The sequence below is a fragment of the Dipodomys merriami genome, unplaced genomic scaffold, assembly GCF_024711535.1.
Source record: "Dipodomys merriami isolate MVZ:Mamm:240054 unplaced genomic scaffold, mDipMer1.0.p SCAF_57, whole genome shotgun sequence".
Taxonomy (NCBI): Eukaryota; Metazoa; Chordata; class Mammalia; order Rodentia; family Heteromyidae; genus Dipodomys; species Dipodomys merriami.
The window spans coordinates 4,091,494-4,218,657 of record NW_027206146.1 but is presented as its reverse complement, the minus strand read 5'-3'; the positions used below and the strand labels follow the sequence as shown (position 1 = coordinate 4,218,657).

Here is a 127,164-nt window from a genome sequence, read left to right as displayed (position 1 = left end):
TAGTACCAAGCACACGCAGTCTAGGGCCAAATGCCGGGTAGTCGCAGGATTTGCAAATGAGCCCCCACCCCCCCCTACCCCTCCTGTTCTCCTCCCTGGCCTCATCCAGCACAGGGATCATTTGAGATGCAAAGCAGCCAGGAGAAGGCTCATCTTTTACCTTTGTGGTCAGAGTTTGTTTCCTCCCAGCCCCCACCCTGAGTCCTGACCAGCATCCACCAGACAGAGCCACAGCCCCCTCTTCGCACCTCCCCTTGTTGGGATGCAACCCCAGCCTCAGGCTCAGCTGGCAGGTTGCATGTCCCTGGGCCCCAGAGACCCCTGTCCTGCTGCCACCAGGTCAAGAAGTCAGGACAGGCAAGGCCTGGAGAAAGTGGCCATACGAGTCTCCAGTGCCCTACAAACACTGGGGTGAGCAGAGGGTTCTGTCCCCTGATGTGCAGTCCCCTTCAGAGAAGGGGCCAGTGGCCTCCCAGGCTGTGCTGGGCCTTGGTTCATCCTCCCAGCACCTGGGAGGTCTTTGCCAGACCTTGGGATCCAGGACCATGGTACCCCCTGCCCAGGTGTCCACCTGGGTCTGTGGACCTTCATGGCTCTGGTTCAGTTGTATCAATGGAAATGGGCAGTGAGCAGTCTTGTGTCTAACAGTGTGTGCACATGTTTGCACGTGTGTGTGTGTGTGTGTGTGTGTGTGTGTGTATTGATGAGATTAACTCTTCAATATAGCTAGAGCCGGGTGCCAGTGGCTCATGCCTCTAATCCTAGCTACTCAGGAGGCTGAGATCTGAGGATCATGGTTCAAAGCCAGCCTAGCCAGAAAAGTCTCTGAGGATCTTATCTCCAATGAACCACCAGAAAACTGGTAGTGGTGCTGTGGCTCAAGTGGTAGAGTGTTCTGCTTGAGCAGAGGAACTGAGGGACAGCACCCAGGCCCAGAGTTAAAAAAAAAATGCACACACACACATATGTGTATATATAAAACCTACCTATATATACATATATATGTATACATTATATGTACTATATATATATATATATATATATGGCTAGGTTATTCCTTCTTTATATTGTGTGGAATCTATCATGTATTTCTTGGGGGCAAAATATTTGTGGTTGGTTCTGTTTTGTTTCACTTTTGGCAATTCGTTTGGCCCTGGCTCAATAGATCACAAGCACTGAATGACACCTTTGACCTTGGACAGGCTCGGTGCAAATTTGCAATCCCTGGATCGTTTTCAATGTACATCTGTATCTTTTTTATATTGGAAATCAATTCATGTAACACTAATTCATCACTAACTACTTTAACCTATACAGTGATTTGGTTTTTCCTGTATTTGTAATGGTGTGCAACCATCACCACGATGAAATCCAGACCAAGGCCACCTCCCAAACCCACCCCCTGTCCTGATGCTGCCACAGATGCCCTGTTCCCCAACTGAGTCACGGAGACTCTGCTTCCCTCATGTTTTCCTTTCTTCTCTGTGGGTTTGCCCATTCAGTACTTGGCACCCACATGGAACCCTACTGAATGTGGCTTTTTTGTTGTTGTTGTTGGTTATGGGGCTTGAACTCTGGGCCTGGACGCTGTCCCTCAGTTCTTCAGCTCAAGGGGAGCACTCTACCAGTTGAACCATAGCACCACTTCTGGTTTTCTGAGTGGTTTTATTGGAGATTAGAGTCTCACGGGCTTTCCTGCCTGGGTTGGCTTTGAACCACCATCCTCAGATCTCAATCTCCTGAGTAGCTAGGATTATACTCACACCTGGCAAGAATGTGGCTTTTTTTTTTCAAATTCTTTATTGTGATTAAGTGATTACATAATTTCCCAAATTTCACAGTATTGTGCAATAGTGATGCTTAGTTAAAGTCACAAACACATTCTAGCTTTCATGGGGCAAATTGTCTATCGTGGTCTATAGCATTTATGTGTTCTATGAGCTTGGCCATACAGTTATTGCTTCTACATCGGGTGATATGTAAATTTCTTTTGTTTTGCATAGCATCAGCTGTTCCTTCTTTCCCACTTGTTCCCTCCCTCCCATTACTGCCATTGAGTTGCTTAGTTCATTTTGATCAATGTCCAGTACAGCTGATGGATCCCGCTGTTGTATGTTTTTCCCTGATTCCCTCTAGTTCTGTGTCTTCCTCCTGGTTTCTCTCTGGTGTGCACAAATATAGCATAAATGTGATTAGCAGTATGGGGTTATTTGGTAGTGATTTGACCAGATGAGTGGAAGTCCTTTGTTTCTTAAGCCTTGTTACTTTTGTTGTATCACCTTAGGTTTTGGATTTAACATCCACTTATCAGGGAGGCTACGTGCCATTTGTCTCTTTGCCCTTGGCTTACCTTGCTCAACATGATTTCTTCTAGCTCCATCCATTTCCCTGCAAATGCCATTATTGTGTCCTTTCTAATGGCTGCATAATATACCATTGTGTATAGATACCACAATTTTTGGATCCATTTATCAGTGGTGGGCATCTGGGTTGTTTCCATATCCTGGTTATTGTGAACAGTGCTGCAATAAACATGGAGGTGCATATGTCCTTGTATATTGGTTCCTGTTGTTCAGGGTAGATGCCTAAAGTGGTATGACTGGGTCATAAAGGAGGTCAATATTTAGCTTTCTGAAGACCCTCCAGATTACTTTCCAAAGTAGTTATATAAGTGTACATTCCCACCAACAGTGTAATAGGATTCTTCTTTCTCCACATCCCCTCCAGCATTTGTCATTGGCTGACTTGAGGATGTGGGCCATTCTCACTGGGGTAAGGTGGTATCTCAGGGTTGTCTTTATTTGCATTTCCTTCACAACCAGGGATGGTGAAAATTTCCTCATGTGTTTCTTTGCCATTTTTATCTCTTCTTCTGAGGAGTCTCTCTTTAGTTCCTTGCCTATTTAGTAATTGGTTTGTTAGGTTTGGGAGGGATTAGTTTCTTGAGTTCCCTGTATATACAGGATGTTAACCCCTTGTCTGATATATTGCTGGTAAGTATTTTTTCCCAGTTAGTTGGTTGTCTTTCTAGCTTCATTGCTATGACTTTAGCTGTGCAGAAACTTTTTATTTTAAGGTAGTCCCATTTGTCGAATCTCTCCCATTTGTTGTGACCCTGGGACTCTGTTAAGGAAGTTCCTGCCTGTGCCAATAAGTTCAAGTGTCTCTCCTAGTCTGTCTTGCAGTAGTTTCAGAGATTCAGGTTTGATGTTAAGGTCTTTAATCCATTTTGAGTTGATGTTGGTGCATGGTGATAGGCTGAGGTCCACTTTTACTTTTCTGTATGTGGCCTCCCAGTTTTCTCAGCACCAGTAGTTGAAAAGGCTATTTCTTCCACTGTATGTCTTTGGCTTCTTTGTCAAATATCAGCTGACTGTAGGAGTGTGGTTTTATTTCTGGATCTTTATTCTATTCCATTGGTCTTTGGGTCTGTTTTTGTGCCAGTACCATGCTGTCTTTGTTATTATGGCTCCATAGTAGAGTTTGAAGTCCATCATTGAGATCCCTCCCATGTTGTCTTTTTTGCCTAGAATTGTTTTGGCTATTCTAGGTCTTTTGTAGTTCCATATGAATTTTTGACTGTTTTCTGTATCTCAGAAATGTATGTCATTGGGATTTTAATAGGAATTGCATTGAATTTGCATATTAATTTTGGCAGTATTGCCATTTTCATTATATTGTCTCCCTATCCAAGAGCATGGAAGGTCTTTCCATTTCCTTGTATCTTTTGTAATTTCTTTCTGTAAGTTTTTATAGTTTTCATTAAATAGTTCTTTTACATCTTTGGTTAGGTTAATTCCTAAATATTTTATTTGCGGGGCGGGGGGGGGGGGGTATTGTAAATGTGGTTGCTTCCTTTATTTCCCTCTCTGCTTGTACATTGTCAGCATACAGGAAGGCGACTTATTTTGTGAGTTGATTTTGTACCCTGCTACTTTGCCAAAGTGATTTATAATTTCTTTTTTAAAATTTTTTAATTTTCATTTTTCAGGTAAGGGGTAGGTTTATTCAGTAGACCTGCTGGGACCAGGCAAGTTTGGCACTCCACATGGCTGGGAAAAGTCTGGGAAAGAGCTGGGAAAGAGAGCTGGGAAAGAGCTGGAAAAGAGATCTGGGAAAGAGAGAGAACTGGGAAAAAGTGAAGAGAGAGCTGGGAAAAAGAGAAGGAAAGAGCTGAGAAAGAGCTGAGAAAAGAGCTAGAAAAGAGCTAGAAAAAAAAGCAGAGAGAGGGCATCTGGGCCTGGGCTAGGCCTTATCTAGGGTATGGGTGGAGAAAGGTGTGGCCACATCAAATTCAAATGTGACCTTAGTGGATGCAGATGTGACCTCTTCCAGGTGTTCCAGGTGCCTAGGTAATGCAGGTAGTAGGTGGAGACTTTGCTGTGAGGAGGGTGGAGTCTGCTAGCCATCCAGGAGTGGACCTTACATTCCAGCGTTTTAATAATCATGAAATAGGGCGTGGATTCTCTCTGGCTACTTCCTGCCTACAAGGGGAGTCCACAATAGGTGTAAATGGCTGGAATTTGGCACAGATATGCCCAGTATTTTAGAACCATGTAGTCACTAGAATACACAACATAAAAAAAAGGCAAAACTCAAAACCTAAAATTTTGACAACAATGTTTAGACATCTTTGCTAACAAAGCACATCACATGGTTGGGCCTCAGTTACCAGGGCCTGTGAAAAGAGCAACTTGTTAGCAAGGCACCTTAGAATAGCTGGATGGAGTAGTAAACTTGGTGGAAGGTTAAGGGCCCGGTAGGGCCAAAACCTTAACCCACCATGTGGCCAAGATGGCAAATTCAAGATGGCGGATTTCTGAAAAAATGCAAAGAAAACCTGAACAAATAGATCAAGCCTACATTGGCTAGCCTTTGAGAGGGAACCTAGAGGGGGGTCACTGGGACCCAGCCTGTGTCACACTCTTCAGGGCACAAGCCAAAATGTAGAAAAGAGAAAGGGAGAGATAGGGAAAGTTGGACATGACTGGCAGAGAGAGAGCAAAGAGAACCTCAAAGTAAACAGACTTCTGGCCATTTATCATTGCAGTTGCAAAAACTGTCTACATCTGAGAATGGCATAAAAATTAGGTGCTCTGGCTTTCCAGGGAGTGCAGGAGGCATTTAAAGGGGTTTCACAGCTCAGGGGTGATTTATAGAACCCCATTAAGTGAGTAGGAGAGTCAGTCCGGTGAGTGAAGGAGAGCTGACCAGGCAGAAGCAGCATCCCAACTTCCCCCAGAGCCCTCTAGAGAGAAATGGTCAAGCCCCCAAAGCCAATCGTCCTCAGCTTCAGAGGTGACGGGCCTTTCAGCTAAAGGCCTTAGGAATCCTCTGGCGTGGTGCCACATCTGGACAGATACTAAGCAACAGAGAGCCGTAGAGAGTAGTTTCACTCACCAGAGTAGAGAAGTGGTGTGGACGTAGATGTGAAAGCCAGCGATGGTATCGATGCTCTGTGTCTACAGCAGACAGATGAGTTCGCAAAAGGCCGTCAGAACTGTGGGTATTCCTCAGAGCAAAAAGGGAAAAACAAACAGAAAAAGAAAAAAGAGGAAAAAACCAGAGGGGAATCCCAGTTATCCTGACTTTAAGCCCTTTATCCGAGTCACGGCACCATTTATGTTAGGTTTTTAAAAAGAGAGGTTGCTGAGTTAAGAACTGCATCACCCACGCTATTCAGGTAAGGGGTAGGTTTATTCAGTAGACCTGCTGGGACCAGGTTGGCACTTCATGTGGCTGGGAAAGGCCTGGGAAAGAGCTGGGAAAGAGAGCTGAGAAAGACTGCTGGGAAAGAGCTGGGAAAGAGAGCTGGGAAAGAGAGAGCTGGGAAAAAGAGAAGGAAAGAGCTGAGAAAAGAGCTAGAAAAGATCTAGAAAAAAGAGCAGAGAGACTGTGATTTATAGTTTCTAAGATTTTGGGGATGGAGTTTTTGGCATCGTGACCGTATAGTATCATGTCGTCTGCAAAAAGGCATCGCTTAACTTCTTCTTTCCCTATGCAAATCTCTTTAATGTCTTTTTCTTGCCTTATTGCCCTGGCTAAGGGTTCCAGGACTATATTGAAGAGGAGTGGAGACGGTGAGCATCCTTGCCTAGTTCCAGATTTTAGGAGAATTGCTTGTAGTTTTTCCCCATTAAGTATAATATTGGCTATTGCTCTGTCATATATGGCTTTTATTGTTTTAAGAAATGTTCCTTCTATTCTATTTTCTCCAGAGCTTTTAACATGAATGAATGTTGTATCTTATCAAAAGCCTTTTCTGCAGCAGTGGAGATAATCATGTGGTTCGTGATCTTGGATCTGTTGATGTGTTGGATTACATTTATTGATTTATGTATGTTCAACCATGCCTGCTTCTCTGGGATGAAGCCTCCCTGGTCATAGTGTATGATTTTTTTAATGTGTTTCTGGATTCTGTTAGCTAGAATTTTGTTAAGGATCTTTGCATCTGTGTTCATCAAGGAGATTGGTCTGTAGTTCTCTTTTTATGTTGGATCTTTGCCTGGTTTGGGGATGAGTGTGATATTGTCATCGTAGAATGAGTTTGGGATAGCTCCCTCCTTTTCTGCTTCTCTGAAGAGCTTGAGGAGTATGGGTATTAGTTCTTCTTTAAAGGTCTTATAGAATTCCATTGTGAATCCAACTGGTCCTTGGCTTTTTTCTTGTTGGAAATCTTGTGATTGCTTCCTGTATATCGTTGTAAGATATTGGGTTATTTCATTGATTTACTTCTTCTTTGTACAGTTTGGGCAACTTGTATATCTCTAAAAGTGCATCCATTTCTGCTAGGTTTTCTTTCTTTAGAGAGTATAACTTTTGAAAATAGTTCTTTATAATTGTTTGCATATCTGAGGTATTTGTTGTGATTTTGCCTATGGCATCCCTGATCTTGTTAATTTGGGCTTCCTCTCTTCTTTTCTTACCTTGCCAAAGGTCTATCAATTTTATTTATTTTTTCAAACAACCAGCTTTTTGTTTTATTAATTTTGTTTATAATTTTCCTATTCTCTATCTCATTAATTTTTGCTCTTAATTTGATTATCTGGCTCTATCTAGAAACTTCAGTTTCCATTTTTTCATGTTTCATGCAACATGAGATTATTTACTTGGTCTGTCTCTATTTTCTTGATGTGGAAACTGAGGGTGATGAATTTGCCCCTCGGGACTGCTTTTGTTGTGTCCCACAAGTTTCTTTGCGATGTGTCTTTATTTTCATTGAATTGTAGGAACTTTTAAATTTCTTCTCTAATTTCTTCTGTTACCCAGGTGTTGCTTGGAAGAGTGCTGTTCAATTTCCATGTATTTGAGTGATTTCTGCAGTATGCTTTGTTAATCAGAACTAGTTTGATTTCACCGTGGTCAGATAGGATAGAGGGAATTATGTCAGTCCCCTTGAATTTTCTTAAGTTCCTTTCATGAACTATGATATGATATTTTGGAGAAAGTTCCATGAGCTGCTGAGAAGAACATGTACTGTTGTTGTAGGGTGAAATACTCGATAGATGTCAGTTAGTTCTGCTTGAAGTATGGCCTCACTTAATTTGGTAGCTTCTTTGCCAATCCTCTGGCTGGTAGACCTGTCCTTTGGTGAGAGTGGGGTATTAAGGTCTCCTAGTATTATCATATTTTGATGTATTTTATTTTCTAAGTTTGATTCCAGGGCGTGAAGTTCCCTATTTCTTCCCCCCTCTGCTGAGGCATATGCTCAGCTTCTGACTTCAATTGGGAGGAGTTGGTTATGTTGCTCAGGCACCTGATCCCCAGGTCTGGTCCTGGCTCCTGCTCCTTGGCCTGGGGCACAATGGTTGGACCTGTCCTGCTGTGTATCCCACTTGGGTTATGCAGCCTGTAGTACACAGTTCAAATTTCTTCCACTGTTGGTTTCTGTGACCCATGGGCACTGTTCCTGGCTTGGGTGTTTAAGCTCCCTTCCAGGGGTGCTCTTGTTCTAGCCTTGCTGGCTGGTTGTGTCCAAAGTCTGGTGGAGCTCTTGAATAGTTCCCAGTTTTAGTTGGTCCTGTAGTCCAGGTGTAGGGGTCTGGGTCAGGATCTAGGGGTTCCCACCAGTTCTGGTCTCCCTTGATGGATACACTGTCCCCTGAGAGGTACTCACCTTGGAGCTAGTTGTTGTTTCTGTGAGATGTAGGTCACTCTTTGCCACTGCAATCAGAGTTCAGTTGAGATGCTTGTGGGTTGGGCTGGGCAGTGGTGGCTCTGTGTGTTTCTCCTCTGTCTCTGCCACTGTTGATGCTGTTCGGGTCAGCGCTGTGGGAAGGGCCACTCCTCAGGCATGGGCTGCACACTGGCCTCCAGCCCAGGGGTGTCAGAGGGGTCTGAGTGCAGGTTCTGGGCACTGGTGTTGTCTCTGTTTGTGCTCTCCAAGTCACCACCAGTAGCTTGCTGGTCTTATGCTCTGGCGTTCTGTGAGCGACACAAGTCAAGAATGTGGCTTTTTAAGGTGTTGCTTTCAGGATTTGCCAGTGTTCCACTCCATTTGGAAGATGTAGTAAGATCCCATTGGGTGGACAGCCCATATTTTAATTGGGTTATTGAGACTCTGTGTCAGGAACTATAAGCGTCCTTCATAAAAGCCATTTGGCAGATGCATCACATCAGAGAGTTGTATCTGCCCAAGTGAGGGCAGGTGTAAGGTGTAAAACATGATGTTATCCCACACCAGGGATGAAGAAGTTTCAGGAACTTTCCTGCCCCAGTTAGCTTTGAACCACCATCCTCAGATCTCAACCTCTTGGGTAGCTAGGATTACAGGCCACCAGCATCTGGCTCTTTTCTTTCCCTCTCCCAATCCTACCTCCATCCTGCCCTTGGTGTCTTCCACTGTCACAGACCTTCATCCATGCCTCCCTCCTCCACCCCACCCCTCGCCCACACTGGCTTCTGCTTCCAAACCCAGCCAGCACCTGCCACCACCACAGCTGAACCACCTGATGTTCTTATGTGGACAGAGATGGGATAAGTGCCATGTTGTACACAGGAAGCCTCTTGTAGCCTCTGCCTGCAGGACTTTCCTCCCAGAGCCTCCTACTCTGCCCCCCCACCTGTCTTCATCCTGCCCACCTCCAGGCCAGGCCTGCACCCTACTGGGGACATGTGTGAGCCTGCTCCTTGGGCAGCTCTCAACGGTCACCTGATTTAAGGCCAGCATCATGGACCATGGATATGAGTCACAGCACCACAGCCACAACAGTGATCATCCCTCAAACACCTACAAGAGCCTGGAGCACAGAAGACATTCAACATTGAGGAATGCAAAACTCAACCAAAACTGCAGTACTGCAGGCCATTTGGTTGGACAGTTGTCATGGAACAAAAAACAACTAATAAGTGTTTGCATGGCTATCCAGGCACTGGACCCTGCTCCCTTCATGTAAAACAGTCCAACCCTGTGGAAGTCCCTTCCTGTTTTCTCAAAAAGAGGCAGTTAGCTGGAGGCCCGGTTGCTCACTCCTGTAATTCCAGGTAATCAGGAGGCTGAGATCTGAGGACCATGGTTTGAAGCCAGCCTGGGCAGGAAAGCCCATGAGGCTCTTCTCTCCAATTAACCACCAAAATTTGGATGCAGAGCTGTGGTTCAAGTAGTAGAGCTACAACCTTGAGAGGGAAAAGCTCAGAGACAGCACCTAGATCTTGTCTTCAAGCCCCAGGGCCAGCACAAACACACAGAAAGGATATCTGCATGAACACAAAGGGAGTCAGACTCTTTCCACATAACTTACACAAAGATGAATAAACGAATGTTTGTTGCATGACTTACCGGCACAAGGGGAGATGTATGAGAATCATGAACCCTCAAGCTAGGATGGCCCCCTACCATACCCCCACCCCCACCCCATGACACATACAAGTGCAATCTGAGGCATGGACGTAACATTGCCAGCAGTTACCTACAGAGCCTCCTCCCTAATCTGCAGGGTCAGGGAGGACCCCACATTCCACCCAGCAATCTCCCTTTACATGGGGCCAAGCCTATAGCAGAAACCTGAGCTCCAAGCGCCCCCTGGTGTTCACATGGCTGAAGCAGCCAGCCATCCCCTGCAGTGGCATTCGGCCAATGGGTGATTTCATGCTCCACACACCCTCCATCCAGGGGGCAGACTGGCTTTGAACTTGTGACTCTGCTGTCTGGGTTCTCATGACTGATACCTGACACAAACTCTGTGTAACTCGTTGCTGTGGTTTATTGTTTAGGGAATAATGACAAGGACAGAAAAAGAATCTGTATACGCTGTGTAACATACTCAATTTGTGTGTGGGTGTGTGGGTCCCAGGGCCTTTCCCAGCATGCGGTAAGTTCCTGCCAGTTCTGAGACTTTTCATTAATCAAAGCAGCTGGGCTTGCGGGGTCTGCCTCTGGGTTTCCCGGGAGGTGGGATGCCCAGTACTAACAGTCCTTCCAGAAATGGTCAGGAGAGACAGAGACTTGGGTGGAGCCTTCATTCCAGTCTCTGCACACCCTGCTTGTTGTGCTCATGATCTCTCTAAGCCATCTGTGTGGGCGGTGGAGCAGTGAATGGTACTATGATACCATGGCCTGCCCAAAGAGGAAGGAGCAATGAGGACGAAGATGGGAAACATCTGGGGAACTAAGGCTTATGGGGGCAGGAATATGGGGAGAATGTAAAGACAGGGCCAGAGAAAGGCCTAGGGTTGTTGATTTACAGGAGAACAAAATAATAATAAAAGAGCTGGGCACCTGTGGCTCACACCTTCTAATCCCAACTATCTGGCAGCTGAGATCTGAGGATTGCAGTTCAAAGCCAGCCCTGGCAGGAAAGTTCATAAGATGCTAATCTCCAATTAGCCAGAAGCAGGACTGTGGTTCAAGTGGAGGAACATCAGCTTTCCATGGAAAAGCTTAACCGTGGTGTCCAGGCCCTGAGTCCAAACTGTAGGAGGAGCACAAAATGAAGAAGAATAAAACAGAAGAGGAAGAAGAAGAAGAAGGAGAAGAAGCAGGAAAAGGAGAAGAAAAGAAAAAAGAGGAAGATCTGTCAAGTTTGAATTTTAATAACAAAAAAAAACTTTTCTCAGCCTAAGTTCTCCAATCAATGTTGGAGGGTTTTTTGCTTTTTTGTTTTATTTTGTTTTGCCAGTCCTGGGGTTTGAACTCAGGGCCTGGACACTGTTCCTGAGCTTCTTTTGCTTAAGGTAGAACTCTACCACTTGAGCCACAGTGCCACTCCTTGCTTTTTCAGTGTTTGTGGTGCTGAGGAATTGAACTCAGGGCTTCATGCATGCTAGGTAAGCATTCTGCCACTGAGCCACCTAACCAGCCCTTCCTGTTCCAGTTTTACTTATACCAAGAAAAAATAAGAAGATTGAGCAGTTTTTTAAGTCTGAAAGTCCATTTAAGCACACACAAAGAGGAGTTCCCTCTGCACCCCAGAGTCCCCTGCCCAGGGCCCAGGGGAGAACCCCTTCCTTCCCCCTGCCCCAGCCAGGCCCCAAAGCTAGACACAGGCCTGGTGCCTCCCCTCCTTGCCCTGGAGGAGTCTGGAGAGGCCCAGATCCCCACATTCAAAGGCCCAGCAGACACCCCAGCCCGCAGGAGGTGGGCCCCTGGGCGAGGCCCCTGCCAGCCTTGGCCTCCCTAGCAGCAGTGTGCGTCATGTGTGTCGCCACAACTCAGCCTCCTGCACTTCCCTCCTGTCCCTGCTCTTGTTGCCTCAGAGCAGCTAAGGATGCAGCGTCTGAACACACAGCTGTGCCTCTCCTTGCTGCTGCTAACCTTGGGCTGTATGTGGCCAAGAGCTGTGGGAAGCTGGGCTGGAACAGGGCTGGGATGCAGACTGAGCCTATCTATCTCCCTGCAGGGTCCAAGATTCAGGACCAGGGCTACAAGGTGCAGATGCAGAGCCGGGTGAAGGTGCAGGAAGGGCTGAGTGTCCTTGTGCCCTGCTCCTTCTCCTACCCCAGCCAGGACGCAGGTCCAGATTCCTCCCCAGCTCATGGCTACTGGTTCACAGAAGGAACCAACACAGACACTGGGGAATCCGTGGCTTCCACCAACCCAGCTCGACCCACGCAAGCCTGGACTCAGGGTCGATTCCAGCTGCTGGGCCACCCCCACAGGAATAACTGCACCCTGTTCATCAGAGATGCCTGGAAAGAGGACGAAAGAACTTACTTCTTCCGGGTAGAGAAGGGAGAGAAGCTGAAATATAATTTCAAGGTGGACATGTTCCGGCTGGAGGTGACAGGTGGGATGTGTGGGGCCTGGACTCCCAGGCTGGGGATGGAGGCAGGGTCTCCCGACCATGGCCTGATCATGAGCATCTGGTCTCTTTCTCTTCCCCAGTCTGAACTCAGCCGCACATCTTCATTCCCGAGACCCTGGAGCCTGGGCGGGCAGTGACCATCATCTGCATGGTTCCCTGTGTCTCTCAGCAATGTGTGGCCCCTTCCATCTCCTGGTCTGGGCCTGCCCTCTCCACCACTGAGAGCAGACCCCAGACCTCCTTCCTGTCAGCAATCAGCCTCACACCACGCCCGAGGGACCACGGCACCCAGCTCACCTGCCGAGCGACCTTCACACCTGGCAACACTGTGGAGAACACTGTCCAGCTGAGTGTGGCCTGTGAGTCCCAGCTTTAGTTCTGGCCAGATGAAGTGTCCTGTTGTAAGTGTGAAGAAGTATATCTGGGTGTCCCAGGAAAGGCAGGAACCACAAGGTCCTGAGAGAAGGGGGCACTGGTTGATAGTCAGCATATCCTTCCTGAAGAGAGCCCACTTCTTTCTTGCAGGCGTCCCCAGAGACCTGGTGATCACCATTTTCTGTGACAATGCCCAAGGTGCGAGGTCTAGAGGCAGGGCTGGCCTGGCCGTGGAGAAGTGGAAAGCCCAGGGTAGGTGGAGGGGACCAACTCCTTCTACAGCCCTCACTCTCTGTCTCTCTTTTGGGGTCTGTGGGTATATCTCTTCCTCTCGCTCACTGCCTAACTCTGTTACTCTCGGTGCATCTGTCTGTGTGTGTCTCTCTCTGCTGTCTCTGTCTCTGTCTCACGCTCTCTTGTCTCTCCCTAGTGTCCCAAGGAAACTCGACCTGCATGGACGTCCGCAAAGGCCAGTTTCTACAGCTGCTCTGCACTGCAGCTGGCCGGCCTCCCCCCACGCTGACCTGGGTCCTGGGGAACCGAGTCCTCTTGAGGTCAAATGCCACGCACCCTGGAAACCTGGGGCTAGTCCTTCCCGGGGTGAAGGTCAGGGATGCGGGGCGCTACACCTGCCATGCGGAGAACAGACTAGGCTCCCAGCACCGTGCCCTGAACCTCTCTGTTCAGTGTGAGTGGACCCAAAGTGGGCAGGGGAGGGGAAGGGAAGGGAAGAAGAGGGGAGAAGCCAGGGCAGGGCCCCACAGCTTCCAGGGCCCAGCAAGCCCAGGGCCTCGGTTTGTGTTTGAGGGGCAGGCAGAGGGAGCCCTGGCCATTGTGTCTCCATTGCAGACCCTCCAGAGGTGCTGACAGTGACCGCTTCTCAAGGAAACAGTACAGGTAACAGGGGACACAGGAAGCCGGGCTTCCCCCATGAGTCCTTTATTGGTGGGGATGGCACCCCATATTTCTCTCTCTCCCTCCCCTAGAGCTGGAAATACACAGGAACGGCTCGTCCCTCCATGTCCTGCAGGGACAAAGCCTGCGGCTGGTCTGTGTCACCCACAGCCACCCAGCAGCCACGCTGAGCTGGGCCCAGGGTTCAAAGACGCTGAGCCCCCCCTTGCTTGCAGAGGCTGGGGTCCTGGAGCTGCCCGTGGTCGAGGCAGAACATGAAGGAGAATTCACCTGCCGGGCACAGAACCCACTGGGTGCCCTGCACATCTCCCTGAGCCTCTCTGTGCACTGTGAGTGGAGGACAGTGCTGTCTGCTGCCCTCTGGAGGGAACAGTTGGCAGAGTCCCTGGTCAGCAGAGTCCCTGGTGTGTGGCAGACTGGGGAGGAAGAACAGGGGAGTAATGGAAGGCCTGGATCAGAATGAGGCTCAGACACAGTGGAGGGATGGCAGCCCCATGCCTGCCGGATAACCTGACCTGGCTCTCCCACACAGATGAAGGCTCCATCTCTGCAGCATTCTCCAAGGGGGCGGGCCTGGGCATCGGTGCCACAACTCTCCTTTTTCTCTTCCTCATCGCGCTCATGTGAGTTGGGGGAGGTCAAGGAGGCAGAGGTCAGGAGTCATGGGGTCAGGAGCCTGGGAAGGGGAAAGGGCATCAGTGCTTCCAGAATGGGTTTATTCCCACAGTGTGAAGAGGCTGAGGAAATCACAGCCTCATACAGAGACATGCAGAACCCAGGTCTCCCCGCACAGCACCGTCCTTGATAACAGCATCGTCAACCCTAAGGCCCGGACCCCGGTGAGTGTGCGGCCCACCAGGCTGCTGATTCACTCTGGAGTCTAAATCAAGCCCCATGTTCTACTTTGTCTGGCAGAGGGTTTTGCTATGTCATCTAGGATGGCTTCAAACTCGCTATCCTCCTACCCCTCAGTCTTCTGAATGCAGGGATTATAACTGTGTGCCTCTCTGCTCCAGTCATCTTTAGAAACTTTGTGTGGGGTGTCCCTGACTCCCAAGGGACTAGTGGCATGCTTCCAGAGCGTGTGCCTCTTGATTCCAGGAGGCTGTAGTGACTGCTTGGGTTTTCTTCCGTTCTCCGTTATAGGCTGTAGGGAAGGAAGCTGGAAGTGGGGAGACAAGAAACAGGGTGTGCTGCTCTCTGCCCACCATCAAAATCATAAAACCAAGCTAGGCACAGTGGCTCACGTCTGTCATCCTGGCTCCTTGGCAGGCTAAGATTGAGAGAATGATGGTTCAAGGCTTGCCTGAGCATAAAGACCAGAGTTTGCTGGAACAGCAATGAAAGCAAAAGGGGCTGGGGTTGAGGCCAACCTGGTAGAGCTCCTGCCTAGGAAATGAAAGGCCCATAGTGGCCATGCCCACCCTAAGCCACGCCCACCCTGGCCAGCTCTGTTGGCCACAAACCCAGTTCCCCTGTACCCTTGGTTCCTTGGGGGTGGGGATGGAAAGCAGACTGAGTGAGGGACTGGGTTTTTCTCCCAGCTGTGGCCTCAGTGCCTAAGTTGTACCAGGCACCTGCTCAATGCCCAACTCTGGTAGGTGAATGACTGAATGACTGAATGAATGAAGGGAGGTTATTGTTTCCTTGGATGCAGAATCTGAAGGCCAAGCCAAGCAGCCCTCCCAGGACCGCTTCTCCAGGCGCTGGTACCTCAGAACCAAGGAAGAATGAGAAGGCCGCCCTCAGCTGCCCCGAGCCCACATCACCCACACAAGGACCAGACCTGGAGAACTGCCCGGAAGAACTCCATTATGCTGCTCTCAACTTCTCCCGGCCTCTGGAGACCCCAAAGCCCAGAGACCCTGAGGAGAATTACGCAGAAATCCATTTCCACAGAGGGTCCCCTAGGCTGTAGATCTGGACCTCAGCAAGGGAGCCAGAAGGAGGTAATAAAGAGGCTCAGAACACCCACTGCAAAGTCTCTTTAGTAACATTTACAAATCCTTTACGATGAGCCAGGCGCCTGTGGCTCATGCTTGTAATCCTAGCTACTCAGGAGGCTGAGATTGGAGGATCAGGGTTCCAAGCCAACCTGGGCAGGAAAGCTCCGGAGACTCTATGTCCCTTTAAATACCAAAGGCTGGAAGTAGATCTGTGGCTCAAGTGGTAGAGCACCAGCCTTGAGCAAAAGGGAGAGTGTCAGGCTCTGGATTCAAATCCCAGTACAGGCACACACTCAAAAATTCACACACACACACACACACACACACACACACACACACACACACACACACACACACACACAGAGATAGAAATGAATTAGCTGCAGACTACAGTTGGCCACCAGAATCCTGTATACATAGGAAAACAGAATTACAAGCCAGGTACCAGTGGCTCACTCTTGTAATCCTAGCTACTCAGGAGGCTAAGATCTGAGCACTGCCGGTCAAAGCCAGCCAGGGCAGGAAAGTTCATTAGAATCTAATGTTCAATTAGCTGGAATTGGGGCTGGGGGTCAATCCTCAGATTTTAATGAATAAGCATCAAGGCTGGTGTCAAAACTGTAGGACCAGAGCAAAATACAGAAGAATAAGCTGGCACCTGTGGCTCACACCTCTCATCCTACCTACTCAGGACACTGAGATCTGAGGATCCCTGTTCAAAGCCATCCCAGGCAGGAAAGACATTTATCTCCAATTAACCAACAGAAAAACAGAGGTGGAGCTGTGGCTTAGTGGTAGAGCACTCACATCGAGCTGAAGACCTTAGGAACAGCATCCAGGCCCAGAGTTCAATTGACACAAGTGACAAAATACAAGAAGAAGAAAAATGAAAGAGGAGGAGAAATTGTAAGAAAAGAAGCAGGAGGAGGAAGAGGAAGGGGAAGAAGAAAAGAAAAAAGAAGAAAATATCAGGGACTGGGAAGGTGGCTCAGTGGTAGAGCGCTTGCCTTGCATGGCTGAGGCCCTGGGTTCAATTCCCCAGCACCACATAAGCAAAAAGAAAAAAAGCCAGAATTGGCGCTGTGGCTCAAGTGGTAGAGCACTAGCCTTGAGCTGAAGAGCTGAGGGACAGAGCCCAGGCCCAGAGATCATGCTCTCCCTACCTGGCCACCCCCCAAAAAAAGAAAAAAAGAAGATATCTAGTTAAGGTTGAATATTAGAAAAAATTTCTCAGTATAATTTCTCCAATATTAGAGCTATTCTTATTGTTTTTTGTTTGTTTGACAGCTAACTCTCTAGTACTTGAGCCACAGCACCAAGTCTGGCTTTTGTTTTGCTTATGTGGTGTTGAGGAGTTGAACCCAGAGCTTCATGCATGCAAGGCAGGAACACTACCATTGAGCCACCTTCCCAGCCCTGGTGCTATTCGTATACTAAGAAAAAAACAGAAAGATTCCTCATATACATGTACTCTACAAGTCCATTTAAGCACCTCCACCCCTTACCACCAGGAATTGATCCCTCTCCACCTAAGGGCCCCACCAAGAAAGCCCCCGACATTGACTTTAATTTCTGCTTCCTTAGTGACCCAGAGCCCAGGGGAGAGCCCTTCCTCTCCTCTCCCAAGCCAACCAGGCCCCAAAGCGAGACACAGTCCTGTCACCATCCCTCCTTGCCCCAGAGTTGTCTGTGGAGGCCCAGCTCCCCACATTCAAAGGCCCAGCAGATGCCCCAGCCCCAGGAGATGGGCTCCTGGGAGATGCCCTTGCAGCCTTCACCTCCCCAACAGCAGTGTGCATCACCCATGTGACCCTACAGAGAGAGATGTGGGGCGCCATGCAAGTCTCCAGTGCCCTACAAACACTGGGGTGAGCAGAGGGTTCTGTCCCCAGGTGTGCAGTCCCCTTCAGAGAAGGGGCCAGTGGCCTCCCAGGCTGTGCTGGGCCTTGGCTCATCCTCCCAGCACCTGGGAAGTCACAGCCAGACCTTGGGCTCCAGGACCATGGTACCCCCTGCCCAGGTGTCCACCTGGGTCTGTGGATGTCCCTGGCCAATGGACCTTCTTGATTCTGGTTCCACTGTATCAATGGAAGTGGGCAGTGAGCAGTTTTGTGTCTAACTGTGTGTGTGTGTGTGTGTGCACACATGTGTATGTGTGTGCACACATGTGTGTGTGTGTGTGTATTGATTAGATTAACTCTTTAATATAGCTAGAGCCTGGCTCCAGTGGCTCATGCCTCTAATCCTAGCTACTCAGGAGGCTGAGATCTGAGGATTGTGGTTCGAAGCCAGCTTGGCCAGAAAAGTCTCTAAGGATCTTATCTCCAATGAACCACCAGAAAACTGGAAGTGGTGCTGTGGCTCAAATGGTAGAGTGTTCTGCTTGAGCTGAGGAACTGAGGGACAGCACCCAGGCCCAGAGTTCAATATATGTGTGTGTGTGTGTGTGTGTGTGTGTGTGTGTGTGTGTGTGTGTGTGTGTGTGTGTGTGTGTGTGTGTGTGTGTGTACACACAGATCTATCATGTGCTTCTTGGGGGCAAAATATTTGTGGTTGGTTCTGTTTTGTTTCACTTTTGGCAATACGTTTGGCCCTGGCTCAACAGATCACAAGCACTGAATGACACCTTTGACCTTGGACAGTCTCGGGGCAAATTTGCAATCCCTGGGTCGTTTTCAATGTACATCTGTATCTTTTTCATATTGGAAATCAATTCATGTAACATTAATTCATCACTAACTACTTTAACATATACAGTGATTTGGTTGTTCCTACATTTGCCATGGTGTCCAACCATCACCTCGATGAAATCTAGACCAAGGCCACCTCCCAAACCCAACCCCTGCCCTGATGCTGCCACAGATGCCCTGTCCCCCAAGTCAGTCACGGAGACTCTGCTCCCCTCATGTTTTCCTTTTTTCTCTGTGGATTTGCCTATTCGGTACTTGCCACCCACAAGGAACACTCCAGAATGTGTTTTTTGTTGTTGTTGTTGTTGGTTGTGGGGCTTTAACTCTGGGCCTGGGCCCTGTCCCTCAGCTCTTCAGCTCAAGGGGAGCACTCTACCACTTGAACCATAGCACCACTACTGGGTTTTTGAGTGGTTCTATTGGAGATTAGAGTCTCACGGGCTTTCCTGCCTGGGTTGGCTTTGAGCCATGATCCTCAGATCTCATTCTCCTGAGTATCTAGGATTATACTGGCACCTGGCAAGAATGTGGCTTTTTTTTCAAATTCTTTATTGTGATTAAGTGATTACATAATTTCCCAAATTACACATTATTGTGGGATAAGTGATGCTTAGTTAAAATCACAAACACATTCTAACTTTCATGGGGTAAATTGTCTATCATGGTCTATAACATTTATGAGCTCTATGAGCTTTGCAATAGAGTTATTTCTTCCATATCGGGTGATATGTGAATTTCTTTTGTTTTGCATAGCATCAGCTGTTCCTTCTTTCCCACTTGTTCCCTCCCTCCCATCACTGCCATTGAGTTGCTTAGTTCATTTTGATCCATGTCCAGTGCAGCTGATGGGTCCCGCTGTTGTATGATTTTCCCTGATTCCCTCTAGTTCTGTGTCCTACTCCTGGTTTCCCTCTGGTGTGCACAAATATAGTATATATGTGATCAGCAGCATGGGGTAATTTGGTAGTGATTTGCCCAGATGAGTGGAAGTCCTTTGTTTCTTAAGCCTTGTTACTTTTGTTGTATCACCTTAGGTTTTGGATTTAACATCCACTTATCAGGGAGGCTACACGCCATTTGTCTCTTTGCTCTTGGCCTACCTTGCTCAACATGATTTTTTTCTAGCTCCATCCATTTCCCTGCACATGCCATTATTTTGTCCTTTCTAATGGCTGCATAATATACCATTGTGTATAGATACCACAATTTTTGGATCCATTCATCTGTGGTGGGGCATCTGGGTTGTTTCCATATCCTGGCTAGTATAAACAGTACTGCAATAAACATGGGAACCCATGTGCCATTGTTCTGGATAGATGCCTAGAAGTGGTATGACTGGGTCATAAGGGAGGTCAATATTTAGCTTTCTGAGGACCCTCCAGATTGCTTTCCAAAGTGGTTGTATAAGTGTACATTCCCACCAACAGTGTAATAGGATTCTTCTTTCTCCACATCCCCTCCAGCATTTGTCGTTGGCTGACTTGAGGATGTGGGCCATTCTCACTGGGGTAAGGTGGTATCTCAGGGTTGTCTTTATTTGCATTTCCTTCACAACCAGGGATGGTGAACATTTCCTCATGTGTTTCTTTGCTATTTTTATCTCTTCTTCTGAGGAGTCTCTCTTTAGTTCCTTGCCCATATAGTAATTGGTTTGTTAGGTTTGGGAGGGATTAGTTTCTTGAGTTCCCTGTATATACTGGATATTAACCCCTTGTCTGATATATTGCTGGTAAATATTTTTTCCCAATTAGTTGGTTGTCTTTCTAGCTTGGTTGCTATGACTTAGCTGTGCAGAAACTTTTTATTTTGAGGTAGTCCCATTTGTCGAGTCTCTCCCATTTGTTGTGACCCTGCGACTCTCTGTTCAGGAAGTTCCTGCCTGTGCCAATAAGTTCAAGTGTCTCTCATAGTCTGTCTTGAAGTAGTTTCAGAGATTCAGATTTGATGTTAAGGTCTTTAATCCATTTTGAGTTGATGTTGGTGCATGGTGATAGGCTGGGATCTACTTTTAGTTTTCTGTATGTGGCCTCCCAGTTTTCTTAGCACCAGTAGTTGAAAAGGCTGTGTTTCTTCCATTGTATGTCTTTGGCTTCCTTGTCAAATATCAGCTGACTGTAGGAGTGTGGTTTTATTTCTGGATGTTTATTCTACTCCATTGGTCTTTGGGTCTGTTTTTGTGCCAGTACCATGCTGTCTTTGTTATTATGGCTCCATAGTAGAGTTTGAAGTCCATCATTGAGATCCCTCCCATGTTGTCTTTTTTGCCTAGAATTGTTTTGGCTATTCTAGGTCTTTTATAGTTCCATATGAATTTTTGGACTGTTTTCTGTATTTCAGAATTGTATGTCATTGGGATTTTAATAGGAATTGCATTGAATTTGCATATTAATTTTGGCAGTATTGCCATTTTCACTATATTGTCTCCCTATCCAAGAGCATGAAAGTGCTTTCCATTTCCTCGTATCTCTTGTAATTTCTTTCTGTAAGTTTTTATAGTTTTAATTAAATAGTTCTTTTACATCTTTGGTTAGGTTAATTCCTAAATATTTTATTTGGGGGGGGGGGTATTGTAAATGTGGTTGCTTCCTTTATTTCCCTCTCTGCTTTTACATTGTCAGTGTATATGAAGGCGACTGATTTTTGTGAGTTGATTTGTACCCTGCAACTTTGCTGAAGTGATTTATAATTTCTTTATTTTATTTTATTTTTCAGGAAAGGGGTAGGTTTATTCAGTAGACCTTCTGGGACCAGGCAAGGTTGGCCCTCCACGTGGCTGGGAAAGGCCTGGGAAAGAGCTGGGAAAGAGAGCTGAGAAAGAGAGCTGGGAAAGAGCTGGAGAAGAGAGCTGGGAAAGAGAGAGAGCTGGAAAAAGAGAAGAGAGAGCTGGGAAAAAGAGAAGGAAAGAGCTGAGAAAAGAGCTAGAAAAGAGCTAGGGAAAAAAAAGCAGAGAAAGAGCGTCTGGGCCAGGGATAGGTCTCCTAGTATTATCGTATTTTGATCTATTTTATTCTGTAAGTTTGAGAGTATTTGCTTAACATATTTGGGTGCTCCAATGTTTGGGGAATATACATTGATGAGGGTAATATCCTCCTCTTGGGTTGTTCCCTGTATTAATATGTAGTATTTTTTCTTGTCTTTTTGTATTGATTTTAATGAAAATTTAATTTTGTCAGATATCAGGATAGCTACTCCTGCTTTCTTACTGGGGGCATTTGATTGGTAGATTGGTTCCAAACCTTCACTCTGAGTTTGTTTGTATGTTTGCCTGAGAGGTGGGTCTCCTGAAAGCAACAGATGAATGGGTCCTGTTTTCTGATCCAATCTGCAGTTCTTTTTCTTTTGATTGATGAAATAAGTCCGTTAATATTTAAGATTATTATAGAGAGATGCATTGTGGTCCCTGTCATTTCCTGTTTTCCTAAGTTTTTCTTCTTTCCTTGCCTCCTGTGCTTATTAAGTTAGACTTGTATTAATATCTGTCTGGCGCGCGTCCCAATTCCTGGTTGCTTTCTTCAGATTGTGTTCTCCTTCTTAGTATTCTTTGTAATGCTGGCATATTGTTTATGAATTCATTTAGTTTTTCTTTACTATTAAAAATTTTCATTTTGAAATCAAATGTGAATGCTAGCTTTGCTAGGTATATCAATGTCGGCTGGCAGTTATTGGTTCTCAGGGCTTGGATGGTACTTCCCCAGCCCTTTCTCGCATCAGTGTCTGTGTGGAAAGATCTGCAGTGATTCTAATTTTTTTCCCATTGTAGTATAGCTCCTTCATTTTTGTAGCATGCAAGATTGCTTCCTTATTTTTCAGATCTATCATTTTTACTATAATATATCTAGAAGTGTTTCTCCTGGGATCCTGCTTCTGTTATGTAGATAAAATGTTCATTTTTTTTAAGATGGGGGAAATTTTCATTGATAATCTTGTTGAATAGGTGTTGCATTCCCTTGCTTTGATATTCCTCACTTTGACCACTCCGATTATATGAAGGTTGAATATCTTGGCACTATCTTGCTTGCTCTTGGATTTCCCTTTGGCATAATTTAAGTGAATTTTCTATATCTGTGAATTTTTGGTCCAGTTGGTGTATTCTGTCTTCTGTATCTGACACTCTAAATTCCGTTTCATTCACTCTGTTCACTATGGCTTCCATTGTGTTTTGCATGGAGGAAATGGACTCATTTATGGATTTGATGTTGGTTCTCAAAGTGCAAATCTCATCTCTTAGTGAGGTGTGTGCTGCCTCTATTTTGTATTAATCTCACCACTTAGTGAGGTGTGTACTGCCTCTATTTTTGCATGCACCTCTTGTTTGAGAAACTGCATGTCTTTCGATAGTTCGTCTGTGTGTTCTTTAAATTTCTGGTCTATTTCTCACTTTAATTCTTGAGTCATTGCCTCCAGCATCTCTTGGATGTAGCTTTTGTCTTTCATTCCAGCTTTGTTCCCATTGGGACTCTCCCTTGGATGGCTACTGGCTTTTGGGGGAAGCTTGCTATTCTGGGTGTTGATAAACCTTGTAATTTTTCTCTGTGATTTTCACCTGGGGATTCAGAGATTATTGGAGACTAATTTGAAATTTTGATTTGGTCAATAGGTGTCTGTTTTTGGTTGGTTGCTGTTTCTGGGTTGGCGGAGAGAGTCTGTCCCTGGTCTTGGTTCTGTTGGGGGCCAACCTCCAGCTGCTGGTCTGAGCCCACGTAGGGCTCTCAGCTCTTTGCTGTAGATCACTGGCAGTTCCCGCCTTTAGAAGGACTGGGTGGCCTAGAGTGCTCCTGTTTATTCCTATAGGTGCTCTTGGCAAGATTAGGTGTGCTAGATGTATGCTTCCAGTTGTTAGAGTCTGCTATGGGCTCCTGATGTTTGGTTTTTGTTTTTGTTTTCTTTCATTTTGTTTTTGTTTTTGTTTTTTGTGTTTTTTTTTCTGTTTTTGTTTGTTTTTTGTTTTGGGCCAGTTGTGGGGTCTGAATTCTGGGCCTGGACGCTGTCCCTCAGCTCTTCAGCTCAAGGTTGGCACCCTACCATTTGAGCCACAGTACCACTTCTGGCCCTTTCTGCTATGTGGTGCTCAGAATCAGATCCAGGGCCGCATGCACACAGGGCAAGCACTCTACTGCTGAGCCACCTTACCAGCCTGAGCTCCTGACTATTATCAGGTGGTGGTGTCCCGTGTCGTCTAATTCCTGGCCTGGGATATATGTGTCAGGTTCTGGTGGGGTTTGGGATTCTGGTTCTCTTGCCTTGGACACGCAGGTCTTTTGCTGTCATGGGCGTGATTCCAGGGGGTGAAGTTCCCTATTTCTTCCCCACCTCTGCTGAGTTATATACTCAGCTTCTGACTTCAATTGGGAGGAGTTGGTTGTGTTGCTCAGGCACCTGATCCCCAGGTCTGGTCCTGGCTCCTGTTCCCTGGCCTGGGGCACACCGGTTGGACCTGTGCTGCTGTGTATCCCACTTGCGTTATGCAGCCTGTAGTACACAGTTCAAGTTTCTTCCACTTTTGGATGCTGTGACCCATGGGCACTGTTCCTGGCTTGGGTGTTTAAGCTCCCTTCCAGGGGAGCTTGTTCTAGTCTTGCTGGCTGGTTGTGCTCCAAAGTCTGGTGGAGCAGTTCCCAGTTTTAGTTGGTCCTATAGTCCAGGTGTAGGAGTCTGGGTCAGAATCTAGGGGTTCCCACCAGCTCTGGTCTCCCTTGAAGGATATACTGTCCCCCTGAGGGGTACTCACCCTGGAGCTAGTTGTTGTTTCTATGAGATGTACGTTACTGGTTGCCGCTGCAATCAGAGTTCAGTTAAGATGCTTGTGGGTTGGGCTGGGCAGTGGTGGGTCTGCCTGTTTCTCCTCTGTCTCTGCCTCTGTTCATGCTGTTCAGGTTGGCACTGTGGGAAGGGCCGGTCCTCGGGCGTGGGCTGCACACCGGCCTCAGGTCGAGGGGTGGCAGAGGGGTCTCCGTGCAGGTTCTGTGCACTGGGGTTTGTCTCTTTTTGTGCTCTCCGGATCACCACCAGTAGCTTGCAGGTCTTCTGCTCTGGCGTTCTGTGGGCGACACGTGTCGCGAATGTGGCTTTTTAAGCTGTTGCTTTCAGGATTTGCCAGTGTTCCATTCCATTTTGAAGATGTAGTAAGATCCTATTGGGTGGACGGCCCACATTTTAATTGGGTTATTGGGACTCTGTGTCAGGAACTATAAGCGTCCTTCGTATAAGTCGTGTAGCAGATGCATCACATCAGAGAGTTGTATCTGCCCAAGTGAGGGCAGGTGTAAGGTGTAAGACATGATGCTATCCCACACCAGGGATGACGAAGTTTCAGGAACTTTCCTGCCCCAGGAAGCTTTGAACCATGATCCTCAGATCTCAGCCTCTTGGGTAGCTAGGTTTACAAGCCACCAGCATCTGGCCCTTTTCTTTCCCTCTCCCAATCCTACCTTCATCCTGCCCTTGGTGTCTTCCCTTGTCACAGACCTTTGTCCATGCCTCCCTCCTCCACCCCGCCCTCTCGCCCACACTGGCTTCTGCTTCCAAACCCAGCCAGCACCTGCCACCACCACAGCTGAACCACCTGATGTTCTTATGTGGACAGAGAAGGGATGAGTGCCACGTTGTACACAGGAAGCCTCTTGTGGCCTCTGCCTGCAGGACTTTCCTCCCAGAGCCTCCTTCCTCTACCCAACCACCTGTCCTCATCCTGCCCACCCCCAGGCCCAGCCTGCACCCTGCTGGGGGCGTGTGTGAGCCTGATCCCCAGGTGGCTCTCAATGGTCACCCGATTAAAGGCCAGCGTCATGGACCATGGATATGGGTCACAGCACCACAGCCACATCAGTGATCACCCCTCAAATACCCATAAGAGCCTGGAGCACAGAATACTTTCAATGTTGAGGAAATGCAAAACTCAACCAAAACTGCAGTATTGCAGGCCACTTGGTTGGACAGTTGTCATGGAACAAAAAACAACTAATAAGTGTTTGCATGGCTATCCAGGCACTGGACCCTGCTCCCTTCATGTAAAACAGTCCAACCCTGTGGAAGTCCCTTCCTGTTTCCTCCAAAAGAGGTAGTTAGCTGGGAGCTCGGTGGCTCACTCCTATAATTCCAACTACTCAGGAGGCTGAGATCTGAGGACCATAGTTTGAAGCCAGCCTGGGCAGGAAAGTCCATGAGGCTCTTCTCTCCAATTAACCACCAAAATTTGGATGCAGAGCTGTGGTTCAAGTAGTAGAACTACAACCTTGAGAATAAAAACTCAGGGACAGCGTCTAGATCCTGAGTTCAAGCCCCAGGGCCAGTACAAATATACAGAAAGGGTATCTTCATGAACACAAAAGGAGTCAGACTCTTTCCACATAACTTACACAAAGATGAATAAACGAATGTTTATTGCATGACTTACTGGCACAAAGGGAGATATATGAGAATCGTGAACCCTCAAACTGAGATGGCACCCTAGGACACCCCCACCTCCACCTCATGACACATACAAGTGCAATCTGAGGCATGGTTTGACATTGCCAGCAGTTACCTACAGAGCCTTCTGCCCAAGCTGCAGGGTCAGGGAGGACCCCACATTCCACCCAGCAAGCTCCCCTTTTGCATGGGGGGGGGGGGCAAGCCTATAGCAGAAACCTGAGCTCCAAGCGCCCCCTGGTGTTCACATGGCTGAAGCAGCCAGCCATCCCCTGAAGTGGGGTTTGGCCAATGGTGGAATTCAAGTTATAACCCACACCCTGCATCCAGGGGGCAGACTGGCTTTGAACTTGTGACTCTGCTGTCTGAGTTCTCATGACTGATACCTGACACAAACTCTATGTAACTCATGGCTGTGGTTTATTGTTTAGGGAATAATGACAAGGACAGAAAAAAGTATCTGTATATGCTCTGTAACATACTCAATTCATGTGTGGGTGTGCAAGTCCCAGGGCCTTTTCCAGCATGCAATGAATTCCTGCCAGTTCTGGGACTCTTCATTAATCAAAGCAGCTGGCCTTGCGGGGTCTGCCTCTGGGTTTCCTGGGAGGTGGGGTGCCCAGGACTAACAGTCTTTCCAGAAAGGGTCAGGAGAGACAGGGACTGGGGTGGAGCCTTCATTCCAGCCTCTGCACACCCTGCCCGTTGTCCTCATGATCCTCTCTAAGCCATCAGTGTGGGTGGCGGGGCAGTGAATGGTACTATGATTCCACGGCCTGCCCAAAGTGGAAGGACCAAAGAGGACAAAGATGGGAAATGTCTGGAGAACTAAGGGTCAGGGGCTTATGGGGGTGGGAATAGGGAGAGAGTGTAAAGACAGGTCCAGAGACAGGCCTAGGGTTGTTGATTTACAGGAGAACAAAATAATAATAAAAGAGCTGGGCACCTGTGGCTCATACCTTCTAATCGCAACTATCTGGAGGCTGATATCTGAGGATTGATGTTTAAAGCCAGCCCTGGCAGGAAAGTTCATAAGATGCTAATCTCCAAATAGCCAGAAGGAGGGCTGTGGATCAAGTGGAGGAACATCAGCTTTCCATGGAAAAGCTTAAGGATGGTGTCTAGGCCCTGAGTCCAAACTGTAGGAAGAGGACAAAATGAAGAAGAATAAAAAAGAAGAGGAAGAAGAAGAAGAAGGAGAAGAAGATGCAGGAAAAGGAGGAAGAAAAGAAAAAAGCAGAAGATATGTCTAGTTAAGTTTCAATTGTAGATAACAAAAAAAAAAAAAAAAACTTTTCTCAGCCTAAGTTCTCCAATCAATATTGCAGGGTTTTTTGTTTTTTTGTTTTGTTTTGTTTTTGCCAGTCCTGGGGTTTGAACTCAGGGCCTGGACATTGTCCCTGAGCTTCTTTTGCTTAAGGCTAGAACTCTACCACTTGAGACACAGTGCCACTCCTGGCTTTTTCAGTATTTGTGGTGCTGAGGAATCAAACTCAGGGCTTCATTAATGCTAGGCAAGCACTCTACCACTGAGCGACCTTCCTAGCCCTTCCTGTTGCAGTTATTCTTATACCAAGAAAAAATAGAAAGAGGGCTGGGAAGGTGGCTCAGTGGTAGAGCGCTTGCCTTGCATGCCTGAGGCCCTTGGTTCAATTCCCCAGCACCACATAAGTAAAAAGAAAAAAACTGGAAGTGGTGCTGTGGCTTAAGTGGTAGAACACTAGCCTTGAGCTGAAGAGCTGAGGAACAGCGCCCAGACCCAGATTTCAGGCCCCACAACTGGACCCCCCACCTCCAAAAAATAGAAAGATTGAGCAGTTTTTTAGGTCTGAAAGTCCATTTAAGCACACACACAGAGGAGTTCCCTCTGCACCATAGAGTCCCCTGCCCAGGGCCCAGGGGAGAAACCCTTCCTACCCCCAGCCCCATTCAGGCCCCAAAGCTGGACACAGGCCTGGCGCCTCCCCTCCTTGCCCCAGAGGAGTCTGCGGAGGCCCAGCTCCCCACATACAAAAGTCCAGTAGACACCCCAGCCCCCAGGAGATGTGCCCCTGGGCGAGGCCCCTGCCAGCCTTGGCCTCCCTAGCAGCAGTGTGCGTCACGAGTGTCACCACAACTCAGCCTCCTGCACTTCCCTCCTGTCCCTGCTCTTGTTGCCTCAGAGCAGCTCAGGATGCAGCGTCTGAACACACAGCTGTGCCTCTCCTTGCTGCTGCTGTCCTTGGGCGGTATGTGGCCAAGAGCCGTGGGCAGCTGGGCTGGAACAGGGCTGGGATGTGTACTGAGCCCATCTATCTCTTGCAGGGTCCCAGGCTCAAAAACCTGGCTACAAGGTGCATGTGCAGAGCCGGGTGAAGGTGCAGGAAGGGCTGAGTGTCCTTGTGCCCTGCTCCTTCTCCTACCCCAGCCAGGACGCAGGTCCAGATTCCTCCCCAGCTCATGGCTACTGGTTCACACAAGGAACTGACACAGCCACTGGGGAACCCGTGGCTTCCAACAACCCAGCTCGACGCGTGCAAGCCTGGACCCAGGGTCGATTCCAGCTGCTGGGCGACACCCACAGGAATGACTGCACCCTGTTCATCAGAGATGCCCGGAAAGACGACAAGAGAAATTACTTCTTCCGGTTAGAGAAGGGAAAGAAGCTGAAATTTAATTTCCTGGTGGACATGTTCCGGCTGGAAGTGACAGGTGGGATGTGTGGGGTCCAGGCTCCCAGGCTGGGGATGGAGGCAGGGTCTCCCGACGATGGCCTGATCATGAGCATCTGGTCTCTTTCTCTCCCCCAGCCGGAACTCAGCCACACATCTTCATTCCTGAGACCCTGGAGCCTGGGCGGGCAGTGACCATCATCTGCATGGTTCCCTGTATCTCTCAGCAATGTGTGGCCCCTTCCATCTCCTGGTCTGGGCCTGCCCTCTCCACCACTGAGAGCAGACCCCAGACCTCCTTCCTGTCAGCAATCAGCCTCACACCACGCCCGAGGGACCACGGCACCCAGCTCACCTGCCGAGCGACCTTCACACCTGGCAACACTGTGGAGAACACTGTCCAGCTGAGTGTGGCCTGTGAGTCCCAGCTTTAGTTCTGGCCAGATGAAGTGTCCTGTTGTAAGTGTGAAGAAGTATATCTGGGTGTCCCAGGAAAGGCAGGAACCACAAGGTCCTGAGAGAAGGGGGCACTGGTTGATAGTCAGCATATCCTTCCTGAAGAGAGCCCACTTCTTTCTTGCAGGCGTCCCCAGAGACCTGGTGATCACCATTTTCTGTGACAATGCCCAAGGTGCGAGGTCTAGAGGCAGGGCTGGCCTGGCCGTGGAGAAGTGGAAAGCCCAGGGTAGGTGGAGGGGACCAACTCCTTCTACAGCCCTCACTCTCTGTCTCTCTTTTGGGGTCTGTGGGTATATCTCTTCCTCTCGCTCACTGCCTAACTCTGTTACTCTCGGTGCATCTGTCTGTGTGTGTCTCTCTCTGCTGTCTCTGTCTCTGTCTCACGCTCTCTTGTCTCTCCCTAGTGTCCCAAGGAAACTCGACCTGCATGGACGTCCGCAAAGGCCAGTTTCTACAGCTGCTCTGCACTGCAGCTGGCCGGCCTCCCCCCACGCTGACCTGGGTCCTGGGGAACCGAGTCCTCTTGAGGTCAAATGCCACGCACCCTGGAAACCTGGGGCTAGTCCTTCCCGGGGTGAAGGTCAGGGATGCGGGGCGCTACACCTGCCATGCGGAGAACAGACTAGGCTCCCAGCACCGTGCCCTGAACCTCTCTGTTCAGTGTGAGTGGACCCAAAGTGGGCAGGGGAGGGGAAGGGAAGGGAAGAAGAGGGGAGAAGCCAGGGCAGGGCCCCACAGCTTCCAGGGCCCAGCAAGCCCAGGGCCTCGGTTTGTGTTTGAGGGGCAGGCAGAGGGAGCCCTGGCCATTGTGTCTCCATTGCAGACCCTCCAGAGGTGCTGACAGTGACCGCTTCTCAAGGAAACAGTACAGGTAACAGGGGACACAGGAAGCCGGGCTTCCCCCATGAGTCCTTTATTGGTGGGGATGGCACCCCATATTTCTCTCTCTCCCTCCCCTAGAGCTGGAAATACACAGGAACGGCTCGTCCCTCCATGTCCTGCAGGGACAAAGCCTGCGGCTGGTCTGTGTCACCCACAGCCACCCAGCAGCCACGCTGAGCTGGGCCCAGGGTTCAAAGACGCTGAGCCCCCCCTTGCTTGCAGAGGCTGGGGTCCTGGAGCTGCCCGTGGTCGAGGCAGAACATGAAGGAGAATTCACCTGCCGGGCACAGAACCCACTGGGTGCCCTGCACATCTCCCTGAGCCTCTCTGTGCACTGTGAGTGGAGGACAGTGCTGTCTGCTGCCCTCTGGAGGGAACAGTTGGCAGAGTCCCTGGTCAGCAGAGTCCCTGGTGTGTGGCAGACTGGGGAGGAAGAACAGGGGAGTAATGGAAGGCCTGGATCAGAATGAGGCTCAGACACAGTGGAGGGATGGCAGCCCCATGCCTGCCGGATAACCTGACCTGGCTCTCCCACACAGATGAAGGCTCCATCTCTGCAGCATTCTCCAAGGGGGCGGGCCTGGGCATCGGTGCCACAACTCTCCTTTTTCTCTTCCTCATCGCGCTCATGTGAGTTGGGGGAGGTCAAGGAGGCAGAGGTCAGGAGTCATGGGGTCAGGAGCCTGGGAAGGGGAAAGGGCATCAGTGCTTCCAGAATGGGTTTATTCCCACAGTGTGAAGAGGCTGAGGAAATCACAGCCTCATACAGAGACATGCAGAACCCAGGTCTCCCCGCACAGCACCGTCCTTGATAACAGCATCGTCAACCCTAAGGCCCGGACCCCGGTGAGTGTGCGGCCCACCAGGCTGCTGATTCACTCTGGAGTCTAAATCAAGCCCCATGTCCTACTTTGTCTGGCACAGGGTTTTGCTATGTCGTCTAGGATGGCTTCAAATTGGCTATCCTCCTGCCCCTCAGTCTTCTGAATGCAGGGATTATAACTGTGTGCCTCTCTGTTCCACTCATTTTAGAAACTTTGTGTGGGGTGTCCCTGACTCCCAAGAGACTAGTGGCATGCTTCCAGAGCGTGTGCCTCTTGATTCCAGGAGGCGATAGTGACTCCTTGGGTTTTCTTCCGTTCTCCATTATAGGGTGCAGGGAAGGAGGCTGGAAGTGGGGAGACAAGAAACAGGATGTACTGCTCTCTGCCCACAACCAAAATCATAAAACCAAGCGAGGCACAGTGGCTCATGTCTGTCATCCTGGCTCCTTGGCAGGCTAAGATTGAGAGAATGATGGTTCAAGGCTTGCCTGAGTATAAAGACCAGAGTTTGCTGGAACAGCAATGAAAGCAAAAGGAGCTGGGAGTGAGGCCAAACTGGTAGAGCTCCTGCCTAGGAAATGAAAGGTCCACAGTGGCCAAGCCCACCCCAAGTCACGCCCACCCTGGCCAGCTCTGTTGGCCACAAACCCACTTACCCTGTACACTTTTTTCCTTGAGGTGGAACTGGAAAGCAGACTGAGTGAGGGACTGGGTTTTTCTCCCTGCTGTGCCTTCAGTGCCTAAGTTGAACCAGGCACCTGCTCAATGCCCAACTCTGGTAGGGGAATGAATGAATGACTGACAGAATGAATGAAAGGAGGTTATTGTTTCCTTGGATACAGAAAAAGGACAAGCCAAGCAGCCCTCCCAGGACCGCTTCTCCAGGGGCTGGTTCCCCAGAACCAAGGAAGAACCAGAAGGCCACCCTCAGCTGCCCCGAGCCCACATCACCCACACAAGGCCCAGACCCCGAGAGCTGCCCAGAAGAACTCCATTATGCTGCACTCAAATTCTCCCGGCCTCTGGAGACCCCGAAGCCCAGTGACCCTGAGGAGAATTACGCAGAAATCCATTTCCACAGAGGGTCCCCTAGGCTGTAGATCTGGACCTCAGCAAGGGAGCCAGAAGGAGGTAATAAAGAGGCTCAGAGCACCAACTGCAAAGTCTCTTTAGTAACATTTACACATTCTTTAGGATGAGCCGGGTGCCTGTGGCTCATGTTTGTAATCCTAGCTACTCAGGAGGCTGAGATTGGAGGATCAGGGTTCCAAGCCAACCTGTGCAGGAAAGTTCCTGAGACTCTTATGTCCCTTTAAATACCAAAAGGCTGGAAGTAGAGCTGTGGCTCAAGTGGTAGAGCAACAGCCTTGAGCAGAAGGGAGAGTGTCAGGCTCTGAGTTCAAATCCCAGTACAGGCACACACTCATAAATTCACACACACACACACACACACACACACACACACACACACACACACAGAGAGAGAGAGAGAGAGAGAGAGAGAGAGAGAGAGAGAGAGAGAGAGAAATGAATTAGCTGGAGACTACAGTTGGCCACCAGAATCCAGTATACATAGGAAAACAGAATTACAAGCCAGGTACCAGTGGCTCACTCTTGTAATCCTAGATACTCAGGAGGCTAAGATCTGAGCACTGCCGTTCAAAGCCAGCCAGGGCTGCAAAGTTCATTAGAATCTAATCTTCAATTAGCTGGAATTGAGGCTGGGGGGTCAATCCTCAGATTTCAATGAAAAAGCATCAAGGCTGGTGTCCACACTGTAGGACCAGAGCAAAATACAGAAGAATACGCTTGCACCTGTGGCTCACACCTGTCATCCTACCTACTCAGGACACTGAGATCTGAGGATCCCTGTTCAAAGCCAGCCCAGGCAGGAAAGACATTTATCTCCAATTAATCAACAGAAAACAGAGGTGGAGCTGTTGCTTAGTGGTAGAGCACTCACATCGAGCTGAAGACCTCAGGAATAGCACCCAGGCCCAGAGTTCAAGTGACACAATTGACAAAATACAAGAAGAAGAAAAAAGAAAGAGGAGGAGGAATAGTAAGAGAAGGAGCAGGAGGAGGGAGGAGGAAGGGGAAGAAGAAAAGAAATAAGAAGAAGATATCAGGGACTGGGAAGGTGGCTCAGTGGTAGAGCGCTTGCCTTGCATGCCTGAGGTCCTGAGTTCAATTCCCCAGCACCACATAAGCAAAAAGAAAAAAAGCCAGAAGTAGCGCTCTGGCTCAAGTGGTAGAGCGCTAGCCTTGAGCTGAAGAGCTGAGGCACATTGCCCAGGCCCAGAGTTCAGGCCCCCCGACCGGACCACCCCTACAAAAAAAGATATCTAGTTAAGGTTGAATATTAGAAAAAAAATTCTCAGTATAACTTCTCCAATATTAGAGCTATTCTTTTAGTTAGTTTGTTTGTTTGACAGCTAGCTCTCTAGCACTTGAGCCACAGCGCCGTCTGGCTTTTGTTTTGCTCATATGGTGTTGAGGAGTTGAACCCAGGGCTTCATGCATGCAAGGCAGCCACACTACCATTGAGCTACCTTCCCAGCCTTGGTACTATTCCTATACCAAGAAAAAAAAGCAGAAAGATTCCTCATATACATTTACTCTACAAGTCCATTTAAGCACCTCTACCCCTTACCACCAGGAGTTTTCCCTCTCCACCTAAGGGCCCCACCAAGAAAGCCCCCGACATTGGCTTTAATTTCTGCTTTCTTAGTGACCCAGAGCCCAGGGGAGTGCCCTTCCTCTCCTCTCCCACCCCAGGCAGGCCCCAAAGCCAGACACAGGCCTGTCACCATCCCTCCTTGCCCCAGAGTTGTCTGTGGAGGCCCAGCTCCCCACATTCAAAGGCCCAGCAGATGCCCCAGCCCCCAGGAGATGGGCTCCTGGGAGATGCCCTTGCAGCCTTCACCTCCCCAACAGCAGTGCGCATCACCCATGTGACCCTAGAGAGAGAGATGTGGGGCGCCATGCAAGTCTCCAGTACCCTACAAACACTGGGGTGAGCACAGGGTTCTGTCCCCTGATGTGCAGTCCCCTTCAGAGAAGGGGCCAGTGGCCTCCCAGGCTCTGCTGGGCTTTGGCTCATCCTCCCAACACCTGGGAGGTCACAGCCAGGCCTTGGGCTCCAGGATCACCCTGCTCAGGTGTCCACCTGGGTCTGTGGATATCCCTGGCCAATGGACCTTCTTGGTTCTGGTTCCATTTTATCAATGGAAATCGGCAGTGAGCAGTCTTGTGTCCAACTGTGTGTGCACATGTTTGCACGTGTGTGTGTGTGTGTGTGTGTGTGTGTGTGTGTGTGTGTGTGTGTGTGTATTGATGAGATTAACTCTTCAATATAGCTAGAGCTGGCTGCTGGTGGCTCATGCCTCTAATCCTAGCTACTCAGGAGGCTGAGATCTGAGGATCGTGGTTCAAAGCAAGCGGGCCATAAAAGTCTCTGAGGATCTTATCTCTAATGAACCACCAGAAAACTTGTAGTTGGGCTGTGGATCAATTGGTAGAGTGTTCTGCTTGAGCTTATATGTATATATGTATTATATATATATGGCTAAGTTATTCCTCTTTATATTGTGGGGAATTTATCAGGTGCTTCTTAGGGGCAAAATATTTGTGGTCGGTTCTGTTTTGTTTCACTTTTGGCAATTCGTTTAGACCTGGCTCAACAGATCACAAGCACTGAATGACACCTTGGACCTTCGACAGTCTCGGGTCAAATTTACAATCTCTGGGTCATTTTCCATGTACATCTATATCTTTTTTATATTGGAAATCAATTCATGTAACATTAATTCATCACTAACTACTTTAACATATACAGTGATTTGGTTTTTCCTACATTTGTAATGGTGTGCAACCATCACAATGATGAAATCCAGACCAAGGCCACCTCCCAAACCCACCCCCTGCCCTGATGCTGCCACAGATGCCCTGTCCCCCAAGGCAGTCACGGAGACTCTGCTCCCCTTATGTTTTCTTTTTGCTCTGTGGATTTGTCCATTCAGTACTTGGCACCTACATGGAACCCTCCAAATGTGGATTTTTGTTGGTGGTGGTGGTTGTGGGCTTCACTCTGGGCCTGGGTGCCGTCCTCAGCTGTTCAGCTCAAGGGGAGCACTCTACCACTTGAACTACCACTAGCACTACTTCTGGTCTTCTGAGTAGTTTTATTGGAGATTAGAGTCTCACCGGCTTTCTGCCTGGGTTGGCTTTGAACTACAATCCTCAGATCTCAATCTCCTGAGTAGCTAGGATTATACTGGCACCTGGCAAGAATGTGGCTTTTTTTTTCAAATTCTTTATTGTGATTAAGTGATTACATAATTTCCCAAATTTAACAGTATTGTGGGATAGTAATGCTTAGTGAAAGTCACAAACACATTCTAACTTTCATGGGGCAAATTGTCTATCGTGGTCTATAACATTTATGTGTTCTATGAGCTTTGCAATACAGTTATTTCTTCCACATCGGGTGATATGTACATTTCTTTTGTTTTGCATAGCATCAGCTGTTCCCTCTTTCCCACTTGTTCCCTCCCTCCCACCACTGCCATTGAGGTGCTTAGTTCATTTTGACCAATGTCCAGTGCAGCTGATGGGTCCCACTGAGTGGCCTAGACTGCTCCTGTTTAATCCTACAGGTGCTCTTGGCGAGATCGGGTATGCTGGATATACTCTCCCAGTTGCTGGAGTCTGCTATGGGCTCCTGATGTATGTTTGTTTTGTTTTGTTTTGTTTTGTTCTTTGTTTTTGTGTTTTTGGGTTTTTTTTCTTTTATTTTTTTAGTCAGTTGTGGGGTCTGAACTCGGCCTGGGTGCTGTCCCTCAGCTCTACAGATCAAGGCTAGTGCCCTACCATTTTAGCCACAGTACCACATCTGGCCCTTTCTGAATATGTGGTGTTGAGGAATCAGATCCAGGTCCTCATGCACTCAGGGCAAGCACTCTACCACTCATCACCTTAATCAGGTGCTGGCAGCCTGTGTTGTCTAATTCCTGGCCTGATCGCTTCTGATGGGGTTATGGCTTCTGGTTCTTTTGCTCTGGATACCCAGGTCTTTTGCTGTCACAAGCGTGATTCCAGAGGGTGAAGTTCCCTGTTTCCTCCCCCCTCAGCTGAGGCATATGTTCAACTTCTGACTTCAATCAGGAGGAGTTGGTTGTGTTTTGCAGGCACCTGATCCCCAGGCCTGGTCCTGGCTACTGCTCCCTGGCCTGGGGCACACCAGTTGGACCTGTGCTGCTGTGTATCCCACTTGGGTTATGCAGCGTGTAGTACACAGCTCAAGTTTCTTCCACTGTTGGTTGCTGTGACCCATGGGTACTGTTCCTGGCTTGGGTGTTTAAGCTCCCTTCCAGGGGTGCTCTGGTTCTAGCCTGGCTACCTGAATGTGCTCCACAGGCTGGTGGAGCTCTCAAACAGTTCCCAGTTTTAGTTGGTCCTGTAGTCCAGGTGTAGGGGTCTGGGTCAGGATCTAGAGGTTCCCACCAGCTCTGGTCTCCCTTGAGGGATACACTGTCCCCTGTAGGATACTCACTCTGGAGCTAGTTGTTTCTGTGTGATGTAGGTCTCTGGTTGCTGCTGCAATCAGAGTTCAGTTGAGATGCTTGTGAGTTGGGCTGGGAGGTGGCTCTGCGTGTTTCTCCTCTGTCTCGGCCTCTGTTGATGCTGTTCGGGTTGGCGCTGTGGGATGGGACGCTCTTCGGGCGTGGGCTGTGCACCGGCCTCAAACCGAGGGGTGGCAGAAGGGTCTCTGTGCAGGTTCTGAGGGCTTGGGTTTGTCTCTGTTAGCGCTCTCTGCATAACCACCAGTAGCTTGCTGGTCTTCTGCTTTCCCATTCTGTGAGCGACATGTGTCAAGAATGTGGCTTTTTAAGCTGTTGCTTTCAGGATTTGCCAATGTTCTACTCCATTTGGAAGATGTAGTAAGATCCCATTGGGTGGACGGCCCACATTTTAATTGGGTTATTGGGACTCTGTGTCAGGAACTATAAGCGTCCTTCGTATAAGTCGTGTAGCAGATGCATCACATCAGACAGTTGTATATGCCCAAGTGGGGGCAGGTGAAAGGTGTAAGACATGATGCTATTCCACACCAGAGATGAAGAAGTTTCACTTCCTGCCCCAGGAAGCTTTGAACCATGATCCTCAGATCTCAGCTTCTTGGGTAGCAAGGATTACGGGCCACCAGCATCTGGCTCTTTTCTTTCCCTCTCCCAATCCTACCTCCATCCTGTCCTTGGTGTCTTCCCTTGTCACAGACCTTTGTCCATGCCTCCCTCCTCCACCCTGTCCCCTCACCCACACTGGCTTCTGCTTCCAAACCCAGCCAGCACCTGCCACCACCACAGCTGAACCACCTGACGTTCTTATGTGGACAGAGATGGGATGAGTGCCACATTGTACACAGGAAGCCTCTTGTGGCCTCTGCCTGCAGGACTTTCCTCCCAGAGCCTCCTACCTCTGCCTCCCCAACTGTCCTCATCCTGTCTACCCCTCAGGCCTGGCCTGCACCCTGCTGGGGGCGTGTGTGAGCCTGCTCCCTGGGTGCCTCTCGATGGTCACCCGATTTAAGGCCAGCGTCATGGACCATGGATATGGGTCACAGCACCACAGTCACATCAGTGATCACCCCTCAAAACACCCACAAGATCCTGGAGCACAGAAGACATTCAACACTGAGAAAATGCAAAACTCAACCAAAACTGCAGTATTGCAGGCCACTTGGTTGGACAGTTGTCATAGAACAAAAAACAACTAATAAGTGTTTGCATGGCTATCCAGGCACTGGACCCTGCTCCCTTCATGTAAAACAGTCCAACTCCATGGAAGTCCCTTCCTGTTTCCTCCAAAAGAGGCAGTTAGCTGGGAGCCCAGTGGCTCACTCCTGTAATTTCAACTACTCAGGAGGCTGAGATCTGAGGACCATGGTTTGAAGCCAGCCTGGGCAAGAAAGTCCATGAGGCTCTTCTCTCTAATTAACCACCAAAATTTGGATGCAGAGCTGTGGTTCAAGTTTTAGAGCTACAACCTTGAGAGGAAAAAGCCCAGGTACAGCACCTAGATCCTGAGTTCAAGCCCCAGGACCGGCACAAACACACAGAAAGGGTATCTGCATGAACACAAAGGGAGTCAGACTCATTCCACATAACTTACACAAAGATGAATAAACGAAAGTTTATTGCATGACTTACTGACACAAAGGGAGATGTATGAGAATCGTGAACCCTCAAACTAGGATGGCACTCTAGGACACCGCCACCCCCACCTCATGACACATACACGTGCTATCTGAGGCGTGGATGTGACATTGCCAGCAGTTACCTACAGAGCCTTCTCCCCAAGCTGCAGGGTTATGGAGGACCCCACATTCCACCCAGCAAGCTCCCCTTTTGCATGGGGCCATGCCTATAGCAGAAACCTGAGCTCCAAGCCCCTCCCCACAGGTATCCACATAGCTTAAGCAGCCGACTGTCCCCTGCAGTGGCTTTCTGCCAATGGTGGAATTCAAGTTATACCCCACACCCTCCATCCTGGGGCAGACTGGCTTTGAACTTGTGACTCTGCTGTCTGGGTTCTCATGACTGATACCTGACACAAACTCTGTGTAACTCGTTGCTGTGGTTTATTTTTTAGGAAATAATGACAAGGACAGAAAAAAGAATCTGTATACGCTCTGTAGCTATGCAATTCATGTGTGGGTATGCGGGTCCCAGGGCCTTTCCCAGTGTGCAGTAAGTTCCTGCCAGTTCTGAGACTCTTCATTATTCAAAGCAGCTGGCCTTGCGGGGTCGGCCTCTGGGTTTCCGGGGAGGTGGGGTGCCCAGGACTAACAGTCCTTTCAGAAAGGGTCAGGAGAGACAGGGACTGGGGTGGAGCCTTCATTCCAGCCTCTGCACACCCTGCCCGTTGTCCTCATGATCTCTCTAAGCCATCTGTGTGGGCAGCAGGGCAGTGAATGGTAATATGATACCACAGCCTGCCCAAAGAGGAAGGAGCAATGAGGACAAAGATGGGAAACATCTGGGGAACTAAGGGTCAGGGGCTTATGGGGGCGGGAATAGGGGGCGAATGTAAAGACAGGGCCCGAGAAAGGCGTAGGGTTGTTGATTTACAGGAGAACAAAATAATAATAAAAGAGCTGGGCACCTGTGGCTCACACCTTCTAATCCCAACTAGATGGAGGCTGAGATCTGAGGATCGCAGTTCAAAGCCAGCCCTGGCAGGAAAGTTCATAAGATGCTAATCTCCAATTAGCCAGAAGCAGGGCTGTGGTTCAAATGGAGGAACATCAGCTTTCCGTGGAAAAGCTTAAAGATGGTGTCCAGGCCCTGAGCCCAAACTGTAGGAGGAGCACAAAATGAAGAAGAATTGAAAAGAAGAGGAAGAAGAAGAAGAAGGAAAAGAAGAAGCAGGAAAAGGAGGAAGTAAAGAAAAGAGGAAGATCTGTCAAGTTTGAATTTTAGATAACAAAAAAAAAGAACTTTTCTCAGCCTAAGTTCTCCAATCAATGTTGGAGGGTTTTTTGTTTTTTTGTTTGTTTTGTTTTTGCCAGGCCTGGCATTTGAACTCAGGGCCTGGACACTGTCCCTGAGCTTTTTTTTGCTTAAGGCTAGAACTCTACCACTTGAGCCACAGCGCCACTCCTGGCTTTTTCAGTGTTTGTGGTACTGAGGAATCGAACTCAGGGCTTCGTGCATGCTAGGCAAGCACTTTGCCACTGAGCCACCTTCCCAGCCAATCCTGTGGCAGTTATTCTTATACCAAGAAAAAAATAGGAAGATTGAGCAGTTTTTTAAGTCTGAAAGTCCATTTAAGCACACACACAGAGGAGCTTGCTCTGCACCCCAGAGTCCCCTGCCCAGGGCCCAGGAGAGAGCCCCTTCCTTCCCCCAGCCCCAGCTAGGCCGCAAAGCTGAACACAGGCCTGGTGCCACCCCTCCTTGCCCTGGAGGAGTCTGGGTAGGCCCAGCTCCCCACATTCAAAGGCCCAGCAGATGCCCAAGCCCCAGGAGATGGGCCCCTGGGAGAGGCCCCTGACAGCTTTGGCCTCCCTCGCAGCAGTGCGTGTCACCACAACTCAGCCTCCTGCACCTGCTGTCCCTGTCCCTGCTCTTGTTGCCTCAGAGCAATTCAGGATGCAGCATCTGAACACACAGCCTGATCATGAGCATCTGGTCTCTTTCTCTCCCCCAGCCCAAACTCAGCCGCACATCTTCACTCCTGAGACCCTGGAGCCTGGGCGGGCAGTGACCATCATCTGCATGGTTCCCTGTATCTCTCAGCAATGTGTGGCCCCTTCCATCTCCCGGTCCTGGCCTGCCCTCTCCACCACTGAGAGCAGACCCCAGACCTCTTTCCTGTCAGCAATCAGCCTCACACCATGCCCGAGGGACCACGGCACCAGCTCACCTGCCGAGCGGCCTTCAGAGCTGGTAACCCTGTGGAGAACACTGTCCGGCTGAGTGTGGCCTGTGAGTCCCGGCTTTAGTTCTGGCCAGATAAAACGTCCTGGTGCCGGGCGCTGGTGGCTCACGCCTGTAATCCTAGCTACTCAGGAGGCTGAGATCTGAGGATCGCGGTTCAAAGCCAGCCCGGGCAGGAGAGACCGTGAGACTCCTATCTCCAATAAACCACCAGAAAACTGGAAGTGGCGCTGTAGCTCAAGTGGTAGAGCGCTCGCCTTGAGCTGAAGAGCTGAGGGACAGCGCCCAGGCCCAGAGTTCAAACCCCACAACCGACAAAAAAATAAAAAAATAAAAAATAAAAATAAAACATCCTGGTGTGTGTGTGGAGAAGCATATCTGGGGGTCCCAGGAAAGGCAGGAACCACAAGGCCCTGTGAGAAGGGGGCTCTGGTTGTGGAGACAGCACATCCTTCCTGAAGAGAGCCCACACCCTTCTTGCAGGCGCCCACAGAGACCTGGTGATCACAATTTTGCGTGACAATGCCCAAGGTGCGAGGTCCAGAGGCAGGGCTGGCCTGACCCTGGAGAAGTGGAAAGCCCAGGGTAGGTGGAGGGGACCAACTTGTTCTACAGCCCTCACTCTCTGTCTCTCTTTTGGGGTCTGTGGGTATATCTCTTCCTCTCGCTCACTGCCTAACTCTGTTTCTCTCTGTGCATCTGTCTGTGTGTCTCTCCCTCTGTTGTCTCTGTCTCTGTCTCGCCCTCTCCTGTCTCTCCCTAGAGTCCCAAGGAAACACGATGTTCATGGACATCCAAAAAGGCCAGTTTCTGAGGCTGCTCTGCACTGTGGCTGGCCGGTCTCCCCCCAGGCTGACCTGGGTCCTGGGGAACTGAGTCCTCTTTAGGTCAAATGCCACCCAGTCTGGAGCCCTGGTGCTGGACTTGCCCAGGGTGAAGGTCAGGGATGTGGGGTGCTACACCTGCCACGCGGAGAACAGACTAGGCTCCCTGCACCACGCCCTGGACCTCTCTGTGCAGTGCGAGGGCAGGGGAGGGGGTGGAGAGAGGTCAGGGGAAGGACAGTGGAGGGGTCTGGGGAGGGGAGGGCAGGGGGCAGGGCGCCACAGCTTCCAGGGCCCAGCAAGCCCAGGGCCTGGGTTTGTGTGTGAGGCGCAGGCAGAGGGAGCCCTGGCCATTGTGTCTCCATTGCAGACCCTCCAGAGGCGCTGACAGTGACCGCTTCTCAAGGAAACAGCACAGGTGACAGGGGACACAGGAAGCCGGGCCTCTCGCGTCCTTTACAGGTGGGGATGGCACCCCACATCTCTCTCTCTCCCTCCCCTAGAGCTGGAAATCCGCAGGAACGGGTCGTCCCTCCGTGTCATGCAGGGACAAAGCCTGCGCCTGGTCTGTATCACCCACAGCCACCCACCGGCCAAGCTGAGCTGGGCCCGGGGTTCCCACACACTGAGCTCCCCCTGGCTTGCGGAGCCTGGGGTGCTGGAGCTTCCTGTGGTCCAGGCAGAACATGAGGGAGAATTCACCTGCGGGGCACAGAACCCACTGGGCGCCCTGCACATCTCCCTGAGCCTCTCTGAGCGCTGTGAGTAGAGGAGGGGACACCAGGGCCCAGGGACAGGGGACACCTGCTGACCACTGCCCTCTTGAGGGAACAGACAGCCAGAATCCCTGATCACCAGAGTCCTGGTCTGTGGGTGGCTGGGGAGGAAGAAGAAGGGAGAAATGGAAGGCCTGGATCAGAATGAGGCTCAGCAAGACTTTCATGGCCCCCTCTATCCCCGGCTCCCACATGCCCACTGGCTAACCTCACCTGCTTGTCCCGTGCAGGTGAGAGCTGCTTCTCCACAGCGCTTTTCATGGCGGCAGGACTGAGCATCACTGCCAAGGCTGTCCTTTCCCTCTGCCTCATTGTTGTGGTCATGTGAGTTGGGAGAGGTCAGGGGGTAGGAGTCAGAGGTCATGGGGTCTGAAGCCTGGGAAATGGCAAGGGCAGCAGTGCATCCAGGCCGTGATATTCCCACAGCATGAAGAAGTTAAGGAAATCGACCTCTGACAGAGACATCAGCAAGCAAGTTTCCCAGTGCAGCACTGTTCTTGATCACAGCATGGTCAAACCTAAGGTCCGGGCCCCAGAGAGTGTGCGGCCCACCAGGCTGCTGATTCACTCTGGCATCTAAATCAAGCCCCATCTCCTACTTCTCTTGGGAGACATAGGGATGTTTGTTTGTCTGGCACAGGGCTTTGCTATGCTGTCTAAGATGGCTTCAAATTGGCTATCCTCCTGCCCCTCAGCCTTCTGAATGCAGGGATTATAACTGTGTGCCTCTCTGCTCCAGTCATCTTAAGAAACTTTCTGTGGGGTGTCACTGACTCCCAAGGGACTAGTGGCATGCTTCCAGAGCATGTGCCTCTTGATTTTTTTTTGCAAATTCTTTTTTGTGATTAATTGAATACATAATTTCACAAATTTCACAGTATTGTGGGATAGTGATGCTTAGTTAAAGTCACAAACACACTCTTACTTTCATGGGGCAGATTGACTATCATGGTCTATAAAGTTTATGAATTCTATGAGCTTTGACAATAGAGTTATTTCTTCCACATCTGATTATGTGTACATTCTTTTGTTTTTGCATAGTGTCAGCTGTTCCTTCTTTCCCACTCATTCCCTCCCTCCCTTCGCAGCCATTGAGTGGCTTAGTTCGTTTTGATCAATGTCCAGTGAAGCTGATGGGTCCCACTGTTGTATGCTTTTTCCCTGATTCTCTCTAATTCTGTGTCCTCCTCCTAGGTTCCCTCCAGTGTGCACGTATATACCATATATGTGATCAGCAGCATGGGCTTATTTAGTAGTGATTTAGTAGACCAGAACAGTGGAGGTCCTTTGTTTCTCAAGTCTTGTTAACTTTGATCTATTACCTTATATTTTGGTTTAACATCCACTTAACAGGGATACCATGTGCCATTTTTCTCTTTGCTCTTGGCTTACCTCATGCAATGTGATTTCTTGTAGTTCTATCCATTTCCCTGTAAATGCCATTATTTTGTCCTTTCTAATGTGTGCCTCTTCATTAAGGAGTAGGATTCTAGGAGGCTGCAATGACTGCTTTGATTTTCTACTGTTCTCAGTTATAGGCTCAGGGAAAGAGGCTGGAAGGGGTGAGACAGGAAACGGGTTGTGCCGCTGACTGCCCAGGTCGACATATATCCCAGCATGAAAATCATAAAAACAAGCTACACAGGGGTTCATGTCTATCATCCTGGCTCTTTGGAAGGATGAGATTGGGACAATGATGCTTCAGGCCTTCCTTGAGCATAAAGACCAGACTTTACTGGAACAGCAATGAAAGCAAAAGGGACTGGGCGTGGCCAAACTGGAAGAGCATCTGCCTAGGAAATGCAAGGCCCATAGTGGCCATACCCATCAAGGCTCTCCTACCCCAGCCAGCTCTGATGGTCACACACCTAGCATTCCTGTACTCCTTGTTCTTGGTGTTGGGGATGGAAGGCTGACTCAGTGAGGGACTGGGTTTTCCTCACAGCTGTGGCCTCAGTCCTAAGTTGTACCAGGCAGCTGCTCAGTGCCCAACTCTGTTAGGTAAATGAATAAATGAATGAAGGGTGGATCTTGTTTCCTTTGATACAGAACCTAAAGACCAAGCCAAGCAGCCCTCCCAGGACTGCTTCTCCAGGCACTGTCTCCCCAGAACCAAGGAAGAACCAGAAGGCCACCCTCAGCTGCCCCAAGCCCACATCACCCACAAAAGGCCCAGATCCCCAGAGCTGCCCAGAAGAACTCCATTATAGTGCTCTCAACATCTCCCGGCATCTGGATTCCCCCAGGACCAGGGACCCTGAGGAGAATTACACAGAAATCCATTTCCACAGAGGGTCCCCTAGGCTGTAGATCTGGACCTCAGCCAGGGAGCCAGGAGGAGGCAATAAAGAGGTTCAGAGTACCCACCGCAAAGTCTCTTTAGTAACGTTTATAAATCCTTTAGGATGAGGCAAGTGCCTGTTGTGCATGCTTGTAATCCTAGCTACTCAGGAAACTGAGATTGGAGAATCAGGGTTCCAAGTCAACCTGGGCAGGAAAGCTCCTGAGACTCTTATGTCCCATTAACCACCGAAAGGATGGAAGTAGAACTGAGGCTCAAGTGGTGGAGCACCAGCCTTGAAGGAAAAACCGCTGAGATAGCACCCAGGCCCTGAGTTCAAACCTCAATACCAGAATGACAGCCACAACAAAACCCTCCAGTAAGCAGCCTTCAGACCCTCCCAGAACTGAGTCAGGATCACAGTACTGAACCGCAGGAGTGCTGTGTATCTTGCCCTGTGCCCTTTATTGGTTCTCTCTGTGGAGACATGGTTCATGGTAGAGCGCTTGTCCAGCATGCACAGGTGCTGCCTTCAATTCTACAACACACATAAAAATTAAAAGTGAAATATAAAAACAAGAAAAAGAAAGGTCACAGAGGAGCATAAGAGAGACCCACAGCCTGGTGCTGGTGGCTCACACCTGTAATCTTAGCTACTCAGCAGGTAGAATCTGAGGATCACATTTCCAAGCTGGAGCAGGCAGACAAGGCAATGAGACTCTGATCTCCAATTAACCACTCAGAAAAAGCTACAAGTGGAGCTGTAGCCCAAGTGGTAGTGTGCTATCCTTGAGCACAAAGAGGCTGTCTAGGCTCTGAGTACCAGATGCGGGGAAGGGCTGAGGGCAGCACATAGGGAAGATGGGAGAGGGAGGACCCCAGGAATATGAGAGGAATATGGAGGAAGTGGAGGGACAGCAAGCCACCCTGGACATCCACTTCAAACCCACAGTACTTCACAATTTCTTCTGCAGGGGGATCTCCTAAATCACAAGCAGTGCAGAGAACAAGGAAGGAGGAGGCCAGATGGAGCACATCTGTATTCTGCTTACTGGGAAGGCGGGGATGGGAGGATCACAGTTCCAGCCCAGCCCAGGGAAAAGCATGAGACCTTCTTTGGAAAACAGACTAAAAGCAGAAGGATTAGAGTGTGCTGAAAGCTCGAAGCAGAGAGAGAAAGTGTGGGGGGAGAAAGAGAAGGAGAAGAAGAGAGATGGAGGAGGGGAGGAGGAAGAGGAGGTGAAGAGATAGAAAGAAAGAGAGAAATAGAAATAGAAAGACCTAGACCTGTAATCCTAAATCCTCAGGTGGCTGAGATCTGAGGTTCAAAGGCAGCCTGGTCAGGAAAGTCCATGAGACTCTTATCTCCAATTAATCACAGAAGAAGCAGAAAGTAGAGCTGTAGCTCCAGTGGCCGAGTGCTGGCCTCCAGCAAAAGGGGCTCAGAGATAGCACCCAGGCCAAGTTCTAGCACCAGCATCAGACCAAGTAAAGAAGGAAAGAGGGAAAAAAGAAGGAAGGAAGGAAGGAAGGAAGGAAGGAAGGAAGGAAGGAAGGAAGGAAAGATTGTATAGACAAAAGGACTTTATGAACTGTAGACGCTTTCCACACATTAGCTATGAATGTCTGACATTGGCAAGGATGGATCTTTGGCTCAGAAAATCAGACATTACCAAGATCCAAATCTCCCATGAGCTTCATGATGACTGACAGGAGGTTTTCTCAGTTTGTCACAGCTGTTCCCTCACTCACCCCCTGGGGCTGCCTCAGGCCACTGCGGGCTTCACCCACCATGGGGACAGCTCTAGAGAGAGAGGTGGAAGCAGAGGACAGAGTGTCAGCCCTGTCCTCTGGACTTCTTGGCCTTGCTCCTGTCACCTGTCACCCACAGGCCCTTATGGTGACACCTGATGGTCACTGATGTCATGGCTGGATTGCTTCCCTTCCTAGCTCTGTGTACCACAGCCTATGAGTATGGAACATTAACACGGGAATGAGCAAACGGGATGCTGGTGGCTCACTCCTGTCATCCCAACTACCCAGGAGGCTGAGATCTTAGGGTCACAGTTTAAAAAGAACCCGGGCAGAAAAAACCCATCAGGCTCTTTTCTCCAATTATCCAGCAAAAAGCTGGAAATGGATCTGTGGTTCAAGTGATACAGCACCAGTCTTGAGCAAAAGGGAGAGTGTGAGGCTCTTAGTTAAATCCCAGTACAAGCGTGCCCACGGACACACACACACACACACACACACACACACACACACACACACACACACACACACACACACATGAATTAGCTATACAGACTACAGTTAGCCACCAGAATCCACTACCTATAGAAAAAACAGACTTACAATCCAGGCAACAATGGCTTATGCCTGTAATCCTAGCTATTCAGGAGGCTGAGATTTGAGCATTACAGTTCTAAGCCAGCCAATGCAGGAAAGTTCATTAGATTCTAATCTCCAATTAGCCAGAAGGGGGATTGGAGGTCAATCCTCAGATTTGAGAGAAAAAGTATCAAGGGTGGTGTCCAGGTCCTGAGTCCAAACTGTACGACCAGAACAAAATACAGAAAAATAAACTGGGCTCACGGTGGCTCACAACTATCATCCTAGCTACTCAGGAGGTTGAGATCTGAGGATAATGGGTCAAGCCACTGCCTGCAGGAAAGACTCTTATCTCCAATTAACCAACAGAAAACCAGAGGTGGAGCTGTAGTTCTACTGGTAGAGGGCTAAACTTGAGCTTAAGACCCTAGGAACACCACTGAGGCCGGGTTCAAGCCACACACAGTGACAAAAAATAAAAAGAAAAGACAAGATAAGACAAAGAGGAAGGAGGAGGTAGAGGAGGAGAAGGAAGAGGAAGAAGAACAGAAAAAAGAGGAAGATATCTAGTTAAGGCTGAATTTTAGATAACAATATTTTTTTCCTCAGCATAAGTTCTCCAGTGTTGGAGCTTTTATTCCTTCTTTTCTTCTCTTTCTCTCTTTCTCTCTTTCTCTCTTTCTCTCTTTCTCTCTTTCTCTCTTTCTCTCTTTCTTTCTTTCTTTCTGTCTTTCTGTCTTTCTGTCTTTCTTTCTTTTTTTGGTCAGTTGAGGGGCCTGAACTCTGGACCTGGGCAGTATCCCTCAGCTCTTCAGCTCAAGGTTAGCATTCTACCACTTGAGCCACTGTACCACATCTGGCTTTTTCTGCTTATGTGGTGCTGAGGAATTGAACCCAGGTCCTCATGCATGCAAGGCAAGCACTCTACCTCTGAACCACCTTCCCAGCCATGAAGCTATTCTTATAACAAGAAAAAACAGAAAGAGTACTCGTTATACATTTAGTCTAAAAGTCCATCTAAGCAGGGACATCGCTCCCCACCAGAAGTGTTCCCTCTGTACCCCAGACCTCCCATAAGAAAGGCTTTGACATTGGCTTGCATTTCAGCTTCCCGTGTGACACATAGCCCAAAGAATAGTCCCTTCCGCCCATCCCACAGCCAGGCCCCAAAACCAGACACAGGCCTGCTGCCTCACCTCTTGCCCCAGAGTAGTCTGGGGAGGCCCAGATCCCTGTGTGCAAAAGCCCAGCAGAAACCCCAGCACCAGGAGACAACAGGTAGGAGAGGCCCCTGTCCAGCTCAGCCTCCCCGGCAGCAGTGCGCGTCACGCATGTGACCACAACTTGGTCTCCTGCACTTCCCTCCTGTCCCTGCTCTTATCACCTCAGAGCAGCTCAGGATGCAGCGTCTGAATGCACAGCTGTGCTTCTCCTTGCTGCTGCTGTCCTTCGGCGGTATGTGGCCAAGAGCAGTGGGCAGCTGGGCTGGAACAGGGCTGGGATGCAGACTGAGTCCATCTGTCTCCCCATAGGGTCCCAGGCTCAGGTACCCGTCTACAAGGTGCAGGTGCAGAGTCAGGTGAAGGTGCAGGAAGGGCTGTGTGTCCTCGTGCCCTGCTCCTTCTCCTACCCCAGCCAGGAGGCAGGTCTGGATTCCTCCCCAGCTCATGGCTACTGGTTCACACAAGGAACTGACACAGCCACTGGGGAACCCGTGGCTTCCAACAACCCAGCTCGACGCGTGCAAGCCTGGACCCAGGGTCGATTCCAGCTGGTGGGAGACCCCCACAGGAACGACTGCACCCTGTTCATCAGAGATGCCCAGAGAGACGACCAGAGGCATTACTTCTTCCAAGTGGAGAAGGGAGAGAAGCTGAAATATAATTTCCTATGGGACACGTTCTGGCTGGAAGTGACAGGTGCAGCAGGCAGGGCTGGGTTCCCAGGCTGGGGATGGAGGCAGGGTGTCCTGACCATGGCCTGAGTGTTAGCATCTGATCTCTTCCCTCCCTCTCCTCCCCCTCCCCCACCACACATACAAGATTTGACTCAGCCAGACATCTTCATTCCGGAGACCCTGGAGCCCGGACAGACGGTGACCATCCTCTGTGTGGTTCATGAGTACTGTCCGGCCCCTTCCATCTCCTGGTCCGGGCCTGCTATCTTCACCACTGAGAGCAGACCCCAGACCTCCTTCCTGTCAGCAATCAGCCTCACACCACGCCCAAGTGACCACGGCACCCAGCTCACCTGCCGAGCGGCCTTCAGTGCTGGCATCACTGTGCATAACACCGTCCAGCTGAGCGTGGCCTGTGAGTCCTGGCTTTAGTTCTGACCAGATGAGGCATCCTGGTGTGTGGAGGGAAGGTGGAGAAGCCTGTCTTGGGATCCCAGAAGAGGCGGGCACCATTGGGGGCCCCTATTTCCTGAGGAGGAAAGCTCTGGTTGTGGAGAGAGCGCATACCCTTCTTGCAGGTGCCCCCAGAGACCTGGAGATCACCATTTTCAGTGACAACGCCCAAGGTGCGAGGTTGAGAGGGCAGGGCTATAGCAGCCAAGGGGAAGTGGAAAGCCCAGGGCGGGTGGAGTGGACCAAATTCATGTAGAGCCCCACCACCACCACTCTATCCCATCATCTGTGTGTGTCTCACTTTCTGAACCTCCTGCTTATCTCTGTTTTTTCTCTGGGAGTCTGTCTGTGTGTCTCTGTGTCTTTGCCGTCTCTATCTGTGCCTCAACCTCTCCTGTCTCTGCCTAGATCCCCAAGGAAACACGACGTGCATGGACGTCCACAAAGGCCAGTTTCTGCGGCTGCTCTGCACTGCTGCTGGCCGGCCTCCACCCATGCTGACCTGGGTCCTGGGGAACCGAGTCCTCTTGAGGTCAAATGCCACGCACCCTGGAACCCTGGGGCTGGTCCTGCCCAGTGTGAAGGTCAGGGATGCGGGGCGCTACACCTGCCATGCGGAGAACAGGCTTGGCTCCCTGCATCGCGCTCTGGACCTTTCTGTGCAGTGTGAGTGGACTCAAGGAGGGCAGGGGAGGAGCAGGGGTGGGGAAGAAGAGGGGAGGGGACAGAGGAGAGGCAGGGCCCCACAGCTTCCAGGGCCCAGCAAGCCCAGGGCCTGGGTTTGTGTGTGAGGCGCAGGCAGAGGGAGCCCTGGCCATTGTGTCTCCATTGCAGACCCTCCGGAGGCGCTGACAGTGACCGCTTCTCAAGGAAACAGCACAGGTGACAGGGGACACAGGAAGCCGGGCCTCTCGCGTCCTTTACTGGTGGGGATAGCACCCCACATCTCTCTCTCTCCCTCCCCTAGAGCTGGAAATCCGCAGGAACGGCTCGTCCTTCCATGTCCTGCAGGGACAAAGCGTGCGCCTGGTCTGTGTCACCCACAGCCACCCGCCGGCCACGCTGAGCTGGGTCCGGGGTTCCCAGAGGCTGAGCCCCCCCTGGCCTGCGGAGCCTGGGGTGCTGGAGCTGTCCGTGGTAGAGGCAGAACATGAAGGAGAATTCACCTGCCGGGCACAGAACCCACTGGGCGCCCAGCATATCTCCCTGAGCCTCTCTGTGCACTGTGAGTAGAGGAGGGGATACCAGGGCCCAGGGACAGGGGACACCTGCTGACCACTGCCCTCTTGAGGGAACAGACAGCCAGAAGCCCTGATCACCAGAGTCCTGGTGTGTGGCTGGGTAGGGAGGAAGAAGAAGGGAGAAATAGAAGACCTGGATCAGAATGAGGCTCAGCAAGCCTTTCATGGCCCCCTCCCCCCCCCCGGCTCCCACATGCCCACCAGCTAACTCACCTGCTTGTCCTGTGCAGGTGAGAGCTGCTTCTCCACAGCGCTTTTCATGGTGGCAGGACTGAGCATCAGTGCCAAGGCTGTCCTTTCCTTCTGCCTCATTGTTGTGGTCATGTGAGTTGGGAGGGGTCAAGGGGTAGGAGTCAGAGGTCATGGGGTCTGAAGCCTGGGAAATGGCAAGGTCAGCAGTGCATCCAGGCCATGATATTCCCACAGCATGAAGAAGTTAAGGAAATCGACCTCTGACAGAGACATCCAGCAAGCAAGTTTCCCAGTGCAGCACTGTACTTGATCACGGCATCATCAACCCTAAGGTCTGGGCCAGGTGAGTGTGCGGCCCACCAGGCAGCTGATTCACTCTGGAGTCTAAATCAAGCCCAGTCTCCTACTTCTCTTGGGAGACATAGGGATGTTTGTTTGTCTGGCACAGGGTTTTGCTATGTCATTGAGGATGGCTTCAAAGTGGCCATCCTCCTGCCCCTCAGGCTTCTAAATGCAGGGATTATAACTGTGTGCCTCTCTGCTCAACTCTTCTTTAGAAACTTTGTTTGGGGTTATTCCTGACTCTCAAGGGACTAGTGGCATGCTTCTGGAGCATGTGCCTCTTGATTTTTTTTGCAAAGTTTTTATTGTGATTAATTGATTACATAATTTCACAAATTTCACAGTATTGTGGGAGAGTGATGCTTAGTTAAAGTCACAAACACATTCTAACTTTCATGGGGAAAATTGACTATCCTGGTCTATAAAGTTTATGAATTCTATGAGCATTGACTATCGTGGTCTATAAAGTTTATGAATTCTATGAGCTTTGACAATAGAGTTATTTCTTCCACATCAGATGATGTGTACATTCCTTTCCTTTTGTATAGTGTCAGCTGTTCCCTCTTTCCCACTCGTTCCCTCCCTCCCATCGCAGCCATTGAGTTGCTTAGCTCGTTTTGATCAATGTCCAGTGAAGCTGATGGGTCCCACTGTTGTATGCTTTTTCCCTGATTCTCTCTAGTTCTGTGTCTTCCTCCTAGGTTCCCTCCAGTGTGCACATATATACCATATATGTGATCAGCAGCATGCGATTATTTGGTAGTGATTAGACCAGAAGAGTGGAGTTCCTTTGTTTCTCAAGTCCTGTTAACTTTGTTCTATTACCTTATGATTTGGATGTAACTCCACTTATCAGGGAGACCATGTGCCATTTGTCTCTTTGCTCTTGGCTTACCTCACTCAATATGATTTATTCTAGTTCTATCCATTTCCTGTAAATGCCATTATTTTGTCCTTTCTAATGTGTGCTTCTTCATTAAGGAGTAGGATTCTAGGAGGCTGCAATGACTGGTTTGATTTTCTACTGCTCTCAGTTATAGGGTCAGGGAAAGAGGCTAGAAGGGGTGAGAATGTAAACGGGTTGTGCCACTGACTGCCCATGTAAACATATATCCCAGCATGAAAATCATAAAACCAATCTAGACACAAGGGCTCACGACTATCATCCTGGCTCCTTGGAAGGATGAGATTGGGACAATGATGCTTCAGGCCTTCCCTGAGCATAAAGATCAGACTTTACTGGAACAGCAATGAAAGCAAAAGGGACGGGGCATGGCCAAACTGGAAGAGCACCTGCCTAGAAATTCAAGGTCCATGGTGGCCATACCCACCATCAAGACTCTCCCACCCCAGCCAGCTCTGGTGGTCATGCCCCCAGCCTTCCTGTGTGCCTTGTTCCTGGGGCGGGGATGAAAGCCAGACTCAGTGAGAGACTGGGTTTTTCTCCCAGCTATGGGAGCTGCTCAGTGCCCAACTCTGTGTTGAATGAATGAATGAACAAATGAATGAATGAAGGGTGGTTATTGTTTCCTTGGATGCAGAATCTGAAGGCCAACCTAAGCAGCCCTCCTAGGACCGCTTCTCCAGGCACTGGCTCTCCAGACCCAAGGAAGAAACTCAAGGCCGCCCTCAGCTGCCCCAAGCCCACATCACCCACACAAGGCCCAGACCCTGAGAGCTGCCCAGAAGAACTCCATTATGCTACTCTCAACTTCTCCCAGCCTCTGGAGACCCCAAGGCCAAGGGACCCTGAGAAGAATTACGCAGAAATCCATTTCCACAGAGGGTCCCCTAGGCTGTAGATCTGGACCTCAGCCAGGGAGCCAGGAGGAGGCAATAAAGAGGCTCAGAGTACCCACTGCAAAGGCTCTTTAGTAACATTTACAAATCCTTTAGGATGAGCCAGGTGCCTACCGCTCATGCTTGTAATCCTAGCTACTCAGGAGGCTGAGATTGGAAGATCAGGATTCCAAGCCAGCCTGGGCAGGAAAGTTCCTGAGACTCTTACGTCCCATTAACCACCAAAAGGCTGGAAGTAGAACTGTGGCTTAAGTGGGAGAGCACCAGCCTTGAAGGGAAAAGCTCTGACATAGCACCCAGGCCCTGAGTTCAATCCTCAATACCAAAATGACAGCCACAACAAAACCCTCCAGCAAGCAGCCTTCAGACCCTCCCAGAACTGAGCCAGGATCACAGTACTGAATGGCAGGAGTACTGTGTATCTTGTCCTGTGCCCTTTATTGGTTCTCTCTGTGGAGATATGGTTCATGGTAGAGCGCTTGTCCAGCATGCACAGGTGCTGCTTTCAATTCTACAACACAAAAAAGGGAAAAGGGAAATTTTTTAAAAAGAAAAAAAATACAGAGGAGCATAAGAGAGACCCACAGCCTGGCACGGGTGGCTCACATCTGTCATCCTAGCTACTCAGCAGGCTAAGATCTGAGGGTCACAGTTCAAAGCTGACCCAGGCAGTAAAGACTATGACACTCCGATCTCAATTAACCACTCAAAAAAAAGCTACAAGTGTGGCTGTGGCTCAAGTGGTAGTGTGCTAGTCTTGAGTACAAAGAGGCTGTGCAGGCCCTGAGTTCAAGACCCAGGAGGCGGGGGGACGGGTAGAGAGCAAGGGAGAGGGAGGACCTCAGGAGGAGGGGGGGGAGGAAGTGGGAGAGAGCAAGTCACCTTGGGCCTCCATTCCAAACCCACAGTACTTCGGCAGTTCACAATGTCTCCGGCAGGGGGCTCTCCTAAGGCACAAGTAGTGCAGAGAGCAAGAAAGGAGGAGGCCAGATGATGCACACTTGTGATCCTGCCTACTGGGAAAGTGGGGAAAGTAGGATCCCCGTTCTAGGCTATCTGGGGGGGGGCAGTGCACAAGACCCTCTTTGAAAAACAGACTAAAAACAGAAGGATTAGAGTGTGTTGCAAGCATGAGGCAGAGAGAGAGAAATTGGAGGCAGGGGGAGGGGGCGGGGGGAAGGAAAAGGAGGAGAGAGATGGAGGAGGGGAAGAGGAGGAGGAGGAGGTGAAGGCAGAGAAGGAAAGAGAGAAATAGAAAGAGAAGAAAGAACAAGTTGGTCACTCGATGCGCAGACCTGTAATCCTAAATCCTCAGGTGGCTGAGTTCTGAGTATTGTGGTTCCATGGAAGCCTGGGCAAGGAGACTCTTATCTCCAATTAGTCATGGAAGAAGCAGAAAGTAGAGTTGTGGCTCCAGTGGCAGAGTGCTAGCCTCCAGCAAAAGGGGCTCAGAGATACAACCAGGCCAAGGGCAAGCAACAGCATCAGACCAAGTAAAGAAGGAAAGGGTGAAAAAAAAAGAATGAAAGAAGGAAGGGAAGGAAGGAAGGGAAGGAAGGAAGGGAAGGGAAAGAAGGAAGGAAGGAGGGAGGGAGGGAGGGAGGGAAGGCAGGCAGGCAGGCAGGCAGGCAGGCAGGCAGGCAGGGGAGGCTCTGATGACTCACACCTGTAATCCTAGCTAATCAGGAAGCTGATATTTGACGATCTTAGTTCAAAGCCACTCCTGGCAGGAAAGCTCTTAAACTTCTAATCTCCCATTAGCCAAAAGCAGGGTTGTGGATCAAGTGGTAGAGCTCTCGCCTGGAGCTGAAAAGCTGAGTCGAGACAGTGCCCAGGCCCCAATTTGAAGACCTACGACCGACAAAAATAAAAATAAAGAAGTAAAAAGAAGAAGAGGAAGGAGGAGGAGGAAGAGGAGGAAGAAGAAAAAAAAGCAGAAAAAAAGAGGAAGAAATCTAGTTTGAATTTTAAATAACCAAATATTTTTTTCTCAGCATTATTTCCCCAATGTTGGAACTATTTTTATACCAAGAAAAAAAAACAGAAAGATTACTCATACTTTTGATGTCTGAAAAGTCCATTTATGCAAAGCTTCCCCCCCCTCCGCTGGCAAAAGTATTCTCTTTGCACCCCAGGACCCTGCCCCGCCCAAGAAAGGTCCTGACATTGGCTTTCATTTCTGCTTCCCCAGTGACCCAGGGCGCAGGGAAGAGCCCCTTACTCCCTTCTCTCACCCCTGCGAGGACCCAAAGCCAGACACAGGCCTGCCACCTCCCCTCCTTGCCCCAGAGTTGTCTGGGGAGGCCCAGCTCCCTGCTTGCAAAAGCCCAGCAGACACCCCAGCACCAGGAGATGGCTGGTGGGGGAGGCCCCTTCCAGCTCAGCCTCCCCGGCAGCAGTGCTCGTCACGCATGTGACCACAACTTGGTCTCCTGCACTTCCCTCCTGTCCCTGCTCTTGTTGCCTCAGAGCAGCTCAGGATGCAGCATCTGAACACACAGCTGTGCCTCTCCTTGCTGCTGCTGTCCTTGGGCGGTATGTGGCCAAGAGCAGTGGGCAGCTGGGCTGGAACAGGGCTGGGATGCAGACTGAGTCCATCTGTCTCCCCATAGGGTCCCAGGCTCAGGTACCCTTCTACAAGGTGCAGGTGCAGAGCCAGGTGAAGGTGCAGGAAGGGCTGTGTGTCCTCGTGCCCTGCTCCTTCTCCTACCCCAGCCAGGAGGCAGGTCTGGATTCCTCCCCAGCTCATGGCTACTGGTTCACACAAGGAACTGACACAACCACTGGGGAACCCGTGGCTTCCACCAACCCAGCTCGACGCGTGCAAGCCTGGACCCAGGGTCGATTCCAGCTGGTGGGAGACCCCCACAGGAACGACTGCACCCTGTTCATCAGAGATGCCCAGAGAGACGACCAGAGGCATTACTTCTTCCGAGTGGAGAAGGGAGAGAAGCTGAAATATAATTTCCTATGGGACACGTTCTGGCTGGAAGTGACAGGTGCAGCAGGCAGGGCTGGGTTCCCAGGCTGGGGATGGAGGCAGGGTGTCCTGACCATGGCCTGAGTGTTAGCATCTGATCTCTTCCCACCCTCTCCTCCCCCTCCCCCACCACACATACAAGACTTGACTCAGCCAGACATCTTCATTCCGGAGACCCTGGAGCCTGGACAGACGGTGACCATCCTCTGTGTGGTTCATGAGTACTGTCCGGCCCCTTCCATCTCCTGGTCCGGGCCTGCCCTCTCCATCACTGAGAGCAGACCCCAGACCTCCTTCCTGTCAGCAATCAGCCTCACACCACGCCCAAGTGACCACGGCACCCAGCTCACCTGCCGAGCGGCCTTCAGAGCTGGCATCACTGTGCAGAACACCGTCCAGCTGAGCGTGGCCTGTGAGTCCTGGCTTTAGTTCTGACCAGATGAGGCAACCTGGTGGGGGGGGGGGGAAGGTGGAGAAGCCTGTCTTGGGGTCCCAGAAGAGGCGGGCACCATTGGGTGCCCCTCTTTCTTGAGGAGGAAAGCTCTGGTTGTGGAGAGAGCGCACACCCTTCTTGCAGGTGCCCCCAGAGACCTGAAGATCACCATTTTCAGTGACAACGCCCAAGGTGCGAGGCCGAGAGGGCAGGGCTATAGCAGCCAAGGGGAAGTGGAAAGCCCAGGGTGGGTGGAGTGGACCAAATTCATGTAGAGTCCCACCACCACCACTCTATCCCATCATCTGTGTGTGTCTCACTTTCTGAACCTCCCTGCTTATCTCTGTTTTTTCTCTGGGAGTCTGTCTGTGTGTCTCTGTGTCTTTGCCGTCTCTATCTGTGCCTCAACCTCTCCTGTCTCTGCCTAGATCCCCAAGGAAACACGACGTGCATGGACGTCCACAAAGGCCAGTTTCTGCGGCTGCTCTGCACTGCTGCTGGCCGGCCTCCACCCATGCTGACCTGGGTCCTGGGGAACCGAGTCCTCTTGAGGTCAAATGCCACGCACCCTGGAACCCTGGGGCTGGTCCTGCCCAGTGTGAAGGTCAGGGATGCGGGGCGCTACACCTGCCATGCGGAGAACAGGCTTGGCTCCCTGCATCGCGCTCTGGACCTTTCTGTGCAGTGTGAGTGGACTCAAGGAGGGCAGGGGAGGAGCAGGGGTGGGGAAGAAGAGGGGAGGGGACAGAGGAGAGGCAGGGCCCCACAGCTTCCAGGGCCCAGCAAGCCCAGGGCCTGGGTTTGTGTGTGAGGCGCAGGCAGAGGGAGCCCTGGCCATTGTGTCTCCATTGCAGACCCTCCGGAGGCGCTGACAGTGACCGCTTCTCAAGGAAACAGCACAGGTGACAGGGGACACAGGAAGCCGGGCCTCTCGCGTCCTTTACTGGTGGGGATAGCACCCCACATCTCTCTCTCTCCCTCCCCTAGAGCTGGAAATCCGCAGGAACGGCTCGTCCTTCCATGTCCTGCAGGGACAAAGCGTGCGCCTGGTCTGTGTCACCCACAGCCACCCGCCGGCCACGCTGAGCTGGGTCCGGGGTTCCCAGAGGCTGAGCCCCCCCTGGCCTGCGGAGCCTGGGGTGCTGGAGCTGTCCGTGGTAGAGGCAGAACATGAAGGAGAATTCACCTGCCGGGCACAGAACCCACTGGGCGCCCAGCATATCTCCCTGAGCCTCTCTGTGCACTGTGAGTGGAGGAGGGGATACCAGGGCCCAGGGACAGGGGACACCTGCTGACCACTGCCCTCTTGAGGGAACAGACAGCCAGAAGCCCTGATCACCAGAGTCCTGGTGTGTGGCTGGGTAGGGAGGAAGAAGAAGGGAGAAATAGAAGACCTGGATCAGAATGAGGCTCAGCAAGCCTTTCATGGCCCCCTCCCCCCCCCCCCCCCGGCTCCCACATGCCCACCAGCTAACTCACCTGCTTGTCCTGTGCAGGTGAGAGCTGCTTCTCCACAGCGCTTTTCATGGTGGCAGGACTGAGCATCAGTGCCAAGGCTGTCCTTTCCTTCTGCCTCATTGTTGTGGTCATGTGAGTTGGGAGGGGTCAAGGGGTAGGAGTCAGAGGTCATGGGGTCTGAAGCCTGGGAAATGGCAAGGTCAGCAGTGCATCCAGGCCATGATATTCCCACAGCATGAAGAAGTTAAGGAAATCGACCTCTGACAGAGACATCCAGCAAGCAAGTTTCCCAGTGCAGCACTGTACTTGATCACGGCATCATCAACCCTAAGGTCTGGGCCAGGTGAGTGTGCGGCCCACCAGGCAGCTGATTCACTCTGGAGTCTAAATCAAGCCCAGTCTCCTACTTCTCTTGGGAGACATAGGGATGTTTGTTTGTCTGGCACAGGGTTTTGCTATGTCATTGAGGATGGCTTCAAAGTGGCCATCCTCCTGCCCCTCAGGCTTCTAAATGCAGGGATTATAACTGTGTGCCTCTCTGCTCAACTCTTCTTTAGAAACTTTGTTTGGGGTTATTCCTGACTCTCAAGGGACTAGTGGCATGCTTCTGGAGCATGTGCCTCTTGATTTTTTTTGCAAAGTTTTTATTGTGATTAATTGATTACATAATTTCACAAATTTCACAGTATTGTGGGAGAGTGATGCTTAGTTAAAGTCACAAACACATTCTAACTTTCATGGGGAAAATTGACTATCCTGGTCTATAAAGTTTATGAATTCTATGAGCATTGACTATCGTGGTCTATAAAGTTTATGAATTCTATGAGCTTTGACAATAGAGTTATTTCTTCCACATCAGATGATGTGTACATTCCTTTCCTTTTGTATAGTGTCAGCTGTTCCCTCTTTCCCACTCGTTCCCTCCCTCCCATCGCAGCCATTGAGTTGCTTAGCTCGTTTTGATCAATGTCCAGTGAAGCTGATGGGTCCCACTGTTGTATGCTTTTTCCCTGATTCTCTCTAGTTCTGTGTCTTCCTCCTAGGTTCCCTCCAGTGTGCACATATATACCATATATGTGATCAGCAGCATGCGATTATTTGGTAGTGATTAGACCAGAAGAGTGGAGTTCCTTTGTTTCTCAAGTCCTGTTAACTCTGTTCTATTACCTTATGATTTGGATGTAACTCCACTTATCAGGGAGACCATGTGCCATTTGTCTCTTTGCTCTTGGCTTACCTCACTCAATATGATTTATTCTAGTTCTATCCATTTCCTGTAAATGCCATTATTTTGTCCTTTCTAATGTGTGCTTCTTCATTAAGGAGTAGGATTCTAGGAGGCTGCAATGACTGGTTTGATTTTCTACTGCTCTCAGTTATAGGGTCAGGGAAAGAGGCTAGAAGGGGTGAGAATGTAAACGGGTTGTGCCACTGACTGCCCATGTAAACATATATCCCAGCATGAAAATCATAAAACCAATCTAGACACAAGGGCTCACGACTATCATCCTGGCTCCTTGGAAGGATGAGATTGGGACAATGATGCTTCAGGCCTTCCCTGAGCATAAAGATCAGACTTTACTGGAACAGCAATGAAAGCAAAAGGGACGGGGCATGGCCAAACTGGAAGCGCACCTGCCTAGAAATTCAAGGTCCATGGTGGCCATACCCACCATCAAGACTCTCCCACCACAGCCAGCTCTGGTGGTCATGCCCCTAGCCTTCCTGTGTGCCTTGTTCCTGGGGCGAGGATGAAAGCCAGACTCAGTGAGAGACTGGGTTTTTCTCCCAGCTATGGGAGCTGCTCAGTGCCCAACTCTGTGTTGAATGAATGAATGAACAAATGAATGAATGAAGGGTGGTTATTGTTTCCTTGGATGCAGAATCTGAAGGCCAACCTAAGCAGCCCTCCTAGGACCGCTTCTCCAGGCACTGGCTCTCCAGACCCAAGGAAGAAACTCAAGGCTGCCCTCAGCTGCCCCAAGCCCACATCACCCACACAAGGCCCAGACCCTGAGAGCTGCCCAGAAGAACTCCCAGCCTCTGGAGACCCCAAGGCCAAGGGACCCTGAGAAGAATTACGCAGAAATCCATTTCCACAGAGGGTCCCCTAGGCTGTAGATCTGGACCTCAGCCAGGGAGCCAGGAGGAGGCAATAAAGAGGCTCAGAGTACCCACTGCAAAGGCTCTTTAGTAACATTTACAAATCCTTTAGGATGAGCCAGGTGCCTACCGCTCATGCTTGTAATCCTAGCTACTCAGGAGGCTGAGATTGGAAGATCAGGATTCCAAGCCAGCCTGGGCAGGAAAGTTCCTGAGACTCTTATGTCCCATTAACCACCAAAAGGCTGGAAGTAGAACTGTGGTTTAAGTGGGAGAGCACCAGCCTTGAAGGGAAAAGCTCTGACATAGCACCCAGGCCCTGAGTTCAATCCTCAATACCAAAATGACAGCCACAACAAAACCCTCCAGCAAGCAGCCTTCAGACCCTCCCAGAACTGAGCCAGGATCACAGTACTGAATGGCAGGAGTACTGTGTATCTTGTCCTGTGCCCTTTATTGGTTCTCTCTATGGAGATATGGTTCATGGTAGAGCGCTTGTCCAGCATGCACAGGTGCTGCTTTCAATTCTACAACACAAAAAAGGGAAAAGGGAAATTTTTTAAAAAGAAAAAAAATACAGAGGAGCATAAGAGAGACCCACAGCCTGGCACGGGTGGCTCACATCTGTCATCCTAGCTACTCAGCAGGCTAAGATCTGAGGGTCACAGTTCAAAGCTGACCCAGGCAGTAAAGACTATGACACTCCGATCTCAATTAACCACTCAAAAAAAAGCTACAAGTGTGGCTGTGGCTCAAGTGGTAGTGTGCTAGTCTTGAGTACAAAGAGGCTGTGCAGGCCCTGAGTTCAAGACCCAGGAGGCGGGGGGACGGGTAGAGAGCAAGGGAGAGGGAGGACCTCAGGAGGAGGGGGGGGAGGAAGTGGGAGAGAGCAAGTCACCTTGGGCCTCCATTCCAAACCCACAGTACTTCGGCAGTTCACAATGTCTCCGGCAGGGGGCTCTCCTAAGGCACAAGTAGTGCAGAGAGCAAGAAAGGAGGAGGCCAGATGATGCACACTTGTGATCCTGCCTACTGGGAAAGTGGGGAAAGTAGGATCCCCGTTCTAGGCTATCTGGGGGGGGGGCAGTGCACAAGACCCTCTTTGAAAAACAGACTAAAAACAGAAGGATTAGAGTGTGTTGCAAGCATGAGGCAGAGAGAGAGAAATTGGAGGCAGGGGGAGGGGGCGGGGGGAAGGAAAAGGAGGAGAGAGATGGAGGAGGGGAAGAGGAGGAGGAGGAGGTGAAGGCAGAGAAGGAAAGAGAGAAATAGAAAGAGAAGAAAGAACAAGTTGGTCACTCGATGCGCAGACCTGTAATCCTAAATCCTCAGGTGGCTGAGTTCTGAGTATTGTGGTTCCATGGAAGCCTGGGCAAGGAGACTCTTATCTCCAATTAGTCATTGAAGAAGCAGAAAGTAGAGTTGTGGCTCCAGTGGCAGAGTGCTAGCCTCCAGCAAAAGAGGCTCAGAGATACAACCAGGCCAAGGGCAAGCAACAGCATCAGACCAAGTAAAGAAGGAAAGGGTGAAAAAAAAAAAAGAATGAAAGAAGGAAGGGAAGGAAGGAAGGGAAGGGAAAGAAGGAAGGAAGGAGGGAGGGAGGGAGGGAGGGAAGGCAGGCAGGCAGGCAGGCAGGCAGGCAGGCAGGGGAGGCTCTGATGACTCACACCTGTAATCCTAGCTAATCAGGAAGCTGATATTTGACGATCTTAGTTCAAAGCCACTCCTGGCAGGAAAGCTCTTAAACTTCTAATCTCCCATTAGCCAAAAGCAGGGTTGTGGATCAAGTGGTAGAGCTCTCGCCTGGAGCTGAAAAGCTGAGTCGAGACAGTGCCCAGGCCCCAATTTGAAGACCTACGACCGACAAAAATAAAAATAAAGAAGTAAAAAGAAGAAGAGGAAGGAGGAGGAGGAAGAGGAGGAAGAAGAAAAAAAAGCAGAAAAAAAGAGGAAGAAATCTAGTTTGAATTTTAAATAACCAAATATTTTTTTCTCAGCATTATTTCCCCAATGTTGGAACTATTTTTATACCAAGAAAAAAAAACAGAAAGATTACTCATACTTTTGATGTCTGAAAAGTCCATTTATGCAAAGCTTCCCCCCCCTCCGCTGGCAAAAGTATTCTCTTTGCACCCCAGGACCCCGCCCCGCCCAAGAAAGGTCCTGACATTGGCTTTCATTTCTGCTTCCCCAGTGACCCAGGGCGCAGGGAAGAGCCCCTTACTCCCTTCTCTCACCCCTGCGAGGACCCAAAGCCAGACACAGGCCTGCCACCTCCCCTCCTTGCCCCAGAGTTGTCTGGGGAGGCCCAGCTCCCTGCTTGCAAAAGCCCAGCAGACACCCCAGCACCAGGAGATGGCTGGTGGGGGAGGCCCCTTCCAGCTCAGCCTCCCCGGCAGCAGTGCGCGTCACGCATGTGACCACAACTTGGTCTCCTGCACTTCCCTCCTGTCCCTGCTCTTGTTGCCTCAGAGCAGCTCAGGATGCAGCATCTGAACACACAGCTGTGCCTCTCCTTGCTGCTGCTGTCCTTGGGCGGTATGTGGCCAAGAGCCGTGGGCAGCTGGGCTGGAACAGGGCTGGGATGCAGACTGAGTCCATCTGTCTCCCCACAGGGTCCCAGGCTCAGGTACCCGGCTACAAGCTACAGGTGCAGAGTCAGGTGAAGGTGCAGGAAGGGCTGTGTGTCCTCGTGCCCTGCTCCTTCTCCTACCCCAGCCAGGACGCAGGTCCAGATTCCTCCCCAGCTCATGGCTACTGGTTCACACAAGGAACTGACACAACCACTGGGGAACCCGTGACTTCCAACAACCCAGCTAAACCTGCGCAAGCCTTGACCCAGGGTCGATTCCAGCTGGTGGGTGACCCCCACAGGAACGACTGCACCCTGTTCATCAGAGATGCCCGGAGAGACGACCAGAGGCATTACTTCTTCCGAGTGGAGAAGGGAGAGAAGCTGAAATATAATTTCCTGTGGGACATGTTTCAGCTGGAAGTGACAGGTGCGGCAGGCAGGGCTGGGTTCCCAGGCTGGGGATGGAGGCAGGGTGTCCTGACCATGGCCTGAGTGTTAGCATCTGATCTCTTCCCTCCCTCTCCTCCCCCTCCCCCACCATACATACAAGATTTGACTCAGCCAGACATCTTCATTCCGGAGACCCTGGAGCCCGGACAGACGGTGACCGTCCTCTGTGTGGTTCATGAGTACTGTCCAGCCCCTTCCATCTCCTGGTCCGGGCCTGCTATCTTCACCACTGAGAGCAGACCCCAGACCTCCTTCCTGTCAGCAATCAGCCTCACACCACGCCCAAGTGACCACGGCACCCAGCTCACCTGCCGAGCGGCCTTCAGAGCTGGCATCACTGTGCAGAACACTGTCCAGCTGAGCGTGGCCTGTGAGTCCTGGCTTTAGTTCTGACCAGATGAGGCATCCTGGTGTGTGTGAGGAAGGTGGAGAAGCCTGTCTTGGGATCCCAGAAGAGGCGGGCACCATTGGGGTTCCCTATTTCCTGAGGAGGAAAGCTCTGGTTGTGGAGAAAGCACATCCTTCCTGAAGAGAGCACACACCCTTCTTTCAGGCGCCCCCAGAGACCTGGAGATCACCATTTTCAGTGACAACGCCCAAGGTGTGAGGCCCAGAGGGCAGGGCTGTAGCAGCCAAGGGGAAGTGGAAAGCCCAGGGCGGGTGGAGTGGACCAACTTCATCTAGAGTCCCCCCTCCCCACACTCTGTCTGTCCTGTTGTCTGTGTGTCTCACTTTCTGAATCTCCCTGCCTATCTCTGTTTTTCTCTGGGAGTCTGTCTGTATGTCTCTGTGTCTTTGCCGTGTCTGTCCCTGCCTCAACCTCTCCTGTCTCTGCCTAGAACCCCAAGGAAACTCGACCTGCATGGACGTCCGCAAAGGCCAGTTTCTGCGGCTGCTGTGCACTGCGGCTGGCTGGCCTCCCCCCACGCTGACCTGGGTCCTGGGGAACAGAGTCCTCTTGAGGTCAAATTCCACGCACCCTGGAACCCTGGGGCTGGTCCTGCCCAGGGTGAAGGTCAGGGATGCGGGGCGCTACACCTGCCAGGCGGAGAACAGACTAGGCTCCCTGCACCGCGCCCTGGACCTCTCCGTGCAGTGTGAGTGGACCCGAAGCAGGCAGGGGAGGGGCACAGGAGGGGAAGAAGTCCAGAGAGACCAGGGGAGGGGCCCACAGCTTCCAGGGCCCAGCAAGCCCAGGGCCTCGGTTTGTGTGTGAGGCGCAGGCAGAGGGAGCCCTGGCCATTGTGTCTCCATTGCAGACCCTCCGGAGGCGCTGACAGTGACCGCTTCTCAGGGAAACAGCACAGGTGACAGGGGACACAGGAAGCCGGGCCTCTCTCGCGCGTCCTTTACTGGTGGGGATGGAGCCCCACGTCTCTCTCTCTCTCTCCCTCTGCTAGAGCTGGAAATCCGCAGGAACGGCTCGTCCCTCCATGTCCTGCAGGGACAAAGCCTGCGCCTGGTCTGTGTCACCCACAGTCACCCGCCGGCCACACTGAGCTGGGCCCGGCGTTCCCAGACACTGAGCCCCCCTTGGCCCGCGGAGCCTGGGGTACTGGAGCTGCCCGTGGTCGAGGCAGAACATGAAGGAGAAATCACCTGCCAGGCACAAAACCTGCTGGGTGCCCTGCACATCTCCCTGAGCCTCTCTGTGCACTGTGAGTGGAGTCCCTGGGCCAGGGACTGGGTACATCTGCTGACTGCTGCCCTCTGGAGGGAACAGTTGGCAGAGTCCCTGGCCTGTGGCTGGCTAGTGAGGAGGAACAGGGGAGAAATGGAAGGACTGGGTCAGAATGAGGCTCAGACACCTTGGGGTGTGAGAGCCCCCATGCCCACCGGCTGACCTCACCTGGTCTCCCACACAGATGAAGGCTCCATCTCTGCAGCATTCTCCAAGGGGGCGGGCGTGGGCATCGGTGCCACGACTCTTCTTTTCCTCTGCCTCATCGTGCTCATGTGAGTTAGGAGAGATCAAGGAGCCAGGGGTCGGGGTCATGGGGTCAGGAGCCTGGGAAAGGGCAGTGGCAGCAGTGCTTCCAGGGTTTATTTCCACAGTGTGAAGATGTTACGGAAATCACAGCCTCAGGCAGAGACGTGCAGAACCCAGGTCTCCCGGCGCAGCACCATCCTTGATTACATCAATGTCAACCCTAAAGCCCAGGCCCCGGTGAGTGTGCGGCCCACCAGGCTGCTGATTCACTCTAGAGTCTAAATCAAGCCCTGTCTCCTGCTTCTCTTGGGCGACCTAGGGATGTTTGTTTGTCTAGGACACAGTATTGCTATGCTGGAGAATGATGCTTCAGGGCTTGCCTGAGCATAAAGGCGAGACTTTACTGGAACAGCAATGAAAGCAAAGGGGACTAGGGCGTGGCCAAACTGGTAGAGCACCTGCCTAGGAGATGCAAGGCCCATGGGGTCATGCCCACCTGCCAGCCATGCCCACCCCAACCATCTCTGTTGGCCACACCCCCAGTCCTCCTGCACCCTTTGTTCCTGAGGGTGTAGATGGAAGGCAGACTCAGTGAGGGACTGGGTTTTCCTCACAGCTGTGGCCTCAGTGCCTAAGTTGTACCAGGCAGCTGCTCAATGCCCAACTCTGTGGAGGGTGAATGAATGAATGAATGAATGAAGGGTGGTTATTGTTTCCTTGGATGCAGAATCTGAAGGGCAAGCCAAGCAGCCCTCCCAGGACCACTTCTCCAGGCAATGGCTCACCAGAACCAAGGAAGAATGAGAAGGCCGCCCTCAGCTGCCCCGAGCCCACATCACCCACACAAGGCCCAGACTCCAAGAGCTGCCCAGAAGAACTCCATTATGCTGCTCTCAACTTCTCCCGGCCTCTGGAGACCCCGAGGCCCAGGGACCCTGAGGAGGATTACGCAGAAATCCATTTCCACAGAAGGTCACCTAAGCTGTAGATCTGGACCTCAGCCAGGGAGCCAGGAGGAGGCAATAAAGAGGTTCAGAGCACCCACTGCAAAGTCTCTTTAGTAACATTTACAAATCCTTTAGGATGAGCCGGGCGCCTGTGGTTCATGCTTGTAATCCTAGCTACTCAGGAGGCTGAGACTGGAAGATCAGGGTTCCAAGCCAACCTGGGCAGGAAAGTTCCTGAGACTCTTATGTCCCATTAACCACCAAAAGGGTGAAAATAGAACTGTGGTTTAAGTGGGAGAGCACCAGCCTTGAAGGAAAAACCTCTGAGATAGCACCCAGGCCCTGAGTTCAAGCCTCAATACTAGAATGACAGCCACAAGAAAACCCTCCAGCAAGCAGCCTTTAGACCCTCCCAGAACTGAGCCAGGATCACAGTACTGAACCACAGGAGTGCTGTGTATTACGTCCTGTGCCCTTTATTGGTTCTCTCTGTGGAGACATGGTTCATGGTAGAGCGCTTGTCCAACATGCACAGGTGCTGCTTTCAATTCTACAACACAAAAATGTGAAAAGTGAAATTTTTTTAAAAAGAAGAAAATGTTACAGAGGAGCATAAGAGAGACCCACACACCTGTAATCCTATCTACTCAGCAGGCTAAGATCTGAGGGTCACGGTTCAAAACTGACCCAGGCAGAAAAGGCAATGAGACTCTGATCTCCAATTAACCACTCAGAAAAAGCTACAAGTGTGGCTGTGGCTCAAGGGGTAGTGTGCTAGCCTTGAGTACAAAGAGGCTGTTCAGGACCTGAGTTCAAGACCCAGGAGAAGAGAGGAGGGGGAGGAAGGAGAGGGGAGCCAGTCACCATGGGCCTCCACTCTAAACCCACAGTACTTCCAACAGTTCACAATCTGTCCTGCAGGGGGCTCTCCTAAATCACAAGCAGTGCAGAGAGCAAGAAAGGAGGAGGCCAGATGGAGCACACCTGTGATCCTGCCTACTGGGAAGGTAGGGAAAGGAGGATCACAGTTCCAGGCTAGCCCAGGGACAAGCACAAGACCTTCTTTGGAAAACAGACTAAAAGGAGAAGGATTAGTATGTAATGCAAGCATAAGACAGAGAGAAAGAAATTGGGGGGGGGGAGGAGAGAGATGGAGGAGGGACAGAGGAGGAGGAGGTGAAGAGAGAGAAGGAGAGAAATAGAAAGAGAAGGAAGAATGAACTGGTCACCAGAGACTCAGAACTGTAATCCTACATTCTCAGGTGGCTGAGATCTCAGAATTGTGGTGTGAAGGCACCTGGGCAGGAAAGCCCATGAGACTCTTATCTCCAATTAATCACAGAAGAAGCAGAAAGTAGAGCTGTGGCTCAAGTGGCAGAGTGCTAGCCTCCAGCCAAAGGAGTTCAGGGATAGCACCCAGGCCCAGTTCAAAACCCAGAATGAGACCAAATAAAGAAGGAAAGGGTTGGGGGCTGGTTGCTCACACCTGTCATCCTAGCTACTCAGGAAGCTGAGATCTGAGGATCAAGGTACAAAGCCAGCCTGGGCAGGAAAAGTCCAAGAGACTCTTACCTCCAATAAACCACTCAGAAAACTGGAAGTGGCGCCGTGGCTCAAGTGGTAGAGCACTAGCTTTGAGCTGAAAACCTGAGGGACAGTGCCCAGGCCCAGAGTTCAAGCCCCACAACCGACAAAAAAAAAAAGAAGGAAGGAAGGAAAGAGAAAGGAAGAAAGAAAGAAAGAAAGAATGAAAGAAAGAAAAAAGGAAGGAAGGAAAGATTGTATAGACAAAAGGACTTTATGAACTGTAGACGCTTTCCACACATTAGCTATGAATGTCTGACATTGGCAAGGATGGATCTTTGGCTCAGAAAATCAGACATTACCAAGATCCAAATCTCCCATGAGCTTCATGATGACTGACAGGAGGTTTTCTCAGTTTGTCACAGCTGTTCCCTCACTCACCCCCTGGGGCTGCCTCAGGCCACTGCGGGCTTCACCCACCATGGGGACAGCTCTAGAGAGAGAGGTGGAAGCAGAGGACAGAGTGTCAGCGCTGTCCTCTGGACTGCTTGGCCTTGCTCCTGTCACCTGTCACCCACAGGCCCTTATGGTGACACCTACTGGGCACTGATGTCATGGCCAGGGTCATAGCTGGATTGCTTCCCTTCCTAGCTCTGTGTGCCACAGCCTCTGGGTACGGAACATTAACACAGGAATGAGCAAACGGGATGCTGGTGGCTCATGCCTGTCAACCCAGCTACCCAGGAGGCTGAGATCTAAGGGTCACAGTTTAAAAACAGCCTGGGCAGGAAAAACCCATGAGGCTCTTTTCTCCAATTATCCAGCAAAAAGCTGGAAGTGGATCTGAGGTTCAAGTGATACAGCACCAGTCTTGAGCAAAATGGAGAGTGTGAGGCTCTGAGTTAAATCCCAGTACAAGTGTGCGCACACACGGACACACACACAAACACACACACACACACACACACACACACACACACACACACACACACACACACACACACACACAAATGAACTAGCTGCAAGGACTGAAGTTGGCCACCAGAATGCAGTACACATAGGAAAACCAAATTACAAATCAGGTGCCAATGGCTCCCGTCTGTGATCCTAGCTATTCAGGAGGCTGAGATCTGAGCATTGCATTTCAAAGCCAGCCCAGGCAGAGTAGTCCATAAGACTCTTATTTCCAGTTAGGCACCAGAAACCTGGAAGTGGAACTGTGGCTCAAAGTGGTAGAGCACTCGCTACCCAAGGGAAAAGAAATTCTGTTTCTCTCCTAGTCACCAAGCACACCAGGACTGCAACACCAGAACGTGTATTTGACCTTGGGACTCAGAAGATTGTGTTGCCAGAGTAACAAATTTGGCCCAAAAGTTGTAACTCTAACATAGGTTTGTTAAGGTCCTGACTTCTGCAATAAGAGCTTGAGATGTGGGGTGAAGGAGGTGAGGGGGCGGTGGGGGGAGATGGGTAGGGATGGGAAGAGGAAACAAAGGAGGAGGCAACAATGCTTGATAAGAAATGCATTCATTACCTTGACCATGTAATTGTAACCCTCTGTTCAGTATTCTCACAATTAAAAGAAAAAAAGAGCTTGAGATGTGGAGGCAGGGAAGGTATTTTTTTCTTTGTTTAATTTAAACTCTGGCACATTTAGTTATTTTTATTATGGCGGTACTGGAACTCAGGGCCACACCCCTGCTAGGCAGGTGTTCTATCACTTGAGCAGCATTTCCAGCTATGGGAAGGCATTTTTTGGGGGAGGGGGGGTCCGGTCGTGGGCCTGAACTCTAGGCCTGGGCACTGTCCCTCAGCTCTTCGGCTCAAAGCTAGCGCTTTACCACTTGAGCCACAGTGCCACTTCTGGCTTTTTTTTTCTGTTTATGTGGTGCTGAGGAATCAAACCCAGGGCCTCAGGCATGCAAGGCAAGCGCTCTACCACTGAGCCACCTTCCCAGCCCCTGAGAAGGCATTTTTATCCAATCTTCTTGGTTAAAAGTAAGTGTGTAAGTTGGGGGTGGGGAGCCCCACAATGTTTGGTGTCAGAAAACCCAGCTTGGACTTTGGACATTGCCACATACTCCTTTGAGTCTGTTAGTCAGAAACTAGTAAGTATAAATTATAAAACAAAAGCCAGGCATCAGTGGCTCATGCCTGTCATCCTAGCTACTACAGAGGCTGAGGTCTGAGGATCATGGTTCAAAGCCAGCTGGGGCAGGAAAGTCCATGAGACTCTTATCTCCAATAAACCACCAGAAAACCAGAAGTGGCGCTGTGGCTCAAGTGGTAGAGCAATCACCTTGAGCTGAAGAGCAATACACACACGCGCGCGCGCGCGCGCACACACACACACACACACACACAAACAGATCTGTTTTTTATCATCATGGATCCAACTGTGCTCTGTGGTGTGGTGTGATGCGGTGTGGGGTGGGGTGGTTTGGTGTAGTTTCCCAGGGCCTTATGCACCCAAGCAACTGCTTGCTCTTGAGCTACACTCTTCGCCTGAATTACATACCCTGCTAAAACTTCTCTTGCAGAAGTAGAGCTGTGGCTCGAAGTAGTCAAGTACTACTATTGAGTGAAAAAACTCGGGGACAGGGGGGGGGAGGGGGGTATAATTGGGTGGGGGGAGGGGGGTAAAATTGGGTGGGGGGAGGGGGGAGGCGGGGAAGGGAAGTGAAGGGTAAACAAAGGAGGAGGCTGCAATGCTTGGTAAGAAATGTATGCATTATCCTGCCCATGTAATTGTAGCCCCTCTGTACAGTATGTTCTCAAATAAAATAAAATACAATTAAAAAAAAAAAAAAAGATCAAAACACAAAAGCATGATTATTGATAATGATATCAGCATACCTGTATGGTATAAATAAATGAAATTTTTTATAAAAAAAAAAAAAAAAAAAACTCGGGGACAGTGCCAGGGCTGTCACTTCAAGCCCCACAACCAACCAAAACAAACAACAAACAGCTTTTTTTGCCAGGCATGGTAGTTTATGGCTGTAATCCCAACTCCTCAGAAAATCTTAGGTAGGAAAATTGTGGTCCACTAGAGGTAGACCAGTTGCCTATAAGACTGTTTTGTTTTCTTTATTTCTGTTTTTATTTTGTAGTTTTATTTCTCAAAATACTTTAGCCTAAAGGAAAGACAACTAAAGGACAAGCGTGACTCTTGGCCTAACTGGCTATAGCTGTGACCTTTGTTGGCTGAAGCTACTTCCCTGTCCAGCGGGAGCAGGTCCTCTGTGTGCCAGCTCTCTTAGAGCAAATATACAAAGACTTGAGTGTCCACAGAAACTTTCTCAGTTTCTTTGTCTCTTGATCTGAGACTTGAGATCCCCACCTCCTCCAATTCCCCACCACACATGGTCTCTTGCTGCCCTTTGGGATGAGATGCCCTAAAGGTAGGCGTCGACCTTTACCTCAGCCACGTGAGCCATGGCTGTTCTAGCTCCCAAATCCTGTACTGAAAGCCAAGCCTTCCTGTGACTATGATTTCTTGGGAGATGGTTAAATCATGAGGATGAGACCTTCCCAAATGGGACTGGTGCCCTTATAAGAGACCCTGGAGATTTAAGAAGTAGCATTCCCAGGGCAAAGTTCAAAGGTGACCCTGCAACCTTAAAGGCCTGAGAAAGGATCCCCCCCCCCACACACACACACACAAAACCCTAGGCATGAGGAGATGGCAGGGAATATAGGAACACATGCCCTCCTGCACCTAGAAAAGGAGGGAGGAGACAGTGCCAAGGCCCTTCACGGACAAGCCCTGTCCATGCATTTAGAAGGGTTTCATGAGGGCTTGAATGAGTGGAGAACACTTCATGGGGAAGCACAACCCCGGATCCCTTTAGTAGTACAAAAAAGCAGAAGGAAGAGGAGGGGGAGGAGGAGGAGGAAAGAAAGAGAGAGAGAGAGAGAAAGAGAGACAGAGACAGAGAGACAGAGAGACAGAGAGACAGAGAGAGACAGAGACAGAGAGAGACAGAGACAGAGAGGGAAAGGGAGAGGGAGAGGGAGAGGGAGGGAGAGAGGGAGAGGGAGGGAGAGAGGGAGAGAGAGAGAGAGAAAGAAAGGAAAAGGACTTAAGGGACTCTTTGAGCCTATGTGGAATGAGAAGACCCCTAAAACGTCAGATCTTGGATCCCTAATGGTCGGTGACAGATCAGGGGCAGAAAGGAGCTGATCCTAAGCTCTGGAAGAGGCCGTGGGCCTCCGTGATGCCCTTCACCCTTCCAGGCTTTTTTTTTTAATTGTTATTATTAAAGTGATGTAGACAGTTACATAAATCAAGTATATTTCTTTAGCACAATGTCACCCTTTCCTTTGCTCTCTCCCAGCTTTTCCCTCCAGTCCCCACGTTGTACAGTTCATTTTCCACACAGTGTCTAGTGAGTACCACTGCTGCATTTGTTCACCCTTTGTCTCACGATTTCTGTGCCCCCTTTACCTTCCCGAAGACGTATAAACGAGCAAACAGGACAAAAAGTAAGGAATACAAAAGCAGCAAAAAAAAAAAAAATCTATTGCTTTCATTTCCTGGAGCTCATTTCGATAAATTATTTTGTATGATCAGATGCACTCCAGAATTCGATCTAGTTTTCCAGCCTGGCCCAGCCTCCGCAGGACACCAACCCCCAGACCCAGGCGAGCAAGTGCAATACTTGGAGCCGGAGCAGAGCCGCCTCCCAGAAGCACCCAGATGTGGAAGCCAATTAGAGAACCCGGGAGCGGCTGTCACTAAGAAACATAGCCAATGGCAGAGAGACAAGCAGGACCACCCGCCTTCTAGGCGTCACCAGCCAATCATAGATGAGACTGCGGCTAACATTGAGTGGCAGGCGGCAAAGAGTTTCCGGCAAATCAGAAGCCTCGCTTACCCCAGTGAAGACGTTGATTGGTTCCTTCTCAGAACTCGCCATTCAATTTTGGGTAAAAGCCATTTCCTTAGCAACGCAAGACCCCGATCCGGCCTCAGCGACTACGGGGCATGGAGCTGGCCTTAAAGGGCCAGCTACTGCGGGTTTCCCTGAATTGCTGGAGAGTTCAAACACTGATCACAGTAATACATCAAACCCTAACCCCAGTAATAAAAGAAATCAAAAGCTACTCCCAGCCGGACGCTGGTGGCTCGGGCCTATAATTCTAGCTATTCAGGAGGCTGAGATCTGAGAAACAGTTCGAAGCCAACCTGGGGCAGAAAAGTCCATCTCTTACCTCCAATTAACCTCCAAAAAATCCGAAGTGGAGCTGTGGTTCAAGTAGTAGAACACTAGTCGAGCAAAAAAAGCTCCCAGCCCCTGCGTCAACCCAAAAGAAAAAAAAATCCAAAATGAATATTTAAAACATTTTTTTAAAAACACACAAACATACAACTAAAAAACCCAGCCTATTCCAGAGGGGGAAAACACTGCTCACTAATTTTGCCTTGGCTCTTTTCTCCACTGAACTAGCAAACCTCCATGATAACATCCTTACATCCTTCTCCTCTTCCTTCTGAAGAAGGAGGCTGGGGTCTGGATCGGTGGGTCTGAGGGAGGAGGTTGGGCCTGTGGACCCTTGGGTCTGAGGGAGGAGGTTGGCCCTGGACCCCTGGGTCTGAGGGAGGAAGTTGGGCCTGAACCCCTGGGTCTGAGGGAGGAGGTTGGGCCTGAACCCCTGGGTCTGAAGGAGGCTGGGGCTTGGACCTGGGCCTCAGGGAAGACTAGGCCTGGACCCTTGGGTCTGAGGGAGGAGGCTGGAGTCTGGACCCTGGGTCTGCACAGGTGCCCCCGGCGGAAGGAGACCAGATTCTGCTGAATCTGAGCATGCATGGCGGAGGCAGACCCAGGGCGGAGGCAGACCCAGGCCTACTGCGCACGTGGGAAAATTCCTGCCTTCTTCCTTTACGGGCCTTCCCCACATCCCAAGGGCGCTGGAAGAACCGAGGCGAAGTTTCTAGAAGAAATTCAGACTCTCTCGTGAAGATGGAGCAGCAAAAAGACAAAGCTGAATCTGAAGGGTGAGCGGGGACCCCAAGGAGCCAGCGCCCCCTCAGAGGAGGGGACAGTCACAGGGCGGGGGCGGGGGGCGAGAGCAGACCCCAGGGGGATCAGAATAACCAAGGCCCCCGCTCCACACATAGAGGCGCAGGCCCTCCCGCTCCACACATAGAGGCGCAGGCCCTCGCCGACCTGGGAGGGAGGCAGGACGGAAGTAGAAAACATTTATCAAACAAGAGAAATATCAACAACAACAAACAACCAGGAGAGAAAAGATGGTGGGGACAGCTGTGGGGCAGGAGAAAACAATAATTGCCCACGTTTTTTATTTGTTTGTTTTTGTTGGTCATGGAGCTTGAACTCTGGGCCTGGGCGCTGTCCCTCAGCTCTTCGGCTCAAGGTGAGTGCTATACCACTTGAGCCAAAGCACCACTTCCCGTTTTCTGGTGGTTCATTGGAGATAAGAGTCACACTGAGTTTCCTGCCCAGGCTGGCTTCGAACTGTGATCCTCAGATCTCAGCCTCCTGAGTAGCTAGGATGACAGGCGTTAGTCAATGGCGCCCGCTTGCCCACATGTATTCAATACTTATCTAACTCAGTCCTTCAAAGACTGACCTTTGATGGAGCCCAGAGCCATCCTTGGATATGAAAAGATATGGTTCAGGTTGAAAAAAATGGTAGCTTGCCTGTCTGCTGGAGTGAGCAAGGCCTCATGAACCACCCCCAAACAAACGAAAACTTCAGTGGGTGCTGGTGGCTCATGCGTGTGCGTGTAGTCCCAGTTTACTCCAGAGGATGAAATTTTGAGGATTACAGTTTGAAGCCAGCCAGCCAAGGCAGAAAAGCCCATGAGAAGTGGAGCTGTGGCTCACGTGGTAGAGTGCTATCCTGGAGCAGAAAAAGCTCAGGGACATCACCCAGGCCCCAAGTTCAAGCCAGAACACACACACACACACACACACACACACACACACACACACACACACACACACACACACGCACACACACACGCACACACACACGAAAACAAGCCATCCATGGCAGGGTTGGCTCTCTGTACCCAGAAAGATGGTGCAGGTAAGAGGCTGCCTAGCAAATGGGAAGGCCCACTGCTGACCTGTCTTCCTATCATTCTAGGAACAACCAGTCCCTGCCAACTCCTGGGACCCAGTTGCAGACCCCAGGGACCATCCCAGCCCTGCCACCATGGCTCCTGGGTACCTCCAACCCAGCGCAGATGGGGCTCCCTGAGCACCTGGCCTCGGTGACCGTCCCCATCCGCCTGGACACCCTCTCGTACCTCCTGCACAGCGCTCTGATGGGGACCTACAGTCTCTACCAGTCTCTGCCCTCCTGCCCCTGTGCCTCCCAGCCAGGCCATGGCCAGCCGGCCACGGCCAGCTGCTCCCCCACACCCCGGGGCCGAGGCCGGGGCCGGGGCTGGGCCCGTGGAGGGCGGGGGTTCCAACACAGGCCTGCTCCCAGTCAGGGCCAGCCGCGGTGGGGGGCTGAGGATGCTGAGCAGCCAAAGAGGAGCGGGTCTTGGGATGACAGGGCTGTTCCCAAGGTCCCCAGGTTGGCAGCCCCGGCCCAGGATGACAAGGAATCCAGAGATCCGGAGCCAGACACAAACCCCTGGCCCGCAGCTGAGGACTGGGAGTCTGAGTCATAGCACCCAGAGAGGCCTTGTTCCGGTACCTTAGCCCACCAGAGGTACCCCAACACACATCCTGCCCAGGGCCTCAGAAGTGGGTTCTGGGGTCACTTGGTGTGGTCTCCACTTGTCACAGGATGGGGGGGGTCCCAGACCTGTTCCCGCTCCCTCCACTCCCAGACCTGGTCCAGCAACCTGTCCCCCAGAGCTCCTCTGAGCCCTCCCCCCCCACCCTGCCTCGTGCTGACTTATTTCCACCCCCTCCCACACACAACTTTTCCCTCCCCTTCTTTACCCATCCAGACCCCTTTCTCCTTTCTTGATCCTCATTCCTTGGGGCCCGGACCGGCCTCCTCACCCTTTCTGCCCTGAGCACCCCTTGCACTGTGGACCCCTGCACAACCCTGCAGTATCCCTGCTCTTCTCAGTGGATCAATAAATGGATGGTTGTCTTCTAGCACTGCGTTGGTGGCAAGTTATTTCCCGGTTCAGGCTGCCTGGTGCTGTGAGGAGCAGGGAGGGCTTGAGGAGGCCAGAGGGGCTGTGTGGGGGGGGGGGGGGCAGGGAATGGAGAGGCCAGAGGGGCCATGGGGGGGGGGGCATCAGCATCCCTGCCTCAGCGATTCCCATTGGAACCTCTGCCACCACTGCATTTCTGTCCACTAGAAGCTACTGGACCCCGGGGCCCATTGTGTGTGTGGCTCATAGGTCTATTGTAGGGGGGGATTAAGGGATTTGGGGACCTGCAGGACAGGGAGGACAGAGACCTGGCTCGGCTCAGTCTGCACAGAGGGGCTGTGGCGGAAGGAGGGCTCCGCACGAGCTCTGCCACGCAGGTAGGCACCAGACATGGGCCGATCGTTTTCAAGAGAGGGGTGTTGCAGCCCCCTCACCTCCCAGGGGTCCCCCATCCCCACCCCTCAGCTAGGACTCAGGGCCCCAGATCCAAGCCTGTTTCTTACCACAGATCAGACAGCCAAAGACCCCAGCCTCCTCTTCCCGTAGGCCACTGGTTCAGGCCCTAGCCAACTCCCTCAGACCCAGGGGTCCAGGCCCCAGCCTCTTCCCTCAGACCCAGGGGTCCAGGCTCCAGCCTCCTCCCTCAGACCCAGGGGTCCAAGCCCAGCCTCCTCCCTCAGACCCAGGGGTCCAGGCCCAGCCTCCTCTGTCAGACTTGAATCCAAGCCCCAGGCCCCCCCTCTCCTAGGTCCCTTGAGTCCAGTGTCCCCCTGTGTCTGTCATCTGTCCCTCCACAGGTCACCATGTACAGCTTCATGGGTGGCGGCCTCTTCTGTGCCTGGGTGGGGACCGTGCTGCTGGTGGTGTCCACGGCCACGGACCACTGGATGCAGTACCGGCTGTCGGGGTCCTTTGCCCACCAGGGCCTATGGCGATACTGCCTGGGCCCCAAGTGCTACCTGCAGACGGAGAGCATTGGTGAGCCATGCCCGCCAGGGCCCCCACAGACCCTGAGGGGATGCCACCAGCAGGAGAGGGGCAGAAGCTGGCTCTAGGACTGGGTTTGAGTGGCCCTGTGGAGTGTGCAGGTTTGGGGGTTGGCTGAGGAGGGAGGTGATATTTCCTGACACAGAAAGGTGTGACTCATGGGGTCTACAGAACAACCAGAGCAGAAGTGTGTGCACAATTGCTGGGAACCATGGTGGCGGGAGGGCCCATGCCCGCGTCTGGGGGTGTGGAGTAGAGGATGAAGAACTCTTCTTTCCAAATCTTCTTTGTGCACTGAGGATTGATCCCAGAGCCTCCAGTCCGGTGTTGGACAAGTGCTCTACCACGCAAGCCACGCCCTCCGCCAATTGAGGATTTTTTGTTTGTTGCTAGGTTTTTTTTGTTCTATTTTGTTTTTTCAATCATGGGGCTTGAACTCAGGACGTGGGTGCTGTCCCAGAGCTCTTTCACTCAAGGCTAGCACTCTAGCGCTCTAGCACTTTGAGCCAAAGCTCCACTTCCGGTTTTCTAGGGGTTCCTTGGAGCTAAGAGTCTCATGGATTTTCCTGCCTCAACTGGCTTCAAGCCATGACCCTCAGATCTCAGCCTCCTGAGTAGCTAGCAAGACAGATGTGAGCCACCGGCGCTCAGACAGCCCTTTGGTTTTTATTTCATTTTTGATAACTTTGCCTGGTTAGCCCTAAACTCATGATCCTCTTATCCCTGCTTCCCCAATCAAATAGCTGGGATTACAGGGGTGAACCGTGCCTGGTTTGAGTGAAGGAATGGTTAGTACTTACTGCATGCTGGGAGGGGGAAGGAGAGAGAGAGAGAGAGAGAGAGAGAGAGAGAAAGGGAAGGAGGGAGATTCCTACATAGAGATAGTAGATATAGTATATTACATGGTATATGTTATATATTAGTAATACCCATAGTATATTAATATTATATTAATAATATCCATATGATATAGAATATAGTAAACTGATCATAAAAAGTACACTATTAAATACAATGTATTATGCAATCTAGTATACCATAATTGATGGTGTATATGACATCACACAATATTTTATGTCATATATTAATAAATTAGCAATTTATTAGTAATACATGGAGCAGTACTATGCTCTAGGGAGAAAGGGAGAGCCCACGGTCACTGAGCCTTGTGGCAAGGGTAAACTGAGGCAGGGGACCTGCCTGACTTCACATGGGTGACATTTGTGACCTCTGTGACACTTGGCCGGCTCAGGGAGGGCTCTGAACTGTGTCTCCGTCTTTGCCAGACAGCACAGGGTGGAGGGGGGGCGGCGGGAGGGGGGGAGGGCACACTTCCAGAATATCCTCAACGTCTCTCACCCAGAAGTTCTGGAGTCCTTTTTATTTTTTCTAGTTACGGAAATTTGAACTCAGGGTTTCACACTTGCTGGGCACTGCCTCCCCCGCCCCGCCCCCTGGCCTTTTCAGTTAGTTTCTTTTTCAGATGGAGTATAGGGGTAACCTTACCCAACCCCAAGCCAGTATCAGACAGCTCTCCTCCTCCTCCATCTCTAGAGTAGCAGGGATTACAGATGTGTGCTGCTGCACCTGACTTCTCTTTGCTGTGGTGCTGGGGTCAAAACCTAGGGCCTTGTATCTGCTAGGCTGGCACTTTACCACTGAGCACAAATCCTGCCCTGGTTTGGCTGGCCTCATTTGCTCGCCAACTCGAATCTGCTTCCAAATGAGAGCAGGAGGCTTGGGCTGGCTTCCCCGGGCAACCGAGTAGGAGGATGAGGCTGTGATTGCTTCCCAGGGTCTGTCCTGAAGAGCCAGCCCTGGGCCAGCACAGCAGAGGAGAGGCCTCCAAATGCGGAGAGCTGGAGGAGGGAGGTGGGGGCAGATGCCACGCATGTGTGAAAAGCCGTCCATGCTTCACACACAGCAAAGGGAAAGAGAGTGTGAGAACAGAGTGCCATTAGCAGGAAGGAGGGGGAGTGCTTCCTTCTGTCCTTTCCTCTGTCCATGCATCCAACCACTCACTCATCCATTGGTCCGTGGACCTGTCTGTCTGTCTGTCTGTCTGTCTGTCTGTCTATATCTATTTTTCTATCTATCTATCCATGTATCTATCCATCCATCTACCTACCCATCTATTTACCTGTCAGTTGGTCTGTTTTACCATCCATCCATCCACCATCCATCCATCCATCCATCCATCCATCCATCCATCCATCCATCCATCCATATGTTTACATCTTTCAATCAATCAACTAATATTCTATCTATCTATTCACTGATATGTCAGTCTGTCTACCCATTGGTTCTATGCATGTCCATCCATCCATTTGCCTGTTTGTTTGTCTATTTTTCCATCCATTTGTCTATATTTATCTGTCTATTTATCTATCATCCATCCATCTGACAGTCTATCTTATTGGTCTGTCAGTCTACCCATTTGTCTATCCATCCATCCATCCTTCCACCCATCTATCAAATACATACATACATACATTCATACATACACACATGTGCACATATATTGGACATGCATTTCTGTGTAAACCAAGCTGTGTGGACAAGTGGGAGGGTACATCCCAAGAATTAGGCCAGCCCTCTCCTCAGGAAGGAAGCAGTCTAGAGGGGACACAGGCAAAGTCAGTCATCGCCCAGAGCAGCCAGGGAGGATGCTTCTCAGAGCAGGTCTTCAGAGTTGGGCTTTGGAGGGTGAAGATGAGTTTGTCAGGAGAAAAGGAGAGCAGTTGCTAAGAAGCAGAGGAGGAACTGAGGCAGATGTATGGAGCAGGACAGGACACCCTGGTCTGCAGGGGGGCTAGGGGTGACCTGCGGTGTTCTCACAGCCTACTGGAATGCCACCCGGGCCTTCATGATCCTGTCTGCACTGTGCGCCACGGCGGGCATCGTCATGGGAATCCTGGCCTTCGCGCAGCAGTCCACCTTCACCCGCCTCTCCCGGCCCTTCTCTGCAGGCATCATGTTCCTGGCCTCCAGTGAGTGAACTGCCTTCCCCTCCTCCCTCCCTTCCCCCTCCCTCTCCTCCTCCCTTCCCTCCTCCCCCATCCTTCCCTTTCCTCCTCCCTCTTCCCTCCTTTCCTTCCTCCTCCCTCCTTCCCCTCCTCCCTCCCCTCCTCTTTCCCTCCTCTCCACCCCTCCCCTCTTCCCCCTCCCCTCCTCCCTTCCTTCCTCTTTCCCACTCCCACTCCTACCTTCCCATTCCCCACTCTCCAGCCCATCCTCTAAACCAACTCCATGATCATCCGATCTCCCTTCCTCCTTCCTTCTTGCTTCCTTTCTTCTTTCCTTTCACCTTCCTTCCTTCCTCCCTCCTTCTTCCTTCCTTCCCTTCCTCCCTTCTTTCCTCCCTCCCTCCCTCTTCCTTCCTTCCTTCCTCCCTCCCTCTCTCTCTCCCCTTTCCTCCCTCCTTCCCTCATTCTTCCTTCCTTCCCTTCCTTCCTTCCTTCTTTCCTCCTTCCCTCCCTCCCTCTTCCTTCCTTCCTTCCTTCCTTCCCTCCATGCTTCCTTCCTTCCTGGCAGATATCACTAAGTCCCTCCACGCTGAGGCTTTGTTGGTGTTTTATTTCACAAGTAATTGATGGGATTACAATCCAGGACTGTTCAACTTCCAGCTCTCCCTGCCTCTCCAAGGCTGGGCTAAGAACCCCAAACATATAGTCACCTGTTGGGATTTCCTGGTGTGCAGCCAAGGAGATGAGCCAGCCATCTTTACATAAACTCCCCATGTGGTCAGGAGTATCCAGGACATTCCTCTTATTCAGGAAGTCCCAAGGCTTCAGCCCCCTTTCCTGGACCAGGGTCTTTCTTCATTGTGATTGATTGAATATGGCATAGTAGGATTTGAACTCCTGGCCTTGTGCTTGCTAGGCAGGTGCTTTACTACTTGAGCCACGCCTCCAGCCCTGTCCTCCTCCCCCCACTCTTCTGCACCTCATTCTCAATCCAGCCCCACCCTTAGCCTCTGCAAGGCCTGGCCTGTCCCCCACCCCACCCCTCTCCCCCCAGCCCTCTTCGTCCTGTTGGCCTTGGCCATTTACACTGGTGTCACCGTGAGCTTCCTGGGCCGGCGCTTTGGGGACTGGCGCTTTTCCTGGTCCTACATCCTGGGCTGGGTGTCTCTGCTGATGACCTTCTTTGCAGGTACAGGCTGAGGGGAGGAGGGCAGTTGCTGGGAGTCAGGTGGGCACTGGGTGGGGGGTGGGGGGAATGCAAGGCCACAAGAGACCACAGAGACAGTCTGAAGTCACCAGGGCTGGGAAGTTGGGGGGCTGTGGGCACAGAGAGGGTCTTGCAGGGTGACTTTGGGGGGACCAAAGCAAGATCTCTGTCCTCTGCCCCCCTCCACCCATAGGGATTTTCTACATGTGCGCCTACCGCATGCATGAGTGTCGCCGCCTGTCCACCCCGCGCTGACCGCCCACCAAGTCCAGCGGCTGGAAGCTACGCCGAGGTCACCGGAGAGGAGAGGGAGGGTCTGGAGGGCCCGGTTCCTGGGGGAATGAGGAGGCTCAGCCCTGGCCTCTGGGCAGAGCCCCTGACTCCTGCATCCTGTCCTAAGGGGGAAGGGGGGTCACAGACAAGGATGGAGCCCCCACCCGCCCCTTGGGTTGTTAGTGCAGTGGCAAATCCTTTAGAGGGTCTAATAAAACTGAGGTGAAACCAGGCCCAGGTGTGAATCCATGAGGGGCTGGGGCGGGAAGAAACAGAGGCTGGGTGTTGGGGAGGGAGGGAGGGAGGGAAGGAGGGGTGCTGTGTAATGTTCACCCCAAATTTTTAAGTTTCTGGAGACCTGGGAATGGAAGACTCATTCTCCACCCAGAGCACTTTAGCTTCTAGAAAAGTTGACTTCCACCCTCCAGAAATGGAGGGGCAGGCAGCTCTCCCAGAGATTCCCCCAGCTCCCAACCCGGCCTCTTCACACTGACTGTAGCCTTGACGTTAACCTGCGCTCCAACCACTCAGTCATGAGCTTCTTCCTCAAGTGTTGACCCAGTGCCAAAGGCTTTCCTGAGTGGATCCTAATCATGAGAATATTTATGATACCCCATGCTAATAAATGTGATATGAATAGAAGCTTGGTCCCAGAAGCGTGATTTATTAAGTTCTGTGCAAATAATAGTAGCTCTATATTTATAGAGGCGCCTGTGATCATCATGGAAAATGAAACCTCATTGTGATGATAATTTATCGGGGCCTCTGTAAGTGGAAATATGGAGGCTTATTCTAGAGATAATAGTGATCTTAGAAGGAGAACTCCAGGTGGGGTGCCAATGGCTCACTCCTGTAATCCTAGCTACTCAGGAGGCTGAGATCTGAGGATTCTATCTGTCTTTTGTTCCTCCTTTGGGAGATCCCTCTCCCCATTTCTTCCTGCCTTTGACTAGGTGAAGACGTGGGCTAGTCATTCTCTCTACAATCTTTCAACATCCTTACTCCTCCTCTTGTTTGTCTGCTCTGGGCAAAAACTCTTGAGCCCAAGACTTGGAGTCTGAGCCTCCCTGCCTCTCTCCCTTTCTTCTCTGGCACTGGACTTCCGGTCCTTAGCCTGGCCTTTGGTGGAGACCCTAGAGCTGGGGCCCTCCTCTCCCACATTAGAAAATTGCAAAACCACCGGAAAGCATGACACAGGTCCCCAACTGTCCCCTCCTACCTAACTCACTCCCCCCCCCCTCGGTGGCCTCTTCTCTTCTCTACCCTCCCCCCCCAGGCCACCCCCTCTCCCCTTCCTGGAAGCCCTCTCTAGTGTAGAGGGCTCCAGAACCTGCAAGTTCTAAAACCACCACTGAAACCACCATGGGCCTGACACCTCAAGAGCCCTCCCCCACCACAGGGCTGGACTGAAGAGGGGTGGGGGGGCTGGGGAGGAAGCCATCCGTTATCTGCGCAACTCTGAAAGGGAGGAGGTATAAAGAGCCTTGACTGACCTCATACCCGACCCCTAAGCTGCTCTGAGGCCTGGGGAATCCAGGTGTCTTCTTTCTCTGAAGTCCAGCCCCTTCTTCTCCCAGAGATCACCCCCATGGAGCCCTACCGGTCCCTGGCACTGCTGGCTGGGTCCCTGGGCTTGATTTCCTGCTTGATTGCTGTCAGCACCGATTTCTGGTTCGTAGCTCTAGGACCCAATCTCTCAGCTCACTCAGGCCTCTGGCCCAGGGGGTCCCAGGATCCCGTAGCAGGTAAGGAGGAACAGATCCGTGGGTGCGGGCAGGGACGGCCAAGCAGGGACCAGGTGCTCAGAAGCCTTCTCTCCTATCAGCCTACATTCACGTGACTCAGAGTTTCTGCATTCTGGCAGCCCTTTGGGGCCTGGTGTCTGTGGGCTTTCTGGTCCTGTCCTACATCCCTGCCTTGTCCGCGCCAGGCCGAGGTCCTCTGCTGTCCACCATCACAGCCTTTGCTTCAGGTGAGGAGCCCAGGCCTAAGCAGCGTCTCGGGCGGTGGTGGCAGTGGAGGTCCTGCGGAGGGAATCAGCCCTGTCTCTCTGATCCTCATCCCCAGCCCTGTCCCTGATCGTGGCCATGGCCGTGTATACCAGCGAGCGCTGGGACCAACATCCACATCCCCAGATTCAGACGTTCTTCTCCTGGTCGTTCTACCTGGGCTGGGTCTCGGCCATCTTGTGGCTGTGTACAGGTAATCACCCAGCCCGCTTCCCTGGGGAGCATGGGGGGGGGGGGGCGTGCAGGACGGAAGCAAGGTGCTAAATGCTCGTCTGGCCATCACAGGTTCCCTGAGTCTGGCCACTCACTGTAGCGCCCCTCGACCCGGCTATGAAGCCATGTGAAAGGAAGGAAAAAAAGAAAAGAAAAAAAAGCAAGTTTGGGGCATTGTGTTGAGATGTTAAGAGCTATGGGAAAGGAATGTTTGATTCTGCCTCCATCTCACCCTCCTGGCCATAGTCCTTCAACGATTCCTTTACTTTCAATAAAAAATTGTGCTCAACTCTGATTGTCCCAAGAGCTTCAGTCAAGACAGAAGCCAACCATAGAGCAGTGACCCTGGGAAGCCAGAGGAAGGTGAGTGTTGCTCAGATCTGTCCCCCGGTCTGTAGGGGACTTCCACGCTGTGTAGACACAGGCTCCCTTTTATTAATTGAAGCACCAGGACTTGAACAACTCAGGGCCTCATTCTCGTGCTTAGCCTTTCCATTCATGGTTGGTACTCTACCACTTGAGCCACGTCTCCAGTTCTGGGTTTTTGCTAGGTAATTGGAGAAAAGAGTCTCTTTGGATTTGTCTGCCTGGGCTGGCTTTGAACCTCTATCTTCAGATCTCAGCCTCCTGATTAGCTAGGATTACAAGCCTGAGCCACCTGCTCCAGCTCCTTTTTTGCCTCCAGAGACAGGGCCTCACTAACTTTGTCTGAACTGGCCTTGAACTTGAAATCCTCCTGTCTTTGTCTTCCAAATAACTGTATATTTCCTTTCCTTTCTCTGAAGCTTTCCTATCTCCTTATTTCTTTTTCTATTTCTGACTGTACTAATGGGTTATTTTTGTTGTTGTCCTTTTTTTGGCAGCGGGGGGGGGGGGGGGGGTTTGAACTCAAGGAATTTGCCAGGCAGTGGCTCTACCACTTGAGCCAGGCCCCAAGCCTGTTTTCCCCAGCTTTCCTTTGCTCTCAGGCCTGGGAGGACGCCAGGAGAGTTTATGCGTGCCTGGAAAGTAAAGGGAATAGAAGTTTCTAGAAGGGCTTGATCTACCAAGACATAGGTCCCAAGCTCCCCACCCCCCCAATGAGCTATTTTACCCTCATTCTGTGAGAACTGCTGGCTGGTGTGTACCCAGATGTTGCCCCTTTAAGTGGTCACTGAGGAAGGGAGTTCTGGAACTCCAGGGGCCTCACAGAGACCCATCCTTCCCCACCCCTTTGGGATCTTGTGTTCAAGAAGCCCTGGGCAGCTGTGAGTCACTTAGGTAGATGTGGGTAGGGATGGGGTGTGGGGGAGGGCACTGGCCCCGGAAGTGACATTTCACTGCAGAGTGGGTAGGGGACAGGCTCCAAACCCTGAGGACTTCAGTGGAGGGGGGTCTGGTCTCCAGAAGGGTGAGGGGGGGTGGGAGGAGTTGAGGGTTTTGAGACAGGGCCTGCACTATGGGGATTCTGAGGATGGGGCCTCCGGCAGGGGTGGGGGGGTCTCGGGGGCCTGGGCAAGCATGTGGGGTTCTTGGCAGCAGCTCCTGCAGCATGGGGGTGAAGCGGAGCCTTCAAAGTGGGGGTGTCCTGCTCAGTCTCTTGACCAATGTCCTCACCGTGCTGTCCACCGCCACTAACTACTGGACCCGTCAGCACGGCGGCCACAGCGGCCTGTGGCAGGAGTGTGTCCAGGGCAACTGCTCCAACATTCCCTGCCAGAGTGAGGCCCCCTGGGGTCAGACCCTCTCCCAGCCCTCCCCCAGGCCCCCCCAGACCCTCTCCCAGACCCTCTCAGCCCCTCCCACAGCCCTCCTCCCAGACCCTCCCCCAGCCCCCCTCAGCCCCTCCCCCAGTCCTCCCCCCAGACCCTCCCCCAGCCCACCCCCACCCTCCCCCCAATATCCTCCCCCAGCCCTCCCCCAGGGCCACTCCCAGACTGCATACCCCACAGCTGCATGTACCCCTCTACACAACATCTGCACAGACCCCTCCCCACCCATTTGCACAGACCACTCCCCATCCCACATTTGCACCGACCCCTCCCCACCCCAACATCTGCACAGACCCCTCCCCCACCCTACATCTGCACGGACCTCTCCCCACCCCAATATCTGTACGGACCCTCTGCACGGACCCCTCTGCACCCCACATCTGCACGGACCTCTCCCACCCCAGGCTCAGACGTGGCCGCCTGCCCCATCGGGTCCCCACAGACACCCGCCTCCCGCCCGCGCCATGAGCCACCGGCACAGACGTGACCCCCGGTCCCGTCGGAACCCCTCATGCTGGGCCGAGGGGGCTCAGCAGGGAGGGTGGCGGTCGGGAAAGCTGCGGGTCGCCCGCGCGGGCTGACGCGGCGGGCCCCCCGTAGCCATGCTGGCCATGACCGGAGCGTGCATGGTGCTGGCGGCGGGCTTCGGCTTGGTGGCCATGGCGATGGGGCTGCGGATCCGGTGCCAAGAGGGCGACTCGCTGCGGGGCCAGACTACCAGCGCCATGCTCTTCCTCAGTGGTGAGATGGACAGAGGCCACAGAGGGTGGGCGAGAGGCGACCCGGGGGCTGGGAGGGGCGGGGCCGACCGGAGAGGCGGGGCCGGGGAGGGGGTGTGGGGCGCGGCCCAGCGGAGGGGCGGGGCCGAGAGGAGGGAAGTCAGGAGGGGCCAAGGGAGGGGGTGTGGGCAGGGCCTATCGGAGGGGGGCATGGGCGGGGCCCAGTGGAGGAGCGGAGCCCAGCGGAGGGGGCGGGGTCCAGAGGAGGGACAGAACCACAGGCTTAACCAAGGGGCGTGGCTCTGGCTGGTTCGGAGGGGGCGGAGCTAAAGGAAAAAGCAGAGGTGAACGAGGTCTGTTAGACCAGGCAGGCCCTAAGGGGCGGAGGATGTGCTCTGGGCGGAGCCCAGATGCAGCCCCTTCCCAGCTTACCTGGTGGGTGGGCGTGACCCAGGGCTGCTGCTGCTGATTGCCTTAACCGGCTACACAGTGAAGAATGCATGGAAGCAGGACGTCTTCTTCTCCTGGTCCTATTTTTCCGGGTGGCTGGCTTTCCCCTTCTCTATTCTCGCGGGTAATCTGCACAGTGGGAAGAGGGGGGAAAACTGCCCGGAGGATCTCCTTCCCCTGCCCCAGCAAACCCCACAGGGACTTTCGGGGTCTCCACTCCCTATTCCCGTAGACCTGGGCCTTGGAACCCCTCTCCCGCCCACCCCCAGTCCCCGGGCCCACCTGGGCGTCCGCCCCCTTGCCCCACCTCCCTACAGCCGCCCCGTGCTCCCCTCCGCCAGGCTTTTGTTTTCTGCTGGCGGACATGATCGTGCAGAGCACCGAGGCCATCAGTGGGTTCCCCGTGTGCCTGTGACTGCGCCTGTCTGGGGCAGAATAAAGAGAGGTTTTTAGCGCCGCGGCTCCGCGTGCTTTTGTGGGGGACATGGGAACAGGGCCTAATAAAAGGTCGGGGACACGGATATGGGGTCACACGGGGTCAGAGAGAGGCTCGGGAAAGACGTGAGGGGAATGTGGAGCAGGGACACGGACCTAGAGACCGGAGGCGATCTCCAAGGCGTGGGGAGGGCGCGGGGGCCACTAGGAAACTGGAGACAGGCAAGAAGAGCTTAGGGAGACAAACGCGGGGGGACCCGGGCACGGAGCGCTGGGGACGCGGGAAGGAGTGACCTAGAAGGGATGATCAGCTCCAAAGACTCCAGAAAGAGTTTACCAGGACCGGGAGGATCTGGGATCCAGTTCCCGGACATGACCTTTCCCCGACTTCCCGGCCGCGCCCCCTTCGCCCAGGCTGTTTCCCTCCCGCCCCGTATCCCGCCTCTCTCCCCGGATTCTGCTTTCTATTGGTCTTCTGACAGCCACTCCGTTCCCGCCTCGGCCTTCTGATTGGCTGTCTGCCGGGGCGCTTGAGTGACTGAGGACGCGCAGGCGCAGAAAGAGAAACCAGGGCGGTGTGTCCGAAGTGGTGAAGCAGGGTGAGGGCTGACTCCGCGCGTGTGGCTGCGGCTGGAAGATGGCGGAGCTGCGCGCACTTGTGGCTGTCAAGAGGGTTATCGACTTCGCAGTGAAGGTGACCGGGTCCCCTCCCACCTCCCTGAGACCGGCGGCCATGTGCTCCCGGGATCACCAGAGTGCACTGACCGGGATCTTAACCTCTGGTCTCTGCCGCCCTCCCCTTCCCCTCCTTCCCCCCCTCCCCCGCCGGATGTCAAAGTCACACTTAGGGGCAAAAGTCAGGGCTGTGAAGTTCTGACACTCGAGCCCTCTGGGGTCAAGACCCCCCCCCCCCCCCCCCGCTATCTTTCCCTGGCTCGGGACTCAGCTCTGGAGGACGACTTAGCTTTTCTATTTCTTACGAGCTGGAGGAGTCAGAGACCCTGTTTAACACACGGAGAAACTGAGGCACAAAGGGTCCCTCCGATGAAGGGAGGATGGGGAGCAGAACACAGAGTCCGTGCCAGATCCTGAGATTCATGCACTAGGGCTCAGACTTTGCACACGAGACAAGTTGTATTCTTAGTACTCAACTTGAATCGCACAGCACCCCAGGTCTGCCATCATGGGAGTCAGATAGGGCCCCTGGAACCCAGAAACTGTCTGCCACACTCATAATTACAGGGTGAGTGAGGAAGCTCGAGCTTTTGTTTGCTTGGGAGTTCAAAGGCCAACTTGGTGGATCTGGAGCCACAGGCCTGGCTGGGGACCCTGCTGGTCTGGCTGGGACATAGGAGGGGACAGCTGTTCCCAGACTATCGTCAGTCAGTGCTTGGCCTACACCTAGCTGAGAGCAGTGGTTTTGTTTTTGTTTTTGGGTGTTCTTTTTTTGTTTTTTTTTTTGGCTTATAAAATTATATATTTTTTCTTTTTTTATTGTGAAAATACTGTACAGAGGGCTTACAATTACAGGGGCAAGATAATGAGTACAGTTTTTTAAATTTTTATTTATTTTTTATTGTGAAAATACTATACAGAGGGGTTATGATTACATGAGCAAGATAATGAGTAGATTTCTTATCAAGCATTGTAGGCTCCTCCTTTGTTTCCCCTTCCCATCCCTTCCCAGCCTTCCCCCCCCCACCCAATTCTTATCAAGCATTGTAGACTCCTCCTTTGTTTCCCTTTCCCATCCCTTCCCATCCTCCCCCAAGAGCAGTGGTTTTGTTCAGTGCTGTTCCTCCATCAGACAGGGAGCTTACCTCTACATTCCCACCACTACTCAGTACAGGGAGACTGACATCCCAGAGGCCTCAGGGTGGGTGAAACATGGCTACAAAGTTGATGCTAATCTTGTCCCTGCCTACTCTGGAAGTAAAGTGGGGATGGGGAAGGGTATAGCAGGCAGATTCAAGTTTGAAAACGTTAATGACATTGAAGTGGGTATTTACCATGTGCCAGGAACCCCTAAGTCCTTCTCACAAGACTGAACCATGTCTGTAGCCTGTCTACACTTTAGCTCATTGGATCAATGAGGACACGGCCCAAGAAGGTCCTATTACAGATCACCCAGCTAATAAGCAGCAGAGAGATTTGAAACCTGAGCAAAAAAAAAAAACAAAAACAAAAATAGTTCCAGACTCCCCAGTGTCCTTTGTTGTGCCAGCATCCACTCACAGCCATACCACCAGAGGACGCGACCGTCTATGCGGTGCAAGGCCTGGCTGCAATGGCAGGGATGTTGCTTCTGCCTGCCTGCCTGCCTGCCTTCCTCCCCTCCCTCCTTCCCTCCCTCCCTCCCTTCTTCCTTCCCTCCTTCCCCCTTCCTTGCTTCCTTCTTTCCTTGATTCCTTTCCTTCTTCCTTTTTTTTTTATAATAATAACTATTTTTATCTTATTTTTTGTGCCAGAACTGGGGCTTGAACTCAGCTTGAACTCACACTCTCCTTAAATTTTTCTGTTCAAGGCTGGTGCTCTACCCCTTGAGCCATACCTTTACTTTGGGCATTGTGCTAGTTAATTGGGATGAGAGTATCTTGGTTTGTTTGTCCTGGACTGGCTTATCTAGCCTGTATGGTTCTTGGCAGCAGTTTCTGTTGTGTTCTCTGTGCTGGGCCAAAGGTCTAGCCACCAGAAGGCACCTTGTAAAACCCTCCTGGCAGCCGGGCATGGGTGGCACGTGCCTATTATCCTAGATACTGGGGAGGCTGAGATCTGAGGGTTGCAGTTCAAAGCCAGCCAGTGCATAAAGTCTGTGAGACTTTTATCTTCCAATCATCCAGCAAAGGGCCAGAAGTGGAGCTGTGACTTAAGTGGTAGATCACCAGTCTCGAGTAAAAAAGTTGAGGAACAGCGCCTAAGTCTTTAGTTCAAACCCCAGCACCAATACATACACACCCAAAACAATAGGAAATGACAGGGTGTGTCACACGCAGTCAGGGTGTGTTTGGGTGTTTCTTTTTATACGCTCGAATGTGGATGAATGAATGAAAGGTTGAGAGGTCATTTTCTAGCCTGAGGCTTGGACAAGCAGTAAGAATGAACTTGTTCAATCTCCCTGGTACCCAGGCAGTAAAAAAGACAGAGTGCCCTGGCCTGGCCTGGGAACTGGAACCCAGCTATAGCCCCAAAGCTGCCTGGCCCTGGCCAAGGCCCTTTTGTGGCTCACCATGGTCCATGGCCTGGGAGAGGAGGGGTTGGCACGGAGGCCCTGGCCTTCTGGTTGCTTTGCTGTGACCCTGTCTTCTCTCCTGCTGGGCAGATCCGAGTCAAGCCGGACAAGTCCGGGGTGGTCACTGACGGTGTGAAGCACTCCATGAACCCGTTCTGTGAGATCGCAGTGGAGGAGGCCGTGCGGCTCAAAGAGAAGAAGCTGGTAAAGGAGGTCATCGCGGTCAGCTGCGGCCCTTCCCAGTGCCAGGTGTGCAGGGACCTAGGGACCTGGACCCCCAGGTCTGAGGGAGGAGGCTGGGTCTGGACCCCCGGGTCTGAGGGAGGAGGCTGGGGTCTGGATCTCTGGGTCTGAGGGAGGAGGACTGGGAGCTAGCTAGGCTTAGTCTTTTGGTGACAGAAGCTATGCCAACCCTCTGTCCTGGCAGGAGACCATCCGTACAGCCCTGGCCATGGGTGCAGACCGGGGTATCCACGTGGAAATACCGGCTGCAGAGGCCAATCACTTGGGGCCCCTGCAGGTGGCAAAGGTCCTGGCCAAGTTGGCAGAGAAAGAGAAGGTGAACCTGGTACTGATGGGCAAGCAGGTAGGTGTGGCCAGATCTGACCCACAGCTCCAATCAGCCTGACCCTGTGGCCAGCCCTGCTCCCACAGGCCCGATCAGCCTGACCCTGTGGATGGCTCAGGGCAGCAACCTTCAGCCTTCAGGGCTGATCAGGGCTGAGCTTAGGGCTTGCTGTCTCCCCTGGCAGAGAATTTGAGCAAGGAGGCCTCATCACTCTGGGTGTCAGGTCCTCTTGGAAGAGACACCAGGGGCTGTGGTTTAGGTCTCCAGGGAGTAAAGGAGAGACCCAGATCAAGGCCAAGAGGACAGAGGGGGAGGAGGAAGGGGTTTCCATTCCACAGAGAGAGTGGAACAGATATTGGAGCCGGGGAGGTCAGCTAGCAGGAGAGGGACGGGGTTCAGCTCCGGACACAGAACAATGCCCTCTGGGACCTGGCAGAGTGGACTGAGGAGGAAGGAGAAACTTGGTTATTACATATTTATTTATTTGCTGAGTTTTGTCATCCAAAAGTCCCATGGCTGGAAGTGTTGGGACAATGTAGATATTACTACTGCCTTTGAAACATGAAAATTGGTGATCCTCAGATCTCATCCTCCTCAGTGGCTGGGATGAGTGGTGTGAGCCCCAGCACCATGCTTGCTATTTTGTTCTGGGACCAGGGACCAAATGAACTGGTCAGGATGCCCTTTGGGCCAGGAAGCAAACTCACTAACCACATTGGCCTCCACAAAAGAGCAAGTTGAGTAGCTCATGTAAATGGACTTCAGGCACAGTGTGTCCCAGGACCACATGTGACACCGCCATCGCCATTTTGTTTGCTGTCTGTAACTGTAGCTCACAGCACACTGACTTAGTGTTCCCCTTGGGAAGAAGACAGCCTTTTCCCCAAGGACTCCACCCAAGCTCCCTGGTCCCATCTGCAGTCATGTGACCATTCCTGACCCAATTGGCAAAGTCCCATTGAATAATTTCGGTGTCCCAGATGTTGGTGACTTCTGGGAGTGTTTGTATAGGTGTTGTCACTGGCTGGGGACCAGGGGTTGCATATCTCTGGGTCCAGAAGGAATCATTCTGCACTTTCTCTAAGCAAACTGTGACTCGTGGTATAGCTTGTTTTGTCAATAAAGTTTTATTGGTCCACCCACACACATACTCATTGACACAGTGTGCTGCTCTGTACTTGTGACACGGATTAGATGACTCACAAAGCCTGAAATATTTTCTTTGAGGCCAATAACGGAAAAAGGTTGGCAACCCCTGGTGTGTGAGTGTGTGTGTGTGTATGTGTGTTGTGTGCATGCGTGCGCACATGCTGGTGCCAGTCCTGGAGCTTGAACTCAGAGCCTGGGCACTGTCTTTTTGCTTTTTCACTCATGGCTAGTGCTCTACCTCTTGCACCACATTTCCACTTCTAGATTTTTGCTGGTTAATTAGAAATGAGAGTCTCACAGATTTTCCTGTCTGGGCTGGTTTTGAACTAGGCTTCTCAGCTCTCAGCCTCCTGAGTAGCTAGGATGACAGGCGTGAGTCCCCATCGCTGTGACTTCTGGAGGCCTACAAGGGCCGTGAGAAGCCCTGACAGCCATCAGACAGCCTTCCCTCTCCCCCGTCAGGCCATCGATGATGACTGTAACCAGACAGGTCAGATGACAGCAGGGCTTCTGGACTGGCCGCAGGTAAGGCCTGGATTGTGATACCATCCCTGGTGCTCTCATTGGCTCACCTCTGTCGTATCTTCATTGGCTCCCCTCCATCTGCTGCTTTCTCATTGGCTCACTCCAATTGCCACATTCTCACTGGTGAGCCAGTGCCCTGTGCCTGACTCTGTAACCTCACCCACTCTCTTCCTCTTTCTCTCTGTGCTTCCCCAGGGCACATTTGCCTCCCAGGTGACTATAGAAGGTGACAAGCTGAAAGTGGAGCGGGAGATTGATGGCGGCCTGGAGACCCTACGCCTGAAGCTGCCAGCTGTGGTGACTGCTGACCTGAGGCTCAATGAGCCCCGCTACGCCACATTGCCCAACATCATGGTGAGCAGGGAAGGGGTTAGAGCCCTGTGGGACCTGGAGGGGCAGTGTATCTCCTGCTGTGGTTGGATGGGAGAAGGGAGGCGCCCAGAAGATGGGATCACCTGGTCACCTTGCCTAGCAGAGCATCTGCTGGGCTATCTCTGCCTATACCAAGAATTCAGGGACAGAGGGAGAATTGGGTGGTTGCCATAGCCAATGGGAAGGCCTCCTGAGTCACAAAAAGGGCTCTCCTTGTCATTCCAGCCAGTGGAAGAAGTTTCCTGGGCAACCTTGGCAAAATTGAGTGGTCTGGGTTCATTGGGGAAGGTTCCTTTGGTAATCTTTGCCATCAGGAAGTTGTCATGTAGGCCATCTTGGTACACTAGAAAGGATTCGCATAGCTTTCTCTTAGCCAAGAAGAAGTGTTCATCATGGCCAGCAGGATGTTTATTGGCTCCGCTTGGCCAATATGGAGAGTTCAGTAGGTCATCTCCACCAATAGAAAAGACTTAGTGTATCATCTCAGCCAATGGGGAAAGTTCAGTGCATTATCTCATCTAATAGGGTGGTTCAGTGCTTCATCTCAGCCAATAAGGAAGGGTCAGCTGGAGGTTGGTGGCTCACACCTGTAATCCTAGCTACTCAGGAGGCTTAGCTATGAGGATTGCCAGTCAGGGCAGGAAAGTCCGTGAGACTCTTATCTCCAAGTAACCACCAGAAAATGGGAAGTGGTGCTGTGACTCAAAGTGGTAGAGCACTAGCCTTGAGCTGGACAGCGTCCAGGCCCAGAGTTCAAACGTCACAATTGACATACATACACACACACACACACACACACACACACACACATACACACACACACACACATACACATACACAAAAGCAAAGGATTTAGTGGGAAGTTTGTTGAGTTCGGTGGAACAGTCTAGATAATAGAGAGGGTTCAGTCAATGGGAGATTCTAAGGCTTTACACTAGAGCAGAATGAGATGATACACCAAATCCATACCATTGGCTGTTTCAGTGTTCAGTGGATCAACTCAACCAGTAAGGAGGGCTCAGTAGGTCAGATCAGCCAGTGAGGACTCAGTGGGTCAGCTCAGCCAATGGGGAAGGTTCAGTGTTCATCTTATCCAATGGATAAGGAGGGCTCAGTAGGTCAGTTCAGCCAATGAGGATTCAGTGAGTGAGCCTAGCTGGTGGGTAAGGTTTAGTGGTCATCTTAGTCAATGGGGAAGGCTCAGTCCGTGAGGATTCAGTGCATCATCTCAGCCAAAAGCTGTGGTCCCCTAAGGAGGAATGTTAGCCTCTCAGGACATTCTAGTCAACAGGAATTGCCCACACCAGGGGTAGTCGGCCCCCAGAGAGATCCTAAGGGCCTAGCCATGGGTATGGTCTATAGATGTGACACCACAGAGAAGAGCTTTTGGCAAGGCAGGCAGGGCTTCCATGGTCCTCTGAGCTGAGGCTTCCTATGTACAGAAAGCAAAGAAGAAGAAGATTGAAGTGATTAAGGCCGGAGACCTGGGCGTGGACCTGACCTCCAAGCTTTCTGTGGTCAGCGTGGAGGACCCACCTCAGCGCACAGCTGGCGTCAAGGTAGAGACCACCGAGGACTTGGTAGCGAAGTTAAGGGAGGTGGGGCGCATTTGAGCCCCTTCCCGGAAGCAGAACAATAAAACCATGACTTTTTTTTTTCCTGATACCTCATCCCCTGTCCATCCACTCTTTGATTCATTCATCAGACATTGACTTAAATCTCCTGGGTACCAGGCCTAGTGCTGGGTGAGGCCTGGGAGCCCAGTGAGTCACATCCACACTCTCAGGGCCACACTGCTGGGGACAGGTTCTGAAGTTCAGGGTGCTGGGTGTGGGGAACCTGGATGGGGTTCCTGGCTTGGCTGCTGAGGTCACAGGTACCTCCCAGGAAGAATATCAGGGAGGTGGTGGAAAGAGCTGCTTCCTGCAGAAGGTTTGTCAAGTCCTGTCACCTGCCACATCCTTGCAGAGACTCGGGCCTGGGTACTATCCCTAGGCTTTTTTCACTCAAGGCAGGTGCACTACCACTTACGCCACAGCTCCACTTCTGGCTTTTTGGTGGTGAGCTGAAAATGATAATTCTCAGGGACTTTCCTGTCCTGGCTGGCTTTGAACCACAATCCTTAGATCTCTGCCTCCTGAATAGCTAGATACTGACTTGAGCCACTGGCACCTAGCTAAAGGACTTCTTTTCCTTTGCTTTTTTTTTTTTTTTTTTGCTGGTCATGGGGCCTGGGCGCTGTTCCTCAGCTCTTCAGCTCAAGGCTAGTGCTCTACCACTGGAGCCACAGCGCCACTTCCAGCTTTTTCTGTTTATGTGGTGCTGAGGAATCGAACCCAGGGCCTCATGCTTTCAAGGCATGCACTCTACCGCTGAGCTACCTTCCCAGCCCCAAGGACTTCTTTTCCTAATTTGTGTATTTAGTTTTTTTCAAGATGGCCTCACCTTCTTGTCCAAGCTGGCCTGGAAGTCACCACATAGCCCAGGTTGGCTTCTAACTCTAGATCTCCTGACTTGGCCTCCCAAGTGCTGAGATTACAACTGTGTGCCACCATGCCTGTCTCACCGTAGGGTTTTGAAAGTTTAATTTATGTAGCATCTCCAGATACACAGATGATACTCAGTCTAGCTTATTACCATGCTTATTACCTTAATGAGGAGGGCTGTACCAGGACTCAGAGGACTGGGAGCTGCACACGGGCCCCAGTCCAGCATGGTGCTAGTCTTTGGCCCTCTCAGGTCCAGCTTCTCCCTCCAGCTGTGCATCCTACAGGTCCCTTGCCATCTGTCAGCCCTCATCTCTTGGTTTGTAAAAAGGAATGCCCAGCATAGAGGGCCACAGAAGGGTTTGGCCCAGTAATACATGGAAGGAATTTAGCGTGGTTCCTGGTGCAACATAAATAGTAATTATTGTTATGGTACTTAATAACGTGAGACATGAATGGCAAGGTGTGGCGTAGCCAGATTGGAAGGGGTGAAATCATTCCAGGTAGAGGAAACAGCACAGGCAGCAGCTGGCACCGGAAATGGGGAGAAATAGGTGGATTCACCAAAGACTGGAGGAAACTGGAGATCGGAGAGGAGACAGCGAGAAAAGGAACAGGGAAAAAAGATGGAGTCTGGGTAGTGGAGAGCAAGAGGAGGGGCTAGGACTTGAGGCTCAGGGGGAGTGGGGTTCAGAGGGGGAGGGTTGGGAGGGAGGGTGATGGACACCTGCTCAGGTGAGAGCCATCCTGGAAGGGAAGAACCGGGAGGTGGGAGGGGTCAGAGGGAGGATGGCGAGTTCAACGGGAAAAAAGCACCTGTGTCGGGTGGGGTGGGGGGTCTGAGAGTGCTGGAAGCTATGGGGCTGGAGGAGGAGGAGGGGAGAAGCAGGACCAGACGTGGATCTCCAAGGCTGCATGGAAGACAGACTGCACTGGAAGCCAGAAGGGGGCCAAGAAAGAAGGCTGAGTGGGGGGCCAGGGCTCCCCCAAATGTCACCTCACTCCTCTAGGAAGTCTTCCTGGCTTTGTTCCCTCAGACTTGCCAGCATATATATATATATATATATATATATATATATATTTTTTTTTTTTTTTTTTTTTTTTTTTTTTTTGGCTGGGACTCACTTCCCCCCAGGGTGGGGAATGTGGGATTCAGGCTGGACCTTTTCATCCACAAACAGGCCTGACCAATGATGTAGGCAAGTAGGGTGGGGTGGCCCACCAGAGCTCACTGGAGGCCCCTGGCACCTCCCACTGGGTCTGGCTCCCTTCCCTGCCCAAGAAGCTAAGCCATCATTCCTGTCCAACTCGTCTGACCCAGGAGGCTCCCATGCAGGTGCTGGGTCCTGTTCCAGTCCACCTCTCTCGGGTGTGGTGGGCAGCATGGGCACCTCATGGGTTTTGCCCCTCTTCCTACTCCTGGGTAAGTTATCTGCTCAACCCCCCACCTCAGCAGCCCCTTTCCCCTTTAACCCCCCACCCCACACCCATGGCTTCCCCTCTTTCCTTTACAGGCTCTGTAGTCCAGATCCTTCCTCTGGAACTTCAGCAAGGCTCTGTCTCCTTAGATGCAGTCAACTCCTCTCAGGGTCTGGGTTCAAAAATCCCCTCCACTGGACTCCCAAGCCTGAACTCAGATGGGTCTGTGGGTTCCCCAGCGGCTGGTGAGATCCCTGATCCCACCCTGTTTCCCGAGTCTCTCAGTGGAAATGACAGGGCCAGCTCCCGGTGGCCACACGCTGCTTCAACGGAGGCAGGAGCGCCCAGCTCTGACCTGATCTCTGAGCTCTCTGGCGCCAAAGCACTTCCTGACATCTCAGGGGCTCAAATTCCTGCCCCAAATGCCACGCCTCCCTTCTCCCCGAAGACCCTGGCTTCCAACGCTTCTGCTCAAGATACCAAAGCATCTGGCGAGGCTCCGGGTTCCAAACTCCCCTCCAAGAGTCAGGAGCTTGAACTTTTCCCCTACGGCCTTGGATTCCAAGTTCCTTTCGAGACCCATCCCGCGGAAAGCTTCCCCCAGCAGGTGGGGGGCCCTCTGGCTGTGCTAGTGGGGACCACCATCCGCCTCCCCCTGGCTCCAGCCCCCAGTCCTGGCCCCCCTGCTCCCCTCGTGGTCTGGCGACAGGGCTCGAAGGTGCTGGCAGCCGGGGCCCTGGGCCCTGGGGCTCCCCTACTCAGCCTGGACCCTGCTCATCGCGAGCGCCTGCGCTTCGACAGGGCAGGAGGGGGGCTGGAACTGGCCTCTGCCCAGATGTCGGACGCGGGTGTCTACACAGTGGAGGTGATCCGGGGAGGGGTCTCTCGGCAGGTACGGGAGTTCACAGTGGACGTGTATGGTAAGTGGGTCCCGAAGCCCGGAGATCTTGGAGGAGTCACCTGGGACGGGGACAAGTGTCAGGGAGAGGGAGGAGAAGGGAGAGGGGACAGGATAGATAGGGTGCTAGAGCCCAGACCCCCCGGGTCTGAGGGAGGAGGCTGGAGTCTGGACCCCCAGGTCTGAGGTGGAGAGCTGAATCTGGATCCCTGTGTCTGAGGGGGGAGGCTGGGGTCTGGACCCCTGGGTCTGAGGATGGAGAGCTGAGTCTGGACCCCTAGGTCTGAGGGAGGAGGCTGGGGTTTGGACCCCCGGGTCTGCGGTCTGTTGGGGAGCCCTGCTAGCTTCGACTCTTGGGCAATGGGGGTGGGTGGGGTTCTGGACTCCCGGTGCTGAGAGGAGAAAATGCCCCCCCCCAATCCCAAACAAGAGGGAGCTCCTGGCACAGTCCCCCGACGGGCCCTGCGCGACCTCAGCTCTCCTCTCCTCTCCAGAGCCCCTTCCCCCGCTGTCGGTGCAGCCCAAGGCCCCGGAGATTGAGGAGGGGGCGGCCGAACTCCGGCTGCGCTGCGTGGGGTGGAAGCCGGGTCGCGGGAAGCTGAGCTGGAGCCGCGATGGCCGCGCCCTGGAGGCCGCGGACCCCGAGGGCGGCGCCACGCCCCGCATCCGCACTGAGGGCGACCAGCTGCGCATCGCGCGCCCGGGGCGCGGGGACCAGGCCCAGTACACCTGCAGCGTCCGCAGCCCCTTCGGCCACCGCCAGGCCGCGGCCCTCGTCAGCGTCTTCTGTGAGGGGGTGCAGGGGTCCGACCGGGAGTCTCCATTTCCTGGGTCTCAGAGGTCTGGGGGCGGCGTGGGGGGGGTCTCCCCAATCCTCACCACCTGCCCCGTCCTGGGGCGCAGGGGTCAGTGATCCCCTCATCCTCACCGCCAGCCCCGTCCTGGGGCGCAGGGGTCAGGGGTTCCCCCGATCCTCACCGCCCGCCCCGCCCGCAGACGGCCCGGACCCGCCCGTTATCACCGTCTCCTCGGACCGCGACTCCGCCCCCGCGCAGTTCGTCTCCGCGGGCACCGACGTGACCTTGCGCTGTGCTGCCGCCTCGCGGCCGCCCGCCGACATCGCCTGGAGCCTGGCCGACCCCGCGGAGGCGGCGGTGCCCGCCGGGCCGCGCCTGCTGCTGCCCGCCGTGGGGCCGGGCCACGCCGGCGCCTACGCCTGCATTGCCGCGAACCCGCGCACCGGCCGCCGACGCCGATCGGTGTTCAACCTCACCGTGGCGGGTGAGGGCGGCCGGGGCGGGAGGCGGCATGGGGAGGGTGGGGGGGCGGTCTCTGCAAGGGAAGAAGAGATGCTGCGGGTGGAGCAGGGGCGGGGCCATGCAGGGATGGGCGGGGCCAGCAGAGTAGCATTATGGGGGCGGGGCCATCCGGGGCGGGGCGGGGCCAGCGATGGGAACGAAAAGCTTGTGGGGGGTGGCAGGGGCGTGGAGCGGACCTCAATAAAGGGGAGGGGCCAGCAAGAGGGCAGCGACGGGTGTGGGTGGAGCCAACAGGTGGGCGTGGTCACCTAGGTGAAGAAGAGCTGCTGGTGGTGGGACTAAGAGGCCAGCTGGGGAAGTGGGAGCCAGGGAGGGGTCTGAGAACTATGGGGGGGAGCCCTATGGAGAGGGGTGGGACCCAGCGTGGGAAAGGGGGGACTGGTGGGTGGGGCCAGCCAGTCTGTGGGTGTGGCCACTTTGGTGGGCGGGCCCATCTTGGGCGGGGCGGGCGCAGGAGGCAGGGACTCTCGTGGAGGGGACCAGCCTACCTAGCAGAGAGGGCGGCGCCAGCAAGAGCTCGGGCAGAAGCTCTTGGGCAGGGGAGCACTTATGTTCCACAAAGTAAGCAGCGGAGTGAGATGGCAAAGTGTGAGAGTGGAAAGGAAAGGCACTGAGCCGCCCATGGGGGCTGAACAAAGGGACGGGGTGCGCGCGGGAGAGCTGCCTGCAGGAAGGGGAAGCTTCTGGAAAAATAAGGATGGTAGAATAAGCTGGACAAGGCTGGGAAAGGGAAGAACTCGGCAAGGTTTGGAGGGAATCGGTGTGACGATTCAGAGGAAAGAGGGGCAGTGGTTGGGGTCGCAAGTGAAGAGTTGCAGGACGGGGCAGAGGCGGAGGATAGGGCGTGGGCTAGTGTGGTGGGAGGGGCACGGCGGCGGGGCGGGGCTATGCGGAAGGGGCGGGGCCAGGATGCCACAGATGGAAGCTCAGACTCTGCGTCTCTCTTTCATCGACAGATCTGCCCCCCGGGTCCCCACAGTGCTCAGTGGAAGGGGGTCCTGGCGATCTCAGCCTCCGTTTCCGCTGCTCGTGGCCTGGCGGAGTCCCAGCCGCCTCCCTGCAGTTTCAGGGACTCCCGGAAGGCGTCCGCGCGGGGCCGGTGTCCTCTGCCCTTCTGGTGGCCGTGCCCGCCCATCCCGGGCTCAGTGGCATGACTGTCACCTGCCTGGCTCGACACCTGGCGGCCACGCGCACCTGCACTGTCACCCCAGGTGAGAAGGCCCAGGCCTCTTTGGTCCTTTGGGGTACTGAGGCAGGATGACGAGGGCTGAGTCCCTCCTTCCTTACTTTACAAGGAGCGGAATGAGGTGTGGCTCCGGCATGGAGACTGAGAGGGCTGTCACCTTCTCGTGCATGGACTTAACTCAAGCTTAGTGGCTCACGCCTGTAACCCTAGCTACTCAGGTAGCTGCGATCTGAGCATCAGGGTTCAAAGCCAGCCCGGGAAGCAAAGTCCACGTGAGACTCCTATCTCCAGCAAACACCCCTCCCCCACAAAAAAAAGCCAGCAGCAGAGCTGACTTAAGTGGTAGAGCACCAGCCTTGAGTGAAAAAGCATGACACCACCCAGATCCTGAGTTCCATTACCAACACAAAATTAAAAAGGAGAAATCCCCACCACCACCACCAAAAGTAATGAATATCTTAGGGGGCTGGGAAGGTGGCTCAGTGGTTGAGTGCTTGCCTTGCATGCATGAGGCCCTGGGTTCTGTTCCTCAGCACCACATAAACAGAAAAAAGCTGGAAGTGGTGCTGTGGCTCAAGTGGTAGAGCACTAGCCTTGAGCTGAGGGACGGTGCCCAGGCCCAGAGTTCAGGCCCCACGACCAGCAAAAAAAAAAAAAAAAAAAAAAAAGGAATATCTGAGAAAAGCGAGTTTCTCAGCACAGGGTCTAGTCACTGGAACACAAGACAGCACATGATGCTGAGTTTTACCAATGCTTAGCACTTGAACAAATCACATAGGGCTTGTGATTCACTGAGTTACTCCATTGACTCTCACTAACTGGACTTTTCCCACTCCAGAGGCCCCCCAGGAGGTGCTGCTACACCCCCTGGTGGCAGAGACCAGGTCAGGGGAGGCAGAAGTGGTCCTGGAGGCCTCCGGCTGTCCCCCGCCCTCAAGAGCAGTCTGGGCTCGGGAAGGCCGGCCACTGGCTCCAGGAGGAGGGGGACGCCTGCGGCTCAGCCAAGATGGGCGCAAGCTCCTCATCAGCAACTTCAGCCTTGACTGGGACCTGGGGAACTACTCTGTGCTGTGCAGTGGCGCACTAGGCGCCGGGGGCAACCAGATCACACTTGCAGGTGAGCCTCACCTGTCCAGCCCCTCTCTCTCAAACCCAAGGGTCCAGGCCCAGCCCCTTCCTCTTCCGGTTCCAGGAGGATGCCTCTCTGTGTCCTCTGCCCCTGGGATCCAGGCTCCCAGCCCCTTTCCCTCTCCTTTCAAGAACCTGAGAGCCCAGCCACACCCCTCCCTCTGTCCCTAGGCCCCTCCATCTCGTCATGGAGACTACAGAGAGCCCGTGATGCCGCGGTGCTGACTTGGGACGTGGAACGCGGGTCCCTGATCAGTGGCTTCGAGATCCAGGCACGGACACAGAGATCTGACAAGAGCAGAGTCACCAACTACAGGGACTGGGTTACCCTGCTCTTTCTGGGTCCTGGAGAACGATCTGCCGTGGTGCCGCTCTCCCCTGGGAACCCCACAACCTGGGTCTTTCGGATCCTGCCCGTGCTGGGAGCCCATCCTGGAACTCCTTCCCAAAGCCGGGTCTACCAGATGGGTGAGCTGGGGCGTGGCAGCTTCTCTTCAGCTTCCTCTTCACATTCTGCCCTGCCCCTTCTCACTCTGTCACACTGACTTGTCCTTCTGTCCCTGTGGAGGTGTCCTGAGGTTGCTGGGAGTCTGTAACATGAGCTGGGAGGTGTGGAACCACACATTTCTTTCCTGACTTCCCAGGATCTGTCCCTGGTCGTCCCTCCGTGGCCATCCTCTACCTCTCCTGAGACTGGCCTTGTACTTGCAAACCTCCTGTCTCAGCCTCCCGAATGCTGGGATTCCAGTCAGGAACCACCATGCCAGGCTAGATTTCTCCATTTCCCTCTGCTTGGCGCATCCTCCACCCGGTTACTCCTCAGAGCTGCCTCTGCAGTGTTTCTCCTCCCTTCCTTCTTCACACTTTGTAGTTGTTATATTTGCTCATTTATTTCTGACTCCTTTCCTAGAAGAAAAGACCACAAAGGTATGTACCTTCTCTAGATTTTCTCCTCAGTGGAGCCTCAGCCTCCTCAGCAAATGTATGGAGACTGCCACGAGGGCTGGGAATGTGGCTTTGCGGTAGACACTGCCATGATCCCTAATTCTTGGGTTCTGAATGGGAGGGAGGTTGGGGTGTGGACTCTTGGGTCCTGCCTTGAATTTTCTGTTTGTGTTTCCAGGACCCACTCTGAGCCCAGGGGCCATCGCTGGCATCGTCCTGGGATCCTTACTAGGCTTGGCGCTGTTGGTAGGGCTTATTGTCCTGTGTATCTGCTGCCTAAGACGCTCCCAAGGTGAGTGACAGCCTTGGGAAGATGGAACTAGGGCCATGAGGGAGGGCCACTAGCAAGATGCCCATTAGGGGCCTACTTGAACCAATCAGCATGGCCCTACATCATCTGTCCCACCTTCTTCCTACTATACCAGCCAATCGGAGTAAGGCTCCGCCTGTCTGGTCAGCTTCTCTTGCTATTTGCTGGGCCTGTGTGTGGAAGCAATCAATCATGCATGTTTGGTCCTCCTCTTCATCCTTGCTCAGGAAAGGCTTCTACAAAAAAGCAGCAGCCCCTGACCTTGGCACCTGTGATCACCCCACCAAGAAAGACCATGCAGAAGAGTGTGACCCCAGTACAGACTCCACAGCCACTGCCTATCAAATGCCCACCGAAGGACCTCAGCCCAGTCAGGGCTTACCAAGTGAGTGCGGAGGACCCAGAGATGTGGAGGGAGTTGTGCTTCATAATCAGGAAGATGAGGTGTTCTCAGTTCCTTCTCTCCAGTTTTTAGTTGCTAGTTTGCAAAGTTGATAAAACTATGGTTTTTCACTTTCTTGAGACAACTATGTAGCCCAAGCTACATTTTGAACTCCTGGTCCTCCTGCCTCAGCTTCCCAAGTGCTGGGATTACAGGCATGCACCACCATGCTCAGCTCCCATATTTTTTTAAGAAGCATATGATAGTTGCTCAGGATTTCCCACTCAGCTCCTACATATATTAAAGGAACAATGAATTCTACTTTCTCTTCCTGAGGGGTGTGGATGGTCCTTCTTTTCCCTCCCCTATAAAAAGTAGTCAAGACTTGCATCATTTTTCTCCTGAGGTGAATGGAATTTGTTTCTACGTAAAAGTTGGGTTGTTGCCTGGTGCCCCTTAGTTTTTCCAGTGGTGACCAGACATTTTTATTTTCCTCTTGCAAATGGAGAGAACTCGGCTAGCTTCCAGAAAGTGAGGGAAAGGGAAATGGGCACACCAGGTCATATCCAGGGCCCTCCGGAGGTCACCCCCCTACCCTGTGCTTTTCTTCCAGCTCACTGGCCCGCGTCCAGTCATCTATCCAGGTGGGGGCTCTCGGACTGTTCGGACAGCCACACAGGTGTGATCACAGCTGGCGGACAGCTCTGCATGGTATCTTTTGCCTCAGCAGCATAGAGGGCCTGAATTGACTGAGGGGTGGGACTCTGTCTAGTCTGTCTGTCTGTCTCTCATTGTCGTCGAAGAAGACTCCCTGTATGTGAACACCTGAACCAGGAGAGATTGCTGCAGATCTGAGGGCTCTGCTCAAGTTCAGAGCGGGGCTCGTTGTGTTGCTAGGAGCCAGAATGGGAGCCTGGTGATTGGTTCTAAGTTCACATGGCATCCTCCAGGCCACGCCCCCTTCAGCTCCCACTTCAGGCACACCTCTCTTCTCTTTAAACTCATGTACAAGTCTGCACACAGCCTTTTCCACCTTACCCAGACTTCTCATCCTGACCTTGAGACATCTTGTGGTTTGACCTCGGTCACCTCCCTTCCCCAGGACTCCCCATGTACCCTAAAGGTACCCACTCTTCCTCACCTCTTCTCTCTCTCCCTCCCCACCTTCTCTCTCTCCAGGCAGTTGTCCCTAGAGTTTGATTTGTCTGGTCCCTTTTTTCTCCCTTATGCCATTAATTTAGCAAGTCTCAAAGGAACCTTTCCCATTCTGAAGGGCTCCCCTCACCCCATCGTAGATCGAGACCCACAGCCTCTGAGCTTCCCTCCCCTGTGTAAACACACAGAACCCTGTGTGGCCCAAAGTCCCTCTTCAGATCGAGATCTTCCGGAGGGCTCAAATGCTGCCCTGATCTCTGCCTTTAACCCAGGACTTTGCACACAGCAATCAATAAAGACAACGGTTGGCTGTGCCCATGTTTTGTGAACTAGCTGGTATAGGGCTGGTCTCGCAGCTTCTCTCAATGTGGCTTTCTCCTGCAATCATGTTCCTCACACCCATGGGGAAATGTTGAGGGCACCTTAGTGAGGATCCTCCCAAGTGAGGAGCCCCCAAGAGGGGGCTCGGCCACTCCTTCAAGGGGTTGGGCCCTTTGAATCTTTCTGCTCTGCCACTTGCAGTAGGTAGGCATATGTTCCCCATGTGCGAGGCCTCCTGTAGCAATGTGGCTGCTGCAGCTCTGGTCCTCACATCTTCACACAACTGTACCCAAAGAGAAAAGGAAGAGGGCAGGGTTCCCTTTGCCAAAACATTACCTGAATGGAGGAGGGGAGAGGGAGAGGGAGGAACTTCCTTGGAAGTCCATCAGCAACCCCCCTTTATGTCTGTCTCCAGTCACTCAGTCCTCAATGACTCGGACTTCTGCAGGCAGAGACTTTGGAAAAAGGCGTTTTATTGGTGTGGTGGTCTCAACACTCCCCATGAATTGGAACACACGGCCCCCAGGGTCCCCCCGCCCCCCCTCCCTGGCTCCCCTCCCACTTCCCACCCCATCCTGGGCCCTGGGAATGGAAGACAATGTGGGATGGGGCCCACGCCCCCGTCTGAGGTACGGTCACTACCCCTTGCCCCCTACCCTCTGCCGTCTTCTCCACCAAGCTGTGGGTGGTATAGTTTGGGTGTGTGGTTACAGGTCTAGGGGGTTGTCAGAGCAGGTGACATGGTGTCTTTGTCTGGGCTCAGGACGTCTGGGTGATGCCCCCACTCTGGGCGGTGTGGCAGCCAGGGTGGGCGATTCCGGCCATCCCGGAGCGCAGGCCCCGCCTTTCGGCGCCCCATCCCTGACCGCAGGGTCCACCTTGAATGCAGTCCTGGTTACTGCCTACGGGACGGCGGGAGCCAGGAGATATTGCTGGTCACAGGCGCTGGTGCGTGTGTGTCTGAGTGTGTGTGAGCGCGGTCAGGTCAGCCTTTGGGAGGTACAGTTGGTGGAGACACCGGGGATCCCACACCTGGGGACCAGCTGCAGGGGACCCAAGGAGCAGCTGGTGGCCAAGGTGGGGAGCGGTGATGGGGGTGGGGCAAAGCACTGAGACAGACAGGCGACAGCTGAGCCGCCGGCCTGACAGTTGTATGGAAGCACCGATTGGCCCAGGAAGGGGGCCAGAAAGTTCGGGGTGGGGGAGGGAAACAGGGGAAGGGGGAAGGTTTCAGGCCCCTAAGCCAGTGGTGGGGCTTCTGGCGACAGGCAGCTGGTGGCAGAGCAGAGGGAAAGCAGCCAGAATGGAGATCCCTGACCCAGTCACCAGGCTGAGCCACAGCGGCTGCGCAGGAGGTGCCTTTCCCGAGCGAGGGGAGGGGTCGGTGTGCGTGCATATATGGGAAAGGCGGGCATCTCCTGTCACCATGAGGACCCCATCCCAACCGCCAGCCGGGGCACAGAGGCAGCAGGGCTGGGGGGGGAGGACACAGGGTGGGAGGGATGGAGGACTGCTGGTCCATCCCACCCCTCAAGCCCACCATACATACACACACACACACACACACACACACACACAAACACACACATACACACACACGTGTGGGCTCACACACATCCCATCCACACACACAGACACACACGAGCCAGTTGACAGCCTGAGCTAAGAGAAGGGCGCGGGGTGGCCGGGGGTGGGTCACAATCGGAACGGTGAACGGGTGGCGAGAATGGCTGTAGAAAGATGGACAATTTTACAGTATCCCTCACAGTGACGGGTTTTCTAAAGATCTTTCTCCTCCTCCTTCTTCCTCCTCTTCCTCCTCGTCTTTCTCCTCTTCTTCCTCTCCTCTTCCTCCATGGCTGAGAGCTCTTTCGCCCCCTCCTGACTCAATGGCGCTTTCTCTCTCCCCCTAGTCTCCTCTCTTGGCCCGAGGCCCCCTGCAGGGGGAGACGCCGCGGTACCTACATCCTCCACCACAGCCAGCCCAAGGCAGACAGGACAGTCAGGGGCCCCGGGGGCCTGGGGGCTGAGTTCTCCAGGGATCCTGGGCCTGGGAAGAGAGAGAGAGGGTCATGAAAATGGGGCTGGGATGGGAGAGAACTCTGTAGCCCTGCACAATGTCTCCGTATTAACCTCTAAGTCTCTCTATCTCTCTTAATTTGTACCAATGCTGGGGCTTGAACTCAGAGCCCTGCACTCTCACTTGGCTTTTTGTTTGTTTGTTTGCTCAAGGCTGGAGCTCTACTAGTTGAGCCATGCCTCCACTCCTCGCTTTTTCCTTGTTCGTTGGAGGTAAGGGTCTCATGGGCTTTTCTACCCAGGGAAGACTTTGAACCACGAGCCTCTGATCTCAGTCTCCTGAGTGGTTAGGATTACAGGCATGTGCCCAGCTTCCCTTGACTTTTTTGAGACATGGTCTGGCTCTGTGTGTCAGGGTAGACTTCAATGCTGCATCCTCCTTGTCTTCACGCTTCCAAAGCAGCTGGGGGATGTGGGGTGGGGAGGTTTCGGGTACCGACCATCTCTGGTGGCTGGCTATTAACACAGTGGCCTCCTTCCTGGTGTCTACCTCCACCCTGCCCAGTCCATCCCACTAACAGCAGCTCACAAGCTAACCAAGCACCAGCACCTCCCGGTTTGACAGCCCTGTCTTGCAGTTCAGCAATATCCGGGTGTCTGATGCTCCTTCCTGTCTAAGGGCAGGGGCCAGGGCTCGCTCTCCATGGGTTAGGCTATTCTCCCCGTGCTTTTGCCACCGAGGTTCCCTTTCCCGCGCCTTTGCTCAGGGTTGACTCCTGTCTGTTCAGGCCTCCGTGTAAATGTTGGACCATCCCGGAAGCTGTGTCTGATGATACTCCTCCTCATCCTCACCAGCCCCGCGGGCTTTCCTCTCTCGGTCGTCTCTGTATCCCAAATCCCTTTTGTGCATGTATGTGTTCCTTCATCTTCCCATTCCCGGGCTTCTGGATTTTCTACTCCTGAGTCATGAACTCTTCCAGCCCCGAAATCCTGTTTCTGTTGTACAACTGCTGTAGTCCTCGTGACTGGCCCTTAGTGGGCGCTCAGGGAATCCTGAGGGAATGGATGCTTCCTTGGCTCATGGAAAAGCTCTCATCTCAGTGTCTGGACTAGGGAGGAGGCAGGCCTGTGTCCTAGGCCTCTCCCCCAGGACCCGCCCACCCCAGTCCAGGCCTCACTCCCCACTAGGGCCCTGCCCATCTCAAGGCCCGCCCCCAGCACCGGTCCCGCCCTTCCCTGCCTCACCCCACCTCCTGGACACGCCCCTTTCAGCCCCGCCTTCTGGACCCCGCCTCACTGCCTGGCACGCCCCCCCAGCCCCACCCCATCGCCTAGGCACGCCCCCTCCCCAGCCCCTGCCCTAGGGCCTGGGCCCCGCCCCGCCGCTTGGACACGCCTCCTCCCAGCACCGCCTCCTGAGACCCGCCCCACTGCCTGGGCACGCCCCCAGCCCCGGCCCACCGCCTGGGCCACGCCCCACCACCTGCCCCGCCGCCTGGGCCCCGTCCCCGCCCCGACTCACGCAGGAGCCGCATGGAGGCGCTGGACGCTCCCAGCCGGTTGGCGGCGCGACACGTGTAGTTGCCGTAGTGCCGGGCGCTCACGTTGGCGAAGAGCAGCATGGAGCGGGTGCGCTCCGTCTGCACCTTCAGGCCCTCGGCCGCGCCGCTGCTCAGCCTGAGGGACACCGGTCCGGGTTGGGCAAGGCCCCCGTCGAGGCGCCCAGTCCAGTTTCCGGGCTTCTCTGCCCAGGAGACGCTGCGTTCCCCCCTCCCCGTACCCCAGGGCTCCCCAGAGTCCTCTCTTCAGCCCCGCGGCCCCGTGGCCGCTGGATCCCGGCCCCAGGCTTGCATTCATAACCCTGGGAACTCCCCGGGGCCTGGCGGGCCCCTGCCAGGGACTCGGGACCCGTCGGCCCTGCGATGCCTGGGGCCATGGGCCTCACCTGCCCTTCTCTCCCCTGCCCGGCCCTCCTCTGCCCTCTCCTTCTCTCCCCCCTCTGCCCCCCGCCCCCGGTGCCGTCCTCACAGCCTGTCATCCTTGTACCACTGGAAGTCCGCGGGCGGCACAGCCATGGCTTCACAGCGCAGGAGCGCGGCCCGGCCCGGGGCGGTGCGCGCGCTGGTCACGTCGGTGATGGTCGGGGGATCTGGTGAGGAGCGGAGGCCAGCAAGGGCTCTTAGCTGTCGGGGAGTATGGCGCCCCCGCTCCCTCCTCCCGCAGACCCCGCGTTCTGCCCAACTTCCTCTCCATGGGACAGCCCCCTCCTTCCGCGGGCACCCGGGGCCCGCCCTCCTCCCCCCGCCCCATCCAGGGCCCGCCCCCATTCTCCCCTCCCCGAGCCAGGGCCCGCCTCCTTACTCCCCCCCCCCCGGGGCCCGCCGCCTCCCTACCCCCCCACCCCGTCCAGAGCCAGGGGCGCTCACAGTTGACTGTGACCAGCACCCGGCGGCTGTCGGGCGCCGAGTTCACGCCGTTGTGGGTCACGCACTCGTACTCCCCGGCCTGGCCCCGCTGGATGTCGGAAATCTCCAGGATCTCGCCCTCCGAGGTGAAGCCGTCTGTGAGGGGAGGGTGGAGGGGGGGCGGGGCCGGACACAAACACTTAACACGGGACAACACGGGCACAACACGGACACACATCAGCGGGGCGCGCACAGCAGGGCCTGGTGTGCCCGGGTCCGTAGGCGCTGGGTTGGGCCGGGGGCGGGGCGGGCGGGACCAGGGGGCTGGGCGGGGAGGCCTGCGGGGTGGGCGTGCTAGGTGGGCAGGGGCGGCGTGGTGGGGCGGGCCAGGGGCGGGGCCAGGGCTTGTGGAGTGGGCGGGGCCAGAGGTGTGGGGCGGAGCCTGGGCGGGGCCAGATGGAAAGGCGGGGCCCGCGGGGAAGGCCAGAGGACTCCAGGGGTCAGAATGAAATCCTAGGAAGGAAACAGCCAAAGTCTTGGGTCTCAAAAGAATCTGCGGCTACAGATTCCGTGGGTGCAGCCCCGAGTCCAGTAATGGAGCTGCTCGGGTCCAGAGAATGAGAATCTGTTGCCGGGATCAGCGACCCAAACGTGGGAGGACCTCTGTTCAAGTCCCAGCAGGTCCTCTGGGCCTCAGGACATCCAGTGACCCTGGATGTCCTGGAGCTCAGAAGCATAGTGGGGGTGGGGGCGCTCCAGGGATCTGAGCTTTGGCCATTGGGTTCTGGGGTCTCAGGGGATCCACAGGTCAGGATCTAGAGATTGTCACCACAGATCTCCAGATCATGGGGTGAGGAGCCGGGAGTGGGGGGGTGGTCTGTGGGGAGGCCCAACTGGGCTGTGAGGCTCAGGTCCTTGGTGCTCTGTTTAGGGGCAGCTGTGAGTGGTGGCCCAGCGCTCACTGAGGCAAGGGAGAAGGCTGCGCATCTGGGCAGGGACCTGAGAACCTGCATTTCTGCCCATCTCCCAGGGTGTGCAGAAGCTGAGTGAGGTCCGAGGACCATGTTTGGAAAACTAGTAGTTGGGCTGGCAGCATAGCTCCAGTGGTTGAGCCCTTGCCTAGCAAGTGCAAGGCCCTGAGTTCAAGTCCCAGTGCTGCCAAAAAGAAGGAAGGAAGGAAGGAGGAGGAAGAGGGAGAAAGGGAGGAAGGGAGGAAGGAAGGGAGAGAGGGAGGGAGGGAGGGGGGAAGGGAGGAAAGGAAGGAAGGAAGAGGAGAGAAGAAAAGAGAAAATCTTCCTTCCAGGTTAGAGTGCCCAGTAGGACAGAGGTAGGAATGGCTGGGAGATGGGAATGTGGGCAGGACCCAGGCTCCGGCCTGGCCCCAGTTCTGGTAGAGGATCCTGCATGCAGGAGAACCTGTGAGTGGGGCAGAGAGGCTGGGGCTGTTTGGGTAGATAACCTGAAGCACTGGCCTTGTGGAGGGCAGCAGGAGAAAAGCCAGTGGTAAGGTGCTAAGGACCTGGGGTCCAGGGATGAAAACACCAGGATAGCAGGGGAAATTAAATCACGGGAAGAGGTGAAGGCAGGGGTCTATGGGATGCAATGGCCCAGACTGGCCAGGGGTGGGGTTCTCACCTCGGAGCTGCCTCCAGGTGACCGTGGGCTCCGGCCGCCCCACAGCCAGGCAAAGCAGGTTCACGTCACCCCCTTCATTGACTGTCACAGGTGAGGAGATGTTCACAATGCGAGCGGGCACTGCAGGCCAAGCAAGCAGTCAGTGACAGGCTGAATGGGCAGCCCTAGCCTCCTCCTTGAGACCCGGGGGTTCAGACCCCAGCCTCCTCCCTCAGAACCAGGGGTCCAGACCCCAGCCTCCTCCCTCAGATCCCGAGGGCTAGGCCCCAGCCTCCTCCCTCAGACATGGGGGTCCAGGCCCCAGCCTCCTCCCTCAGACTTGGGGGTCCAGGCTCCAGTCTCCTCCCTCAGACATGGGGGTCCAGGCCGCAGCCTCCTCCCTCAGACCCAGAGGTCCAGGCTGCAGCCCTCTTTTTTTTTTTTGTCGGTCGTGGGGCTTGAACTCTGGGCCTGGGTGCTGTCCTCAGCTCTTCAGCTCAAGGCTAGCACTTAACCACTTGAGCCACAGAACCACTCCTGGTTTTCTGGGGGTTTATTAGAGATAGGAGTCTCACGGTCTCTCCTGCCCCGGCTGGCTTTGAACTGTGATCCTCAGATCTCAGCCTCCTGAGTAGCTAGGATTACAGGCGTGAGCCACCAGCGCCTGGTTGAGGCTGCAGCCCTCTTGTTTCCTCCCAGCCCCTCTGTGGATCTGCGGGGCCCCATTTCCCCTTCTTGGAATCCCAGAGCAGGGCCTGTGTGCAGCTGGTTCATTCCCTCCCAGGCCCTGCAGGTGCCGCGGCTTTGGTCGCACTAGCTGTGTGCAGCCCCAGAGTATGCCTTGGAAGCCCCTCTTGGAGCCTTTACTTGGAAAATCCACCTCCGATGGGCAAGAAGAGCCTACCTAGTGTATCCTCAGTCCTTAGAAGATGCCAGAAACCACCCCCCTCCCGCACCCCACAGCTCTCCTAAACAGAACTGTCTCCCCAAACCATGCTTATCCAGGGACATTTCCTGTGCCTGGGTGACCTCTGCTTCTATGTGTCCCTGAGGTTGGGAAGTAGCACTGTGCGGGGGGGAGGGGGGATGGGGGGAGTCCTTCCATGTCCTGTGGGGGGATGTCTGCCGTGCCCCCCCTCAGGGGTGCCACCTGGGCCCTGGGAGGCTCACCGTGGACGATGAGGTAGAGCTGCGTGGTGTAGGGCTGGCGTTGGGTCTGGAAGGAGCAGGTGTACAGGCCCTCATCACCCAGTGCCACCTGGGTGATGAGGATGGAGAACTCCTCGGGAGTGTTGATGAGCAGCCGCACACGTGGGTCGCTGGTCCAGCGGTCGTTGCCCGCGTACAGGATGTTGGAGCGATTCAGCCAGGCCACCCGCGTCACATGCTCATCAATGAAGCAGCTGTGGGGGGGGGCAGGGGGGCAGTGAGGGGAAGCTGGACTTCCACACCCACCACCGGCCCTGCCAGGCTGACCCCGCTGTGCACGCCTTGCGGGTGGGTAAACTGAGACTCACACAGGGCAGGTGGGGAGCCCAGGGATGCCGAGGCTCATGGTAACTGAGGGGTGGTATCCACCAGAGACAGGCGGGGAGCAGAAGGAGGGGCTGGAAGCCCAGAGAAGGAGTCACCAAGACCCAGAAAGACCCTCAGAGACTCTGATGGGGTGGGAGGCAGAGACCCAGTGAGGGGGCGAAGGGGGCAGAGAGCCCAGGACCAGTAGCCCCCATGCTCACCCGATAAACAGGCCTAACATGTCCACTGGCTAAGCAAGGCAGATGAGAACTCTTGGAATCCTCGACACTCACATGGTGGTCACCACCCCCAGGTGGGAGCAGTCTCCCCACACCCCCTCCCCAAGAGGGGAGCTCCACAGGGGAAGCGCCAGCCACCCCCCCACCCAGGGCCCCTACCTGAGGGTGGCGTTGTCACCTTCGCACACTGTATAGTTGTCTGCTGGGGAGTTGAACTCCAGGCTCTGGGACAGCAGCCCTGCAGGGGGAGCAGGCGGCTCAGCCCAGCAGCTGGGGCAGGGCAGGGTGGGGCGGAGGCCTCACACCATGCTCAGCCCCAGGCTGGGGACACAGGATCTGCACCCACAGCCACACTATGCTCACAGATGTCACCAGAGACACACACAGCAGACACACTCAGAGCAGACATGCACATGTGAGCCCTCCCAGGGCACCAACACACAGGTGGGAATGGGGCTCAAGTTAACAGTTGCACCTCAGTGACTCAGAGACAGCACATGAACACATAAACACACGTGCTCACACAGGAACACACTCACAACTACATGTTGTGCACACAGAAACACATGTGTGCACACACATGCCAATCACATGTGCCCACAGGTACAATGCACACTGATACACAGACAAATATATGCAGAGAAACATATAATATGCATACATACCAATCACATATACCCACAGATACATACATACACACAGGGTGCATATACACACCAACACATGTATACACAAGGAAGGCTGCATTTGAACATACCAGTCGTGTGTGCCTACACATGACACATGTGGATACAGACTGACGTGTGTGTGTGTGTATATATATATATACACCAACACCCATGTGCACGCACCCATGTGCCCACAGACAACATGCACACGTACAAATGATACACAGGTGCACAGAGGTATGTGCAGATATACACCAATGCATATGTACACACATGTAGACATCCACACAGACACACCAGTCCATGTGTGCACAGGTATACATCCACACACCCATACAGACACAGGTGCATGTGCACACAGAGCAGACATGTGGACACAGGCATGTGCCCAGCCATGAGTACTCAGTACCCATGCACATAGATATAATGTACAGAGATCCACACTTATGCACAGACATGATACAGGTACAGATGCACACGCACACAGATACCACACATAAGAAACACATGTGGCTTAGTGGTACAGTGCTTGCCTAGCATGCATGAAACCCTGGGTTTGATTCCTCAGTACCACATACACAGAAAAGGCCAGAAGTGGCACTATGGCTCAAGGGTTAGAGCACTAGCCATGAGCAGAAGCTCGGGGACAGTGACCAGGCCCTGAGTTCAAGTCCCAGGACTGGAATTAATAAAAGAAAGAAAAAAGAAAAAGAAAATCCCCTACGTGCAGAAACCCACGTATGCACACATTCACCCAGACATTCGGAGCCAGCCGACATCAGACACTCGATGGGCACACACTGCATGGACCTGTAGACACACACCCACGGCATGTGGCCATGCTCAGATTTTGTATGCAAACCTTCCAGCCCTCGCTGCGCCCATGTGCACAGGCCCAGCTTGCCCATGGCCCAGAGGCTCCGTCTGTCTTCTCTGTGGCCCACAGCCAGTGGGCTGGACCAGGGCCAGCGAGTGCGGGCTGGGTGTGCGGAGGCGGGAGACGGCACAGGCGGGGAGGGAGGAGGCCAGCTGGGTGACCTTGGATGCTGGGAGCAGGCAGGCCCTGTGAAGGGCTACCCTGCCCCCAGCCCAGGAAGAAGAGCTAATTAATCTAATGAATTAATTGCCCGTGCTGGCCCCAATGGCTCCCGGGAGCCCTCTCGATCACAGCCCCTCAGCATGGGGCCTGGACGGAGCCAACTGCCATGACTAGCCAGGATGTGGGGCTCCAGGGCCCCGAGGCCAGGCCAGAGTCACTGGTGTGTTTGGAGGAGGAAAGAGGAGGGGAGGGCTGTCCCTGCCCCGCCCGTGTGCAGTGCCCTGGACTCTGACATATACACACACAGTGTCAACAGCACCAAGAAACACTCATGCCTATGACTGTGTGCTGAGAAGGACACACACACACACACTCACTCACAGAGGCATGGTGACACCCATGGCCCAGATGCATGCACAGCAGCAGGTCAGGTGGAAAAAACAGCTGTCTTCTGAGAGCAGCCAGACTATCACGCTCAGCCGGGGAGGGAGGGGGAAGGGGAGGTTAGCCCAGGCCAGGCAGTCCATACATTGAGTCATCCCAGAAAATGCCACTGCTACTCTTTCCTGCAATGCTGTCGACGTCGCTCCACACATGGCTCCATACTCTGGGGTACAGCACCACCCAGGGAGCTGCTCTCCCTTCCCCCCCCCAGCTTTGGAAGGAGGCCCTGAGTCCACCCACACCAAGCTACAACCTACAAGAGAAGTCACAAATATAACGCCTGGGGCATAGCGATGGACGCCTGCAATCCCAGCATTCCACAAGCTGAAGCAGGAGGAGTCAAAGTCTGAGGCCAGCCTGAGCTGCATTCCAAGCCCTGACTCACACAAAACACAACGAAAAATTAGATATGTAGCTCAGGGCTAGAGCATCTGCTGAGCATGGACCAAGGCCCTGGGTTCAATCCCTAGCAGTACAAAAAAAAGGGGGTCTGAAACTCAAACCATACCAATCCTATGTGGGTGCTCACACCATCTCCTAGACAGGCCAAGGCAGACACGGACCAAGGTCCTGATGACACCACTGACATTGGAGGTCAGTCTGTCCTGGGCAGTGTGTCTGGGTCTACATCCACTTGGTTTGGGAAGCATCCCCATCCTGAAGTTGGTCATAACCAAAAATACCTCCTGACCTTGCCAGTGTGTCCGTGACAGCCACAGCCCTCACGGAAGGCAAACTCGGGGCTGGGCGTGGCCCACATTATATCCACCGCTGCCTGGGAGGAAAAGGCCAAGAGGGAAAGTGTGAAATCCTCTTGGAAAAAAGAAACCAAAGGCCCAAAGGCCGGGGGGGCGTGGCTGGCGGTGGGCGGTGCGATGGGCGTGGTTGGTGGTGGGCATGGCTCCGGAGCTGGAGCATTCGCCTGGAGGCGAGGAGCTGTCCAGGGTCCTGTCCAGGTCTGGGGACTGAAGCGTCCCCGCCTCAGAAGCCCATGCTGGGAGACGGACTCCCACCGCAGGCAGGCAGGGCAGACGGGCTACAGCACAACTTGCCACAAAGATCCTGCTGACCCTCCAAGGAGGCCTTTCCCAGGAAAAGGACCTGGACCTCTGCTCCGGGGACTGCAGCAGAGAGCGGCTCACGACCCGGCATGTAGTCAGCCCAAGAAAGGCGGGCTGCTCCTCTTTTTCAAGAAGCATCCATGGCCCTCCCTGGTGTGGCACCGCCATCTGAGAGAGGCCCCTGGCCGGGCTAGTGCTGTGTAACTCCTACAAAATGCCCTGCACGCGTCTGCTCCCACAAGCCCACCTCAGCTGCAGGGAGGGCAAGTGGGGTGCCAAGTTGCTGGGCTTCATGCCCCTGTACTGCCCTCCAGTTGCACAGGTAACTCCACCTCTTTGGACTCAGTTTCCCTGTGGGGAAGATGGTCAGCCTCCCTGGCTGTGGGGGAGAGGGAAATCCTGGGGCCACAGAGGCATCACAGGGCTCCGGAAAGCAGGCCTCATCTCTGTCTGATAAATCAAGGGGAGCGAGCAATTCCTCACAGAGGGACGTGGAGTTGGAGGTGAGAATGTAGCCCGGCCCCTCAAAGGATCCCAGAGAACTCTGCTGAGGGAAAGAAAGACAGGAGGATCTCAAGTTCAAGGTCAGCTTGAGACATGGTCTCAACACAAACAAGCACCAATACATTTGCTAAAATGAACCAATAAGGGAAGGCGGTTCAGCGGTAGAGTGCTTGCCTAGCATGCATGAAGCCCTGGGTTCCATTCCTCAGCACCACATACACAGAAAATGTTGGAAGTGGTGCTGTGGCTCAAGTGGTAGAGTGTTACTAGCTCTGAACATCAAGAAGCCTAGGGACGGGCTGGGAAGGTGGCTCAGGATGGGCTGGGAAGGTGGCTCAGTGGTAGAGCACTTGCCTTGCATGCTTGAGGCCCTGGGTTCGATTCCTCAGCACCACATAAGCAAAAAAGAAAAAAGCCGGAAGTGGCGCTGTGACTTAAGTGGTAGAGCGCTAGCCTTGAGCTGAAGAGCTGAGGGACAGCGCCCAGGCCCCACAACCAGACCCAAAAACAAAAAACAAACAAACAAACAAAAAGAAGCCTAGGGACAGTGCTCAGGCCCTGAGTTCAAGCCCTGGGTCTGGCAAAAAGTTAAAAAAAAAAAAAAGCAGGGGCAGCCCCCACCCCTTCCCAGGGCAAGATGGCCAGGGGCAGTACCAGCCTTCAAACCATGACTGTGGGCCTGTCCTGCCCCCTTCAGGTGTCCAAGAGCAAAGACACCCCAAACTTACTTGGAGTTGTCGCTTGGTATAATGGGTTTGTTCTATAATACAATGTAGCTGCTTTTGTGAATGAATGTTAATGGCATGAAGGGGGGTGTTGGCATAGAGTTTAGAAAAGAATTAAAAGTAGATTAATATTTAGGAATGCCAGGGAGGAAGTTAAGTGGAAATAAGCCAGAAGCAGCGAAATGGACTTATTTTGTTTCTGTGTTTGGAAAAGCACCAATGAACCAACCCATTCTCTCTTTACCCTGACCTCTGTGTTCAATGAGTTTGTTTAAGTTGTAGAAAACTAAGTGGGGGAGGAGGCTTCCTGTATCTGGGGCAGCCCCAGACACCCCATTTTTTTTTGAGACAGAGTCCCACCATGTAGCCCAGACTTGGCTTAAACTCAAGATCCTCCTGCTTCTGCCTCCCAAGTGCTGGGATTATAGGCAGGGACCAACATACCTATGCCTTAATCTGGGGGTTAGGGGGAGGGGCTGGGACGCACCTGGCTTTGCTCTTATACCTGGTGCATGATTTGAGTTATTTGGAAAATATCTGGAGTACAGAAGAAAGATTAGGGGGTTGGAGGCCTGGCTCAGGTGTTCGAGCATCAGCCAATGAGCAAAAGCATCATATCCTGGTCTAGGACAAAAAAGGAAGGAAGGGGGCTGGGAAGGTGGCTCAGCGGTACAGTGCTTGCCTCACATGCATGAGGCCCTGGGTTCAATTCCTCAGCACCACATAAGCAGAAAAAGCTGGAAATGGCACTGTGGCTCAAGTGGTAGAGCGCTAGCCTTGAACTGAAGAGTGAGGGACAGCACCCAGGCCCAGAGTTCAAGCCCCATGACAGACCAAAAAAAAAAAAAAAAAAAAAAAAGGAAGGAAGAAGGAAGGAAGGAAGGCTGATTTAATAATAGCCCATGGCATAGCTGGCTCAGACTGCCCCTGGTTGATGGACGCCTCTCCAGCACTCCATTTTGTCTGGGCTCACCCCACTCCATCACCTCTTGTCCTCAGCTTGGGAACCTGAGTCTAGAGGCAGGAAAAGCCCAAACCAAGGTCACATCCACCCCATGCTGTGCTCACGCCAGGATTTGGACATGGGGTGATCTTTGGGGGGGAAGGAGGTCTGGTCAGGGGAAGTTACCTGGAGAGTACAGAAGGTGTTGGTGGTAGTTCGGGGCAGGGGGAGTGTGGGGGCACAGGGAGTGGGGGAGGAAGGAGGCAGACAGGATAGAGGGAGGGGAGGAGGTGACCACAGGGGCTCTGGCAGGGTGACAGATGAAGACGAACAGTTTGAGAGACAGATGGGACGTCACCCGGAGACTGGACAGGTGCTTCCGGAAGTGGGGGGACACGGGCACATCCAAAGATGAGTGACACACACACCCACACGCACAGAGCGGCTCAGCTTCCTGGCTGGCTGCGTCCCCAGCCTCGACTGTCCCCTTACCCAGGCCTTGTCTGTCCCCCCCCACCCTCGCGGGCCAGGCCGTGGGAGGCTGTGCGCTCAGGGCCGCATTTGGCCATGGGCCTCTGTCCACGGTGCTTGGGGTGGAGGCCCAGGGGGGGCTGTCCCCAGCACCCCTTCCCCCACTGCGACCCTGCTCTAATCACAAGTGTGACCCTGCTCCGGAGGCATCCCTCCCCCCAGCTCAGGATTCCCCCGCCCCCTGCACCCCCTCTTGCCCCCACCCGGGACGGGGGGGGGGTGTGTGAGGACGTCCTGGCCGTCGTGGACCCTCGCCGGGCTCGGCTGCGTCCCGCTGGCCTCTCCGCATTAACCCTTCGCGCCCCGCTCCCGGCGGGCCTGTCCATCCCTTGGTCTAGCGCTCGTCCGTCCGTCCGTCCAGCTGCCCTCCCTGTCCGGCCCCGCAGGTCCACCTGAACAGCTCAAGCTGATTTCCAGCGCCGCACCCCAACTTCCTGGACCCCCGAACTTCTCCCCCACACAGCCGCAGTACCCCCCAAAACGTCCACACCCCCCCCGGGCCCAGGAGCGCGGGGGGAACCCCCTTCCCGGGGCGCGCCCGGGGCGGCGCGGGGCTCGATCTGCGGGCGCACCCGGGGTGCCCCGCTTCCGACCCCGGGAAGGCGTCCGGCCCCCGCCCCGGCCCCGCGGCGCAGGCCCAGCTCTCCCCGCCCCGCCAGGGCTCCCCGGCCCCCGGCCCCCGGCCCCCGGCCCGGCCCCCACCCGGCGCTGCGGTACCTCGGCTGATGACGGCCAGGCCGGCCAGGGCGGCGGCGGCGAGGAACCGGAGCCGGGCCCCGGGCGCAGGGGGGGGCATGGCGGCGGCGGCGGCGGCGGCGGCGGCGCGGGGGCGGGGGAGGGGCCGGGCGCGCGCGGCCCGGGGGAGGGGCGGGGGAGGGGACCCCGCCTGCGGCGGCACCGGCCCGGGGGGCGGCGGGGGCGGGGGCGGGGGCTGGGGGGGCGCGACGAGGCGGCCTGCGCTGCTGCAGACCCGGGGAGGGGGGCGGCGCTGACGGGCAGGGAGGCTGGCCAATCAGAGGAGGCAGGGGGCCGCGGGGGCGGGGCCGCGGGGGGGCCGGGCAGAGGAGCGGCCTTTGTTACCGGGCCGCCCCGTGCCCGCCGCCCGCTCTGCGCGCCCGCCTGGGTCCAGCGCCGGGCCCACGGAGCCCTCCTCCCTCAGACCCGGGGGTCTAAGCCCCAGTCTCTTCCCTCAGACCCGGGGTCCAGGCTCCAGCCTCCTTCCTCAGATCCTGAGGTCTAGTCCCCAGCCTCCTCCCTCAGATCCAGGGTCCAGTCCCCAGCCTCCTCCCTCAGACCCGGCGGGTCCAGGCCCCAGCCTCCTCCATCAGACTCGGAGGTCCAGGTCCCAGCCTCCTCCCTCAGACCCTGGGGTCCAGGCCCCAGCCTCCTCCCTCAGATCCGGAGGTCCAGTCCCCAGCCTCCTCCCTCAGATCCAGGGTCCAGTCCCCAGCCTCCTTCCTCAGACTCGGGGGTCCAGGTCCAAGTCTTCCTCCAGCCTCCTCCCTTAGACACAGTTCAGATCACACACAGATAAATACTGAGACTCGGGGGTCCAGGCTCCAGCCTCCTCCCTCAGACCCAGGGGGTCCAGGCCCCAGCCTCCTCCCTCAGATTCGGGCGTCCAGGTCCCAGCCTCCTCCCTCAGACCCTGGGGTACAGGCCCCAGCCTCCTCCCTCAGACTCAGGGGTCCAGGTCCCAGTCTTCCTCCAGCCTCCTCCCTTAGACACAGTTCAGATCACACACAGATAAACAAATACTGCATGATTTACTTCACTTTCATATGGAGTCAAATACTCAGAACCAGAGCCTGCAGTGTGGTTAGCTGGGGTGGGAAGATGTGGGCAGAAGGTCATAAGATGGCAGATGTGGACAGAGGAAGTCTGGAGAGCTAACCTACAACATGAGGATTCCAATTAACGATATTTTACTATATACAGGATTTTTTTTCCCCTCTAAAAGGGTCATAGTGGCTTTGCCACAGGAAAGCCGACCACTCCTGGCTCATTTCTCACTGCTGTCTGCCCTCCCTTTCTCCCCCAGCCCTGGACCCCCACCACCCAGGCTATAGGGCCCTGGACTTCCTCCTGAGCCCTGTCCCCTCTGTCCCCTTGTGTCCCCCAGCCCAGGGTTGGAGAGGGGTGCTTTGTCCTGTGCGGATGTGTTGGAGGCAAAGCCGCTGCTCTGCAGCCTCAGCAGGTCTGCTGGGCTGCACGTGTGCCTGGAGTCCACAGTTCTACCCTCTTCTTCCTCCCTCCAGAGCTCCTTCCTATGGAAGAAACGCCACAGACCCTCCACCCTGGGGAACTCTTCTTGATGGGGGGGAGGTGCCTAGCCCCAGGCTGGTGAACACCTGGGCTCAGGTGGGCTCAGGCCTCAGACCCCTCCAGAATTCTGGCTGTTCCAGAAGCGAGCAGTTTGAGGTTCTGGTCTTCCATGGCCTTGGGGATGTCAAGTTTCTGCCACTACATAAGAATCTTTTATGTTCACAAAAACAAAAAAACAAAGAATCTTTTTTTTTTTTTTTTTTTTTGGTCAGTTGTGGGGCTTGAACTCTGGGCCTGGGTGCTGTCCCTCAGCTCTTCAGCTCAAGGCAAGTGCTCTATCACTTGAGCTACAACACGACTTCCTGTTTTCTGGTGGTTTATTGGAGATAGGAGTCTCATGGTCTTTCCTGCCCGGGGTTGGCTATGAACTGTGATCCTCAGATCTCAGCCTCCTGAGTAGCTAGGATTACAGGCGTGAGCCACCCGTGCCTGCAAGAATCTTCTAAGGGGATGAGACCCATGGTGAGTGACGTGCTAACCCTGGTACCCCAACTCTACCCATGTCCCCACCACCTCCACCCTCTACAGGATTCCTGGAGGAAGTCCTGGGCTGGGACTAAAAAACCAAGCTCCCCTCACCTGCCCAACCCCCACCCTACCCTTCTCTATGCCCACCTTCTCCTCCTCCTCCCTTTTCTTCCTCCTCCTGTTCTTCATCTCCTCCTTACCCTCCTCCTCATCTCCTTCTTTTCCTTCTCCTTCAGTCTTCTTTCTAGGGGATTGAACCCAGGGCTTCCTACTCACCATAAAAGTGCCCTACCACTTGAACATTGCCCTGTGCTCTTAGCTTTTTTTTTCTGAGACAGTGTCTCATTAACTTTTCCATGGCTGGCCTTGAACTTGCAAACCTCTTGCCTTAGGCTTCCAAGTGTTGGGATTACAGGCATGAGCCACCATACCCAGCACATCTTTCTTTTTTAAAAAAAATGAAGCAGGCAAATAATAGGAAAGATTCAGACAGGATTAATACATTTGATTTAAAGTTACAAATATATAGGGGCTGGGAAGTTGGCTCAGTGGTAGAGTGCTTGCCTTGCATGCATGAGACCCTGGGTGCTGTGGCTCAAGTAGTGGAGTGCTATCCTTGAGCTGAAGAGCTGAAGGACAGCGACCAGGCCCAGAGTTCAAGCCCCATGACTGGTAAAAAAAAAAAAAAAAAAAAAAAAAAAGTTATATACACACACACATACATATGTAGTAGATATGAATTTCATTAAAATAGTATAGAATACACATTTTTAAGCCTAGGTGGAATGTTTATAACAACTAAACAAAAAACTGCCACAAAGCAAATAAGAAAATGGAAGGTTAGGAGCATAGCTTAAGTGGTTGAGCACTTGCCTAGCAAGTGTAAGACTTTTGGTTCAAAAAAACTCAACACCACACACACAAAGAGAAGAAATTTATTTCGTGCAGAGTTACATTTTCTAGTCTTATTAGACTTAAGCTAGAAAGAGCATTATTAGAAATTATTAATATATCTTTAAAACAAAGGTCAAAAATTAATTAGAAATGTTTACACCAAATTATAGAGATCATTTAAATGAACACCTGTGGAATGCAGTTAAGGCTGAATGTAGAGGGAAATGTATAGCCTAAAATGCCAATATAGAGTGACTGACCCTAGAGTCCATTTCAAGGGGGCAGATTTGAACCACAGTACTACCACAAGGAGGACCGGGAGGAAGAGGAGCAAGGTGAATGCAATGCTCCATACATGACGCTGTGGAGCAGCCCTCTCCTGAACACCTTGAAAAGTGAAGTCTTAGCTGCAACCAGACAGTGGTTTTTCTCCTAACACTTCACATCTGAGCTGTAGCATGACTATTTCCTTCTTCCCCAACCCCTGGCCCTCCTTGTTGTTGAGCCAGGCTGGTCACAAGACCTCTGTGACTCGCCAGCTATCAGGAGGATTCTGGATGTGTGGATCCCATTCTGGTTCTTCCCCCTCCCCGCCACCCCGCAGCTGAGTCTTGTGATAATCTCTGGGTCCCTCCTGAGGTGCGTGGTCCAGGGGCTAAGAGTGCTGGAGGTGATATGCAGGGTGTCACCCCTTCTGTCCCTGCCCTTGGTGGTGCCTCCAACCCACCACCGCACCATGGGAGAGGGGACCCCGTGAAGGAGCAGCTGCCCTGCAGGGTCTTCTCCAAGGAGCAAGAGTAGCCGAGCAGCCTCGTGGGGACTGTAGACAGGGGGTTGGGCCTCAGCAGGCACCCTACTCTTTCCCTCCTCTCCCTTCAGTCCTTCTCTGTGTTTATGAGTCACAGAGAGACTGCATAAGTCCCAGAGCTGTGAAACTCCCCTCTCCTCCTCTCTCCTCATATGCCCTGGCCTTGGGCTCAGCTCTTAACTCAGCCCTTCCAAGGGCTAGGGAGGCTCCCCAGGACCCAGTATTTCTTTTTGTCCTTTTTTTCTGGGGAGGGGGTGTCAGTCATGGGGCTTGAACTCTGGGCCTGGGTGCCGTCCCTCAGCTCTTTTGCTCAAGGCGAGTGCTCTACCACTTGAGCCACATCACCACTTCCAGTTTTCTGGTGGTTCATTGGAGATAAGATTCTCATGGACTTTCCTGCCCGGGCTGGCTTTGAACCGTGATCCTCAGATCTCAGCCTCCTGAGTAGCTAGGATGACAGGAATGAGCTACCAGTGCCTAGCTTCCTCTTTCTTTTTTATTAGCATGTACTAATCACACAACAGGGTTTCACTGTGGTATTTATATTTTATATTTTATATATTTTGATCAAGCACATCCCCCCAATTACTCCTTCCTGCTCTTCTCTCCGTTTAAAAACTATTTTTTTTTTTTTGGGTCCGGTCGTGGGGCCTGAACTCTGGGCCTGGGCGCTGTCCCTCAGCTCTTCAGCTCAAGGCTAGCGTTCTACCACTTGAGCCATAGCGCCACTTCCGGCTTTTTTCATTTTGCTTATGTGGTGCTGAGGAATCGAACCCAGGGCCTCAGGCATGCAAGGCAAGCGCTCTACCACTGAGCCACCTTCCCAGCCCTAAAAACTATTTTTAAATCAGGTTTTGATATGTGCACATGAAGGAATTTGCTAATATCTGCACTACCCCCCTCCCCCTCCCCCCCCACCCCACTGAGCCCCATCCCATCTTTCTATTGGATCCACCATTTTCCTCAGACTCAGGACCCTGTCCCCGCCCCCCACTCCAGCCCCCCCACTCCACATCCCCCCCCCCCCCGCACTCATACTCCTGGTCAGGTCATCCAGGGAGAAGCTGGAGGGGCATGGAAGGGTGGGGCCCTACTCCTGGGGCTGCAGGTGAAGTGCAGCTTTGAAGAGGAGTCACAGGAGACAGGGCTGTGTGAAGGTATGGTGGCGTCCACTCAGGTGGGTAGAGAAGCCCTGATGTCTGGGCAGGCTGCGTGGATGGCACAGGTCAGGGCTGTGGCTCTCCAGCCGCCAGCCTCCCTGAGATATCCAGCTCTGGTTCTAGGATCAGATCTGGGGGAGAGAGGGAATGAATCTACACCTTGGGGGTGAGAGGCTTCCATCCAGACTCCACCCCAACAGCCCAGAGATTGTAACTGGGGCTTTTTCTCCCCACAGCTTTCTGTTCTCTGGGGGGAGGGCACAGTCCATTTCACAATGAGCCAACTGAAGAGACCCAGCAGAGCTGAGGATGCCCTGATGTGAACTCTGCATCCGCTTCCCAGCCTCCTCTGTGATTCTCCCTCTACCCGCCTCCTGCTCCACGCCCCAGGGCACTGCTCTCCCTTTGCCATCACTATTTGGATTTTTTTAAAAAAATCAGCCAGCCGGGCCCCAGTGTCATGCGCCTGTCATCCTAGCTAACCCAGGAGGCTGAGATCTGAGGCCAGCCCAGGCGGGAAAAGGTCGTGAGACCCCTATCTCCAATGAACCACCAAAAAGCCAGAAATGGAGCTGTGGCTCAAGTGGTAGAGCACCAATCTTGAAGAGAAATGCTGAAGGGTAGCAGTGCCCAGTCCCTGGGTTCAAGCCCCATAATTGGCACCAAAAATAAATAAACCAATAAATCGACCAACTGTCTCTAATTATATATATTTTTTTGGTGGGGGGGTCCAGTCGTGGGGCCTGAACTCTGGGCCTGGGTGCTGTCCCTCAGCTCTTCAGCTTAAGGCTAGCGCTCTACCACTTGAGCCACAGCGCCACTTCTGGCTTTTTTCTTTTTGCTTATGTGGTGCTGAGGAATTGAACCCAGGGTCTCAGGCATGCAAGGCAAAAGCTCTACCACTGAGCTACCTTCCCAGCCCTCTCGTTATATTATTGTAGAAACTAAAATACTACAGTTTTTATAAAGCCCAGTGCCTGGTAAGGTAAGAACCTTCGTGATTACCAGAGCCCCGTCCGGATTACCCCTTTCCAAGTCAGGTATTGTACTAGACACCTAACACAGGAGACCAGCGTTCTCCCTGGGAGAAGCCTCTTCTGTTGCCCCAGGGCTGCAAGTGCATACGTTATGCTGTTCTTCCTAGGTACACCTTGGATCATAAGGGACAGCGCTCTTCTTGAAGAGTCACTCGAGTCTGACCTCAGCCATGTGGTCTGTGGCTGCCTTGGATTCTCTTGCAGCTGCAGAGACGCTGATACACGCATCAAGGCAAGAGCTGGCCTTTGTGGGCTGCCGGAGGATTTTTCAGGAAATCCAGATGCTCAAGGAATTCCACAGTGCCTTTTCCATTGGCATCTTCTGGACTTCCATCAAAACCAGACACAGGAAAGCTCTGAGGAGGGATTTAAGTTGGAAATGGACATGGCATATGCCAGCTTCCAGGAGCTAACCTCAGAGCCCTTGGGATTTTTTTTTTTTTTTTGGTCGGCTGTGGGTCTTGAACTCTGGGCCTGGGTGCTGTCCCTGAGCTCTTCAGCTCAAGGCGAGCAGTCTACCACTTGAACCACAGCGCCACTTCTGGTTTTCTGAGTGGTTTATTGGAGGTAAGAGTCTCACGAAGTTTCCTGCCTGGGTTGGCTTTGAACCTCAATCCTCAGATCTCAGCCTCCTAAGTAGCTAGGATGACAGGCATGAGCCACCAGCGCCTGGCCTACAATGTTCTTTTAAAGAAGAGTCCTTGAGCCACATCAGGCCCGCTATGCAAACAACATGATGTGTGGCCAAATCCCTGAGAGGCAGCTGTGCTTAATACTGTAACACCCGCATCCTGGTGGGGTCAGTGACTTCCCCAAGGTGCGGAGACTAAAGCAGGTCCTGCCTAGATGTCCAGACCACCTTGCCAGGTGTGGCGGCACACATCTGTAACCCTAGCATTTAGGAGGTAGAACTCCAGGTGGCTGCACAGCAAAACCTTGTCTCAAAAAAAGAAAAAAAAACCACTAACAAAAGAAAACCAAAACCAAACCATCAGCCCTTGGACTCCGGATGTGGTGAGCTTCTTTGTTTGACCATACTGGCGTTGCATCACTCCCGGCTGCTGTTAGAACTGGGCATTGGCTGCATGGCCCCTCCCTGGCCCTAGGAAAAGACAAGTGGAAGCTGTGTTTGCTCTCTCCTCCCCATGACCCCTTCCTCTGCTGAGTTTAATCTGTATGTGTTTGATATCAACAACCATCGCCAAGAGTGTGACAGTTTTATTGCACTTCCAAATGGTCCCATTCAACTGAGCCTGCTGAATGCGTTGTTCTTCTTGTGTTGGTACTAATTATATCTTGTGGCCTTCAACTGTGGTGTGACATTGTTCCTGAGTCTCTGAGAATTGGCTGCAATAACCCCATGTTACAGTGTCACGAGAATGAAAGAGGACTTCGGAGACCCATGGGCCCCTGTAACCATGATCAAAACCTCTGTAACTTGGCTCTTGGCTCCTACTGCACAGATGCCCCCTCCTCCAGGTTCTGTGTGAACATGGACACGATGGGCTGGTGAAGGTGAGCCCCACAGCTCCTGAGGACATATCTACCTAAATTGATGTGAGTCCTTCTACCCAGTGTGCCCTTTCAGAGGTTCCCCAGTGTCCTCGTAGATGCCTGCTTAAGCCATGCCAGAATGGTTTATGGCTATTCCCTAGACATGTGGACAAACTGAGGCTCTGTGAAATTAAGTTCTGGGTCCTCAGGTCAGGGAAGTTGGAGTGATTTCCCCAGGTCCTCACAGCCAGGAACCTGTACACAACTCTGTTCTTAGCCACCATGCTCTCTTCTCTAAGACGTGATATAGCCACATCCACCAGCAGGTGGCGATGGTGGGAAGAGCTGTGGACGAAGTCCTGTTCCTGGGCCCTCAAGTAGATCTAGGCGCCAGAACTTGGGCACCTCGGCTTTGGGTAAGTCACTTACCCTCTCAGAGCCTGTTTGCTCATCTGTGGAAAGGGGGTAGTAAGTGCTGGAGTGGCTTTGAGACAAAATGGACACTTGGCAGGTCCTATGCCCAAAGTATGCATCTAGAAAATGTCTATTGCTTCTATCAATAATGCAATTCTTTTTTTTTTCCCCTTCCTTCCTTCTTTGCTTCCTTCCTTTTTTTGGAGACAGGGTCTCACTATGTAGCCTAGATTAGCCTTGAACTCCCTATCCTTCTGCCTCAGACTCCTGACAGAATATAATTCCATTTTCATCTTCAGCTCTACCCTTCTACTTATGCCCACCTCGGCCCTTCCTTTACTCTTAAGATATCGCCACGTGCCTCTCATTCCACTTACCCAAACACAATAGCGGTCATGCCATGCCTCTTGGCAGGTTCTCATGGACCAGAGAGGCCCAGGATGTGTCCTGCTACTGATTCTGGCGTCAGATCTGCGTGTCCTGAAGGGCAGAATGTGGAAAATATAAGGAAAGCAGCATAAAGGGCAGGGAGTGGTGCAGAAACAACCTCACTGCTTTCCAGGGATCTTTGTCTCCTCAAGCACAATAATGCCTCCTCACCTTGAGAATTAGGAGCCATGAGGACCAGAAGCAGAGGGATTCGGGGATGGAGTCATCCCTGACTGTGAAGCTCTAACATTGGGTCTGCTTTCTTCTCCCTCAGTGCATCTTCATGCTCAGCCCCTTCCTCCTTCAGAGGGAGCCCGGGCTCCCTCAAGTCAATGAGATCATGGAAGCCATGGAAAGTCTGGGGCAGTGGGGGACAGGCTTCATGAGTACAAATGTCCTTCTGGAGGAGGAGGTTGTCATCCAGAGGACTGAGGATGGAGTCTGTGATTTGTTGACTTCATTATGAAAACTGATAGGCATGCAGGGGGTGAATTTAGGGGGTCTGTCTAAGAACTGTGTAAACATTGATGGCTGATCAGATAATTTGAGACTCCATTGCTTTGTACTCCAAGCTCTCATAACATTCTCACCCACATGTGAATCTTTATATAATGCAATAATTCCATTTCTTCTCCCATCCTCTGAGCTTTTCAACGTTTTCTTCCTCCTCTTCCCCCCACCCACCCCCAGTCCTGGGGCCTGAACTGAGGGCCTGGGCACTGTCCCTGAGCTTCTTTTGCTTAAGGCTTAAGGCTAGCACTCTACCACTTGAACTACTGCACCACTTCTGGCCTTTTCTGTTGATGTAGAATCGAACCCAGGGTTTCATGCATACTAGGCAAGCACTACCACTAAGCCACATTCCCAATCCCCTGTTGTTTTTTTAGAGCTTCTTGGTATTTGGTATAACTCCTGGCTCCAGCATGTATTCCAGAATCTGGAATATCTCTGGGCTGCTTTCAATATCAACCTCCTTTCCCTCCTAAATGATCATTTCCTTCCCCCAAGTTTACCTCCTGGCCTTGGGTTCTGAAAGCACCAGGGCGGGTGCTATCTTAGTAGGACACCCTCTGGGAGTCTTGTGCAGGGCATCAGGAGACTTATTGGCTGACTTAGAATGATAGAAATGCTGACTGGAAAAATTCCTCTCTAGAGTGAAGAACTGATGGGACTCAGGTAAGGGCATGATGGCCCAGTGAACCGATGAGTGGGTGGAATGGCCGTGTGGCCCATGATTGAGACCTGGGAAGAGATGTCCACCACCAACACACATGGACCTGGGCTGCAGGCTGTATCGAATCACCACCTCTGACCCAGACAAACTCACTCATTAGTGTAGCTGCTGATTTGCATAATCTTCAGACATTTGTCTTTGTAGACAAACCTGACCAGTTGGCTGTGGGTCCCACCTCCGAGCACCACCAACCTCCAAACAGGGGCAGTGGATCAGGGAGGCCTGGCCACTCTGAGGCCTTCTCTGATGCTTCTGTTCAAACTGAGCTCCTCTCCAGTTACTCCCCCCCCCACCCCCAGTATTCTGCTCCCTACTAATCAACTACA

At 52.9% G+C, this 127,164-nt stretch overlaps 12 protein-coding genes, 3 long non-coding RNA genes and 1 pseudogene across 24 annotated transcripts; 11 read left to right on the top strand and 5 right to left on the bottom strand.

Annotated features, from left to right (window-relative positions):
- The first annotated feature begins 11,705 nt into the window (after nt 1-11,705).
- Nucleotides 11,706-15,500, top strand: LOC138812450 (sialic acid-binding Ig-like lectin 16; annotated as a pseudogene).
- A 12,220-nt stretch (nt 15,501-27,720) lies between these two features.
- On the top strand, nt 27,721-31,568 carry LOC138812731 (sialic acid-binding Ig-like lectin 16). 2 transcript variants are annotated; one of them, XM_070000852.1, is made up of 10 exons: nt 27,721-27,803; nt 27,880-28,266; nt 28,365-28,643; nt 28,810-28,911; nt 29,090-29,347; nt 29,509-29,556; nt 29,790-29,903; nt 30,107-30,197; nt 30,302-30,413; nt 31,234-31,568. In XM_070000852.1, the coding sequence occupies exons 1-10, from the start codon at nt 27,749-27,751 to the stop codon at nt 31,489-31,491; spliced, it is 1,704 nt and encodes a 567-aa protein (XP_069856953.1). In that variant the 5' UTR covers nt 27,721-27,748; the 3' UTR covers nt 31,492-31,568. The 2 variants fall into 2 exon arrangements, with proteins under 2 accessions (XP_069856953.1, XP_069856952.1); XM_070000851.1 differs by having other exon boundaries at nt 29,646-29,903.
- Nucleotides 31,569-47,446: 15,878 nt separating this feature from the next.
- On the top strand, nt 47,447-52,036 carry LOC138812449 (sialic acid-binding Ig-like lectin 16). Its single transcript, XM_070000391.1, has 10 exons — nt 47,447-47,501; nt 47,579-47,965; nt 48,089-48,358; nt 48,522-48,569; nt 48,805-49,062; nt 49,231-49,278; nt 49,364-49,621; nt 49,868-49,961; nt 50,064-50,172; nt 51,713-52,036. Exons 1-9 carry the CDS (start codon nt 47,447-47,449, stop codon nt 50,137-50,139), a joined length of 1,494 nt encoding a protein of 497 aa, XP_069856492.1. The 3' UTR covers nt 50,140-50,172; nt 51,713-52,036.
- A 2,363-nt stretch (nt 52,037-54,399) lies between these two features.
- Nucleotides 54,400-60,975, top strand: LOC138812733 (sialic acid-binding Ig-like lectin 16). 4 transcript variants are annotated; one of them, XM_070000855.1, is made up of 10 exons: nt 54,400-54,506; nt 54,584-54,970; nt 55,094-55,363; nt 55,529-55,576; nt 55,813-56,070; nt 56,239-56,286; nt 56,372-56,629; nt 56,881-56,974; nt 57,077-57,185; nt 60,710-60,975. In XM_070000855.1, the coding sequence occupies exons 1-9, from the start codon at nt 54,452-54,454 to the stop codon at nt 57,150-57,152; spliced, it is 1,494 nt and encodes a 497-aa protein (XP_069856956.1). In that variant the 5' UTR covers nt 54,400-54,451; the 3' UTR covers nt 57,153-57,185; nt 60,710-60,975. The 4 variants fall into 4 exon arrangements, with proteins under 4 accessions (XP_069856956.1, XP_069856958.1, XP_069856955.1 ...); XM_070000857.1 differs by lacking the exon at nt 60,710-60,975 and adding an exon at nt 57,886-58,572; XM_070000854.1 differs by lacking the exon at nt 60,710-60,975 and adding an exon at nt 58,726-59,026 and having other exon boundaries at nt 54,402-54,506.
- On the bottom strand, nt 59,046-62,364 carry LOC138812734 (uncharacterized). Its single transcript, XR_011367633.1, has 3 exons — nt 62,279-62,364; nt 60,615-60,799; nt 59,046-59,472 (listed from the first exon to the last, which is right to left on the bottom strand). It is a non-coding gene; the product is annotated as an uncharacterized lncRNA (long non-coding RNA).
- On the top strand, nt 61,150-64,940 carry Siglec10 (sialic acid binding Ig like lectin 10). Its single transcript, XM_070000853.1, has 10 exons — nt 61,150-61,483; nt 61,561-61,947; nt 62,071-62,340; nt 62,524-62,571; nt 62,810-63,067; nt 63,230-63,277; nt 63,371-63,628; nt 63,836-63,926; nt 64,026-64,137; nt 64,628-64,940. Exons 1-10 carry the CDS (start codon nt 61,429-61,431, stop codon nt 64,886-64,888), a joined length of 1,788 nt encoding a protein of 595 aa, XP_069856954.1. The 5' UTR covers nt 61,150-61,428; the 3' UTR covers nt 64,889-64,940.
- A 7,397-nt stretch (nt 64,941-72,337) lies between these two features.
- CUNH19orf84 (chromosome unknown C19orf84 homolog) lies at nt 72,338-74,025 on the top strand. Its single transcript, XM_070000390.1, has 2 exons — nt 72,338-72,372; nt 73,491-74,025. Exons 1-2 carry the CDS (start codon nt 72,338-72,340, stop codon nt 74,023-74,025), a joined length of 570 nt encoding a protein of 189 aa, XP_069856491.1.
- Nucleotides 74,026-75,248: 1,223 nt separating this feature from the next.
- On the bottom strand, nt 75,249-81,599 carry LOC138812730 (uncharacterized). Its single transcript, XR_011367632.1, has 4 exons — nt 81,500-81,599; nt 79,843-79,958; nt 79,506-79,615; nt 75,249-75,425 (listed from the first exon to the last, which is right to left on the bottom strand). It is a non-coding gene; the product is annotated as an uncharacterized lncRNA (long non-coding RNA).
- Lim2 (lens intrinsic membrane protein 2) lies at nt 75,270-79,881 on the top strand. Its single transcript, XM_070000850.1, has 4 exons — nt 75,270-75,444; nt 78,294-78,443; nt 79,474-79,608; nt 79,820-79,881. The coding sequence occupies exons 1-4, from the start codon at nt 75,270-75,272 to the stop codon at nt 79,879-79,881; spliced, it is 522 nt and encodes a 173-aa protein (XP_069856951.1).
- Nucleotides 81,242-82,278, top strand: Nkg7 (natural killer cell granule protein 7). Of its 2 annotated transcripts, none has more exons than XM_070000848.1 (4): nt 81,242-81,644; nt 81,764-81,871; nt 81,967-82,101; nt 82,194-82,278. In XM_070000848.1, exons 1-4 carry the CDS (start codon nt 81,488-81,490, stop codon nt 82,250-82,252), a joined length of 459 nt encoding a protein of 152 aa, XP_069856949.1. In that variant the 5' UTR covers nt 81,242-81,487; the 3' UTR covers nt 82,253-82,278. The 2 variants fall into 2 exon arrangements, with proteins under 2 accessions (XP_069856949.1, XP_069856948.1); XM_070000847.1 differs by having other exon boundaries at nt 81,248-81,644; nt 81,725-81,871.
- Nucleotides 82,279-83,327: 1,049 nt separating this feature from the next.
- Nucleotides 83,328-85,495, top strand: Cldnd2 (claudin domain containing 2). Of its 5 annotated transcripts, XM_070000846.1 has the most exons (5): nt 83,328-83,368; nt 83,643-83,821; nt 84,473-84,613; nt 85,046-85,165; nt 85,383-85,495. In XM_070000846.1, the coding sequence occupies exons 2-5, from the start codon at nt 83,653-83,655 to the stop codon at nt 85,454-85,456; spliced, it is 504 nt and encodes a 167-aa protein (XP_069856947.1). In that variant the 5' UTR covers nt 83,328-83,368; nt 83,643-83,652; the 3' UTR covers nt 85,457-85,495. The 5 variants fall into 5 exon arrangements, with proteins under 5 accessions (XP_069856947.1, XP_069856943.1, XP_069856946.1 ...); XM_070000842.1 differs by having other exon boundaries at nt 85,046-85,495; XM_070000845.1 differs by having other exon boundaries at nt 83,333-83,381; nt 83,640-83,821; nt 85,046-85,495.
- Nucleotides 84,752-85,443, bottom strand: LOC138812729 (uncharacterized). Its single transcript, XR_011367631.1, has 3 exons — nt 85,349-85,443; nt 85,024-85,170; nt 84,752-84,917 (listed from the first exon to the last, which is right to left on the bottom strand). It is a non-coding gene; the product is annotated as an uncharacterized lncRNA (long non-coding RNA).
- A 536-nt stretch (nt 85,496-86,031) lies between the features above and the next one.
- Nucleotides 86,032-92,989, top strand: Etfb (electron transfer flavoprotein subunit beta). Its single transcript, XM_070000841.1, has 6 exons — nt 86,032-86,170; nt 88,796-88,954; nt 89,133-89,291; nt 90,885-90,947; nt 91,143-91,301; nt 92,762-92,989. The coding sequence occupies exons 1-6, from the start codon at nt 86,114-86,116 to the stop codon at nt 92,930-92,932; spliced, it is 768 nt and encodes a 255-aa protein (XP_069856942.1). The 5' UTR covers nt 86,032-86,113; the 3' UTR covers nt 92,933-92,989.
- Nucleotides 92,990-95,188: 2,199 nt separating this feature from the next.
- On the top strand, nt 95,189-102,839 carry Vsig10l (V-set and immunoglobulin domain containing 10 like). Its single transcript, XM_070000389.1, has 10 exons — nt 95,189-95,228; nt 95,320-96,144; nt 96,617-96,910; nt 97,119-97,403; nt 98,398-98,652; nt 99,466-99,744; nt 99,927-100,223; nt 100,879-100,992; nt 101,238-101,395; nt 102,006-102,839. Exons 1-10 carry the CDS (start codon nt 95,189-95,191, stop codon nt 102,075-102,077), a joined length of 2,619 nt encoding a protein of 872 aa, XP_069856490.1. The 3' UTR covers nt 102,078-102,839.
- Nucleotides 102,840-103,448: 609 nt separating this feature from the next.
- Iglon5 (IgLON family member 5) lies at nt 103,449-117,371 on the bottom strand. Its single transcript, XM_070000448.1, has 8 exons — nt 117,293-117,371; nt 110,820-110,898; nt 110,077-110,309; nt 108,928-109,047; nt 107,314-107,448; nt 106,916-107,036; nt 106,410-106,564; nt 103,449-104,918 (listed from the first exon to the last, which is right to left on the bottom strand). The coding sequence occupies exons 1-8, from the start codon at nt 117,369-117,371 to the stop codon at nt 104,830-104,832; spliced, it is 1,011 nt and encodes a 336-aa protein (XP_069856549.1). The 3' UTR covers nt 103,449-104,829.
- A 3,191-nt stretch (nt 117,372-120,562) lies between these two features.
- On the bottom strand, nt 120,563-125,794 carry Siglecl1 (SIGLEC family like 1). The gene is given in 4 exon segments (XM_070000388.1): nt 120,563-120,669; nt 120,952-121,020; nt 121,023-121,082; nt 125,776-125,794. Coding segments are annotated over 4 exon segments (255 nt in total).
- Nucleotides 125,795-127,164: the final 1,370 nt, after the last annotated feature.

Bases quoted from the DNA above. Each gene is read 5' to 3' on its own strand.
- LOC138812731 (XM_070000851.1), top strand. From the start codon at position 27,749: ATGCAGCGTCTGAACACACAGCTGTGCCTCTCCTTGCTGCTGCTGTCC. The intron at 28,267-28,364 runs GTGGGATGTGTG...TCTCTCCCCCAG, and splicing joins GTTCCGGCTGGAAGTGACAG to CCGGAACTCAGCCACACATC. The intron at 28,912-29,089 runs GTAGGTGGAGGG...GTCTCTCCCTAG, and splicing joins GGAGAAGTGGAAAGCCCAGG to TGTCCCAAGGAAACTCGACC.
- LOC138812449 (XM_070000391.1), top strand. From the start codon at position 47,447: ATGCAGCGTCTGAATGCACAGCTGTGCTTCTCCTTGCTGCTGCTGTCC. The intron at 47,966-48,088 runs GTGCAGCAGGCA...CACACATACAAG, and splicing joins GTTCTGGCTGGAAGTGACAG to ATTTGACTCAGCCAGACATC. The intron at 49,622-49,867 runs GTGAGTAGAGGA...TGTCCTGTGCAG, and splicing joins CCTGAGCCTCTCTGTGCACT to GTGAGAGCTGCTTCTCCACA.
- LOC138812733 (XM_070000855.1), top strand. From the start codon at position 54,452: ATGCAGCATCTGAACACACAGCTGTGCCTCTCCTTGCTGCTGCTGTCC. The intron at 55,364-55,528 runs GTGAGTCCTGGC...CCCTTCTTGCAG, and splicing joins CGTCCAGCTGAGCGTGGCCT to GTGCCCCCAGAGACCTGAAG. The intron at 56,071-56,238 runs GTGAGTGGACTC...TCTCCATTGCAG, and splicing joins TCTGGACCTTTCTGTGCAGT to ACCCTCCGGAGGCGCTGACA.
- Siglec10 (XM_070000853.1), top strand. From the start codon at position 61,429: ATGCAGCATCTGAACACACAGCTGTGCCTCTCCTTGCTGCTGCTGTCC. The intron at 62,341-62,523 runs GTGAGTCCTGGC...CCCTTCTTTCAG, and splicing joins TGTCCAGCTGAGCGTGGCCT to GCGCCCCCAGAGACCTGGAG. The intron at 63,278-63,370 runs GTGACAGGGGAC...TCCCTCTGCTAG, and splicing joins TTCTCAGGGAAACAGCACAG to AGCTGGAAATCCGCAGGAAC.
- CUNH19orf84 (XM_070000390.1), top strand. From the start codon at position 72,338: ATGGAGCAGCAAAAAGACAAAGCTGAATCTGAAGG. The intron at 72,373-73,490 runs GTGAGCGGGGAC...CTATCATTCTAG, and splicing joins GACAAAGCTGAATCTGAAGG to GAACAACCAGTCCCTGCCAA.
- Lim2 (XM_070000850.1), top strand. From the start codon at position 75,270: ATGTACAGCTTCATGGGTGGCGGCCTCTTCTGTGCCTGGGTGGGGACC. The intron at 78,444-79,473 runs GTGAGTGAACTG...CTCTCCCCCCAG, and splicing joins CATCATGTTCCTGGCCTCCA to CCCTCTTCGTCCTGTTGGCC. The intron at 79,609-79,819 runs GTACAGGCTGAG...CTCCACCCATAG, and splicing joins GCTGATGACCTTCTTTGCAG to GGATTTTCTACATGTGCGCC.
- Nkg7 (XM_070000847.1), top strand. From the start codon at position 81,488: ATGGAGCCCTACCGGTCCCTGGCACTGCTGGCTGGGTCCCTGGGCTTG. The intron at 81,645-81,724 runs GTAAGGAGGAAC...CTCTCCTATCAG, and splicing joins GTCCCAGGATCCCGTAGCAG to CCTACATTCACGTGACTCAG. The intron at 82,102-82,193 runs GTAATCACCCAG...TGGCCATCACAG, and splicing joins CATCTTGTGGCTGTGTACAG to GTTCCCTGAGTCTGGCCACT.
- Cldnd2 (XM_070000842.1), top strand. From the start codon at position 83,653: ATGGGGGTGAAGCGGAGCCTTCAAAGTGGGGGTGTCCTGCTCAGTCTC. The intron at 83,822-84,472 runs GTGAGGCCCCCT...GGCCCCCCGTAG, and splicing joins CTCCAACATTCCCTGCCAGA to CCATGCTGGCCATGACCGGA. The intron at 84,614-85,045 runs GTGAGATGGACA...GGCGTGACCCAG, and splicing joins CGCCATGCTCTTCCTCAGTG to GGCTGCTGCTGCTGATTGCC.
- Etfb (XM_070000841.1), top strand. From the start codon at position 86,114: ATGGCGGAGCTGCGCGCACTTGTGGCTGTCAAGAGGGTTATCGACTTC. The intron at 89,292-90,884 runs GTAGGTGTGGCC...CTCCCCCGTCAG, and splicing joins TGGTACTGATGGGCAAGCAG to GCCATCGATGATGACTGTAA. The intron at 91,302-92,761 runs GTGAGCAGGGAA...TCCTATGTACAG, and splicing joins CCACATTGCCCAACATCATG to AAAGCAAAGAAGAAGAAGAT.
- Vsig10l (XM_070000389.1), top strand. From the start codon at position 95,189: ATGGGCACCTCATGGGTTTTGCCCCTCTTCCTACTCCTGG. The intron at 99,745-99,926 runs GTGAGCCTCACC...CTCTGTCCCTAG, and splicing joins CAACCAGATCACACTTGCAG to GCCCCTCCATCTCGTCATGG. The intron at 101,396-102,005 runs GTGAGTGCGGAG...CTTTTCTTCCAG, and splicing joins GCCCAGTCAGGGCTTACCAA to CTCACTGGCCCGCGTCCAGT.
- Iglon5 (XM_070000448.1), bottom strand. From the start codon at position 117,371: ATGCCCCCCCCTGCGCCCGGGGCCCGGCTCCGGTTCCTCGCCGCCGCC. The intron at 109,048-110,076 runs GTGAGCCTCCCA...CTTGGCCTGCAG, and splicing joins GCTCTACCTCATCGTCCACG to TGCCCGCTCGCATTGTGAAC. The intron at 107,449-108,927 runs GTGAGAACCCCA...CTCCCCTCACAG, and splicing joins CACCTGGAGGCAGCTCCGAG to ACGGCTTCACCTCGGAGGGC.